This window comes from Triticum aestivum, chromosome 2D (genome assembly GCF_018294505.1).
Source record: "Triticum aestivum cultivar Chinese Spring chromosome 2D, IWGSC CS RefSeq v2.1, whole genome shotgun sequence".
Classification (NCBI taxonomy): domain Eukaryota; kingdom Viridiplantae; phylum Streptophyta; class Magnoliopsida; order Poales; family Poaceae; genus Triticum; species Triticum aestivum.
Window position 1 is genome coordinate 27,243,622 of NC_057799.1, and position 143,864 is coordinate 27,387,485.

The window sequence follows — 143,864 nt, forward strand, 5'->3', positions numbered from 1 at the left end:
TATATTTATTATATATTAAATATTGGTCCAAAAAATTTGAAAGTTTGTATGAGGCTCTGGACTAGTTCCCTAAGTCCAAATATTGAATTTCAGAAGTTTATAAAGTGATTTGGTAGTTAAACCAAATCAAACAAACAGAACAAAATGGAAAACAAAAACAGAAAGGGAAGAACAGAGAGAGAGAGAGAGTTTACCTGGCAGCCCACTTACCCGGCCCAACTCCTCTAGCCGGCCCAGCCTACCTGGCTCTGCCAGTCGTCCTCTACCTCGTGCCAGAGGGCACGAGGGCGTGTGGCCGCCGCCCACGCGTACGCACCGCGCCACCTCCTGCTTGCCGCTTCGCTCTGGCCCTCTCTGGACGTCGACACGTAGCCCCCTGGTCCTCTCCCTCGCTCCCCTCGTCCTTCCCCTCCTCTGGATCCCTCTCTCTCTCTCACCACCGAGCGGGGCTCATCGCCACCGACGCCGTTCACCGTAGCCACCGCCTCCTCCTGAACCTCTCTCCGCGCCCAGAAGCTCCGCCACTTCGTCCTCGACCCCCTCGCTGAGCCACGCAACGCCGGACGCCCTGAAGCCTCGCCAACACCGTCGTTCCCCTCGTCGGTCGCCGCGGATCCTCGCCGTTGATTCAGGAGCTACAGGACCTCCCCGAGCACTCTGAGCTTCTCTACAAGTCCTCCGTGAGCCCCTCTTTCCCCTACCCTAACCTCGTTGCTTCGCTCGACCTCTAGCTAGCGCTGCCGCCATGGCCGAGCTCCGCCGCCGCCTGCCTTGTCATGCGCCACCATTGCAGCCCGCGCCCGTCGTTGGAGAGCATGGCAACGAGCTCGTCGTGCCTCCAGGAGGCCGGCTATCCCTTTTGCTAGCTCGCCCGTGCCCCGTAGCACCGCTGCCCGCTTGCGCCCGAACTCCGGCCGCCGCCCAAGTGGTCGCCGCCGTCGACCCCGGCCTCCCTGCGCCTAGCTGCATGCACCCCTGGATGCGGGCGAGCGAGGGCTTCCTCATGGTGCCCTGCTACCTCTTGAGCACTGCGTTGGTTTTCCCTAGAAAAGGAAAGGGTGATGCAGCAAAGTGGCGTAAGTATTTCCCTCAGTTTTTGAAAACCAAGGTATCAATCCAGTAGGAGGCTACACACGAGTCCCTCGCACCTACACAAACGAATAAATCCTCGCAACCAACATGATAAGGGGTTGTCAATCCCTACACGGTCACTTACGAGAGTGAGATCTGATAGATATGATAAGATAATATTTTTGGTATTTTTGTGATAAAGATGCAAAGTAAAGAAAGTAAAATAAAAACGGCGCTAGAAATAGCTAAGTGTTGGAAGATTAATATGATGGAAAATAGACCCGGGGGCCATAGGTTTCACTAGTGGCTTCTCTCGAGAGCATAAGTATTTACGGTGGGTGAACAAATTACTGTTGAGCAATTGACAGAATTGAGCATAGTTATGAGAATATCTAGGCATGATCATGTATATAGGCATGACGTCCGAAACAAGTAGACCGACTCCTGCCTGCATCTACTACTATTACTCCACACATCGACCGCTATCCAGCATGCGTCTAGAGTATTAAGTTCATAAGAACAGAGTAACGCTTTAAGCAAGATGACATGATGTAGAGGGATAAACTCATGCAATATGATATAAACCCCATCTTGTTATCCTCGATGGCAACAATACATTACGTGCCTTGCTGCCCCCACTGTCACTGGAAAAGGACACCGCAAGATTGAACCCAAAGCTAAGCACTTCTCCCATTGCAAGAAAGATCAATCTAGTAGGCCAACCCAAACTGATAATTCGAAGAGACTTGCAAAGATAACCAATCATACATAAAAGAATTCAGAAGATTCAAATATTGTTCATAGATAAGCTTGATCATAAACCCACAATTCATCGGTCTCCACAAACACATCACAAAAGAAGATTACATCGAATAGATCTCCACAAGAGAGGGGGAGAACATTGTATTGAGATCGAAAAAGAGAGAAGAAGCCATCTAGCTAATAACTATGGACCCGAAGGTCTGAGGTAAACTACTCACACTTCATCGGAGAGCCTATGGTGTTGATGTAGAAGCCCTCCGTCATCGATGCCCCCTCCGGCGGAGCTCCGAAACAGGCCCCAAGATGGGATCTCACGAATACAGAAGGTTGCGGCGGTGAAATTAGGTTTTTAGCTGCGTATCTGATCGTTTGGGGGTACGTAGCTATATATAGGAGGAAGGAGTACGTCGGTGGAGCAACGTGGGGCCCACGAGGGTGGAGGGCGCGCCCAGGGGGTAGGAGCGCCCCCTACCTCGTGGCTTCCTGGTAGCTTTCTTGACGTAGGGTCCAAGTCATCTGGATCATGTTTGTTCCGAAAATCACGTTTCCGAAGGTTTCATTCCGTTTGGACGCCGTTTGATATCCTGCGAAACTCTGAAATAGGCAAAAACAGCAATTCTGGGCTGGGCCTCCGGTTAATAGGTTAGTCCCAAAAATAATATAAAAGTGCATAATAAAGCCCAATAATGTCCAAAACAGAAGATAATATAGCATGGAGCAATCAAAAATTATAGATACGTTGGAGACGTATCAAGCATCCCCAAGCTTAATTCCTGCTCGTCCTCGAGTAGGTAAATGATAAAAACAGAATTTTTGATGTGGAATGCTACTTGGCATAATTTCAATGTAATTTTTATTAATTGTGGTATGAATATTCAGATCCGAAAGATTCAAGATAAAAGTTCAATATTGACATAAAAATAATAATACTTCAAGCATACTAACTAAGCAATTATGTCCGCAGCATCGCCGGAGTGCGCGTCCATGACCCTGTGCGGGCCGATCAAGAAGCACATCATCGAGCACTTCCACCACAAGAAGCCCGTGCCGCCTAAGCCGGAGCTCAAGCCCCAGCCCCACCCGGACTACGGCCCCGTGCCCAAGCCGGAGCCGAAGCCGCAGCCCCACCCGGACTACCACCCCCCTCCCACGCCCACCTACGGCGGCGGTGGCGGCGGCGGTGGATACCACAGGCACCACTGAGTCAGGTCTACCCCCGTCCTGCCCAGCGATGAAATCTCATCATCAGCGGGTTGGTGATCAGTGAGTGGTCGACGGTGCTAATTATGATTGGTTTGCATGCGTGAGTATCGTTAGGTCTTCTGCCATTCCCGCGAAGCCCCGTTTATTATCTGCACTGCAGAGTTGGGAGTTCAGAATAACAGATGTGCGTGTGTGTGTCGCTGTGTCAGGCAAGTGTGAGGGTGTGTTGGCGTGTTGCTTTATCAAGATTTTGTAATTTCAGTGTGTGTTTTGTATAAGAAGTTATTATGAATCAAGTAATTTAAACAAGTCGATTTGTCAACCGAACAACTGCAGCTGTTCGAGACGATTGGCATGATAAGGATAGTGTGATTTTACTTCAACTCAATTTTCAGATCCGTGAACTGAAACTGAAGTGAAATTCAGGCGTGTGCAATGCATTCATACTGCTGGTCATAGTTTTTTCTCTTACGATGAACAAGTCGATTTATGAACATTTTTCCTAGATAAGTGAGGCTTTTAAAAAATGTTCATCATGTGTTCAAAACAATGATAACCGTAAATTTAAAGCAAAATTGTTCGCCGTGTATCTTAAAAATGTTCATCATGAATTTAAAAGGTTTGCCACTAATTTTAAAAAGTTCATCATGTATTTATATCACTAATTTAGTTATCTAAACGCTCTTATATTAGTTTACAGAGGGAGTATTTAAAAGTTGTCATCACGTAATTAAAAAAAGGTTAATTGTGCATTAATGAAAATTTTCACCATGTTTCAGAAATGTTCATCATGTATTAATAAACTTAACCTTGTATTTTTAAAAGTAAAAAAATGCTCATTGTGTATTTAAAACATATAAAGATATTTTTTTGTAAATGAACTAAAAATATTCATTCTGTATTAAAAAAATATTCACCATGAATTGTTCAAAAAAATCACCTTGTATTATTCAAAAACGCTCAGACACAAAGGACAAATGCTCATACACGGTGTGGGGAAAAGGAGAAAATGCATAGAGTAAAAGAACAACAAAAGAGGAAAAATGGACAATGAAAAAAAAAAGGAAAGAATGAAGAATCCAACTAAGAAAAAAAACAGTTCAGAAGCCAAACACAAAAACCATGCAAAAAGACGCAGCAGGAACCAGCGAACGAAACAACACCCCTAGCTGGCCTGCCCAAGTCACCTTGCTTGTGACTGTCTTCGCATCCATTTGACGTGTGTGCGTATTTGCCGGAGACCTCCTATTCCCTGACCTACGCGGGGAAAAGTGAGGAAACATGCACCTAAACCTGTGGGTAGCCCGACCCGAGCCTGGCCCGAAAAATCCAGGCCACGCTGGGGCCTTGTTTTGCAGCCCAATGTACATTTCGCCTAGGCTCGGGCTTTTGTAACAATACTGAGAAATAGTATTTGGTCGGGCTTTCAATATTCAGGTCGGGCTTACAACTAACAACATTGATAAACACCATTCGAGCTAGACTTTCGGGCTTCGGGCCTATATTTGGCTGAGGCTCGAGCTTGAGAAAGTGTGTACTTTCGGGATTTGGACCAGCTGGGGCTTGAAGTTTGGGTTTCTGGCTTTTTGAAGCCCAGCCCGCCATATAATCAGGTTTAAGTGCACCCCCGCCCCCCACGCGTGCTTTTGGCCGGCCCATATGCGGGGTGAGCCGGGCTTATTATTATTATTTTTGCTTTTGTACTTTCGTTCTTTCTCAATTGCAAGAAATGTTCATAAAATAAGCATATGTTTGCACATTTCTCAAAGTGCTTCAAATTTTCAAAATATTATATGATTTAAATTCTTCATAAATTGAAAATTTTCTTGAATTTCAGAAAATGTTCATGAATTGTAAAATTGTTCCCCTAGTTCACAAATTATTCATGTATTTGAAAGTCCATGGATTCGAAAATTGCTCGCGAATTTGAGAATGGAATAATAGAGTGAGTATAGCAATTGATATCTATAGATACTTTGCGAGGTTTATATCATTAAATTTAGAAATGATGTCATTATCACGACATGTATTGGATGTCCTTTTTTCACTAGTTAATATCCATAAAATATCATGTTAGATGACCGATTTTTCATAATATAACATTTATTGTGAATCAAAAACCAGAAAGCAAGAATCCTGCAAAGAAAATGTAACACATAATCCTAGAGAGCGCCTTACACATCTCATTTCTAAGTGTGTTTACTTATAATTTGGTAAACATAAGTCCAAGCAAATCAAAGAAAATCAAAGTACAGAGAATACCTACATACCATGGCCCATTGACCGGTCCACACAATTGACTGCTTTAATGTGACCCATCAAAGACACTCAGAGCTTCAAAGGTGAACTGTTCTTTGATCCAGGCTTTGGTTGGCACCGTAAAGAATGCAAAATAACAGCTCAAATATTTGTATCAGCAAAAGATCAAACAACTGAAATAAGAAGCACAGAGCACATGAGCAAGGAACATAAATGTTGTTAATAAAACAAGAAAAAAACTAAGATACACTTGTGTCACTCGCAACTCACTAACTCATCACAAATTCTTCATACGAGCAAAATAACACTACTAGGGACAAAGCAGGGCTTCGATTTTCTTGCACAACAGCTAACAGTTAGAGTTTTTAATTCATGTTTACCCAATAATTCTCCACAATTCCTCACATAGTTTCTAGTTCAACCATTACTGGTATGTAAATAGACAAGATTAGATCGATACTAAAATTTGCATTACGCTATCGACGAATGACGGCTCAATTTTATCTCCACATAGATGACACAAGAATCTCATTTGAGCAGTTGGTCACAATGCATACTAGCATACTAATGTTTCCAATCGAACCGCAGCCAGAAACTTAGAACGACTTATCCAACTTCTACCACCAAATCAAATTCATAATATGATGTTGCCTCCACGTTCCACGATCCCGGTAGGTACATCCATGCACTTTCCACATGCGAGATGCGATGAAGATGTGAGATGTGGCCAAAGATTTGGGATGTTGTAAACATATCTACGAGATATTTTTTTCTCTATGTATACCTAATAGTTTACTAGAAGCCGCTATCAGGATATTTCTGACTTTAAAAGACACACACACACAGAGAGAGAGAGATATACGTATATACTATGGTCATGTGAGTGTCACAAATTAATCCATGAAACATGCAATTTTATGTAGTCTATTTTCTTATGGTTAGAGGGGTTAAGTTTAAGTATTATTTTATGGTGCAATCTATTGAATAGAAAGAAACTAATCAAATTTAGCGTAGGGCGTGCATATATTTTAATGACACACATTACAACCTAGCAGAAAATAATATTATTTATATTGAGCATAATTATCGTAAGTAAATATAAAAAAGAAGTAACCGCTCGCAGTTAATAGTGAGTTTTAAACATGTATAAAAGTTTAATATAAATATTCAATTTAATTAGACTCGATTTCTTGTCACCGCCCTAGATTCATGTTTGTAATTAGTGGCATTGCATCCATGCATCATGTCTAATTTTATCAGAAATTTGAATTGAGGGAATTTTCAAAACCTCAGAAACATTTTAGAAATTATCAACACTAAAATCTTCTCAAATAAGTCCAAGAAAATGTTCCTGTTATTTTATGAAAATATTGGAAAGAGGTAAAATTAAAACCAGTGTTTTTGGATTGTCAGAAATATTTATTTTGGGAATTTGAGTTAATCTAATAATTATTTGCATTAGACTTATATTTATTATATATTAAATATTGGTCCAAAAAATTTGAAAGTTTGTATGAGGCTCTGGACTAGTTCCCTAAGTCCACATATTGAATTTCAGAAGTTTATAAAGTGATTTGGTAGTTAAACCAAATCAAACAAACAGAACAAAATGGAAAACAAAAACAGAAAGGGAAGAACAGAGAGAGAGAGAGAGAGTTTACCTGGCAGCCCACTTACCCGGCCCAACTCCTCTAGCCGGCCCAGCCTACCTGGCTCTGCCAGTCGTCCTCTACCTCGTGCCAGAGGGCACGAGGGCGTGTGGCCGCCGCCCACGCGTACGCACCGCGCCACCTCCTGCTTGCCGCTTCGCTCTGGCCCTCTCTGGACGTCGACACGTAGCCCCCTGGTCCTCTCCCTCGCTCCCCTCGTCCTTCCCCTCCTCTGGATCCCTCTCTCTCTCTCACCACCGAGCGGGGCTCATCGCCACCGACGCCGTTCACCGTAGCCACCGCCTCCTCCTGAACCTCTCTCCGCGCCCAGAAGCTCCGCCACTTCGTCCTCGACCCCCTCGCTGAGCCACGCAACGCCGGACGCCCTGAAGCCTCGCCAACACCGTCGTTCCCCTCGTCGGTCACCGCGGATCCTCGCCGTTGATTCAGGAGCTACAGGACCTCCCCGAGCACTCTGAGCTTCTCTACAAGTCCTCCGTGAGCCCCTCTTTCCCCTACCCTAACCTCGTTGCTTCGCTCGACCTCTAGCTAGCGCTGCCGCCATGGCCGAGCTCCGCCGCCGCCTGCCTTGTCATGCGCCACCATTGCAGCCCGCGCCCGTCGTTGGAGAGCATGGCAACGAGCTCGTCGTGCCTCCAGGAGGCCGGCTATCCCTTTTGCTAGCTCGCCCGTGCCCCGTAGCACCGCTGCCCGCTTGCGCCCGAACTCCGGCCGCCGCCCAAGTGGTCGCCGCCGTCGACCCCGGCCTCCCTGCGCCTAGCTGCATGCACCCCTGGATGCGGGCGAGCGAGGGCTTCCTCATGGTGCCCTGCTACCTCTTGAGCACTGCGTTGGTTTTCCCTAGAAAAGGAAAGGGTGATGCAGCAAAGTGGCGTAAGTATTTCCCTCAGTTTTTGAAAACCAAGGTATCAATCCAGTAGGAGGCTACACACGAGTCCCTCGCACCTACACAAACGAATAAATCCTCGCAACCAACATGATAAGGGGTTGTCAATCCCTACACGGTCACTTACGAGAGTGAGATCTGATAGATATGATAAGATAATATTTTTGGTATTTTTGTGATAAAGATGCAAAGTAAAGAAAGTAAAATAAAAACGGCGCTAGAAATAGCTAAGTGTTGGAAGATTAATATGATGGAAAATAGACCCGGGGGCCATAGGTTTCACTAGTGGCTTCTCTCGAGAGCATAAGTATTTACGGTGGGTGAACAAATTACTGTTGAGCAATTGACAGAATTGAGCATAGTTGTGAGAATATCTAGGCATGATCATGTATATAGGCATGACGTCCGAAACAAGTAGACCGACTCCTGCCTGCATCTACTACTATTACTCCACACATCGACCGCTATCCAGCATGCGTCTAGAGTATTAAGTTCATAAGAACAGAGTAACGCTTTAAGCAAGATGACATGATGTAGAGGGATAAACTCATGCAATATGATATAAACCCCATCTTGTTATCCTCGATGGCAACAATACATTACGTGCCTTGCTGCCCCCACTGTCACTGGAAAAGGACACCGCAAGATTGAACCCAAAGCTAAGCACTTCTCCCATTGCAAGAAAGATCAATCTAGTAGGCCAACCCAAACTGATAATTCGAAGAGACTTGCAAAGATAACCAATCATACATAAAAGAATTCAGAAGATTCAAATATTGTTCATAGATAAGCTTGATCATAAACCCACAATTCATCGGTCTCCACAAACACATCACAAAAGAAGATTACATCGAATAGATCTCCACAAGAGAGGGGGAGAACATTGTATTGAGATCGAAAAAGAGAGAAGAAGCCATCTAGCTAATAACTATGGACCCGAAGGTCTGAGGTAAACTACTCACACTTCATCGGAGAGCCTATGGTGTTGATGTAGAAGCCCTCCGTCATCGATGCCCCCTCCGGCGGAGCTCCGAAACAGGCCCCAAGATGGGATCTCACGAATACAGAAGGTTGCGGCGGTGAAATTAGGTTTTTAGCTGCGTATCTGATCGTTTGGGGGTACGTAGCTATATATAGGAGGAAGGAGTACGTCGGTGGAGCAACGTGGGGCCCACGAGGGTGGAGGGCGCGCCCAGGGGGTAGGAGCGCCCCCTACCTCGTGGCTTCCTGGTAGCTTTCTTGACGTAGGGTCCAAGTCATCTGGATCATGTTTGTTCCGAAAATCACGTTTCCGAAGGTTTCATTCCGTTTGGACGCCGTTTGATATCCTGCGAAACTCTGAAATAGGCAAAAACAGCAATTCTGGGCTGGGCCTCCGGTTAATAGGTTAGTCCCAAAAATAATATAAAAGTGCATAATAAAGCCCAATAATGTCCAAAACAGAAGATAATATAGCATGGAGCAATCAAAAATTATAGATACGTTGGAGACGTATCAAGCATCCCCAAGCTTAATTCCTGCTCGTCCTCGAGTAGGTAAATGATAAAAACAGAATTTTTGATGTGGAATGCTACTTGGCATAATTTCAATGTAATTTTTATTAATTGTGGTATGAATATTCAGATCCGAAAGATTCAAGATAAAAGTTCAATATTGACATAAAAATAATAATACTTCAAGCATACTAACTAAGCAATTATGTCCGCAGCATCGCCGGAGTGCGCGTCCATGACCCTGTGCGGGCCGATCAAGAAGCACATCATTGAGCACTTCCACCACAAGAAGCCCGTGCCGCCTAAGCCGGAGCTCAAGCCCCAGCCCCACCCGGACTACGGGCCCGTGCCCAAGCCGGAGCCGAAGCCGCAGCCCCACCCGGACTACCACCCCCCTCCCACGCCCACCTACGGCGGCGGTGGCGGCGGCGGTGGATACCACAGGCACCACTGAGTCAGGTCTACCCCCGTCCTGCCCAGCGATGAAATCTCATCATCAGCGGGTTGGTGATCAGTGAGTGGTCGACGGTGCTAATTATGATTGGTTTGCATGCGTGAGTATCGTTAGGTCTTCTGCCATTCCCGCGAAGCCCCGTTTATTATCTGCACTGTAGAGTTGGGAGTTCAGAATAACAGATGTGCGTGTGTGTGTCGCTGTGTCAGGCAAGTGTGAGGGTGTGTTGGCGTGTTGCTTTATCAAGATTTTGTAATTTCAGTGTGTGTTTTGTATAAGAAGTTATTATGAATCAAGTAATTTAAACAAGTCGATTTGTCAACCGAACAACTGCAGCTGTTCGAGACGATTGGCATGATAAGGATAGTGTGATTTTACTTCAACTCAATTTTCAGATCCGTGAACTGAAACTGAAGTGAAATTCAGGCGTGTGCAATGCATTCATACTGCTGGTCATAGTTTTTTCTCTTACGATGAACAAGTCGATTTATGAACATTTTTCCTAGATAAGTGAGGCTTTTAAAAAATGTTCATCATGTGTTCAAAACAATGATAACCGTAAATTTAAAGCAAAATTGTTCGCCGTGTATCTTAAAAATGTTCATCATGAATTTAAAAGGTTTGCCACTAATTTTAAAAAGTTCATCATGTATTTATATCACTAATTTAGTTATCTAAACGCTCTTATATTAGTTTACAGAGGGAGTATTTAAAAGTTGTCATCACGTAATTAAAAAAAGGTTAATTGTGCATTAATGAAAATTTTCACCATGTTTCAGAAATGTTCATCACGTATTAAACTTAACCATGTATTTTTAAAAGTAAAAAATGCTCATTGTGTATTTAAAACATATAAAGATATTTTTTTGTAAATGAACTAAAAATATTCACCATGAATTGTTCAAAAAATTCACCTTGTATTATTCAAAAACGCTCAGACACAAAGGACAAATGTTCATACACGGTGTGGGGAAAAGGAGAAAATGCATAGAGTAAAAGAACAACAAAACAGGAAAAATGGACAATGAAAAAAAAAGGAAAGAATGAAGAATCCAACTAAGAAAAAAAACAGTTCAGAAGCCAAACACAAAAACCACGCAAAAAGACGCAGCAGGAACCAGCGAACGAAACAACACCCCTAGCTGGCCTGCCCAAGTCACCTTGCTTGTGACTGTCTTCGCATCCATTTGACGTGTGTGCGTATTTGCCGGAGACCTCCTATTCCCTGACCTACGCGGGGAAAAGTGAGGAAACATGCACCTAAACCTGTGGGTAGCCCGACCCGAGCCTGGCCCGAAAAATCCAGGCCACGCTGGTGCCTTGTTTTGCAGCCCAATGTACATTTCGCCTAGGCTCGGGCTTTTGTAACAATACTGAGAAATAGTATTTGGTTGGGCTTTCAATATTCAGGTCGGGCTTACAACTAACAACATTGATAAACACCATTCGAGCTAGACTTTCGGGCTTGGGGCCTATATTTGGCTGAGGCTCGAGCTTGAGAAAGTGTGTACTTTCGGGATTTGGACCAGCTGGGGCTTGAAGTTTGGGTTTCTGGCTTTTTGAAGCCCAGCCCGCCATATAATCAGGTTTAAGTGCACCCCCGCCCCCCATGCGTGCTTTTGGCCGGCCCATATGCGGGGTGAGCCGGGCTTATTATTATTATTTTTGCTTTTGTACTTTCATTCTTTCTCAATTGCAAGAAATGTTCATAAAATAATCATATGTTTGCACATTTCTCAAAGTGCTTCAAATTTTCAAAATATTATATGATTTAAATTCTTCATAAATTGAAAATTTTCTTGAATTTCAGAAAATGTTCATGAATAGTAAAATTGTTCCCCTAGTTCACAAATTATTCATGTATTTGAAAGTCCATGGATTCGAAAATTGCTCGCGAATTTGAGAATGGAATAATAGAGTGAGTATAGCAATTGATATCTATAGATACTTTGCGAGGTTTATATCATTAAATTTAGAAATGATGTCATTATCACGACATGTATTGGATGTCCTTTTTTCACTAGTTAATATCCATAAAATATCATGTTAGATGACCGATTTTTCATAATATAACATTTATTGTGAATCAAAAACCAGAAAGCAAGAATCCTGCAAAGAAAATGTAACACATAATCCTAGAGAGCGCCTTACACATCTCATTTCTAAGTGTGTTTACTTATAATTTGGTAAACATAAGTCCAAGCAAATCAAAGAAAATCAAAGTACAGAGAATACCTACATACCATGGCCCATTGACCGGTCCACACAATTGACTGCTTTAATGTGACCCATCAAAGACACTCAGAGCTTCAAAGGTGAACTGTTCTTTGATCCAGGCTTTGGTTGGCACCGTAAAGAATGCAAAATAACAGCTCAAATATTTGTATCAGCAAAAGATCAAACAACTGAAATAAGAAGCACAGAGCACATGAGCAAGGAACATAAATGTTGTTAATAAAACAAGAAAAAAACTAAGATACGCTTGTGTCACTCGCAACTCACTAACTCATCACAAATTCTTCATACGAGCAAAATAACACTACTAGGGACAAAGCAGGGCTTCGATTTTCTTGCACAACAGCTAACAGTTAGAGCTTTTAATTCATGTTTACCCAATAATTCTCCACAATTCCTCACATAGTTTCTAGTTCAACCATTACTGGTATGTAAATAGACAAGATTAGATCGATACTAAAATTTGCATTACGCTATCGACGAATGACGGCTCAATTTTATCTCCACATAGATGACACAAGAATCTCATTTGAGCAGTTGGTCACAATGCATACTAGCATACTAATGTTTCCAATCGAACCGCAGCCAGAAACTTAGAACGACTTATCCAACTTCTACCACCAAATCAAATTCATATTATGATGTTGCCTCCACGTTCCACGATCCCGGTAGGTACATCCATGCACTTTCCACATGCGAGATGCGATGAAGATGTGAGATGTGGCCAAAGATTTGGGATGTTGTAAACATATGTACGAGATATTTTTTTTCTCTATGTATACCTAATAGTTTACTAGAAGCCGCTATCAGGATATTTCTGACTTTTAAAGACACACACACACAGAGAGATATACGTATATACTATGGTCATGTGAGTGTCACAAATTAATCCATGAAACATGCAATTTTATGTAGTCTATTTTCTTATGGTTAGAGGGGTTAAGTTTAAGTATTATTTTATGGTGCAATCTATTGAATAGAAAGAAACTAATCAAATTTAGCGTAGGGCGTGCACATATTTTAATGACACACATTACAACCTAGCAGAAAATACTATTATTTATATTGAGCATAATTATCGTAAGTAAATATAAAAAAGAAGTAACCGCTTGCAGTTAATAGTGAGTTTTAAACATGTATAAAAGTTTAATATAAATATTCAATTTAATTAGACTCGATTTCTTGTCACCGCCCTAGATTCATGTTTGTAATTAGTGGCATTGCATCCATGCATCATGTCTAATTTTATCAGAAATTTGAATTGAGGGAATTTTCAAAACCTCAGAAACATTTTAGAAATTATCAACACTAAAATCTTCTCAAATAAGTCCAAGAAAATGTTCCTGTTATTTTATGAAAATATTGGAAAGAGGTAAAATTAAAACCAGTATTTTTGGATTGTCAGAAATATTTATTTTGGGAATTTGAGTTAATCTAATAATTATTTGCATTAGACTTATATTTATTATATATTAAATATTGGTCCAAAAAATTTGAAAGTTTGTATGTGGCTCTGGACTAGTTCCCTAAGTCCACATATTGAATTTCAGAAGTTTATAAAGTGATTTGGTAGTTAAACCAAATCAAACAAACAGAACAAAATGGAAAACAAAAACAGAAAGGGAAGAACAGAGAGAGAGAGAGAGAGTTTACCTGGCAGCCCACTTACCCGGCCCAACTCCTCTAGCCGGCCCAGCCTACCTGGCTCTGCCAGTCGTCCTCTACCTCGTGCCAGAGGGCACGAGGGCGTGTGGCCGCCGCCCACGCGTACGCACCGCGCCACCTCTTGCTTGCCGCTTCGCTCTGGCCCTCTCCGGACGTCGACACGTAGCCCCCTGGTCCTCTCCCTCGCTTCCCTCGTCCTTCCCCACCTCTGGATCCCTCTCTCTCTCTCACCACCGAGCGGGGCTCGTCGCCACCGACGCCGTTCACCGTAGCCACCGTCTCCTCCTGAACCTCTCTCCGCGCCCAGAAGCTCCGCCACTTCGTCCTCGACCCCCTCGCTGAGCCACGCAACGCCGGACGCCCTGAAGCCTCGCCAACACCGTCGTTCCCCTCGTCGGTCGCCGCGGATCCTCGCCGTTGATTCAGGAGCTACAGGACCTCCCCGAGCACTCTGAGCTTCTCTACAAGTCCTCCGTGAGCCCCTCTTTCCCCTACCCTAACCTCGTTGCTTCGCTCGACCTCTAGCTAGCGCTGCCGCCATGGCCGAGCTCCGCCGCCGCCTGCCTTGTCATGCGCCACCATTGCAGCCCGCGCCCGTCGTTGGAGAGCATGGCAACGAGCTCGTCGTGCCTCCAGGAGGCCGGCTATCCCTTTTGCTAGCTCGCCCGTGCCCCGTAGCACCGCTGCCCGCTTGCGCCCGAACTCCGGCCGCCGCCCAAGTGGTCACCGCCGTCGACCCCGGCCTCCTGCGCCCAGCTGCATGCACCCCCTGGATGCGGGCGAGCGAGGGCTTCCTCATGGTGCCCTGCTACCTCTTGAGCACTGCGTTGGTTTTCCCTAGAAGAGGAAAGGGTGATGCAGCAAAGTGGCGTAAGTATTTCCCTCAGTTTTTGAGAACCAAGGTATCAATCCAATAGGAGGCTACACACGAGTCCCTCGCACCTACACAAACGAATAAATCCTCGCAACCAACATGATAAGGGGTTGTCAATCCCTACACGGTCACTTACGAGAGTGAGATCTGATAGATATGATAAGATAATATTTTTGGTATTTTTGTGATAAAGATGCAAAGTAAAGAAAGTAAAATAAAAACGGCGCTAGAAATAGCTAAGTGTTGGAAGATTAATATGATGGAAAATAGACCCGGGGGCCATAGGTTTCACTAGTGGCTTCTCTCGAGAGCATAAGTATTTACGGTGGGTGAACAAATTACTGTTGAGCAATTGACAGAATTGAGCATAGTTATGAGAATATCTAGGCATGATCATGTATATAGGCATGACGTCCGAAACAAGTAGACCGACTCCTGCCTGCATCTACTACTATTACTCCACACATCGACCGCTATCCAGCATGCGTCTAGAGTATTAAGTTCATAAGAACAGAGTAACGCTTTAAGCAAGATGACATGATGTAGAGGGATAAACTCATGCAATATGATATAAACCCCATCTTGTTATCCTCGATGGCAACAATACATTACGTGCCTTGCTGCCCCCACTGTCACTGGAAAAGGACACCGCAAGATTGAACCCAAAGCTAAGCACTTCTCCCATTGCAAGAAAGATCAATCTAGTAGGCCAACCCAAACTGATAATTCGAAGAGACATGCAAAGATAACCAATCATACATAAAAGAATTCAGAAGATTCAAATATTGTTCATAGATAAGCTTGATCATAAACCCACAATTCATCGGTCTCCACAAACACATCACAAAAGAAGATTACATCGAATAGATCTCCACAAGAGAGGGGGAGAACATTGTATTGAGATCGAAAAAGAGAGAAGAAGCCATCTAGCTAATAACTATGGACCCGAAGGTCTGAGGTAAACTACTCACACTTCATCGGAGAGCCTATGGTGTTGATGTAGAAGCCCTCCGTGATCGATGCCCCCTCCGGCGGAGCTCCGAAACAGGCCCCAAGATGGGATCTCACGAATACAGAAGGTTGCGGCGGTGAAATTAGGTTTTTAGCTACGTATCTGATCGTTTGGGGGTACGTAGCTATATATAGGAGGAAGGAGTACGTCGGTGGAGCAACGTGGGGCCCACGAGGGTGGAGGGCGCGCCCAGGGGGTAGGAGCGCCCCCTACCTCGTGGCTTCCTGGTAGCTTTCTTGACGTAGGGTCCAAGTCATCTGGATCATGTTTGTTCCGAAAATCATGTTTCCGAAGGTTCATTCCGTTTGGACGCCGTTTGATATCCTGCGAAACTCTGAAATAGGCAAAAAACAGCAATTCTGGGCTGGGCCTCCGGTTAATAGGTTAGTCCCAAAAAATAATATAAAAGTGCATAATAAAGCCCAATAATGTCCAAAACAGAAGATAATATAGCATGGAGCAATCAAAAATTATAGATACGTTGGAGACGTATCAAGCATCCCCAAGCTTAATTCCTGCTCGTCCTCGAGTAGGTAAATGATAAAAACAGAATTTTTGATGTGGAATGCTACTTGGCATAATTTCAGTGTAATTTTTATTAATTGTGGTATGAATATTTAGATCCGAAAGATTCAAGATAAAAGTTCAATATTGACATAAAAATAATAATACTTCAAGCATACTAACTAAGCAATTATGTCCGCAGCATCGCCGGAGTGCGCGTCCATGACCCTGTGCGGGCCGATCAAGAAGCACATCATTGAGCACTTCCACCACAAGAAGCCCGTGCCGCCTAAGCCGGAGCTCAAGCCCCAGCCCCACCCGGACTACGGCCCCGTGCCCAAGCCGGAGCCGAAGCCGCAGCCCCACCCAGACTACCACCCCGTCCCTCCCACGCCCACCTACGGTAGCGGTGGCGGCGGTGGTGGATACCACGGGCACCACTGAGTCAGTTCTACCCCCGTCCTGCCCAGCGATGAAATCTCATCATCAGCGGGTTGGTGATCAGTGAGTGGTGGACGGTGCTAATTATGATTGGTTTGCATGCGTGGGTATCGTTAGGTCTTCTGCCATTCCCGCGAAGCCCCGTTTATTATCTGCACTGCAGAGTTGGGAGTTCAGAATAACAGATGTGCGTGTGTGTGTCGCTGTGTCAGGCGAGTGTGAGGGTGTGTTGGTGTGTTGCTTTATCAAGATTTTGTAATTTCAGTGTGTGTTTTGTATAAGAAGTTATTATGAATCAAGTAATTTAACCAAGTCGATTTGTCAGCCGAACAACTGCAGCTGTTCGAGACGATTGGCATGATAAAGATAGTGTGATTTTACTTCAACTCAATTTTCAGATCCGTGAACTGAAACTGAAGTGAAATGCAGGCGTGTGCAATGCATTCATACTGCTGGTCATAGTTTTTTCTCTTAGGATGAACAAGTCGATTTATGAACATTTTTTCTAGATAAGTGAGGCTTTTAAAAAATGTTCATCATGTGTTCAAAACAATGATAACCGTAAATTTAAAGCAAAATTGTTCGCCGTGTATCTTAAAAATGTTCATCATGAATTTAAAAGGTTTGCCACTAATTTTAAAAAGTTCATCATGTATTTATATCACTAATTTAGTTATCTAAACGCTCTTATATTAGTTTACAGAGGGAGTATTTAAAAGTTGTCATCACATAATGAAAAAAAGGTTAATTGTGCATTAATGAAAATTTTCACCATGTTTCAGAAATGTTCATCATGTATTAATAAACTTAACCATGTATTTTTAAAAGTAAAAAAATGCTCATTGTGTATTTAAAACATATAAAGATATTTTTTGTAAATGAACTAAAAATATTCATTCTGTAATAAAAAAGTGTTCACCATGAATTGTTCAAAAAAATCACCTTGTATTATTCAAAAACGCTCAGACACAAAGGACAAATGTTCATACACGGTGTGGGGAAAAGGAGAAAATGCATAGAGTAAAAGAACAACAAAAGAGGAAAAATGGACAATGAAAACAAAAAGGGAAAGAATGAAGAATCCAGCTAAGAAAAAAACAGTTCAGAAGCCAAACACAAAAACCACGCAAAAAGACGCAGCAGGAACCCGGGAACGAAACAACACCCCTAGCTGGCCTGCCCAAGTCACCTTGCTTGTGACTGTCTTCGCATCCATTTGACGTGTGTGCGTATTTGCCGGAGACCTCCTATTCCCTGACCTACGCGGGGAAAAGTGAGGAAACATGCACCTAAACCTGTGGGTAGCCCGACCCGAGCCTGGCCCGAAAAATCCAGGCCGCGCTCGGGCCTTGTTTTGCAGCCCAATGTACATTTCGCCTAGGCTCGGGCTTTCGTAACAATACTGAGAAATAGTATTTGGTTGGGCTTTCAATATTCAGGTCGGGCTTACAACTAACAACATTGATAAACACCATTCGAGCTAGACTTTAGGGCTTCGGGCCTATATTTGGCTGAGGCTCGAGCTTGAGAAAGTGTGTACTTTCGGGATTTGGACCAGCTGGGACTTGAAGTTTGGGTTTCTGGCTTTTTGAAGCCCAGCACGCCATATAATCAGGTTTAAGTACACCCCCGCCCCCCACGCGTGCTTTTGGCCAGCCCATATGTGGGGTGAGCCGGGCTTATTATTATTTTTTTTGCTTTTGTACTTTCGTTCTTTCTCAATTGCAAGAAATGTTCATAAAATAATCAAATGTTTGCGCATTTCTCAAAGTGCTTCAAATTTTCAAAATATTATATGATTTAAATTCTTCATAAATTGAAAATTTTCTTGAATTTCAGAAAATGTTCATGAATTGTAAAATTGTTCCCCTAGTTCACACATTATTCATGTATTTGAAAGTCCATGGATTCGAAAATTGCTCGCGAATTTGAGACATCGTGCGTGATTTTTATATATGATCACGAATCGGATAAAACATTCGCAGATCTGTTAGAATCTTTCCAGCTTTGTTCTCGTGTATAGTGAACATTATTAGACTTTTTCCTAGTGAGAGAAGAGAATGGAATCATAGAGTGAGCATAGCAATTGATATCTATAGATACTTTGCGAGCTTATATCATTAAATTTAGAAATGATGTCATTATCACGACATATATTGGATGTCCTTTTTTCACTAGTTAATATCCATACTCATATCATGTTAGATGACCGATTTTTCATAATATAACATTTATTGTGAATCAAAAACCAGAAAGCAAGAATCCTGCAAAGAAAATGTAACACATAATCCTAGAGAGCGCCTTACACATCTCATTTCTAAGTGTGTTTACTTATAATTTGGTAAACATAAGTCCAAGCAAAAAAAAAGCAAATCAAAGTACAGAGAATACCTACATACCATGGCCCGTTGACCAGTCCACACAATTGACTGCTTTAATGTGACCCATCAAAGACACTGAGAGCTTCAAAGGTGAACTGTTGTTTGATCCAGCCTTTGGTTGGCACCGTAAAGAATGCAAAATAACAGCTCAAATATTTGTATCAGCAAAAGATCAAACAACTGCAATAAGAAGCACGGAGCACATGGGCAAGGAACATAAATGTTGTTAATAAAACAAGAAAAAAACTAAGATACACTTGTGTCACTCGCAACTCACTAACTCATCACAAATTCTTCATACGAGGAAAATAACACTACTAGGGACAAAGCAGGGCTTCGATTTTCTTGTACAACAGCTAATAGTTAGAGCTTTTAATTCATGTTTACCAAATAATTCTCTACAATTCCTCACATAGTTTCAAGTTCAACCATTACTGGTATGTAAATAGACAAGATTAGATCGATACTAAAATTTGCATTACGCTATCGACGAATGACGGCTCAAATTTATCTCCACATAGATGACACAAGAATATCACTTGAGCAGTTGGTCACAATGCATACTAGCATACTAATGTTTCCAATCGAACCGCAGCCAGAAACTTAGAACGACTTATCCAACTTCTACCACCAAATCAAATTCATAATATGATGTTGCCTCCAGGTTCCACGATCCCGGTAGGTACATCCATGCACTTTCCACATGCGAAATACGATGAAGATGTGAGATGTGGCCAAAGATTTGGGATGTTGTAAACATATCTACGAGATATTTTTTTCCCTATGTATACCTAATAGTTTACTAGAAGCCGCTATCAGGATATTTCTGACTTTTAAAGACACACACACACAGAGAGAGATATACGTATATACTATGGTCATGTGAGTGTCACAAATTAATCCATGAAACATGCAATTTTATGTATTCTATTTTCTTATGGTTAGAGGGGTTAAGTTTAAGTATTATTTTATGGTGCAATCTATTGAATAGAAAGAAACTAATCGAATTTAGCGTACGGCGTGCACATATTTTAATGACACACATTACAACTAGCAGAAAATACTATTATTTATATTGAGCATAATTATCGTAAGTAAATATAAAAAAGAAGTAACCGCTCGCAGTTAATAGTGAGTTTTAAACATGTATAAAAGTTTAATATAAATATTTAATTTAATTAGACTCGATTTCTTGCCACAGCCCTAGATTCATGTTTGTAATTAGTGGCATTGCATCCATGCATCATGTCTAATTTTATCTGAAATTTGAATTGAGAGAATTTTCAAAACCTCAGAAACATTTTAAAATTATCAACACTAAAATCTTCTCAAATAAGTCCAAGAAAATGTTCCTGTTATTTTATGAAAATATTGGCAAGAGGTAAAATTAAAACCAGTATTTTTGGAATGTCAGAAATATTTATTTTGGGAATTTGAGTTAATCTAATAATTATTTGCATTAGACTTATATTTATTATATATTAAATATTGGTCCAAAAATTTTGAAAGTTTGTATGTGGCTCTGGACTAGTTCCCTAAGTCCACATATTGAATTTCAGAGGTTTATAAAGTGATTTGGTAGTTAAACCAAATCAAACAAACAGAACAAAATAGAAAACAAAAACAGAAAGGGAAGAACAGAGAGAAAGAGAGAGTTTACCTGGCAGCCCACTTACCCGGCCCAACTCCTCTAGCCGGCCCAGCCTACCTGGCTCTGCCAGTCGTGCTCTACCTCGTGCCAGAGGGCATGAGGGCGTGTGGCCGCCGCCCGCGCGTACGCGCCGCGCCACCTCCTGCTTGCCGCTTCGCTCTGGTCCTCTCTGGACGTCGACAGGTAGCCCCCTGGTCCTCTCCCTCGCTTCCCTCGTCCTTCCCCTCCCCTGGATCCCTCTCTCTCTCTCACCACCGAGCGGGGCTCGTCGTCACCGACGCCGTTCACCGTAGCCACCGCCTCCTCCTGAACCTCTCTCCGCGCCCAGAAGCTCCGCCACTTCGTCCTCGACCCCCTCGCTGAGCCACGCAACGTCGGACGCCCTGAAGCCTCGCCAACACCGCTGTTCCCCTCGTCGGTCGCCACGGATCCTCGCCGTTGATTCAGGAGCTACAGGACCTCCCCGAGCACTCTGAGCTTCTCTACGAGTCCTCCGTGAGCCCCTCTTTCCCCTACCCTAACCTCGTTCCTTCGCTCGACCTCTAGCTAGCGCTGCCGCCATGGCCGAGCTCCGCCGCCGCCTGCCTTGTCATGCGCCACCATTGCAGCCCACGCCCGTCGTTGGAGAGCACGGCAACGAGCTCGTCGTGCCTCCAGGAGGCCGGCTATCCCTTTTGCTAGCTCGCTCGTGCCCCGTAGCACCGCTGCCCGCTTACGCCCGAACTCCGGCCGCCACCCAAGTGGTCGCCGTCGTCGACCCCGGCCTCCCTGCGCCCGGCTGCGTGCACCCCTGGATGCGGGCGAGCGAGGGCTTCCTCGTGGTGCCCTGCTACCTCTTGAGCACTGCGTTGGTTTTCCCTTAAAGAGGAAAGGGTGATGCAGCAAAGTAGCGTAAGTATTTCCCTCAGTTTTTGACAACCAAGGTATCAATCCAGTAGGAGGCTACACACGAGTCCCTCGCACCTACACAAATGAATAAATCCTCGCAACCAACATGATAAGGGGTTGTCAATCCCTACACCGTCACTTACGAGAGTGAGATCTGATAGATATGATAAGATAATATTTTTGGTATTTTTGTGATAAAGATGCAAAGTAAAGAAAGTAAAATAAAAACGGAGCTAGAAATAGCTAAGTGTTGGAAGATTAATATGATGGAAAATAGACCCGGGGGCCATAGGTTTCACTAGTGGCTTCTCTCGAGAGCATAAGTATTTACGGTGGGTGAACAAATTACTGTTGAGCAATTAACAAAATTGAGCATAGTTATGAGAATATCTACGCATGATCATGTATATAGACATCACGTCCGAAACAAGTAGAACGACTCCTGCCTGCATCTACTACTATTACTCCACACATCGACGGCTATCCAGCATGCATCTAGAGTATTAAGTTCATAAGAACAGAGTAACGCTTTAAGCAAGATGACATGATGTAGAGGGATAAACTCATGCAATATGATATAAACCCCATCTTGTTATCCTCGATGGCAACAATACAATACGTGCCTTGCTGCCCCTACTGTCACTGGGAAAGGACACCGCAAGATTGAACCCAAAGCTAAGCACTTCTCCCATTGCAAGAAAGATCAATCTAGTAGGCCAACCCAAACTGATAATTCGAAGAGACTTGCAAAGATAACCAATCATACATAAAAGAATTCAGAAGATTCAAATATTGTTCATAGATAAACTTGATCATAAACCCACAATTCATCGGTCTCAACAAACACACCGCAAAAGAAGATTACAACGAAAAGATCTCCACAAGAGAGGGGGAGAACATTGTATTGAGATTCAAAAAGAGAGAAGAAGCCATCTAGCTAATAACTATGGACCCGAAGGTCTGAGGTAAACTACCCACACTTCATCGGAGAGGCTGTGGAGTTGATGTAGAAGCCCTCCATGATAGATGCCCCCTCCAGTGGAGCTCCGGAACAGGCCCCAAGATGGGATCTCACGGATACAGAAGGTTGCGGCGGTGGAATTAGGTTTTTAGCTGCGTATCTGATCGTTTGGGGGTACGTAGGTATATATAGGAGGAAGGAGTACGTCGGTGGAGCAACGTGGGGCCCATGAGGGTGGAGGGCGTGCCCAGGGGGTAGGCGCGCCCCCTACCTCGTGGCTTCCTGGTAGCTTTCTTGACGTAGGGTCCAAGTCATCTGGATCATGCTCGTTCCGAAAATCACGTTCCCGAAGGTTTCATTCCGTTTGGAATCCGTTTGATATCCTGCGAAACTCTGAAATAGGCAAAAAAACAGCAATTCTGGGCTGGGCCTCCGGTTAATAGGTTAGTCCCAAAAAATAATATAAAAGTGCATAATAAAGCCCAATAATGTCCAAAACAGAAGATAATATAGCATGGAGCAATCAAAAATTATAGATACGTTGGAGACGTATCAAGCATCCCCAAGCTTAATTCCTGCTCGTCCTCGAGTAGGTAAATGATAAAAACAGAACTTTTGATGTGGAATGCTACTTGGCATAATTTCAATGTAATTCTTATTAATTGTGGTATGAATATTCAGATCCGAAAGATTCAAGATAAAAGTTCAATATTGACATAAAATAATAATACTTCAAGCATACTAACTAAGCAAATATGTCCTCTCAAAATAACATGGCCAAAGAAAGTTCATCCCTACAAAATCATATAGTTTAGTCATGCTCCATTTTCGTCACACAGGAATGCTCTCATCATGCACAACCCCGATGACAAGACAAGCAATTGTTTCATACTTTAGTAATCTCAAACTTTTTCAACCTTCACGCAATACATGAGCGTGAACCATGGATATAGCACTATGGGTGGAATAGAATATAATGATGGGGGTTATGTGGAGAAGACAAAAAGGAGAAAGTCTCACATCAATGAGGCTAATCAATGAGCTATGGAGATGCCCATCGATTGATGTTAATGCAAGGAGTAGGGATTGCCATGCAACGGATGCACTAGAGCTATAAATATATGAAAGCTCAACAAAAGAAACTAAGTGGGTGTGCATCCAACTTGCTTGCTCACGAAGACCTAGGGCACTTGAGGAGGCCCATTGTTGGAATATACAAGCCAAGTTCTATAATGAAAAATTCCCACTAGTATATGAAAGTGACAAAACAAGAGACTCTCTATCATGAAGATTATGGTGCTACTTTGAAACACAAGTGTGGTAAAAGGATAGTAACATTGTCCCTTCTCTCTTTTTCTCTCATTTTTTTGGGCCTTCTCTTTTTTTATGGCCTTTCTCTCTCGTTTTTTTATTCGTCACTTGGGACAATGCTCTAGAAAATTATGATCATCACACTTCTATTTATTTACAACTCAATGATTACAACTCGATACTAGAACAAAGTATGACTCTATATGAATGCCACCGGCGGTGTACCGGGATATGCAATGAACCAAGAGTGACATGTATGAAAGAATTATGAACAGTGGCTTTGCCACAAATACTATGTCAACTACATGATCATGCAAAGCAATATGACAATGATGACCGTGTCATGATAAACGGAACGGTGGAAAGTTGCATGGCAATATATCTCGGAATGGCTATGGAAATGCCATAATAGGTAGGTATGGTGGTTGTTTTGAGGAAGATATAAGGAGTTTTATGTGTGAAAGAGCGTATCATATCACGGGGTTTGGATGCACCGGCGAAGTTTGCACCAACTCTCAATGTGAGAAAGGGCAATGCACGGTACCGAAGAGGCTAGCAATGATGGAAAGGTGAGAGTGCGTATAATCCATGGACTCAACATTAGTCATAAAGAACTCACATACTTATTGCAAAAATCTACAAGTCATCAAAAACCAAGCACTACGCGATGCTCCTATGGGGATAGATTGGTAGGAAAAGACCATCGCTCGTCCCCGACCGCCACTCAGAAGGAGGACAATCAAAGAACACCTCATGTTTCAAATTTGTTACATAACGTTTACCATACGTGCATGCTACGGGACTTGCAAACTTCAACACAAGTATTTCTCAAATTCACAACTACTCAACTAGCACAACTTTAATATCACTACCTCCATATCTCAAAACAATCATCAAGCATCAAACTTATCTTAGTATTCAAAACACTCATAAGAAAGTTTTTACTATTCTTGAATACCTAGCATATTAGGATTATTTAAGCAAATTACCATGCTATTTGAGATTCTCAAAATAATCTAAGTGAAGCATGAGAGAATAATAGTTTCTATAAAACAAATCCACCACCGTGCTCTAAAAGATATAAGTGAAGTACTAGAGCAAAAACTATATAACTCAAAAGATATAAGTGAAGCATATAGAGTATTCTAATAATTTCTGAATCATGTGTGTCTCTCTCAAAATTTGTGTACAGCAAAGATGATTGTGGTAAACTAAAAAGCAAAGACTCAAATCATACAAGACGCTCCAAGCAAAACACATATCATGTGGTGAATAAAAATATAGCTCCAAGTAAAGTTACCGATGGAAGTAGACGAAAGAGGGGATGCCTTCCGGCGCATCCCCAAGCTTTGGCTTTTAGGTGTCCTTAGATTATCTTGGGGGTGCCATGGGCATCCCCAAGCTTAGGCTCTTGCCACTCCTTGTTCCATACTCCATCAAATCTTTCACCCAAAACTTCAAAACTTCACAACACAAAACTCAGCAGAAAATCTCGTGAGCTCCGTTAGCGAAAGAAAACAGAAGACCACTTCAAGGTAATGTAATGAACTCATTCTTTATTTATATTGGTGTTAAACCTACTGTATTCCTACTTCTCTATGTTTTTTAAACTACTAGCTGACCAGTTGCGCCAAATGGCGCAAAGACCCGTTTAAAACCACGTTCGTGTTGAAAATATTTGCATTTTTTCAATAACCATATATTTGAGTACATTTGGTAAGAACTTATACCCCTTATATATAAAGGAAATTCAATGCAAATATTTTCTTAAGGTAATAATGCCACAAATTAGATCATCGGTAGCTAGGATCAGACACTTCTGCAGTTGGCATTAACAGATCAACAGGGTAGGCATTTGCACGAGACGAACGATCTCTTCTTGTTAACAACGAAACAAATATCAATTTCAGCCACGGACAATAATCATACTGCTACCTCTGTTTCAGAAGTTAACCTTTGTATCTATGACCATGTCTCTAGGAAAAACATGAACTCGGAACTGAAATAATACCGTGCTATTGGGGCACCACGCATGGGCAATATGCTTCCAAGTCACTGGATAGAAAAACACCAAGATGTAAAATTGCACAAACAAAAATGCATATGAGGAGCAGAAGTGGCAGAGCAAGGGATTGCAGAGCTCATGTGGGGGAGGTCTAACCAAAAGGGAAGAGGAACCGGCGGCCCTAGCTAATTGACACATTGGTTCTAATAAGCCATTTACCAAAACTTGAATAATCAAATGAAACTTACACGATTTCTTGGGACTACACAACTGCGAATGCAAATGAACATCTCGCCTAGTTAATACAATAACAGTATCAAGCACCAGATGGCATATTAGACCTAGGAATTTATCGTATCCATCAACTAATTATCAATTAACATGATCCCAGTAAAGTAGTGCAAGGAGTGGCAGGCTCAGAATAATTGGATAAAGGCATGCTATTTCCTCTACCAAATAAAATGATGTGCGAGAATTCATAATTAAGACACAAATTTTCGTAAGCTGAAAGAATGAACGTCATTAAATTATGTTCAGGAGTAAAGACATATATAAACTGAGCTGATCTGCAGGCCCTATAAGAACTGATGGAACGGATACAAGAACAGTGTAGAAAAAAACGAGCTGGGGGAGAAACAATATTTGTCTTTCAATGTCTCTTGCAGCACATATTTGAAAGATCTAGATGGTCTAGCCAATACATGTGCTTACATCTCATTTTCTTACAGCATAACACAAGTAGTGAGATGTGCAACAATGCAAACTTAAAAAAAATACAGAGGTCAGCCATGCTTGCTGTAAAAAAATACAAAGATATTTCTATTTCCTACATGACACCTATGAATGGTGAAAATCAATAAGGAGAATGGTCGAAGGTCAAACAAAAATAAGATATAGAGGCCATGCATGATGTAACAGATAATACTAATAGCCAAGTGAGTGATATATATAGATGAAATCAACATCGAGGGAAAACAAAGCAGTGAACCATTAATTTTGATGTTGTACAAAAATCCTAATAAAGTACTCCTTCCGTCCCACTGTATAATACATTTTTACGGAGACATGCCTGAAATTTGACATCTGAAGATATGAGCAGACAATAGCAAACACAATACTCCTGGTATTTGACTTGAATTGTTCATTTGTAATTATTTTGGTGACATCTAAATATATTTTCTCTTATCATATAATTGAGTATACCAATGAGAGACTGAAGAGGAGTCATGGCGTTGTGATAGATGAAATGCTTGGAATTCAACAGGGCGAAGGACGACTTCAGTGTGAGCCTAGAGATATGTAGATACTAAATAGTTTTCAAGTCACTTACTCCAAATCCATGCACAGACTTGCCACTCAGTCCAGATTACTAAATAGTTTTACTCTTTGGGATAATCTAAAAAGCTTCTTTCTATGACTCTTCAAAATTAACTAAATTCATGAGAACTTGTGAAGCAGGTGAAAGCCTGTAAATTGATCTCAACTACAATTATCACAGAATCCTAATTTCTTCTTGAAAGTTTCTAGTAACAGTTGGCTCTAGGAACTTCTCCTTAAGTCATTATAGCCCGACGAAAAAACAAATCACATGTGGAAATTGGATATGATGAAATTTATGTGCAGTCAAATGGGCACCAAATTAGACATGCTGCAACCACATGTGTAAATTAGTAACCAATAATGAGCCTACTAAGCTTTATTAAGTACTGCAACCAAACCATAATTTGAACACCAAAATCTGAATGTAAACAACATGTAGATATGCCATGTGCTAAAGATTTGATGCCGAAAATACCTGGGAAGTAGAGAATCAATAAGAGATGTGGATGGATGTATTTATTCTTTGGTATTATTAAAAAACTTTTATATAAGCACAATGACTTCCACCATAGGTTTAACAGGGACAGTCAAGTGTTGTGAGTTCTTATCATAGAGAATAATACAAAATGGTAACAGTGTGAGATGAAAAAAGAATATTTGGATCATATAGCTTACTAAAGCATTAATAAAAGTTTATTATGTACAATACACAATTGTAATGGTGTGAGAGAGAAAATGTATTTTACTGAAAGTACCAGACTTTGTTTCTTCTATAATTTTTTGATTAGGTGTCTCAACTAATCATGGGAAAAATAGTTTCCAACAGAGAACTACCTCTGTTTATTCGAATACACACACTGGAAACCCGAAGATTTTAAATATTGGTATCACAACCATATTACAGTTTGGTAACTTCTTGAAAGATTCTGCATAACATTAGTGTCTTGTATGTTCCTCTTTTACCAGCTTATCCATCTTGGCATCCATCTACATTTCCCGAATAATATATGGGACGACTTTCTCTGTTGCAACATATTCAGTTTTTCTTCCCGAGCAATAAAAACTGCCTCCATTCCTGATTCCCCTTCTATTATGTTTAGCTATCATCATGTGCTCCCTCATGCCACTACTTATCCAACATTACTTTCACCCAAGCATGGATTTTTCAACAACACTTTCAATCCGACATCTTTTTAGGGCACTCTTGTATACTGCCTTAATTCATTATGTATAACTGTAAAAACATGTTGTGAAAGAATCACTATTTTATATTTATGTTTTTGTTATTCCTTTCACCCATGTTAAGTAAGGATTTGAATCTAAGTGCGACATGTAGTGAATTAGCAGTGTACTTTGATACACAAACTGATTGGATGTATGATAAAAATATCACCTGTGATTGTAGTGCAGTACCACAACCGATATAATTTGCCACATGACAGGATAATAAGTAGAACTGATGGTATGTTCTTCAGGTAATCTGTCAGTTATCAAAAACTCAGTACAAAATAAAAACTTACAAAAAATTGGGAATACTTTCCGTTAGCAGCACCTCTTCCCTGAAGGTGCCAATAGCTACAAAAAACATCAAAAGTACTGTTAAATTGTTTGGTAGTTCTGGAATGGAAGAGATTTGTGCTGCCAATTCCAGCAGCTGCAGAGTACAATCTTGCATATAAGGGCAGGGAGAGGTAGCAGGAGCAGAGGGAAACAAGGTCTGTAAGAAGCGAACTAATGGAAGACCAAATGGGCTCAAACTGCTTGCTGGACTTAGCAGGAAAAACATGTGTCAAGAGCGGGGAGGGGGGAGGAGGAGGTAGAGGCAAACCCTTAATGACCTCGAGCTGCTGCTGCTCCTCTTCCTATGTGCAGCCCTCATCTCCAAAGCCGTCGGCGCCATGGGAGGGCTCCTCCGCCTAGCGCCGCGTGCGGGCCCGCCTGTGCGTCGGGGAATCATCGGATCCGCCCGGATCCAGGCGCAACGAAGGTCACCGGAGGAGCGGCGAGGCGAGCTCGGGACGGGCCTCCATGGCGGCCTCCTGCAGCGGGGTTCGTCTGCAGGGGAGAGAGATGGGTGTCCACGACGGCCACCGCCGCCGTTGCCTCCCTTTGCCCTCGAGCGGAGCGCCGCCACCTGCGCGCACCGGCCAGCCCGCACCTGATCCAGAGGGGAGGTGAGTGCGTGGTGGAGCAGTAGAGGGTGGGTGGTGGCGGCTAGGGTTGAGAGGGAGGAGACGGGAGAGAGAGAGAGGAGAGGGGAGGAGGCGATGGCGGAGGCGAGAGGAGGGGAGATGGGGCGCTCGAGACATATCTCTCTCCGCGACCCTGTTCATGGCGAATAAAAGGAGACGTGGCTGGTGCCGCTAGTTGGGCGCACTAGCTCATCTTTTATATGTTCAATTTTACTAGCCATAGATTCATCAAAATAGGCAAACAACACACGAAAAACAGAATCTGTCAAAAACAGAACAGTCTTTAGTAATCTGTAACTAACACAAACTTCTAGAACTCCTAACAGTGCCAAAATAGGACGACTTAGACAATTTGTTTATTGATCAGCAGCAATTGGAATCAATATTTTATCACGTTCTGGTCATTTTTAAAAATTATTTTCGTGAACAGAAAGTTTCTGGAATTTTCTGGAAGATCAAATAACTATCATCCAAGAAGATCCTATAGGTTTAACTTGGCACAAACACTAATTAAAACATAGAAACACATCTAACCAGAGGCTAGAACAAATATTTATTCCTAAACAGAAGCAAAAAGTAAAAAACTAAAAAGAAAATTGGGTTGCCTCCCAACAAGCGCTATCGTTTAACGCCCCTACCTAGGCATAAAAGCAAGGATAGATCTAGGTATTGCCATCTTTGGCAGGCAATCCATAAGTGGCTCTCATGATAGATTCATATGGTAATTTTATCTTCTTTCTAGGGAAGTGTTCCATGCCTTTCTTTAATGGAAATTGGAATCTAATATTCCCTTCCTTCATATCAATAATTGCACCAATCGTTCTAAGGAAAGGTCTACCAAGAATAATTGGACATGAAGGATTGCAATCTATATCAAGAACAGTAATTTCTACGGGCACACAGTTTCTATTTGCAACAATAAGAACATCATTAATTCTTCCCATAGGTTTCTTAATAGTGGAATCCGCCAGGTGCAAGTTTAAAGAGCAATCATCAAAATCACGGAAACCTAGCAAATCACACAAAGTTTTTGGAATCGTGGAAACACTAGCACCCAAATCACACAAAGCATATCATTCATGATCTTTAATTTTAATTTTAATATTAGGTTCCCAGTCATCATAGAATTTTCTAGGAATAGAAACTTCCAACTCAAGTTTTTCTTCATAAGATTGCATCAAAGCATCAACTATATGTTTGGTAAAGGCTTTATTTTAACTATAAGCATGAGGAGAATTTAGCACGGATTGCAACAAGGAAATACAATCTATCAAAGAGCAATTACCATAATTAAATTCCTAGAAATCCAAAATAGTGGGTTCATTAATATCTATTGTTTTGATCTCTTCAATCCCACTTTTATCAATTTGAGCATCAAGATCTAAAAACTCCGAATTTCTGGAACGCCTTCTAGGTAAAGGTGGATCATATTCAGTGCCATCATTATCAAGATTCATATTGCAAAACAAAGATTTAATAGGGGACACATCAATAACCTTTAGATCTTCATCTTTATTTTCATAGAAACTAGAAGAACACGCTTTCATAAAGCAATCTTTCTTAGCACGCATCCTAGCGGTTCTTTCTTTGCACTCATCAATGGAAATTCTCATGGCTTTGAGAGACTCATTGATATCATGCTTAGGAGGAATAGATCTAAGTTTTAAAGAATCAACATCAAGAGAAATTCTATCAACGTTCCTAGCCAATTCATCAACTTTAAGCAATTTGTCTTCAAGCAAAGCATTGAAATTCTTTTGCGAATTCATAAATTCCTTAACACTAGCCTCAAATTCAGAGGGCATCTTATTAAAATTTCCATAGGAATTGTTGCAGTAATTACCATAATTCTTAGAGGAATTACTAGGATAAGGCCTAGGATTAAAGTTTCCCCTATACGCGTTGTTACCAAAATTATTCCTACCAACAAAATTTACATCCAAAGATTCATTATTATTCTCAATCAAAGTAGACAAAGGAATATCATTAGGATCAGAAGAAACACTCTTAGTAGCAAATAATTTCATAAGTTCATCCATCTTTCCACTCAAAACATTAATTTCTTTTATCGCATGCACTTTTTTATTAGTAGATCTTTCAGTGTGCCATTGAGAATAATTAACCATAATATTATCTAGGAGTTTAGTAGCTTCTCCTAAAGTGATTTCCATAAAAGTGCCTCCCGCGGCCGAATCTAAAAGATTTCTAGAAGCAAAATTCAATCCGGCATAAAATTTTTGTATAATCATCCACAAATTCAAACCATGCGTGGGGCAATTACGTATCATTAATTTCATCCTCTCCCAAGCTTGTGCAACATGTTCATGATCGAGTTGCTTAAAATTCATAATATCGTTTCTAAGAGAGATAATCTTAGCGGGAGGAAAATACTTAGAGATAAAAGCATCTTTGCACTTATTCCATATTTTTAGGCAAAGACGAAAACCAAGCTTTAGCACGATCTCTAAGCGAAAACGGAAATAGCTTCAATTTAACAATATCATTGTCAACATCTTTCTTCTTTTGCATATCACACAAATCAACGAAGCTATTTAGATGAGTAGCGGCATCTTCACTAGGAAGGTCGGCGAATTGATCTTTCATGACAAGATTCAACAAAGCAGCATTGATTTCACAAGATTCAGTATCGGTAAGAGGAGCAATCAGAGTGCTAAGGAAATCATTATTGTTGGTATTGGTAAAGTCACACAATTTGGTATTATCTTGAGCCATCGTGACAAACAAGCAACCCAACACACGAGCAAACAAAAAGCAAGCAAAAAAGAGGCGAACGAAAAAGAGAGGGTGAATAAAACGGCAAGGGTGAAGTGGGGGAGAGGAAAACGAGAGGCAAATGGCAAATAATGTAATGCGGGAGATAACGGTTTGTGATGGGTCCTTGGTATGTTGACTTTTGCGTAGACCTCCCCGGCAACGGCGCCAGAAATCCTTCTTGCTACCTCTTGAGCACTGCGTTGGTTTTCCCTTGAAGAGGAAAGGGTGATGCAGCAAAGTAGCCTAAGTACAGTTTTTGAGAACCAAGGTATCAATCCAGTAGGAGGCTACACACGAGTCCCTCACACCTACACAAACGAATAAATCCTCGCAACCAACGCGATAAGGGGTTGTCAATCCCTACACGGTCACTTACGAGAGTGAGATCTGATAGATATGATAAGATAATATTTTTGGTATTTTTGTGATAAAGATGCAAAGTAAAGAAAGTAAAATAAAAACGGCGCTAGAAATAGCTAAGTGTTGGAAGATTAATATGATGGAAAATAGACCCGGGGGCCATAGGTTTCACTAGTGGCTTCTCTCGAGAGCATAAGTATTTACGGTGGGTGAACAAATTACTGTTGAGCAATTGACAGAATTGAGCATAGTTATGAGAATATCTAGGCATGATCATGTATATAGGCATCACGTCCGAAACAAGTAGACCAGCTCCTGCCTGCATCTACTACTATTACTCCACACATCGACCTCTATCCAGCATGCATCTAGAGTATTAAGTTCATAAGAACAGAGTAACGCTTTAAGCAAGATGACATGATGTAGAGGGATAAACTCATGCAATATGATATAAACCCCATATTGTTATCGTCGATGGCAACAATACAATACGTGCCTTGCTGCCCCTACTGTCACTAGGAAAGGACACCGCAAGACTGAACCCAAAGCTAAGCACTTCTCCCATTGCAAGAAAGATCAATCTAGTAGGGCAAACCAAACTGATAATTCGAAGAGACTTGCAAAGATAACCAATCATACATAAAAGAATTCAGAAGATTCAAATATTGTTCATAGATAAACTTGATCATAAACCCACAATTCATCGATCTCAACAAACACACCGCAAAAGAAGATTACATCGAATAGATCTCCACAAGAGAGGGGGAGAACATTGTATTGAGATCCAAAAAGAGAGAAGAAGCCATCTAGCTAATAACTATGGACCCGAAGGTCTGACGTAAACTACTCACACTTCATCGGAGAGGCTATGGTGTTCATGTAGAAGCCCTCCGTGATCGATGCCCCCTCCGGCGGAGCTCCGGAACAGGCCCCAAGATGGGATCTCACGGGTACAGAAGGTTGCAGCGGTGGAATTAGGTTTTTAGCTGCGTATCTGATCGTTTGGCGGTACGTAGGTATATATAGGAGGAAGGAGTACGCCGGTGGAGCAACGTGGGGCCCACGAGGGTGGAGGGCGCGCCCAGGGGGTAGGCGCACCCCCTACCTCGTGGCTTCCTGGTAGCTTTCTTGATGTAGGGTCCAAGTCCTCTGGATCATGTTCGTTCCGAAAATCATGTTCCCGAAGGTTTCATTCCGTTTGGACTCCGTTTGATATTCTTTTTCTGCGAAACTCTGAAATAGGCAAAAAAACAGCAATTCTGGGTTGGGCCTCCGGTTAATAGGTTAGTCCCAAAAATAATATAAAAGTGCATAATAAAGCCCAATAATGTCCAAAACAGAAGATAATATAGCATGGCGCAATCAAAAATTATAGATACGTTGGAGACGTATCAAGCATCCCCAAGCTTAATTCCTGCTCGTCCTCGAGTAGGTAAATGATAAAAACAGAATTTTTGATGTGGAATGCTACTTGGCATAATTTCAATGTAATTCTTCTTCATTGTGGTATGAATATTCAGATCCGAAAGATTCAAGATAAAAGTTCAATATTGACATAAAATAGTAATACTTCAAGCATACTAACTAAGCAATTATGTCCTCTCAAAATAACATGGCCAAAGAAAGTTCATCCCTACAAAATCATATAGTTTAGTCATGCCCCATTTTCGTCACACAAGAATGCTCTCATCATGCACAACCCCGATGACAAGCCAAGCAATTGTTTCATACTTTAGTAATCTCAAACTTTTTCAACCTTCACGCAATACATGAGCGTGAGCCATGGATATAGGACTATGGGTGGAATAGAATATAATGATGGGGGTTAGGTGGAGAAGACAAAAAAGGAGAAAGTCTCACGTCAGCGAGGCTAATCAATGAGCTATGGAGATGCCCATCGATTGATGTTAATGCAAGGAGTAGGGATTGCCATGCAACGGATGCACTAGAGCTATAAATATATGAAAGCTCAACAAAAGAAACTAAGTGGGTGTGCATCCAACTTGCTTGCTCACGAAGACGTAGGGCACTTGAGGAGGCCCATTGTTGGAATATACAAGCCAAGTTCTATAATGAAAAATTCCCACTAGTATATGAAAGTGACAAAACAAGAGACTCTCTATCATGAAGATTATGGTGCTACTTTGAAACACAAGTGTGGTAAAAGGATAGCAACATTGTCCCTTCTCTCTTTTTCTCTCATTTTTTTGGACCTTCTCTTTTTTTATGGCCTTTCTTTCTCGTTTTTTTTATTCCTCACTTGGGACAATTCTCTAGAAAATTATGAGCATCACACTTCTATTTATTTACAACTCAATGATTACAACTCGATACTAGAACAAAGTATGACTCTATATGAATGCCTCCGGCGGTGTACCGGGATATGCAATGAACCAAGAGTGACATGTATGAAAGAATTATGAACAGTGGCTTTGCCACAAATACTATGTCAACTACATGATCATGCAAAGCAATATGACAATGATGAACGTGTCATGATAAACAGAACGGTGGAAAGTTGCATGGCAATATATCTCGGAATGGCTATGGAAATGCCATAATAGGTAGGTATGGTGGCTGTTTTGAGGAAGATATAAGGAGGTTTATGTGTGAAAGAGTGTATCATATCACGGGGTTTGGATGCACCGGCGAAGTTTGCACCAACTCTCAATGTGAGAAAGGGCAATGCATGGTACCGAAGAGGCTAGCAATGATGGAAAGGTGAGAGTGCGTATAATCCATGGACTCAACATTAGTCATAAAGAACTCACATACTTATTGCAAAAATCTACAAGTCATCAAAAACCAAGCACTACGCGCATGCTCCTAGGGGGATAGATTGGTAGGAAAAGACCATCGCTCGTCCCCGACCGCCACTCATAAGGAGGACAATCAAAGAACACCTCATGTTTCAAATTTGTTACATAACGTTTACCATACGTGCATGCTACGGGACTTGCAAACTTCAGCACAAGTATTTCTCAAATTCACAACTACTCAACTAGCACAACTTTAATATCACTACCTCCATGTCTGAAAAAAAGCATCAAACTTCTCTTAGTATTCAAAACACTCATAAGAAAGTTTTTACTATTCTTAAATACCTAGCATATTAGGATTATTTAAGCAAATTACCATGCTATTTGAGACTCTCAAAATAATCTAAGTGGAGCATGAGAGAATAATAGTTTCTATAAAACAAATCCACCACCGTGCTCTAAAAGATATAAGTGAAGTACTAGAGCAAAAACAATATAACTCAAAAGATATAACTGAAGCATATAGAGTATTGTAATAATTTCCGAATCATGTGTGTCTCTCTCAAAAGTTGTGTACAGCAAAGATGATTGTGGTAAACTAAAAAGCAAAGACTCAAATCATACAAGACGCTCCAAGCAAAACACATATCATGTGGTGAATAAAAATATAGCTCCAAGTAAAGTTACCGATGGAAGTAGACGAAAGTGGGGATGCCTTCCGGGGCATCCCCAAGCTTTGGCTTTTAGGTGTCCTTAGATTATCTTGGGGGTGCCATGGGCATCCCCAAGCTTAGGCTCTTGCCACTCCTTGTTCCATAATCCATCAAATCTTTCACCCAAAACTTGAAAACTTCACAACACAAAACTCAGCAGAAAATCTCGTGAGCTCCGTTAGCGAAAGAAAACAAAAGACCACTTCAAGGTACTGTAATGAACTCATTCTTTATTTATATTGGTGTTAAACATACTGTATTCCAACTTCTCTACGGTTTATAAACTATTTTACTAGCCATAGATTCATCAAAATAGGCAAACAACACACGAAAAACAGAATCTGTCAAAAACAGAACAGTCTGTAGTAATCTGTAAGTAACGCAAACTTCTGGAACTCCAAAAAATCAGCTAAAATAGGACGTCCTAAAAACTTTGTTTATTGATCAGTAGCAATTGGAATCAATATTTTATCACGTTCTGGTGATTTTTAACAATTATTTTTGTGAACAGAAAGTTTCTGGAATTTTCTGCAAGATCAAATAACTATCATCCAAGAAGATCCTATAGGTTTAACTTGGCACAAACACTAATTAAAACATAAAAACACAACTAACCACAGGCTCGAACAAATATTTATTCCTAAACAGAAGCAAAAAGCAAAAAACTAAAAATAAAATTGGGTTGCCTCCCAACAAGCGCTATCGTTTAACGCCCCTAGCTAGGCATAAAAGCAAGGATAGATCTAGGTATTGCCATCTTTGGTAGGAAATCCATAAGTGGCTCTCATGATAGATTCATATGGTAATTTTATTTTCTTTCTAGGGAAGTGTTCCATGCCTTTCTTTAATGGAAATTGGAAACTAATATCCCCTTCCTTCATATCAATAATTGCACCAATCGTTATAAGGAAAGGTCTACCAAGAATAATAGGACATGAAGGATTGCAATCTATATCAAGAACAATAAAATCTACAGGCACATAGTTACTATTTGCAGCAATAAGAACATCATTAATTCTTCCCATAGGTTTCTTAATAGTGGAATCCGCAAGGTGCAAGTTTAAAGAGCAATCATCAAAATCACGGAAACCTAGCAAATCACACAAAGTTTTTGGAATCGTGAAAACACTAGCACCGAAATCACACAAAGCATAGCATTCATGATCTTTAATTTTAATTTTAATAGTAGGTTCCCACTCATCATAGAGTTTTCTAGGAATAGAAACTTCCAACTCAAGTTTTTCTTCATAAGATTGCATCAAAGCATCAACAATATATATGTTTGGTAAAGGCTTTATTTTGACTATAAGCATGAGTAGAATTTAGCACGGATTGCAACAAGGAAATACAATCTATCAAAGAGCAATTACCATAATTAAATTCCTAGAAATCCAAAATAGTGGGTTCATTAATATCTATTGTTTTGATCTCTTCAATCCCACTTTTATCAATTTGAGCATCAAGATCTAAAAACTCCGAATTTCTGGAACGCCTTCTAGGTAAAGGTGGATCATATTCAGTGCCATCATTATCAAGATTCATATTGCAAAACAAAGATTTAATAGGGGACACATCAATAACCTTTAGATCTTCATCTTTATTTTCATAGAAACTAGAAGAACACGCTTTCATAAAGCAATCTTTCTTAGCACGCATCCTAGCGGTTCTTTCTTTGCACTCATCAATGGAAATTCTCATGGCTTTGAGAGACTCATTGATATCATGCTTAGGAGGAATAGATCTAAGTTTTAAAGAATCAACATCAAGAGAAATTCTATCAACGTTCCTAGCCAATTCATCAACTTTAAGCAATTTCTCTTCAAGGAAAGCATTGAAATTCTTTTGCGAATTCATATATTCCTTAACACTAGTCTCAAATTCAGTGGGCATCTTATTAAAATTTCCATAAGAATTGTTGTAGGAATTACCATAATTATTAGAGGAATTACTAGGATAAGGCCTAGGATTAAAGTTTCCTCTATACGCGTTGTTACCAAAATTATTCCTACCAACAAAATTTACATCCAAAGATTCATTATTATTCTCAATCAAAGTAGACAAAGGCATATCATTAGGATCAGAAGAAACACTCTTAGTAGCAAATAATTTCATAAGTTCATCCATCTTTCCACTCAAAACATTAATTTCTTTTATCGCATGCACTTTTTTATTAGTAGATCTTTCAGTGTGCCATTGAGAATAATTAACCATAATATTATCTAGGAGTTTAGTAGCTTCTCCTAAAGTGATTTCCATAAAAGTGCCTCCCGCGGCCGAATCTAAAAAATTTCTAGAAGCAAAATTCAATCCGGCATAAAAAATTTGTATAATCATCCACAAATTCAAACCATTTGTGGGGCAATTACGTATGATTAATTTCATCCTCTCCCATGCTTGTGCAACATGTTCACGATCGAGTTGCTTAAAATTCATAATATTGTTTCTAAGAGAGATAATCTTAGCGGGAGGAAAATACTTAGAGATAAAAGCATCTTTGCACTTATTCCAAGAATCAATACTATTTTTAGGCAAAGACGAAAACCAAGCTTTAGCACGATCTCTAAGCGAAAAAGGAAATAGCTTCAATTTAACAATATCATTGTCAACATCTTTCTTCTTTTGCATATCACACAAATCAACGAAGCTATTTAGATGAGTAGCGGCATCTTCACTAGGAAGGCCGGCGAATTGATCTTTCATGACAAGATTCCAACAACACCCACACACTTGTCTGACACACTGACCCTCATAATAGTTATTCTGAACTCATTCTGCAAATACTGGAAAACGGGGTAGGGAATAATAAAAGGCCAAACCAACTGTGCATGCTGCGATCATAAATAGCAACGTCACTCAAAGCACGAAACCATGGGGACTTCAGTGCTGGGCGGGTGGGTGGTAGACTGGATCACTGGAGTCAGTGGTGTCCGTGGTATCCACCGCCACCGCCGCCGCCGTAGGTGGGCATGGGAGGGACGGGGTGGTAGTCTGGGTGGGGCTGCGGCTTCGGCTCCGGCTTGGGCACGGGGTGGTATTCCGGGTGAGGCTGGGGCTTGGGCTCCGGTTTCGGTGGCACCGGCTTCTTGTGGTGGAAGTGCTCGATGATGTGCTTCTTGATCGGCCCGCACAGGGTCATGGACGCACACTCGGGCGACGCCACGGATGGCGTGGCGGTGTTGGCGCCGGCGATGACACCGAAGGTGGTGCCCTCGGACACCGGCACGATCTTGGATGGCTCCTGGCCGGGGCACGACGCGTTGGATGCGGCGCTGTGGAGCTGAGCCACGCAGTCGGCGCCATGGAGGTCAGAAGCGAGGGGCACGCTGAAGGCGCCGGTGCCGTCGAGGGAACCCACCGCCTTGCTCTCGTACTCGCCGTCGACGTTCTTGCACTTGATCGCCACCTGTAGACCTGAGGTACGTTGACAGGATGACAACCATGATCAGATCTCCATCTATATAGGTGTGTGCATTGACATATATAGTACGATTGAGGTGCATATCTTACCCTTGAAGGCTTCCTCGGCCTTCATGTTCTTCCTGGTGCAGTCGGCGCACTTGGCCAGGCCGATGACCACCGACGTCGCCTCCGCGTTGGCGATGGCAATCACGAGCAGGACGGCGAGGACGAGCGCTCTCGGAGCTGCCATGCCTGAACCTCTACCACTTGTTTGCTTGTGTGAAGTGGCTGGTCGATGAATGGATGGATGGAACAGGCGACGCATGGCTTATATAGGCCTCGGCATTGATCGATCCAGCTCGGTGGATGATCTGGCTGCATGTTCGCCGGGTGGCCGGCGAAGTGATGCGTGACAACGAGAGACCGGCTAACTCGCCGAAATCTCAGATGGCGAGTTTAATACCGCGCCCGCTGCATGATCGGATCGGTCGGTGCGTGTGCCTCCACGTCGCGCGCGGTTGGTGATCGACTTGGTTTGGTGGAGTACGTAGGTAGGCACCGGCCGCGTCTCTCAATCGACATGCACATGCATTTGCGTGCGTGCATGCATGCAACGCAAGTACTAGTAGACTAGTAGTACCCGGCCTGTTTGCTGGTGCTAAGCTGGTGTTGGATCGACATCAGAATTGCTGTAAAGTGTATGTCCATTTTGGGGAGTAGGGAGCTTGCGGTACAGTACCAATGAGCAGTGCTTTGTTGTTCACAAATACTAGAATGTTGTAAAAAAAATGAGCAGTTTCCAGTTATGTTTAATCCACGAAAAAACATATAGAAGATGATCAACGTATAGTTGACATGATATTCGAACAAGAGAAGTTGGTAAACAGAACAGACATGCTATTCGACGGGTATGGTAAACATGGCATGCTAGATCGAAGGCTAGTAGTAGGTATTGGAAACTTGGTAGGAAAAAAATCAGTCTACGGATCAAGTTCACATGATCACTATGAAGACTGTGCATACAAGGCTAGATTTGATCTTACCAACAACAAGTTGCATCGGAAAAAGAGTTGGTGAAGATCGCATTCTTGAAGTCCCATGAACATATCCTTCGAAGAACCGACATACGACGGCCCCTCTATGGATTGCACACGTAGTATGAACCCATCCAATTTGAGGATGCATGTAGCCAAGTGCTAATTTCAAAACGGAGTATAAAACCATCCACGTGTTCATGGTTTGAGAGTTCCGCGTCTACCTGCTACTCGTTCTACGCTATAATATCTTGTGGCGGGAAATTTATTTTCATCTTTTTGTTCCTCTTTTTGGCAAGCTAGTGAAGCCAAAAATACCCTAACATGTTAGGATTTGACAACCTACACTTAACCATCAAAACTAGTGGTGCGGAAGACCCTATAGTCATTCAAAAGTAACAAGTACACTAGCACTCAACCTAATGCATATCTCTAATAGAAATATTGAACGTTGTAATATCATCATTCATCATTAAGACACGCTAATCATAGGATAGATAATTTCTCCCATGCTCATGGGGAGCTTTTTTGCAATTTACGTATTATGCAAAATTGAAAACGAACTAACTCAATTTTGAGGAAATAAACATACGAAAACAGTAAAGATGCAAGGGCTTATGAATCTCCCCAAGCTTAAGCACTAAACTGGCAGGATCTAATAATCCCTCTCAGTCGATGGTACCACGGGGTTTCTTCTCAGTTGTAGTGGAAGGGTTGTGTGCAAGGGCCTGATGGAGCAACTCATTAGTCTTCTCTAGGTCAGCAATATGATGTTGGTTCATGTGCACAATTTCAGCTAGGTTGGCAATGAGCATGAGCCGGGCGTTGAGATTGGACTTAGTGTCCTCATCAATCTTTTTCTCCAACTGCCTGAGAAGTTCATGCAAAAGATCACAGTGGATGGGTGACCCATTAGCATGTACCTCAAGTCAGCAAGTGTGCTCATGGATGTTGATAGGATGCAGCTTCGGTGCATAATTGGGGTTGATGAGGTACTTCTTCTCCCATGCCCCAGGCAGCTTGCCAGATATGTGAGCCCCAATATTGATCCTCTTGCTGGTGGTGTGGTGTGACAAAGTTAATTGATAGTCACCCTCCAACGATCTATGGATGGTATGGCCATCCACGACGGCTGGGGTACCCTAATTTGTAGTGCAGGATTACTGGAGCTAATATGTTTAAGAGATTCAACTTGATCATTGCCTCCTTGGGGACTTCTTCTTCGGATGAGCTATCTCCACCTTGATATCACATTTCCAGTCATGCTTGAGACCTCGTCCCAACGCATCAGGAGAAGCGTCTTCCAGCTCGAAATCCTCCTCGTGGAAGGGGCATAATACATGTGGCGGGCTTCCGCCGGCTGCAAAGGTGATACTCCTCCTATGAGGTCGTCTAGCACTCGTCCCATGAGAGTGTCATGGCCTAAGAGATGCTTGCCTTTACTTAAAACTTAATATGCAACTGGAATAGATTCATTTGTCAATGGAAAAAGGAGAGGCCTCCCCAAAGGTATATAAAGCCGTAAAACCATCGAATATTCATGACATTAGGTTTTGGAAAAAGATTAGGAAATAACCAAAGATTTTCGGGAAAGAATAAGATATTTCCGCGGGATCATGAGTGAATAAGTGACGTATGTTGCCCTTCGGGCAATCGCCGCTCTGTCCCACCCAGTACAAGGCACCGTACTACTTTGCCACCAATCAATATGATCAACCCGGCATGCAGTGATCATCGCAGCACTCCATTGCATCCTTCGTCTCCGGCCACCCTCCACTGTACAACATCGACCTCAACAACAATTATGTGTTTACCGAGTCGCCGACACTCGTTCGGTTGCGGCTTCCGTCCAAGGAGCCCATTTCCGGTGGTGCCCAATCATTGTTTGGCGGAATGCCTCCCCAAGCTCGATGGCGGCGATCGGGCGACGAGGCAATGATGAATATGATCCATAATTGTGATGGCCATGAAGACGTACAAGTCTATGACGACTACTCACCGCATCCAGAGAAAGAGACGTTGACGGACACTCAGTAGTCGCCAGTCCTCGATGCGGACGGAAATAAAAAGAGGGATTTGGCGTACTCAAACAAGGAGGATAAATTATTGTGTTTGACGTGGTTAGGCACAAGCGTTGAACCATTTCAAGGTATGGAGAAAAAGGGCTCGACCCTTTGGCAAAGTGTGCACGATTGGTTTCATGAGAAAAAGCACTATGAGCCCTACAACAAGGAAGTCGCTAAGCCAACGATGGTACATCATTCAAGAAGCCATCAACAAGTATCATGGTGTGTATGCACAAATAGAAAACTAGTGACTAAGTGGCGCGTCACTTCTCAGAGCTCATATTTTTTTCTTCGTGATGCTCTATGTGTTAGTCATTTGATTGATTTTCTCTATGTTGCAACTTGTTGATCATGCCATTGTATTGCTTTGCTAGCCCAGCCGGGTAGCCACATTGTACCACAAGACCGAGGGCAAGCTATTCATGAAGATGCATTGTTGGTATAAGTTGAATGCGCAAAGCAAGTGGAGCAATTTGGAGGAGGCCGGGCTTGCACTAGCCACCCATGTGGCTAGGTCAAGGGGGAGGAAATGGGGGGACGAGAAAGGAAGCAAGAAGGGGTGGCGGCCAAGACGATAGAGAAATTTGAGGACATCATGGTGAAGAAAGAAGAGGGATGTGCCAAGCACAATGAGATCAAGGAGGAAACAGTTCATGGAAATCCAAAAGAAGAAGATTGAGCATAAGGATATGAAGCTTGCGATCAAGCAAGTGTGTGAGGAGCAAAAGATCTTATATATACGTGAAGGCTGATGACTTGGATCACGACGTGGCCAAGTTTGTTCACGACTTGCATGATAGCATGTACAAACACTTTGTGTAAAAGGAGGCATTTGGTATGGTGAGCCGGTTCATTTGCTTTTGGGGTCGATATATAAAACTCATTGAGTATCGGGTGATTTTGCTATTGGTTGCATTTGTTTGCAACTATTTAAATGTACAATCGAATTGTTATTGATCTAGAAAATTTGACAAAGAGAGAAGGGCGGACAAGTACTTAGGACCAAATTTGAAGGACACAATTGCATGACACATCCGCTCGGCGGACAGGGAGTGTACTTGATTGATCATGATATACTGATATAGGAACTTCTCATTACAAAAATTCACACCGATATTACAAACCTTGTAAAAAAAAACTGACCCATTACCCGTACATTTGCCTGACACACATACTTATCCCTCACAACTGTTATTCTGAATGATAGAAGATCAAGCTAACCCGTGACATAAATAGCAACGTCGCTCACTCACTGACAGCAACAAGCCATGAAATTTCACTGCTAGGCCGGACGGTGGCAGATCGGAGTCAGTGGTGTCCATGGTATCCACCGCCGCCGCTGCCGCCGCCGTAGGTGGGCGTGGGAGGGACGGGGTGGTAGTCCGGGTGGGGCTGCGGCTTGGGCTCGGGCTTGGGCACGGGGCCGTAGTCCGGGTGGGGCTGGGGCTTGGGCTCCGGCTTGGGCGGCACGGGCTTCTTGTGATGGAAGTGCTCGATGATGTGCTTCTTGATCGGCCCGCACAGGGTCGCCGACGCACACTCTGGCGATGCCAGCACGTTCGTCTTGGCGCCGGCAACGACCCCGAAGGTGGTGCCCTCAGACACCGGCACGATCTTTGATGGCTCCTGGCCGGAGCACGGTGCGTTGGAGGCGGCGCTGTGGAGCTGCGCGACGCAGTCGGCGCTGTGGAGGTCGGCGGCCACGGGCACGCTGAAAGCGCCGGTGCCGTCAAGGGTACCTACTGCCTTGCTCTCGTACTCGCCGTTGACGTTCTTGCACTTGATCGCCACCTGAAGACCTGAGGTACGTTCATGGCAGAACAACAGTGAGCAGAGCAACATCATGCATTTACGAAGTGGAGTATTCTATCTAATCTAGCTAGCTAGAGCTTAATTAGTAGCTTACCCTTAAAGGCTTCCTCTGCCTTGATGTTCTTCCTGGTGCAGTCGGCGCACTTGGCCAGGCCGACGACGATGGACGCCGCCTCGGCGTTGGCGATGGCGATCACCAGCAGGAAGCCGAGGACGAGTGCTCTTGGAGCTGCCATGCCTGAACCTCTGAGTCGCAGCCTGTGTGAAGTGGCTGATGGATGAATGGATGGAACAGGCGACGCATGGCTTATATAGGCCTCCACATTGATCGGCACAGCTCGGCCGATGATCTGGCTGCATGCTCGAAGCTCGAGGGGTGGGCGGCGAAGTGATGCGTGACAACGAGAGGCCGGCTAACTCACCGAAATTCTAGATGGCGAGTTAATATATACGGCGCCCGCTGCATGATCGGATCGGTCGGTGCGTGTGCCTCCACGTCGCTGTTGGTGATCGACTTGGTTTGGTGGTGGAGTACGTAGGTAGGCACCGGCCGGCGGCGCGTGCATGCATGCTACTAGTAGTAGTAGTGCCAGTGCCGCGTTTGCTGGTGGTAAGCTGGTGTTGGATCGACATCAGAATTGCTGTAAAGTGACACCTCCATTTTGGGGAGTAGTGAGCTTGCGGTACAGTACCAGTGAGCAGTGTTTTGTTTCTCACAAATAGAATGCTGTAAAAATATGAGCAGTTTCCAGTTATGTTTAATCCAAGAAAAAGCAGCTAGAATAGTGGACATGATATTCGAACAAGAGAAGTTGGTAAACAGAATTCAATTCGCAAAAAAAAATAGGTATAGTAAGAGCATCTTCAACAGCTGCGCAACGCGCGGCGCGCAAAAAAACGTTTACAGCGCCGTTTACGCGAGTTTTTGCGCGCCGCGGAGCGCTGGCTCCAGCGGCCGCTGCAAAATAGAGCGCGTGTGAGCCGCTCCAGCAGACGCGCTATATTTGTTCTCTTTTCTACCACAACTCGATACACATATAGGCATAGATAGAAACAATAGATAAAATAAAAACGATAGATAGATAAAAACGATAGATAGATAGTACATAGATAGATTAAACAATAGATAAAAAACGATACATAGATAGTGCGTAGATAGTTCATAGCCTCCTCCTACGATAGATAAAAAAACTACTCGTCGTCCTCATCCTTTGACTCGGACTCCGCCTCAGTGATGTCCTCCTCCGACGTCACAATGAAGGCGTCAAGGTACTGCTCGTCTTCAGAGTCCCAGGACGACGCTGCTCCTAGCTCGATGTTGAACCCAGCAGCCGCCTTCCACGTATGCCGGTCCTCGCGATAGGCGGCTCCTTCCGCCCTCCTTTGCACGAAGAACTACTGCTCGTTGATGACGTCCTGCGGGAAGCATTGGCGCCACAGCGCCATGGTTTCCTCGTCCATCTCGGCGAGGCTGAGACGACGCTAGCTCCCGCCTCCGGTTCTCGCGACGATCCTCGTCGGTGAGAAGACGCGGGGGAGGCGCCAGCTCCTGCGCCATCTCCCGTGTTGGCACCTCCGGGAAGTTCATGTCCCTACGGGACAGCCGGAGGCACCACGCCGCCGTGTCATACGCGCGGGCAGTCTCGTGGGTGGTCTCAAAGGTGCGAGGCCGAGGCGCAAGTCGCCGGACCGAATCTCGGCGGAGAAGGCGCCAGACGGGCACGCGCGGACGCCGCGGTAGCCCGAAACTCCCCGGCGGCGCGGCGGCATGGTGGCGCGGTGGTGGCGCGTTGGCGGCGAAGCGAGAAAGCGGCAGAGGGAGCGATGAGAGAGCGACAGAGGGCGTGTGGCGAGGTGGAGAGCGATGGGAGGGCGCGTGGCGGGCGCTGCATTTTATAGGCGCGCCCGGCCGCTTTTTCCCACGCGCATGAGTTTTCCGCCTCCGCTGGAGCGTGCGAAACCGTCCCGCGCGCGCTAAAATCGCATTTTACCGCGTGCGCGCGTTTTTTGCAGCCACTGTTGGAGATGCTCTAAACATTATGCTATGTCAGATTGAAGACTAGTAGCAAGGAACCAGAAGTGATTGTTAATGGAAGGGGAAAATAACGTATGATGTGGCAGATGAAGTGTTCGCAGTCGCCGCACCGTTGGAGGTTGACATGGCGTGGAGGGAGGGGGAGTGGTCGTCGGAGTAGTCATCGTTGAGGAAGTCGGTGTATGCCGCAATGTCGGAGGAGATGCTAGCAGTCGCGTGAGAGCTCTCCCCAAAAATCCCAATGTCCTTTCTCTCAAAATGATCACAATAGACGGGGTTCCGGAGGCATGATGTCCCACATCAGGGTGCATGATGGAAAGTGGATTGGGAAAGATGTAGGCGGCGCAAAGCAGTGGAACTGAAGGATGGTCTCATGTACATCTCTCCATAGCCCCGTCTATGGACAGGGGAGCAACCTCTAATAGACTCAGGCAACCGAAACCGGTCCACTATAGAGGAGTGGAAGAGGAAGAGTCTACAAATGTTCCATTTCATCTTTTTCTAATAAAAAAAAAGGTTTTGACTCCTGTCATGCACGGAAAAAAAGAGTGACACACACGTGACATAGGTCATAGTCCAGCTCGTTCACAAAACACGCGTCATGCCAGGTGATGTTATGCAAGTGCATAGAGTTTAGATGTGCCTGTTTTTCAAGTAGAGTATCGATCCCACGAAAGCTAGGGAAATGCATGGTTTTTTTTCCTTATAGAGGTTTACCGTAATGTGCTTGCATGTTATTTTAGGTCCTAAGAAAAAGCGGTGAGAAGGGTTAAATATTGCAAGTGTGTGAAAACGAGAATTAAAGTCCGCAAGAATAATGGCTAAGAGTAAAAGAGTAATGAAAATGATGGAAAATGCAACAGATCTTCATGGAGTCTGGACTCACCACTAGTAGTATTTATTATACTTAATTGTTTAGAAACACAACCTTTGGTTCAAATGTGATCTCTGTTATATATGTATTGTGCACGAAATGACAATAAACAGATATGTGCATACTGCGTCAGTTATGTATCACGCACGCCACCACCGTCCCTCCAATACATATCCATGGAGTTCGATGGTGATTAAGGGGTCTCTCCGGGGACGCGGCATAAAACACATGAATCTCTTACCAATGATTCGGTAAGGATTAGAGGTAGCTTATGTCACCGTGTATCTCTAACCCATAGCCCACATCACAAAGATAATAATATCTGTCAAGTCTCGATGGGCTAAATATTGCGCAGTCGATGTTCGCACAATATCACGAAGAACATTAACACATGCATATAACAAAGATTGTATATTTTATCGACATTAGGCTCATATATATACTAGAATCCCCCATATCCGCAATAACTCAATAACTAGTGAATTACTCATACATATAGGCACAAGACATCGCCAAGGTGTTCATGGCAATGAAAGATGAATTATTAGTTAGCCACCGTATAACACTAGGATTTGATATTACAGCGAGCTGAATGATGGATTCAATGTCGAGTATGTGGATGATGATGCTGCTGATGATGATTGATGCCGTGGCCTCGGTGGTCGAAGCTTCGGCGAGGTGGTGCCCTTGTGTTCATTCCCACTTCAGATCCCTTCCGGAGACGAGGTTTCCTGCTTCTGTCTCGTGGTCTGTGGTATCTCCGTTGGTCACATCTGTGATCTAGTTGCACGGGGTGGAAGTTCTCCATCAAGTACCCATCGTAAAGTGTAGAAAATTTTGTGATTATAATGAAAAATGCTAAGCAAAATGCGACATAAAATTCACTCATCAACATCCCCAAGCTTAGACTTTTTCTCATCCCTGAGCAAAATTGCGGCTCGGAGAATAGGATCATCACACTCATGAAGCCCGAGTTGTCATAATCAAATGAGGGCATTGCAGCGAAGCGGTACTCGTAAAAGATACCGAACCATCATGAGTATTAGCATACTTCTAATGAAAAAAATGGCTAGAGAGGCTCCCATGCCTTTACTGATTGAGTGCTTAGCGAAAGAAAAACAACCTAATAGAATAAGATATTCAAGCCTGATCGAACGGAAGATGAGGGGCTCTCAACTTTTTTAGAACCCCGCATAGCCTTTTAGGATTTAATATGTAAACAAATCTCTTTTCATTTTCTCGTGTAATATTAAGCAAGCTTAATTTCCCATGAAACAACGTTTAGCTCATATATTTATGAGTATCGCGTCATGAAAGCTAAGCATGCTCAAGGTTTACGAGAGAAAACGAAAGCGATCTACCCAAGTGCTAATTTCAAAACGGAGTATGAAACCATCCATGTTTCATGGTTTGAGAGTTCCACCTCTACTTTTTACTCATTCTATGCTAAAACAATTTGGCAAAAATAATAATTTTCACCCTTTTGTTTCTCTTTTTGAAAAGCTAGTGAAACCAAAAATACTCTAACATAACAACCTACACTTAACAATCAAAATAGTGGTGCAGATGACCCTATAGTCATTCAAAAGTAACAAGTACACTAGAACTCAACCTAACTCGTATCTCTAATAAACATACTGAATGTTGTAATATCACCATTTGTCATTAAGACACGCTCATCATAGGATAGGTAATTCCTCCCCTGCTCGTGGGGAGCTTTTTTGGAACTTATTATGCAAAACTTAAAATAAACTAACTCAATTTTGAGGAAAGTAAACATACAAAAACAGTAAATATGCAATGGCTTATGAATCTCCCCAAGCTGAAAAACTAAGACAGTGGGATGTGTTGTGGTGGATGTGTTGTGGGAAAGGGCCTGATGGAGCAACTCATTAGTCTTCTCCAGGTCGGCATTGTGATGTGGTTTCATGCGCACAGTTTACTCTAGGTTGGCGATGAGTGTGACACGGGCTTTGAGAGTGGACTTAGTGTCCTCGACAAACTTTTTCTCCAACTGCCTGAGACGTTAAGGAAAAAGATCATGGTGGATGTGTGACTCATTAGCATGTACCTCAAGTCAAAGAATGTGCTCATCAATGTTGATAGGATGCGGCTTCGGTGCATAATTGGGGTTAACGACGTACTTCTTCTCCCATGCCCTAGGCAGCTTGACAGATATGTGAGCCCCAATATTGATCTTTTTTCTGGTAGGTGTGACCAATTTTACTCATAGGTACCCTCCAACGGTCTATGGATGGTGTGGCCATTCACGACGGTCGGGGTACCCTCATTTGCAGGTGCAGGATTGTTGGAGCTAATATGTTTAAGAGATTCAACTTGCTCCTTACCAATGATTAGCTCATGTGGCTCATGTTGCTCCATCTCTACCTCATCAGGGACTCTTTCTTAATATGAGCTACCTCCACCTTGATCCCACACTCGCCGGTCATATTCGAGTCGTCATCCCAACGCATCAGGAGAAGTGTTTTCTAGCTCGAAATCCTCCTCGTGGAAGGGGCTTGATACGTGTGGCTAGCTTCCATCGGCAGCAAGGTGATCATCTCCTCCTGTGAGGTCGTCTGGCATTCGTCCCATGAGCATGGCATGGCCTAAGAGATACTTGTCTTTGCTTACAAACTTAATATGCAACTGGAATAGATTGGTTTGTCAATGGGCAAAGGAGAGGCCTCCACAAAGGTATATAAAGAGGTAAAACCATCAGATATTCACGAGATTAGGTCTTGGAAGAATATTAGGAAATAAACCAAATATTTTCAGGAAAGAATCAGGAATTTCCGCGGGATCAAAAGTGAAGACGTGGCATGGTAAAGTTGTTGCGCGCATACCAGCAGACCACCGTGCATGTGCCCTTCGGGCAATCACCGCCCTGGCCCACCCAGTACAAGGCACCGTAGTACTTCGCCGCCAATTAGTACGGTCATCCCGGCACTCAGCAATCACCACAACACTTCCCTGCATCCTTCACCTCCGGCCACCCTCCACCATACACTGTCGACCTCAGCAGCTACTACGTGTTCACCGAGTCACCAACACTCATTCGGTCCCGTCTTCCTCCCAAGGAGCCCTTTTCTGCCAGTGCCCTGTCATTATTTGACGAAATGCCTCGCCCAAGCTCGATGGCGGCGGTCGGGCGACGAGGTGATGATGGACATGATCCGTAATGGTGCGGACACGAAGACATACAAGTCTATGACGACTACTGACCACACATCCGGAGCAAGAGATGTCGACGGACACCCAGTAGTCGTTGGTGTCTGATTCGGACACAAAGAAAAAGAGGGGTTTGGCATACTCGAACAAGGAGGATGAATTACTATGATTGGCGTGGTTAGGCGCAAGTGTTGAACCGTTTCAAAGCATGGAGCAAAAGGCTCGGTGCTTTGGCAAAGTGTGCATGATTGGTTTCATGACAAAAAGCACTATGAGCCCTACAACAAGGAAATGATACAGAATCGCAATCCGGAGTCACTAAACCTTCAATGGTACGCCATTCAAGAGGCCATCAACATGTATTGTGGTGCGTATGAACAAATGGAAAACTGTGATCAAGAGGCGCGTCACTCCTTGAGCTCGTAAGTTTTGCTTATTGATGCTTTATGTGTTGGTCATTTGATTGAATGTTCTCTATGTTGCAACTTGTTGATCATGTCATTGTATTGCTTTGCTAGCCCGGACGCGTGGCCATGTTGTTCCAGAAGACCGAGGGCAAGCCATTCACAATGATGCATTGTTGGTACAACTTGAATGCGCAAAGCAAGTGGAGCAGCATTACCAATTCTGTCAAGACCACAATGCCAAAGTAAGTGATGAAGATGGTGATCCAAGCGGTGCAGTTGGAGGAGGACTTGCACCGGCCACCCGTGTGGCCAGGTCGAAGGGAAGGAAATGGGAAAATGAGAAGGAGAGTGAGAAGGGATAGCGGCCAAGATGACAGAGAAGTTTGAGGATATCATGGCGAAGAAAGAGGAGACATGTGCCAAGCGCCATGAGATCAAGGAGGAAATTGTTCATGGAAATCCAAAAGAAGAAGACTGAGCTTAATGATAGGAAGCTTGCAATCAAGCAAGCGTGCGAGGAGCAAAAGATCTTGCACGTGGAGCCCCGTGACTTGGAACCCGAAGCAGCCAAGTTTGTTCTTGACTTGCGTGATAGCATGTACGCACGCTTTGCACAAAAGGAGGCGGGGGGAGAGGCCGAAACTTGAAGCCGGTTCATTTGCTTTTGGGTTCGATAGATGTATAAAACTTATTGAATGTCCGGTGATTTTGCTATTGGTTGCATTTGTTTGCCACTATTTAAATTTGTTATTGATCTTGAAATTTTGACAAAGAGAAAAGGTCGGACAAGTGCTTGGGAGCAAATTTGAAGGACACAATTGGATGACGTCCATCCGGCCGGATGTCCGCAGACATTTGGTGGCATCTGTTTGGTGATCGCTGTTGGAGATATCATAAGTCAGGCATATGTGGAAAATGAGTGCGCTTGGTTGATTCAGATATAGGAACTTCTCATTACAAAAAATCACATCGGTATTACAAACACCCGTACATTTACCTGACACGCATACTTATCCCTCACAACTGTTATTCTGAATGATAGAAGACCAAGCTAACCCGTGCACATATATAAATAGCAGCGTCACTTCATTGCTGTGCCGGATGGTGGTAGATCGGAGTCACTAGTGGTGTCCGTGGTATCCACCGCCGCCGCCGCCGTAGGTGGGCGTGGGAGGGACGGGGTGGTAGTCCGGATGGGGCTGCGGCTTGGGCTCCGGCTTGGGCACGGGGTGATAGTCAGGGTGGGGCTGGGGCTTGGGCTCCGGCTTGGGCGGCACGGGCTGCTTGTGGTGGAAATGCTCGATGATGTGCTTCTTGATCGGCCCGCACAAGGTCATGGACGCGCACTCCGGCGACGCTGCAGACGGCGTGGCAATGCTGTCGCCGGCGACGACGCCGAAGGTGGTGCCCTCAGAAACAGGCACGATCTTGGATGGCTCCTGGCCGGGGCACGGCGCGTTGGAGGCGGCGCTGTGGAGCTGAGCGACGCAGTCGGCGCCGTGGAGGTCGGCGGCCAGGGGAACGCTGAAGGCACCGGTGCCGTCGAGGGCACCCACGGCCTTGCTCTCGTAGTCGCCGTGGACGTTCTTGCACTTGATCGCCACCTGGAGACCTGAGGTGCGTTCATGGCAGCAGGAAAACCATGAGCTGATCTCCATCTATAGGTGCGTGGCTGTGTGCATTGACATATATGGTACGAATTGAGCTGCATATAGCTAGCGCTTACCCTTGAAGGCCTCCTCGGCCTTGAGGTTCTTCCTGGTGCAGTCGGCGCACTTGGCCAGGCCGACGACGACGGACGCCGCCTCGGCGTTGGCGACGGCGAGCGCCAGCAGGACGGCGAGGACGAGCGCTCTCGGAGCTGCCATGCCTGAACCTCTACCACTTGCTTGCTTGTGTACGCTGATGGATGGATGAATGGATGTAACAGGCGACGCATGGCTTATATAGGCCTCCGCATCAATCGATCCAGCTCGGCGATGATCTGGCTGCATGCAAGCTCGCAGCGGGTGGTGGCCGGCGAAGTGATGCGCGACAACGAGAGGCCGGCTAACTCGCCGAAATTTCAGATGGCGAAGTTAATACGGTGATGGACTTTGTAGGTACCACACACAGACGCAGGCACCGTGTCTCGCGGCATGCACGTGCGCGCGTACATCGATCCATGCATGCAGCGTGAGTTAGAAGTAGTAGTATCCTATTGGTGCTCTGTGGTACATCTGGTGTTGGATCGGCATCAGAATGGCTGTAAAGTGCATGTCTTTGTTGTTCATAAGTGGAAGGACGGTACTCCAAATGGACTGCTGTTGGATTGATCCACCGATCCACGGTTTCTTCTCGACCCACACAAGCATATACCACATGCGTGCGCATTCACGCAACGTCTACTGTAAGCTAACCAGAGCTTCCGTAGAGCTTCGATGTCCGATGAAATCACCACATATATCTTGGTATCTACATGAACATCACCGGAAAAATCACTCGCAAAAACAGAACATCACCGGGAAAAAAAACGGAATAGTAAAAACGCACGCATGTTGTCATGTCTGAGATCATCTCCCATGAGTTTGGGTACAACACCAACGGTTGATTCTTCCGTAAACCTAAATTTGGATTCGGGCTTTGTGCAAACCTGTCTCCTCTAAATCCCCCCCCCCCCCCCCCCCCCCCAAAAAAATAGCTATTTCCACATGTCGAAAATTTTATCAAGTGCGTGAGTATTGGGTTTAGGTGTGGATAGATCTCAGTTGACTGAGATTTAACCCATAACATGTAAGAAAGAAAAAGAAATAACTGAAAAAAAAATTGCATGGATCTCAATGTAAGATGTCACGAGTATAGCATCGACTGCAACATAACCAAATCTTAGTCAGACTGAGATTTAACAAGACTGATTGGGCTTAGTACACCCACCTTACTAAAATGTGAATGTCCTCTCAAATATTGAGCCTAATTTTGGCTACAAATTTTACTAGTAACAAATTGCGACTTAAAAACCATAAAAATATAGCATCAGAAAAAAAATTCAAAACAACTTCAATCGTTTACTTTTCCGCCATATAACTCATATTTTGTGACTAATTGTGATGAATATTAGGCTCAAATCCAGAAGGGCCTCACATTTTAGCAATGAGGGAGTACCGTATATACTGATTGTTACTTTACATGCAGACCACTCAATGTAATACTCCCTATGTTTTTATTTACTCTGCATATTAGATTTGACTGAAGTCAAACTTTATAAAGTTTGACCAGGTTTATAGAAAACAATATAAACATTTATCATAACAAATTCATATGATGTGAAAGTACATTCAATACTGAATATAATGGTATTGATTTGTTATTGTATATGTTAATATTTTTGTCTATAAACGTTGTCAAAGTTTACAAACCTTGACTTTGACCAAAGCTAATACTCGGGGTAAATAAATGTAGAGAAGGAAAAGAATCCACTACTTAACCTCCTGAACTATAACTATAGTATAGTGGTCCCCTTAATCTACACAGGGGTTAGGGATGATGCGGGATTGTACGGCAGTAAAGCCATCTGAACTGCACTGGATATGGGAAATCAGATCGACCCCAGGCCTGGATGTTTCTCACTGGAGGAACGTTTGGGACCAAATCTCGCTTGATCTCATAGGTCCATACTCACGTGGAATTAAAAGCTAGCTGTATGTGTCTGTAGTGTAGATGTGTAGGTCTTGGCTATCAAGACATACAGCTCAGCCCAGTTCACCTCCTCCTTATCTCTTCCACACGGCAAGATCTATCAAGATCTGCAGCCATCAAGGCCTCATACATCCACATTGCTGTATGTGCCAGTGGGTATGTACGGCTATCAAGCTCTACCTCAGCTCCCCTCCTCCTGTCTTTCACACGGATAAGAATGTCAAATGGATCTACCCTTTTCAACGCTCCCGCTTTAATGAGCCAATGCAGTTCTGCAGAAGAGGAAAAAAAAACATGTCCATGATTCGAACCTATTAGATTCATGAAGTGCCTTCAGCAGGTTTGGATTCGCCGCGGTCGACAATCCGACTCTTCATGAGTGAAAACATTCTCCTCAGAGCACAGTTAGCATACAGGTAAGGATGGAAAAGTAATAACAGTGCTGTAGCCTTTGGGCAACTCTGAAGTAATAACAGTGCTGTAGCCTTTAGGCAACTCTTTTTCTGCTCCCTTTTCTTTTTCATTTTATTTAGGATAGTCTACAGATCTGTAACTATTCTGAACTTTACTTCTCTACATTAATGAAAACAGCTCAAAGCTGCTTTTCCGTCAAAAAAAAACCATCAAACTGAACTTTGACTAACACACACTGTTACTACAATGGGATTGACTAACACACACTGTCACCACAACGGGACTGTTTACAACTAACAAGGCAATGCATTGAATAGACACTGCATTAAACAGTAAGTACCTAAGGGGCTTCCTCTGCGTAGTTAGCATCGGAGCAGGAGAGCCAACTAATGTGGCAGGAAGCTCAAGCAGCTATTTTCTCAAAACAAAAATCAGACTTGTAATATCTAAAAATGGAGATGTACGCAACATGGAAATTAAAGAGAACGTTTATAATATAAGATGGTAAAAAAAAAGGAGCTAGCCAGAAAAGATTTAAATATAACGTTATGTATAAGAACTGTTGTAGGATACCGTTCTCCTATGGAAAGCAGACATACGACATAACAGAGCAAAAACAAATGCAGGCAAGACAATATCTTTAGGTTGCCACTGTCTTTTTATTTTTCTCTCCAGGCATGCTTCTGTTTGTCGAACCTAAAGCAGGACCACACTGTCTTTAGGTTCTCCTTAGCATGCAGTAGTTAACTTTTGAAAGCAAATGTTCTGCTTGGACACACCCAGAACCAAAAGTTCAAAGTGAATTTCAAATTCAGTATAAATCAGGCAGATATTCCAAATAAAAGGTCCTTACCAAAATTTCCAGGAACCATCAGTACATTGCCCAGTAAAATAACTCCATGTCCATTTTGAATAGTATATTCAAATCTGTCAGACAACTCATAAGCACACCAGTAAGTGATAATGTTTTTCATCTCTTGAAAACTATAAGTATGGTTAACTGAATGTAATGATCCGATCTTAATAATTTCACATAATTCATTTAACAAAGATAACTAAAGCATACAAGTCTAGAACTAGAACAAGACTTTTATATTTAAGTAAAATCAAAACGTAAAAAGAGAGGCTTCAACAGAGAAAAAGAAAGTGTTCTGTTTTCAAGAAAAAAGAACGCACGGGCTCAAGTAACAGTAGTCAATACCATCCATTGGCAAAAAAATAATATGAACATCATAAAGAAGTAAATGGCATTCATATAAGAAAAGGACCCCAAGCTCTTCCTCAGCTTTACACTTACAAGCTGTCCACTGTTGTTTCTGTTTGTCCCAGATTACTCCCAGGGATATGCTCCAGAGATAATATTTGACCTGAAACAGTTAAATCTTTCTGATTTGACTTCACTTGAAGAGATCCCATATCATGAACTCCATTAGGTACTGTTAGAAGAGCTGAAAAGGAAACAGTGTGATTATTTAAAGTAACCTCAGCAGGTTTTTGAAGTGAACTATGCAAATAAGAGTCCAGTCGATTTGCACGTGGAAGAAAAACAGTTGAATTGGGAACCATGCACCCTGTCGGCTTAAAAACATCATATGCGGCATGCTACTCAGCAACAGTTGTACTTTCTAGATAGTTCCCCAGAAGTCCCCATTCAACCAGTTCTGCATGGCGATTTGTGCACACTTTGGAAATATGGCTAGTTTCTTCATCGGGCAAAGTAAAAGCCCCTGTAGAATTTCTTTCAGCAGACTGGGATCTGAAAGAAGTTGCCTGACATCACTGGGCACACCTCCTGCTTGAGCGTCAGTGGAAACTGTATTTTTTGTTTAAAACTGCACGGACTTCTTTGCCAAATGTTCTGGAAGGACAAGGACGCACACCACCAGGAAAAACGAACAATGGTACTGTATTTCTTTTATTTTTATGTCGGACACCTGAATTTCCATTGATACAACTTCTAAATTCATCCACAATTACTCTGATGTCAAGAAGCTCAGCTTCTTCAGCATGGGTGATTCCAGTTCTCCAAAACCCCATAAAGTAAAAACAATGGAATGGCCTTGAGTAGTCTAAGAAATCACTAGGATTAGGGCGTACAAGAACCTTGTCACATGAAGATTGCTCCAACTGAATCAACAAGAAAAACATAGCACATCTATTAAACACATCTGTCAGTCACCTTTAAGATTTTCGTTTGTCTTCAGAGATGAACTTTCCTCAGTCAGTAAAAATGTCCGGCGGTTGATCCACATCACCCATTCGGACGCGAGGAGTTCCCAAATATGCTTCATCCTGCTGCATTCCAGAGCCAGGTGAGACACAGTTTCATGGTTACTGAAGCCAAAAGGGGTAGATGAATTTTCAGACTCAAGTATCTTAATATAATTAGAGTCAACTATCATAAATATTAGTAATATTCACCATATGTAAGACAATATACATTGGGGTAGTTGTCTCCAAAAATTAACCAACTCCTAGAAGAGCGTGCTAAGAGCAAATACATTAGGAGTGACCATACATATAGGATGAGGATCTTTCAAAAGAAAAAGATGCGCATGGGCATTTTTTCCAGAAAAATATGGGCCACGCCCCCCATTCCATTGCATCAACAAAGGTCACAAGGTTTATAGTGCCCGGAGAACACAGAAGTCGCGCAAACCCAGGTCACATTCCAGTATAACGCGATAAGCTAAGAACAGCAACATACCAACAGGCTACGGATGATACATCAGACCGTGGACCAGTTGGTGCACGTTCTGATCTGCCTCATGTCGGTCCTCATCAAACAGAGTCCTGAGGAGCTCGATCATATCTATTCAACCTGCCGCTATGTTCAAACGCTTGCATCTAATAGTAATATTTAGGGACACGTAACCTTATAGATGGAGTGTGGAACGGGGCAAGAGAAACAATTGTGACCAGCATGCATGCATGAGTGCGGTTAACCAAGCTGACTCGCTGTTGGAGCAAACTGGACCTCGCGCCTTTCCACCGCGGCAGCTCAAGCGATTAAAATTTAGCCTACAAATCTGTGCTTAGAATAAGAACCTTCTGTTCCAACACCCACTAGCAGAGCCACTCACGCTAGTTTATAAAGAAGTGCAAAAAAAACTACACTGGTAAGGCCATCACTATCTCTGGGTAATCAATCAGCCCGTAGAACTCTCGCGCGTGCACGCACACATCGACGCTTATCCTAATAGAATACATATTGCATGTTAATGGCCCAAAGCCTAGAGTCCTAGACTAGTCAGGAAAACTGCATAGAAACTCAGGAAAACTGCATAAAAACTCAAGTGAAACAGAGAATTTAGTTTCAGATATAAAAAGAATACAAATATTCATCGACAAGCCAAAGGTGCTCAAGAAGGGTTGCATAGTTTCGATTACTGGCGTATATTGGAGTACAATGTATTTATTTATTTTGTTATCTGGGGAGACTAATAATGAAACAAAGAAAAAAAAATCAAAACTAAATCTAGAAGGCAGGTGTTGTACGGTTTAAGAACGTTTTGACTGCCATACATGAATATTCTAAGTGTGAACTGAAAGTGACTGGCATCCCTTCATGCTACTCAGCTTGTCTTTGTTGAGATACTAATCCAGCATTAAATTAATAGTGACAGCTGCCTAGAAGTGACTGGTATCCCTTGTCAGCGTTAAACTAATCATGGTAGCTTTCAAGCAGAGAATGAACTAAAACGAATTATTAAAGGAAGAACAAAATCCTTCAGTTCAGACCTGTAGCCTGTGGGCCTCATCCAGTCGCTCAAGCCTCATACATACATGTATAAATACACATTGTGTGTACGTAGTAGATCGCATCGCAGTATCTGTAGTGCACATCTCCCGACGATTGTCTTCACCTCAGCAGCTTCATCCCAAGAAGCCATTCACTAGCATATTGCACAAAGGACAGCTAGCCTTTGCAACTTTGTGCAAATTGAAGAACTCGTACCTTTGTCAGAGATATGGAGAGCAGAAATGATGTCAAATCAGATGAGATCCTCATGCCTGGGTTCCGGTTCCATCCTACCGATGAAGAGCTGGTTAGTTTCTACCTCAAGAAGAAGATCCAGCAGAAGCCCATCTCTATTGAGCTCATCAGGCAGCTGGACATCTACAAGTTTGATCCATGGGACCTCCCAAGTAATTAAGCTTGCATCTACATCTCCTTGTTTATACTACATCTTTTTTATTTCTCATGAATAGCTAGATTGGGATTCAATTCGCTACTTTGGGGTTTTCAAAGCTTTGTGTCGAGGCTGATTCAACACAAGTTGGTTTCATTGATCTTTAGTTAAGTAGGAAAACAAGGGTATTCTTCTGCTCATCCGTCTAGTGGAGTTTCAGTTGAAAGAAATCAGCAGTAGTATTAATCATCTTCGCATGGCAAGCTAATCTAGAATAGATGGGTTCCTCATCTTACTGCAAAGTCTAACAACTTGACTGTTCCTTCTCAACAACAGAGCTTGCGAGCACTGGCGGTGAGACGGAGTCGTACTTCTACTGCCCAAGGGACCGCAAATATCGCAACAGTGCGAGGCCAAACCGGGTCACAGCTGCTGGGTTCTGGAAAGCCACGGGAACAGATAGGCCGATTTACTCCTCCGAGGGCACCAGGTGCGTAGGCCTGAAGAAGTCCCTTGTCTTCTACAAAGGCAGAGCAGCAAGAGGGATCAAAACCGATTGGATGATGCACGAGTTCAGGCTCCCTTCGCTCGCCGATACGTCACTTCCCAAGAGTAGGCCGATCGACAAGAACATCCCGCTCAACGTACGCATTTCAATTCATATTAGTATATATAGTTGCAGATCTAAATTCCAACGTCATGTCAAATTCTGAAAGGCCACCTTTTCTATTGCCGAAAACAGGACTCTTGGACCATATGTAGGATCTTCAAGAAGACAAGTTCGATGGCGGCACAACGGGCGCTATCTCACACTTGGGGGGCTCCATTGCCTGGGGAAACTGAGCAAGATCTCTTCTCCGCCCTGCAACCGGTGCAAGCTTTACATTTTGCTTCAGAGAGCTCCTCCAGCTCATTGCAAGTTGCTGCTGCGCTACCATCATATCAGTTCAACGGCAAATATGGCTTTCAGGGACAGCACCAGCAGTTTCAGAAACCCAGCAACACACAGGAGAATGGCTCTTCATGCAAGGTCATAAGCTTCAACTGTGGTCCATCCCTACAAGTCCTGAAAGGCCCCATCATCTTGCCATTCCAAACACAGCCGCCATCACAGAGGCCCATGTTGCACACTTCGCCACCGATCTTCTTTGACGCGCAGTTTGGGCAGCCTGAACAGATCACCGGAGTTGTTGTGACTGGCTCTTCTGAAGATGTGAATGCCGACATGAGCTGCAGGGAACAAGAGTCATCCACAACAAAGCATGATGATACTTTCAGCATGAAGAATGAGTTGGAGGCTCCAGGGAGACTCAACTTCCCATTCGATTTAGGAGCAGACTCTTCAGATGACTGGGAGTGCAACATACCTTGGGAGTCCTTTCTTAGCCCAACAGCCCCTGATGAGATCATACAGTACTAGATACCTAGGTTGCCCTGCACAGAGTCACCTTCATATTTTAGCATTTCTGTTAGCAAAGGCGCCAGCTGTTATTTGTTCAGTTTTGGGTTAGATGTATTGTATATAGTAAGCTATACGCTTGTTAACAGCAGAGCTAACATGGAGAAGGATGTATATATATACATACATTGGACATATTGTGTATACGAAATACAGTACGTTTTAAGCAGAGTGTCGTTGTGATGCTCTACTTTGAGTGGAGAGTAATTAACATATGTACCAGTCACACATACTTGCAAAGTTGCAATGGATTGACAAACCCTCAAACTTGCAAGATACTGAAAAGATGGGAAATGTATCACCAAATGGTTCCTTCTGATAATAAAGTACGCAACGGTCTTTCATTTTCTAACATGTCTAAAGTTCAAAGGAAATACTGATTTCGCTCCACATGGCTTCGGTAGATGACGATGAATCATTCATGGAGATCTTCGAAGGCTCTAGGAAACATAGACATCATTGACAGGAATTAAAAGATAAGTTAATTCAACAAAAGAGGTGCCTTTGAAAATGAATCCGCATGGCTTTGCTTTGCCTTGAATATCATAAAAAGCATATTTTACCACCTGCATTAATATTCTTTTTAGGATTCAGGTTGGCACTATGGAGCTACCAACAACTGTGCACCTAGTTTAATTTCAAGCTTGTGGAAGCAAACATCCGTACATACTTTGAAGAAACAAAAGAAGACAAAATTGGCGACAAATGGTTAGCAAAAAGAACATGATGCAGTCATAACATGAAACCATGTACTAAGCTGCGAGCCACTGGAACTTAACTTCTTGGATATCTAAAGGCGGAGATGATACTCGGCAACAGCACAGTAGTGATGTGCACTCATCGTAAGTTGACCTCTCAAATTCCAAGAATTCATCAACAGAGTAGGACCATACAGCTGTGATTCTTCTTGTCATTACAGTCAATTCGCAAGAACTTATATCTGCAGCAGCGAAAAATGCTTTAGTAATAATGCTTCAAGGGCTGTACTTGTTTAACATTTCACTGAGGAAGTTACAAAACACACAAATGAAGGGTGAGAAATTTTTCGAAGATACTGTACATGACCTGAACAAGCATTTAGTGCAAAGGCTGTAGTTTAAATTGAGAAGATATCTGGGGATGGTGATAAGAAAGTTAATTCTAGATCAAGACTCTAAACATGCACTTGGTGAATGTTGGTTGCACATAGCACTTGCACTTACACATGTTTATTACAACCATAGCAAATAAAAAGCTGAAGTGGATTTGCAGAACACAGTGCACCGCAAATCCACAATCATCCTGGCAACAGGCATCCGACAGAAGAAGCAGGAGCAGCAAAGATAAGCTGTCTTACAAGTTACAAGGCAACAACGGCGGAGCTATGTCTATAGCTGAGGGGGCTATGCCCCCAACCCAACAGAAATTCATGAAGGATTTTTTTTTTGGAGGGGCATAATTAGAACAAAGTATTCTCATTACCCCTACAAACATGTATACTTTCTTTTTGGCCCCCCCGACAATGCAGTCAAGCTCCGCCAGTGCAAGGCAAACATCAAATACTGGATACAGTTAACAGCGCGTAATGAGTACTTGAGTAGTTGTACAAGTGCTGAGATATGTATGACTAGTCAACTCATGAACAAATATTATTAAATAGTATGATGACTGTACGGGCTTGAATGTGTGCATATTTTGCACTAGTACATTCAAGCAGCACTGCAGCAGAGCTGGACATGAGCCACTGCTACATCAATCATCAGTTCGTCACCAGCATGTGCGCGGTTAACCAAGCTGATGTACTCACTGTTGAAGCAAAGCTAGACCGTGCGCCTTTCCACCATGGCAACTCAAGCGATTAAAATTTAGCCTACAAAACTGTGCTTAGAATAAGGACCTTCTGTTCCGACACTCACTAGCAGTCACACACGTCAGATTATACAAAAGTGCAAAAGATCACACTGGTAACGGCATCACTAAAAAAATGTAAAAAAGGAAATTACACTGGCAAGGCCATCACTATCTCTGCGTAATCAACCCGTACGCCTCACTCTCTAACACGCACGGCGCACACACATTGAAGCTTATCCTAATCAAATACAGATTACATATGAATGCTCCCAAAGCCTAGATCAGTCAAGTAAAATCACATAAAGTCCCGTGAAACAGAGAAATTTGGTTTCAGATATTAAATAAATGAATATAAATATTCATTGACGTTTTTTTAAGCCAAAGGTGCTCCAGAAGAATTTCATAGTTCTGGTTACTGAGCATACTGGGGTACTATCAAATACTGGATACCAAAAAAAAAGATCAAGATCAAATCTAGAAGGCAAGTGTTGTACAGTTTAAGAACGTTTTGACTGCCATACATGAATATTCTAAGTGTGAACTGAAAGTGACTTGCATCCCTTCATGCTACTCAGCTTGTCTTTCTTGAGATACTAATCCAGCATTAAATTAATCGTGACGGCTGCCTGGATGTGACTGGCATCCCTTGATGCTACTCAGCTTATTAAACTAATTGAAAGTGTAATCGATCCTACACTTATCATGGCAGCTTTCAAAGAGAGAAGGAACTAAAATGAATTATTCAAGGAAGACCAAAATCCTTCGGACCTGTGGCCTACTGGCCTGTGGACCTCATCCAGCCGCTCCAGGTAGCGCAAGCCTCTTATATAAATACACGTGGTCTGTACGTAGTAGACTGCATCCCAACATCTGTACTGCACATCTCTTGGTGACTGTCTTCACCTTAGCAGCTTCATCCCAGGAAACCATTCACTAGCCCACTGCACAAGCAGTACAACAAGGCCAGTTGCACAAGTACTCATACTTTTGTGAGAGATATGGAGTGCAGAGATGATGTCAAATCAGAAGAGATCCTCATGCCTGGGTTCCGGTTCCACCCTACCGATGAAGAGCTGGTTAGTTTCTACCTCAAGAAGAAGATCCAGCAGAAGCCCATCTCCATTGAACTCATCAGGCAGCTGGACATCTACAAGTTTGATCCATGGGACCTCCCAAGTAAGCAAGTTGCCTTTGTATCTTCCAAGGAGAGGTTAGGAATTAGGATGCCGATTCAACACAAGTTGGTTTCATTGATCTTTAGTCAAGTAGGAAAACCAGGACATTCTTCTGCTCATCCGTCTAGTGGAGTTTCAGTTGAAAGAAATCATCAGTAGTATTAATCATCTTCGCATGGCAAGATAATCTATAGATGGGTTACTCACCTTACTGCAAAGTCTAACAACTTGACTGTTCCTTCTCAACGACAGAGCTTGCGAACACCGGCGGTGAGACAGAGTGGTACTTCTACTGCCCAAGGGACCGCAAATATCGAAACAGCGCGAGGCCAAACCGAGTTACAGCAGCTGGGTTCTGGAAGGCCACTGGAACAGATAGGCCAATTTACTCCTCCAAGGGCACCAGGTGTGTAGGCCTGAAGAAGTCACTTGTATTCTACAAAGGCAGAGCAGCAAGAGGAATCAAAACCGACTGGATGATGCATGAGTTCAGGCTTCCTTCGCTTGCCGATCCATCACTTCCCAAGAGACCAATCGACAAGACCATCCCACTCAACGTACGCATTTCAATTCATATCCTGTAGTTACAGAGCTGAATTCCAATGTTATGTGGATTTCTGAAGGCCACTTTTTCTGTTGCCAAAAACAGGACTCTTGGACCATATGTAGGATCTTCAAGAAGACCAGCTCGATGGCGGTGCAACAGGCGCTGACTCACACTTGGGAGCCTCCATTGCCTGGGGCAACTAAGCAAGATCTCTTCTCCGCCATGCAAGCTTCTCATTTTGCTTCAGAGAGCTCCTCCAACTCATTGCAAGTTGCAGCTGCGGCACCATCAAGTCAGTTCGACAGCAAATATGGCTTCCAAGGACAGCAGCAGTTTCAGAAACCCAACAACACACAGGAGGGTGGCTCTTCATGCAAGGTCATAAGCTTCAACTGCAGTCCATCTCCACAAATCCTGAAAGGCCCCATCATCTTGCCATTCCAAACACAGCCGCCATCACAGAAGCCCATGCTGCACACTGCGCCACCATTCTTCTTCGGGGCGCAGTTTGGGCAGCCTGAGCAGATCACTGGTTTTGTGACTGGTTCTTCTGAAGATGTAAATGCCGAAATGAGCTGCAGGGACCAAGAGTCATCCACAATGAAGCATGGTGATACTTCCCACATGAAGAATGAGTGGGAGGCTCCGAGGAGACTCAACTTCCCATTCGATTTAGGAGCAGACTCTTCAGATGACTGGGAGTGCAACATACCTTGGGAATCCTTTCTTAGCCCAACAGTCCCTGCTGAGATAACACAGTATTAGATACTTAGCTTGCCCTACACAGAGTCACCTTCATATGTTAGCATTTCTGTTAGCGAAGGCACCAGCTACTGTTTGTACAGTTTTGGGTTAGATGTATCATATATATACTAGTAAGCTATAGCATTGTTAACAGCAGAGCTAATAGAGAGAAGGATATGGATATATACATGCATTTGGCGTAGTGTGTGTACATTTTAAGCTGAGTGCTGTTAGTATGCTCTACTTTGAGTGGAGAGTAATGAACATATGTACAAGTCACAAGCTTGCAATGGATTGCCAAACCCTAAAACGTGCAAGATGCTGAAAAGATGGGAAATGTATCACCAAATGGCTCTTTCTGATAATAAAGTAGGAAATGGTGTTTCATTTTCTAACATGTCTAAAGTTTGAAGGAAATACTGATTTTGCTCCCCATGCCTTGGGTAGATAACGATGAATCACTCATCGAGATCTTCCAAGGCTGTAGGAAAGAATAGACATCATACACAGGAATAAAAAGGAAGGTTAGTTCAACAAAAGAAGCCTTTGAAAATGAATCCTCATGGCTTTGCTTTGCCTTGACTATTATAAAAAGCATATTTATCACCTGCATCAATATTCTTTTTAGGATTCAGTTTGGCACTATGAGGCTACCAATGACTGTGCACCTAGTTTAAAAACAATAAAGAATTTCAAGCTTGTGATGCAGTCATAACGTGAAACCATGGACTAAGCCTGTGAGCCACTAACATAACTTCTTGGATATCTAAAAGCAGAGATGACACTGGGCAACGTTGAAGTAGTGATATGCACTCATCGTAAACTGACCTCTATAAATCCCAAGTATTCATCAACAAAGTAGGACCATACAGCTGTGAATCTTCCTGTCATTACAGTCAATCTGCAGAGAACTTATATCTGCAGCAGCAAACAATGCTTAGGTAATAGTACTTCAAAGACGGTACTTGCTTAACAATTTCACTGAGAAAGTTACAAAATACTCCCTCCGTTCCTAAATAAGTCTTTTTAGAGGTTTCAAATGGACTACAACATACGGATGTATATGGACATATTTTAGAGTAGATTCACTCATTTTGCTCTGCATGTAGTCACTTGTTGAAGACTCTAAAAAGACTTAAATTTTGGAACGGAGGGAGTACAAATGAAGGGTGAGAGAATTCGGAAAGATATTGTACATGACCTGAACAAGCATTTAGGGTAAGGCTGCAGTTTAAATTGAAAAGATATTTGGGGATGATGGTAAGAAAAATAATTCTAAGATCAAGACTCTAAACATGCACTTGGTGAATGTTGGTAGCACATCTACAGTACAGTAGCAGGAGCTGCAGCAACAAAAAATAAACAAGCTGTCTTACAAAGCAAACATCAAATACTGGATATATTTAACAGCGGGTAATGAATACTTGAGTAGTTGTACAAGTGCTGACATATGCAAGGATGACTAATCAACTCATGAACAAATATTATTAAATAGTATGATGAGTTGATGACTGCACGGGCTTGAATGTGTGTAAATATTTTGTACATTCGAATAGCAGAGCTGGACATGAGCCACTATAAATCATGACCAGCCTGTGCACGATTGACCAAACTGATGTACTCGCTGTTGGAGCAAAGCTGGACTGCACGCCTTTCCACCGTGGCAACTCAAGCGATTAAAATTTAGCCTACAAACTGTGCTTGGAATAAGGACCTTCTGTTCCAACACTCGCTAGCAGAGTCATTCACGCTAGTTTATACAGAAGTGCAAAAGGATCACACTGGTAAGGCCATCACTACTAAAAAAATGCAAACAAAGAAAGTACACTGGTAAGGCCATCACTATCCCTGGGTAATCAGTCTGTACGTCTCTCTCACACACGCACGCGCACACATATTGAAGCTCATCCTAATCAAATGCAAATTACATACAAATGCACCTAAAGCCTAGACTAGTCAGGAAAACTGCATAAAAAACACATGAAATGGAGAATTTTGGTTTCAGACATCAAAATCAGAAGAGTATAAATATTCATTGACGTTTCATGAAGCCTCAAGAAGAGTTGCAGAGTTTCAGTTACTGACGTAATTGGGGTACTCCTACTATGTATTATTATGTTTTTTTTATCTGAGGAGGCCAAAGATGAAACACAAAAAATCAAAACTAAATCTAGAAGGCAAGTGTTGTACATTTTAAGAATGTTTTGACTGCCGCACGTGAATATTCTAAGTGTGAACTGAAAATGATTGGCATCCCTTCATGCTACTCAGCTTGTCTTTGTTGAGATACTAATCCAGTATTAAACTAATCGTGACGGCTGCCTCAAAAGGGACGGGCACCCCTTCATGCTACTCAGCTTGTCTTCGTTGAGATACTAATCCAGCATTAAAATTAATCATGGCAGCTTTCAAACAGAGAAGGAACTAAAGCGAATTATTAAAGGTGGACCAAAATCCTTCGGACCTCATCCAGCCGCTCCAAATAGCTCAAGCCTTGTATATAAATACACACAGTGTGTGCGTAGTAGACTGCATCACAACATCTGTAGTGCACATCTCTCAGCGATTGTCTTCACCTTAGCAGATTCATCCCAAGAAGCCATTCACTAGCTCACTGCACAAGCAGTACAACAAGGACAAGTAGCCTTTGCAAGTTTGTCGCCAGTTGCAGAAGTACTCAGACCTTTGTGAGAGATATGGAGGGCAGAGATGATGTCAAATCAGATGAGATCCTCCTGCCTGGGTTCCGGTTCCATCCTACCGACGAAGAGCTGGTTAGTTTCTACCTCAAGAAGAAGATCCAGCAGAAGCCCATCTCCATTGAGCTCATCATGCAGCAGGACATCTACAAGTTTGATCCATGGGACCTCCCAAGTAAGCAAGCTTGCATCTACATCTCCTTGTTTATACTACATCTTATTTTCCTCATGAATAGAATGGGATGGAATTAATTGGCTTTTGAGTTTTCAAAACTTGTATCTTCCAAGGAGAGGTTAGGCATTAGGATGCTGATTCGACACAAGTTGTTTCATTGATCTTTAGTTAAGTAGGAACAAGGACAATCTCGTGCTCATCCATCTAGCTAGTAGAGATTCAGTTGAAAGAAATCAGCAGTAGTATTGATTATCTTTGCATGGCAAGCTAACCTAGAATAGATGGGTTACTCACCTTACTGCAAAGTCTAACTTGAATGTGTTCCTTGTCAACGACAGAGCTTGCGAGCACCAGCAGTGAGACAGAGTGGTACTTCTACTGCCCAAGGGACCGGAAATATCGCAACAGCGCGAGGCCAAACCGGGTCACAGCAGCTGGTTTCTGGAAAGCCACAGGAACAGATAGGCCGATTTACTCCTCCGAGGGCACCAGGTGCGTAGGCCTGAAGAAGTCCCTTGTCTTCTACAAAGGCAGAGCGGCAAGAGGGATCAAAACCGACTGGATGATGCATGAGTTCAGGCTTCCTTCGCTCACCGATCCATCACTTCCCAAGAGACCGATCGACAAGAACATCCCGCTTAATGTACGCATTTCAATTCATATTATGTAGTTGCAGAGCTAAATTCCAATGTTATGTGGAATTCTTAAGGAACTTTTTCTGTTGCCGAAAACAGGACTCTTGGACCATATGCAGAATTTTCAAGAAGACCGGTTCGATGGCTGCGCAACGTGCGCTGTCTCATGCTTGGGGGGCTCCATTGCCTGGGGCAACTGAGCAACAACATCTCCTCTCCGCCATGCAAACGGGGCAAGCTTCACATTTTGCTTCGGAGAGCTCCACTCGCTCATTGCAAGTTGCAGCAGTGGCACCATCAAATCAGTTCATAAGTTTCAACTGTGGTCCATCTCCGCAAGTCTTCAAAGGTCCCACCATCTTGCCATTCCAAACACAGGCGCCATCACACAAGCCCGTGCTGCGCACTGCGCCACCATCGCTCTTCTTCGATGCGCACTTTGGGCAGCCTGAGCAGATCGCTGGATTTGTGACTGGTTCTTCTGCGGATGTAAATGCCAGCATGAGCTGCAGGGACCAAGAGTCATCCACAACGAAGCATGGCGGTAATTTCAGGAGCATGAACAATGAGTGGGAAGCTCCGGGGAGACTCGACTTCCCATTCGGTTTAGTAGAAGACTCTTCAGATGACTGGGAGTGCAACATACCTTGGGAATCCTTTCTTAGCCCAACAGTCCCTGCTGAGATCCCACAGCACTAGATGCCTAGCCTGCCCTACAAGGAGTGGAAGGTGTGCGCCACCTTCATCTGTCAGCATTTCTGTTAGCAAAGGCACCAGCTATTGTTTGTTTAGTTTTGGATCAGATGTACTGTATATACTAGTAAGCTATACCCTTGTTAACAGCAGTGCTAACAGAGAGAAGGATATATACATACATACATTGGGCGTATCGTGTATACATTTTATTTCAAGGTGGGTGATGGTGTACATGGAGTGAAGAGTACTGAACATATGATAAATCAATGGATTAAATACCCTGATAATAGAAAGGTACAACTTTTGGAACGCTCTAAACTCAAAAGGTCTGTCTCTCACCTGCTAAACATTTAACTCGAGGCAACTAAACCTTTCATCACCACCATCAGGAGTACTTTTCAATTTTTCATTGTGTACAAAACAGCAGCGCAACGTCAATTTCAGAGGAGCTCTACTTTGCGGCTATCTTGTCTTTGGTTTTCTGAATTTTCAGGACCTTTTTGGTAATCTTCTGCTCTTTGACTGAGAAAGCACGAATAATCCTGCACAGCCATAGTTGCAACTTATGAGTACAAGATGACAGATTATTGAACTTCACAAATCAGCATATATCTAGCTTTTATTTGCTCACCTCTCTCTAAAAGCAGCTCCAGAAAGCCCTCCACCATAAGCACTCCTGCGGTTCCTAAAAACCTGGACCTTTTGTACTCAGTACACCTGAGGTGAGGAATCTGAAAATGAGAACTTGCAGTATGAACCTCAAGTGGAACTATTAACATTACAATCAGAGAAATGAGTGGTATCAGTAACATGACAAACCAGCAATTACAATGCCACAGATCGTACCAATTGCTTTCAACGACCAAATTATCTCATTCATCTTGCAGTACAATTTCCTCCTAATGCAACCAAATGAAGTGTATGTGCACACGGGTGATAGATGAAAGCATATTTTACTACATGTATCAAGCTTCTTTTTAGGATTCAGGTAACTTCAGAGTTCATGATTTGGAGTGAAGCAATGGCAGTATGGGGCTACCAACGACTGTGTGCCTAGTTCAAACAGACAATAAGGAATTTCAAGCTTGTGGAAGCAAAGATGCATGCACACTACGGAGAAACAAAAGAAGATAAAATTGGCGACAAATGGCTAGCAAAAACAACATGATGCAGTAATAACGTGAAACTGTGAACTAAGCTTGTGAGACACCAGAAAGTAACTTCTTGGATATCTAAAAGCGGGGATGATACTGGGCAACAAGTGAAGTAATGATCTGCACTCATCATAAGCTGGCCTCTTAAATTTCAAGCATTAATCTACAGAGGACCATACAGCATGTGAACCTTCTTGTCATGACAGTCAATTAGCAAGAAATTATATCTCAAGCAGCAAATAATCTTTGGCAATAATATTTCAAGGGCTGTAATTGCTTAAGAATTTAACTGAGGAAGTTACAGGACGCGCAAATGAAGAGTGAAATCACACAAAAATTTCAAATATACTGTACATGACTGGAACAAGCATTTAAAGTAATGATGCAGATTAAATTGAGAAGATGTTTGCAGATGGTGGTAAGAGCCAATGAAGGGAAAACTAATTCTAGTCAAGACTCTAAAGATGCACTTGGTGAATGTTGGTTGCACATCTGCACTTGCACTTGTTTATTACAAACCATAGCCAATAAAAAGCTAGTATATCACAAAGTAGACCTGTCAATTACCAAGTTCCATGAGCTATTCTTGACTCAACAACACTTGCAGAACACTGCACACCACTCTCATCCTGGCATCGGGCATCCAACATAAGTAGCAGGAGCAGCACCACCAGAAATCAACAAACTGTCTTATATAGCAAACATCAAACACAGGATATAATTAACAGTGGGTAATGAGTAGTTGTAGAAGTGCTGAAATATGCAAGGAACATGACTAGTATTTCTTAATTAAGCTACATTAGCCATTAAATAAAAGGCTGTTCCTCGGAAAAGTTGAACCTTGTGCAGAGTGCAGACTTACCCTTATAGTAAGATCATCAGCCATGTATCCAATAGACAGCATTCAAAAGTAAGATTGTAGTGGCGTCGACCATCATCTGTTTCAGACAGAAGATTTGGCAACGGCATACCATTGTCAATGGTGAACATGCAGTGCCAATAACAGATATGTGGGCTTAAATTCTAGTTCTGGCGTCATTTTAAACATAAAACCAAAAACATGTTATGGAACCAAAACTGAAAGAAACACCAGTCTATGCAGTGGACATCTCTGTGATAAAACAATATCATATCAAGTTCATACTACGTACAAGGTACTCCAAATAAAATTGCTCATACTGCTAAAACCCTCACTAACTGTTCAGGTGGATACGATGATCCAACTCATTGTGAATGTGAATTCTCAAGCCCAATTATTACAATCCTATTATTGACCAATGATGGTCAAATGTGCAAATGATGACAGCCAACAAGTCTGAAAGTTACTAGAACCCGACCCATTTTAATCACCCGCTTCCAGCAGTTTTCAATCCACTAACAGACCATTCCATCCGTGCAGCAGCTTGTTAACAAAGATAAGAATTGTTTTTGGCACTTTCCTGCAAGTAGCAGAACATAAACATCAGTGGGGTCTACAAATAAGATCAAACAGTTGCACACATGGAATAAAATGTGAAATCAAATGGAATGAACACTGTTTAATTAGGGACACATGCAGTACCAGCTCATTAACTTGGGGTATATTTGGTTTGGAGCCCAAGCAAAAAAAAAACTAGTAATGCTGACTGTATTTGACCGCCATGTCGTCTGGGGCCTCAGCAGTCTGTGGTGCCTGAGTGCTAAATGTTGGTCCACCTTGACGAGAAGATCCAAGCTGATCATGCTCATTTCCTATGCGGCCATAGTGTGGGAGACTCTGAGCAGAGCCCAAACTAGACCGTTGTGCTTCAGGGGCACCAAATGATGGCCGTGATGCCTGAGGAGCACCATACCCAGGCTGCTGCACTTGATGAGTACCATACCCAGGCTGCTGCGCTTGATGAACCCCATACCCAGGCTGCTGCGCTTGATGAGCCCCATACCTGGGCTGTTGCGCTTGATGAGCCCCATACCCAGGCTGTTGTGCTTGATGAGCCCCATACCCAGGCTGTTGCGCTTGATTGGCGCCATATCTGGGCTGTTGCGCCTGTTGGGCGCCATATCCGGGCTGTTGCGCCTGATGGGCGCCATATCCGGCCTGCTGCGCCTGATGGGCGCCATATCCAGGCTGCTGCGCTTGATGAGCACCATATCCAGGCTGCTGCGCTTGATGAGCACCATACCCAGGCTGTTGCGCTTGATGAGCACCATACCCAGGCTGTTGTGCTTGCTGAGCACCATGGCCTGGCTGTTGTGCTTGGTGAGCGCCATACCCTGTCTGCCATGGACGAGATGTGCCAAACCCAGGATGTTGAGTCTCATGAGCAACATGTGTTGGTTGCTGCGGTCGACTACCAAACCCAGGCTGCACCGGTGTAGCTGAGCCAAAATTAGGTTGCTGCACTTGAGGAGCACCAACTGTTTGCTGCCAAGGGCGAGAGGTACCAAACTCTGGCTGTTGTCCATCTTGAGGCAGGGCAATCCCAGGTTGTTTTTCTTGAGGAGAAGAAATACCATGCTGCCATTTATTAGAAGCACCAACATCTGTTTTTTCAACTTGTTGGTTTCCAGACACAGGCTGCTGAAGTTTAGGAGACATCCACTCGGGTTGCCGCACTTGAGATGCACCATTGCCAGGCTGAAACGGTTGTGGAGAACCATAACCTGGTTGGCCTTGGTTAGGTGTGTAGCTGCCCCGTGTCTGATTAGATGCAAATCCTGGCAGCCCTTGAGGTGAAGTGCGAGGGCGAACCTCTGGTCTTGGCTGAGGAGGCAGTGGCACTGGTTTTTCTTCAAAAGCTTTCTCGATCTCTTCATGCCGATCGGCATTCTTGAAAATCTCACTGACAGACTCCCGGAACTCAGGAGTTGCAACAACACCACCCCTTGCCATGTCCCTCACCAGGTCCAGTGCTCTATCCAATTCCCCTTCCTTGCACAGTGCATTGACCAGGATTTCAAATGTGGTTGTGTTCGGCTTGATCTCCTTGTCAGCCATCCTTCCGTACACCTTCAAGGCATCATCAACCCGGCCAGCTTGGGAAAGTCCTTCAAACATTCTATTGAAAAAGCCAATGTTGAACTTTGGGCCGTGCTCCCTCCCATCTGCCATTTTGTAGAAGTACTGAATCGTGTCATCCACACGACCTTCCTTGAAGCACAAGTCGACCAGGAAAGTGTAGGTGTACACATCAGGAAGCACCGACTTGCTCTCCATCTCCTCAAAGAGCTTCTCTGCCTCTGCAAGCATCCCCTGCTCACAGAGCTTCCCAATGATGTTGTTGAAGCAGCCGACGTCCATCTGGACGTTCCTCCTCGGCTGGCGGTGGAACACCTCAATGGCATCCTGGAACCTGCCCTCCTTGAAGCACTGGTTGACCATGACATTGTAGGACTCGCTGTTCATGCCGATGAAGCTTGGCGGGCTGTGGTTGTCAATCATGGTCTCCCACAGGTCATTGGCCTCCTTGTGCTTGTCATGCTTGAAGAGTGTCTCGAGCAGAACGTTGCAGGTGGCGGGCGTCATCTTGAATTTCCTGTCCAGCAGAGACTTGTAATTCTCCATGGCCTCCTTGTCCATGCCTTTCTTCCAGTAGCCCTCCATGAAGCTGGTGTGCACGACGCCGTCGTACACGGTGGCCTTCTCGGTGAGCTCGGCAAAGAGCTCGAAGGCCTTGTCCCAGTCGTCGAGGCCGATGTAGCCGTCGATGAGGTTCTTGTAGACGATGGAGTCGGCGCCCTGGCCGCGGTGGTACATGCTGTGGTGGAGCTCGAGGGCCTCCTGGATGCGGCCGGCCGCGACGAGGCCCTTGGTGAGGTGGCGGTAGCTGACGGCGGAGGGGGAGAAGGAGGTGGCGCCGTCGAGCATCTCCTGGTAGGCCAGGAGCGCCTCGTCGACACGGCCGGCCTCGCAGTGGGCGAGGATGAGGGTGTTGTAGGAGACGACGTTGGGGACGATGCCGGAGCGGCGGAAGAAGAAGTCGAAGAGGGCCACGGCGTCGTCGTGGCGGCCCGCGCGGCCCATGGAGGCGGCCACGGCGTTGCAGGTGAAGACGGTGGGGCGGACGCGGGAGCTGACGGCGGCGCGGGCGGCCGCCGAGGCCCCGTCGAGGTCGCCCGAGCGGATCAGGGACTGCACGCGGTTGTGGAGGCTGAGGCGCGGGCCCACGAGGGAGGAGGTGGTGTCGGGGAGGCGGGGCGCGTTGGGGTCCCGCGGCGGGGGCGGGGCGGACGGGTCCCGCCGGAGCGCGTGGAGCGGCGGCTCGATGCGGAGGCGGCGCTTGCGGCGGCGCCGCTCCGCCGCGGCCTCCTCCGCGGAGGAGAAGGAGAAGCCGCGGGCGGGGGCGAGCAGCGCGGGGGAGAGGGCCGGGTGGGGGGTTGGGGTGGTGGTGGGTGGGAGGAGGCGAGGCTGGGGGTGGGGGACGGGGAGGCGGCGGAGGAGGAGGAGACGGCGGAGGAGGAGGAGACGGCGGAGGAGCGCCGCCATGGTCTTCCGCCGACGAGGAGCAGGGCAGGGCAGGGGAGGGAAGGGTTCTGGTGGAGCGGCGGCCACGGGGGAAGCAGAGCAACCCAAAACCCTTCACCCCCTTTCCTTTCCTTTCCTTCCCCCGATGGTTCTCTGTGGGCTTGGGCCATTTCTCCAGGCCATTTCGCTTTCATTTCGCGCTGAAAGGCCTTCGCTTCCTTCCAACCCAATTCTGGCCACTTATTCTCTAACCTCTTTCTTTCTCATTCAAAAAAAGTTACAGAAAAACGAATCCTTCTGTTTTCACATGAGTAACAAAAGTGATGAAAGGAAAACCATTCCTCGCTGCTACGGAATGACAGAATGATATAAAAGAACTCAACTAATGAGAGCCTAACTTTTTCTTAGACAATTGTGTGCATAACTTCTCCACTATGACTAGACTCCGCAATCTCATGAGTAATGGGGGAGCTACCCTTAGGCCAGGGTGGGTTGGCCTTCTCCCCCTTTCAAACAAAGTTCTTGTCGAAAACGATGATTCTATATGGCTGGGCTCATTTCGCTGGCTTGCCAGTGGTTTTCCCATTCTTATTTGTGTTTCTTCTTGTTTTTGATTATTTCCTGGTTTCTGCCTTTTTAGTTTTTTTTTTCATTTTTCTGGTCAGATTTATTTTGTCTATTCTTTTGGTTGTATGGTTTCTTTTCAATTTCAACACTTCCCTTTTTTTCTTTTCTTTGTTTTTCGTGTTTCCATCTTTTATTTCTTTTCATAAATACATGAACATTTTTTAATGCATAGATTTTTCTATTGAATTACTTGAATCAGATCGATCGATCTGCCCATACGCAACATATGTGTGCCTTAGTTTGTTTGAGTGGGAAATCACCTCGGTACGTATACGATTTCATTATATTCCCTCGGATCCATAATACTTGTCGTTCAAATGGATGTGTATAGACATATTTCAATGCTAGATACATCCGTTGGAGCGACAAGTAATATGGATCGGAGGGAGTATATCAATTAGACCTGATACATACTCCAAAATTTTGAAGAATAGAAATAATGTGGGCTGGTTTCCTATATTTCTTCAATTTTGTTGGGGCGGATGGCGATTTTCTGTGGAGTCGTCACGTATTTAGTTTAGCATGATCTCTTCCCTGTGAATCCCATGTGTCTGTTTCAACATTGTCGAGCAGCATTTGGCAGTTTGATTTGCTTTTCTCTTTGTTATGCGGAGTTTCAAAAATATATGGTTGCTCCAAAGCCAAGCTTATACGGGGCATTTTCTTTGATATGAATTCAACTTCTAAAAATAATTTTAGTCCCTAAAATGCCAAATTCATCCTACATTGATGCCCACTGGTGAAAGAACTCATTGGCGAGAGAGAAAACCTTGCTCAAAAATGTTTTGTTGATGTTATTGCATGCAAAATCAACTTGAGGGCTATTAGCACAAAACCATAGTTTTTTTAATTATCAACATATTCGCCACCATTAAGAATATTTAACAACTATGTTGCTTCCTCTCTGCAGGAGATTAAGAAAAATTAGTTGCTATAACTGCTACCTTCTTTCCTATCTAAACGCCCGGACGTATCATTCGATCGGCAATTTAACCAACATAAAATATCTATTGGCAATCTAGAGATACGTGTGATATAAAACATAAAAACATAAAAAATCTATTTTTAATGTTCATGTATTTAAAAAGGTAGGAAAAGATACACCAATAGAAACTTGAAATGTTTTATATTAAAAATAATCACTTTTATGATATAAAAAATGTATTACATTGATCCAATTGGCGATCTAGAGATACGTGTGGGGCCTTTTAAACTAGAAGAAAAGGGAGTACTCCCTCCAAGACCCGGCCGACCAGCCTAGCTTAGAGTACTTTTTTTTTTCTCTTTGAGGGAGCCTAGTTTAGAGTTAGGTTCAACATATATGCCCAAAGCCCAATTGCCACGAGTTATTGTAGTATGTAACAACGGGAATGCCAAAGCTCGCCTCCATATAGGTCGAGCTCATTTTGCTGGCTTGTCAATGGGTACTTCAGGTTTTCTATGCTTTTAAATGTTTACATAATTTTCCTTTTTAATATTTTCTTCTCGGATTACTTTTTTCTTTACTGGGATTTTGGCTTGTTTTTTAATTCTCCTTTTTCTGTTCCTTTTGTTTATTGTTTTTCCGTTTTAATAGATATATGTACATTTTTCAAATACTTTATTTTTCTCATTACCTAAAAAAATTATATTTGCATGCAGATTTAAGTTGTGCGAAAAAAATTAAAAATGTGAACACTTTTATAATTGTTTGATTATTTCCATAACCTGCATGGACACTTTATAAATTACATAATATTTCCAAACATACGTGAACACTCTGCATTTACATAAAAAATTAAGCAGGTTAATTTTTTAATTACAGCAAGAGTTTTTCATGTGTGAACATTTTTTGAAAAATGTGTGATCTGATGATTGTTTATTTTTAAAACATTTTACTAACTAAATGAATATTTTTTAGCGCCAATTTAAGAAAAAAATATGAACTTTAATTAATATGCGTGAAAATTGAAGATACATGAACATTTCTTTTAAAAAATTGAACATTTGTAAATTACATGAACATTTCAATAAAATGTGTGAACAATTTTTGAATAAATGTGAACATTCTTCATATCACACTATTATTTTTACTGGTTTATTTTTAAATTATATATAAAAATTAATAAGGCAACAATCTTGAAATAAGATTAAAAAATTATTAGAAATACATGAACACTTTTGGCTTCACACACAACTAGTGAAGTAAATAAATTTTCAAAATGTAGTAGTTCAATGGAAAAAGGGGGTTTTAACCAGGGGAAAATATAAAAATGGTGGACATCATATGGGTGGAGGCGAGGCGGGCAACCAACACGGTTAGTGGGCCATGTCCTGCTTATCACACGCTATTAGAGGCACATAGGAGCCCCACATATGTGTGTGTGTGTGTGTGTGTGTGAGCTCGTATATACGCCCGAAGCGGATGGTAAGGAGGCTTCACAAGATGGAAGAGTAATGTGCTAGCACTCAAGGGGCCCGTTAATACATGTTGTTTTATTTATTACAGAAATATTCAACCTTCTCTTTAGTGAATTTAAAAGAATAGTAAAAATACAACTGAAATACTAAAGAGATTTTATGAAAAGTTAATATAATCTTCATATATAGCAAAATAACATTCATCTCATATTGAAGAATTGCACGAAAAAAGATTATGTTAGTGTGTGTGGGTGGGGGAGGGGGGTCTTAAAAATTCCATGCATTTGGGAAAAAAATCATGTGCCTGAAATAGTTCTTTATGCATGTAAAAATGTAAATTTATAAGAAGGTTCGTTACATTTGAGGTAAGTTGTTCATTTGTATCAGAATAAATGGTCATGTCATCTTAAAAGGGTTCAATATTTCTCTCCAATAAAAAGATACATCAAAAAGAAAAGGAGTGAAAGCCCCCAAAGAAACAAAAACATAAAAGAAAATGGGAAGAAGAAAAGAGGAAAACGGAGACAAGACAGAATATGAATCAAAATATATTGACTTTTTTAACACACGTTTTTGTTTTCAAAATTTTGTGAACATAATAATATCAGTCGATGAACATTACTTTAAATTTTAGGAACATTACTTTCTTAATATTAGCATTTTCGTAAATATGAGCATTTGTAGGCATACAAACTTTTTCAAAAAAAGTTCATGAATATGTTTTAAGCAATAGAATTTTTTACAAATACGTATGGATGAATTTTTTTTCACGAATACTTGTATTTTCAGAATGAACTTTAATAATAAAAATAAGTAAAATAAATTGGAACTAAAAATTACAAACCTTTATTGGGCTGGCCGAGGTAGCAACCCTGTGCGTTTTTGGGGTCTAGGACCACCCTGTGCGTATAGAGAGGATCAGGGCTCCCCTCAAATAAAAAAAATAAAAAATCCGGGGTCCGGCCAACTGGTACGGTACCCGTGGCGATCCGGCCGGCCGATCGTAACAAACATTTCCGAGACCTACCTACGGTTAGCTACACCGATGGATCTTCTAATTACTTTTACCAAACCCTAGCCAAAGTAGTCAGCAGGAGCATCTCCAGCCGCGCCCCTAACAGGCCTTCTTCAGACGTTTTTGCCGCGCCGGCGCCGAAAAAACGGCCCAGTTGCGCCTCCAGAAACCCGTTTTTCGCCGGTTCGGGTCGAAACTGATGCCGGCGGACCCAGGCCGAACCCGACGCCCTGGGGGCGCCTGGGGCGCCCGCACAAGCGAAAATGGCGCGTGGGTCCGCCCTGTCGGCGAGTCGAGCGCCTCTTCCCGCCTTTCTTCCCGCATTTCCCCCACTTCCCTCCCATTCTCTCCCTTCCTCCCGCCAATCTCCCTCCCGCTCGCCTCACAGCCGGCCGCCATGCCATCGAAGAAGTACGTCGTCCCCCGCGCCGCGGCAACCGCGACCGCCTCCGTCGCCCAGCCGAAGCAGAGGAAGCCGAGGGCGCCGCCGTTCAAGCCACCGGGCATGTCAAACGTCGACTGGAGGGTGGAAGTTCAGCGACGGGAGGCTGTCACCGCAACCGGCGGAACAGGGCGATCGCCGAGAAGGCCCGTGACAACGCGGCGCGTGCGGCTGCGGCTTCGGCGGAGCAAGCCGAGGCCGAGGCGGCTCGCGCGGGGATGATGAATCCACCCGGCAGCCACGCCCAGTACGCGCCCTGGGGCCAGCAAGGCGTCGGCTCTCCGTCGCCGCAGCCATGGGGATCGCCCTCGCCGGGCTACGCCGACGGGGACGCGCACGGTGGGTTCAACCCCAACGTCACCTTCCTCCATGGACACCCGGCCCAGCGCACGCCCTCGCCTGCCTTCGCCGGTGTGCAGTACCCTCCATACAACTACTCGCCGCCCGCCTACGCGTCCTCCCCGACGCCACCTTTCCGCCGTGGCGCGCTTCCCTTCTCGCACCTCGGCGACGCCGACGAGACCGAGGCCGACATGGAGAACATCATCGCGACCGGCTCGACCGCGGCCGCCGCGTCTCCCGGGTTCGTCACCCCGGACGACACGGTGGATCTCAGCGGCGGCATGAACGGCGAGCTCGGCTACGTCTACGGCGAGGAGGAGCAGGAAGAGCAGGAGGAGGAGGACGAAGGGGCCAAGAATGGGAAACACGCCGACGCGGCTACCGCGCGAGTGCAGGAGTCCATCGAGCATTGCCTCGCCGACGCACAGGCCCGGGCCGTCCTGCGTGAAGAGAAAACCGCGGCGCGGTGGTCGTCGTTGATGACGAACAGCGCCATCAAGCTTGACCTGCTCCGGACCAACGTCGCCGCGAAGAAGAGGAACACCGACCTGGCTTTTCTGATGGGCGGGGCGGACATGCTCCAGAGCACCGACGAGAAGCTCAAGGCGTGGTACATGGCGGAGCGCGGCCTCATCCTGAACCAGCTGCCGACGACGGCGACTCCAACTCCCGCGCCCATGCCCACGCCCACGCCCACGCCAAGCCCGAGTGATGACGCCTCCACGACGCCCAGCAGCACCGAAGCCGCGCCGACACCGTCCAGCACCGAAGCGGCTCCGACACCGCCGAGCCCACGCACGCCGACTCCACCTACGCCTGAGGCCGACCCCGCCGAGTGATGCGTTGCGCATGCTAACTTGTGGCGCTCTATTTTTTGTACGCCAGACTACATCCGATCGCCGAACTGTGAATTGTGATCGCCGGACTTGTGGCGTCTTTTGTGAGCGGGAACGACCAAGTTCGAATTTTCCACATCCTGGGGACGGCGCCTGGGGGCGTGACTGGGAGCTAGGTCGCCCCAGGGGCCGAGCTAGCGCCGGTTCACCCCCAGGCCGCTCTTTTTAGGCGCCCCAGGGGCCGAACGGCTGGAGATGTTCTAAACCAGGAAAGTGGAGATGGCCGGCGACGAGCTTGTGGCGATGGCGGCGGAGGCCGCGGAGTGTAGCAGGTGGGTACTGATGTGTCTACTGGCCGTCATCGGTTCGACTCTTTTCGTCGTCGGCGCCGGGATGTTTGCCTACGTCGAGCATGTTGAGCAGCTTCCCGACCTCAGCTGGTTGCCGTCGCCTGACTTCGCCTTCTTCCTCTCCATTTTGGTCGCCGCCCTAGGAGGAGTCATTTGTTTTCATTGTTCTTTTTCAAGAGTGGCAACGCGGCAATCCAGAAGGTGATAGGATCGTAGATTCACTGTTGCTCTTCTAGTCAATCTATGTTTATCTGTAATTTTACCTGCATCTGCATGCATGCATGGTTACATGAACCAGATCCATCGTTTTGTCCATGTAGACAGCTTATGCACGTCTTAGTTTGTTTGACCGAGAAATCACCATGCATATAGTCTGCAATACGGACAGAAAGTAATAATAAAGAATCAAAAGACCCGTGCGTTTCTACTTTCTCGGATTTTTTAGCCTTTCAACTGAGCGGCAGACCCGACGACTGACGGATAAGCCAACGTTAATAGCTGGTCTAATTCCGCGATAAAAGAGCTCTGTTTCCAAACAGATTTGTCCCGCTACTGACACTTGAAAAAGCTGCTTTCAAGGTCTCGTCGCTTCGGTGAATCACTTGAGCCCTGAGACATTTTCGGTGCCATGGAGCTAGACCAGTGAGCTATTACGCTTTCTTCAAAGGATGGCTGCTTGTGTGGGCGATTTCTGTAGAGTTTAGGGTTTAGTTTAGCTTCTTTTTAAGGGAATGCCGTCATGGCACTTTATTGAAATTCAAATAAAGATTAGAGCAACTCAAACGCGCTGACACAAAAGGACGCGCCTTTGGTCCACTTTTTGTCTGTTTAGGACGGCTGTAGGCTCATTATTTGTCTGCGACCGTTCAGTGCGTCCAACTGGCCGACGCATTTTTCCTCTGCATCCAAAGCAAATTTACCTTAAAAAGGGCCAACGGCCAGAGTTCATGTCATCGAAATCAATAATTAAGGAGTACTCGTTGCAAAGAACACTCCACTTTCCCACATCGCGACAAGTGGCGCACATGCAGCGCGCCTTTTGTCGCAACCTGGGAGTTTTCCCTTTTTTCGTAAATCCGTTTATTCAAAATGTTTTATCTCTTAAACCGTGCGTCCAAATCTCGAACCGTTTTCACCATTGGATTCCTCGCGTCGAGATCTTCAATACTAGATCCCATGTCGATAGGTTTTGACGAACTTTTTTTTCACGAAAAAACCGGACGAAAAAAACCGGGTAAAAAACCGAACCGGGAGCACGGTTTTTTCCCTTTCCGAAAGAGGCACGGTCATGACTCTCGCAAAAGCACAACCGTGCCTCTCGTGGAAGCAAAACCGTGACTCTCGTGGAAGAAAAAAAACAGAAAACGCGTTTTTTTGTTTCCGAAAGGCACGGCCGTGACTCGCGAAAAGCACAACCATGCCTCTCGCGAAAGCAAAACCGTGACTCTCCCAAAAGAAAAGAAACAGAAAACGCGTATTTTTTTTCCCTTTCCGAGAGGCACGGCCGTGACTCTCGCGAAAGCACAACCGTGCCTCTCGCGGAAGCAAAATCGCGACTCTCGCGAAAGAAAAAAAAATAGAAAACGCGTTTTTTTCCCTTTCCGAGAGGCACAGCCGTGACTCTCGCGAAAGCACAATCGTGCCTCTCGCGGAAGCAAAACTGTGACTCTCGCGAAAGAAAAAAACACAGAAAACACGTTTTTTTCCGTTTCCGAAAGGCACGACCGTGACTCTAGCTAAAGCACAACCGTGCCTCTCGCGGAAAAAAGACCGTGACTTTCGCGAAAGAAAAAAAAACGCGTTTTTTCTACGCAAAATTTTTTTTTCAAATTTTTTTGATCGAAAAGCTAAGGAAGACCGGGCGAAAACCAAAACGTCGAAAAAAAACCCGTTTAAAAAGCCAAAACGCGTGCGGAAAAATAAAAAAACAAAATTCGGAGGGAGCGCCCAGAGTGCGACACGTGGCGAATGGCTGAGAGCATGCCAAGTGACACTGATCGTTGCGAGGCTCCCGAAGGAGCGCTCGTTAACTAGTTGCTCCCTCATGTCATCAGCCATGATATAGCTGGCCAAATGGGCCCTTTTTTTCAGGCCGGCCCGTGAGCACGCCGGAACGGCCCGCCTTGGGCCAGGCACGACACGGGCTAAAACGGGCCAGGCCCGGCACGCGGCACACCCTGGGTCGTGCCTGGGCCTGGAGGCGGGGCACGCGGGCCGGCACGGCACGACCCGATTACGTTTTATTTTTATTTTTTATACATCTATATATGGCCCAACATGTAAAAATAGGCTAAAAACGCTCGGTGCGTCAAATAACAGGCTGAAAATATGCGGCCCACCGTGCTAAATGGGCCAACGTGCCCGCCCGTTTACTAACTGGGCCGGGCCCGGCACGCGGCACACCCTGGGCCGTGCCTGGGCACGCGGGCCGGCACGACACGACCCAATTACATTTTTATTTTTATTTTTTTATACATCTATATATGTCCCAATATGTAAAAATAGGCTAAAAACGCTTAGTGCGTGAAATAACAGGCTGAAAATATGCGGCCCACCGTGCTAAACGGGCCAACGTGCCGGCCGGTTTACTAACTGGGCCGTGCCTGGACCTGGCGGCGCAGCACACGGGCCGGCACGGCACGACCCGTATAGTAATCGTGCCCTGGCGGGCCGTGCCGGGCCAGGCACGATTACGATGGGCCGGGCCATGCCGGGTCGAGCCGGCCCGTTTGGCCAGGTATGGGCCATGACAGGGACCACACTTCATGCCGGCGGCCATGCCACCGACTGGCATACATGCCAGCCTGCAAAAAGAATACCATAGTTCATGCCGGCGCACATGCCAGCGCTCGTCACAGTTGCCAACACAAAAAAAGATGTAAATTTATAGTTTTGAAAAATGTGTGATCAGATGATTGTTTTATTTTTTAAACATTCTTCTAATTAAATGAATATTTGTGAGCGCCAATTTAGTAAGTATGAACTTTAATTAATATATGTGAACATTTTAAGACACCTGAACATTTCTTTTGAAATTTTGAAGATTTGTAAATTACATGAGCATTTTAATAAAATGTGTGAACATTTTCTGAATAAATTTTAATATTCTTCATATCGCACTAGTATTTTTACCTGTTTAATTTTAAATCACGTATATAAATTAATAGGGCAAATATTCTGAAATAAGATAAAAAATTCTTAGAAATACATGAATACCTTTTTTTTTGCTTCACACACAACTGGTGAACTAAATACATTTTTAAAAGTTAGTAGTTCAATGGAAAAGGGTGTTTTAACAAGGGAAAAAATGGTGGACATAATACGGGTGGAGACAAGGCAAGCAACCAACAGGGTTAGTGGGCCACATCCTGCTCATAAGACGCTGTTAGCGCCACATAGCAGCCCGACATATGTGTGTGTGAGCTCGTATATACGCCCGAAGCGGCTGGTGAGGAGGCTTCACTAGATGGGAAGAGTAATGTGCTAGCACTCAAGGGTCAATTAATACATATTGTTTTTATTTATAATAGAAATATTCAACCATGTATTTCGTGAATTTAAAAGTATAGTAAAAATACCGCTTAAATACTAACGAGATTACTAAAAAAATCATTCTTCATGCACGGAAAAACATGTGTTTGTGTGTGTGTGGGGGGGGGGGGGGGGGGGGGGTGTATTTAAAAATTCCATGCATTTGGGGAAAAAACATGTGCCTGAAATAGTTCTCTATGCATGTAAAAAATGTAAATTTATAAGAAAGTTCATTACATTTGAGGAAAGTTGTTCATTTGTATTAGGATAACTGGTCATGCCATCTTAAAAGGGTTCAATATTTCTCTCCCAAAAAAGAACAAATAAAAAATAAAAAAGATACATAAAAAAGAATACTGAAAAATTACAAGAAAAGAAAAGGAATGAAACCCCCAAAGAAACAAAAACATAAAAGAAAAATGGGAAGAACAAAAGGTAATTTTCTAGCAGCCCAATGCAAATACATTTGCAGATGCGCTTGATGTGGTTACTTAGGCAGCTATGACAATGAGGGGCGGTCTGATCTTTGCAAATTCAGTTGGCTTCAACCGAAGTTGAATCAGATTATTCAATTGTGACCGATTACTGTTCGGGATAGACAATATGGTGGGATACTGCAGCAGCCGTATTCGCAGAATGCGTGGACGTGTCTTCATTAATTGGGAAGGCTATCTTTAAACATTGTGTCCTTTTTTTCAAATCAAGCAGCGCATGTGCTAGATAGTTATATTTTTTGTAATAAAATTTGTATCACTTGGACCGATGAGCCTCCGGCCTGTCTGGTTTCCAAGCTTTTGGACGTTGTAATTCCTGTTTGAGATAAATAAAGCTAGCCATGATGGCCTTCCCTCAAAAAAAGAGGAAAATGGAGACATGACAGAATATGAAGCAGAATATATTGACTTTTTAACACATGTTTTTTGTCTTCAAAATTTTGTGAACATAATAATATCAGTCGATGAACATTACTTTAAATTTTAAGAACATTACTTTGTTAATATTAGCATTTTCGTAAATATGAACATTTGTAAACATACAAAGTTTTCAAAAAAATTCATGAATATGTATTAAGCAATAGACTTTTTTTTAAAAAAATACACATGGATGAACATTTTTTTCACCAATACTTTTATTTTCAGAATAGGCTTTAATAAATAAAAATAAGTAAAATAGATTGGAATTAGAAAATTACAAACCTTTATTGGGCTGGCCCAGGTAGCAACCCTGCGTGTTTTGGCAAAAGAAAAAGGGATATAGAGGATCGGGGCGTCTGGCCATCTGGTACGGTACCTGTGGCGATCCGGCCGGTCAATCCTAACAAACATCCGAGACCTACCTACGGTTAGCTACACCGACGGATCTTTTAATTGCTTTTACCAAATCCTAGCCAAAATAGCCAGTAAACCAGGGAAGTGGAGATGGCCGGCGACGAGCTTGTGGCGGCGGAGCCCGCGGAGTGTAGCAGGTGGGTGCTGATGTGTCTACTGGCCGTCGTCGGTTCGACTCTTTTCGTCGTCGGCACCGGCATGTTTGCCTACGTCGAGCATGTTGAGCAGCTTCCCGACCTCAGCTGGTTTCCGTCGCCTCACGTCGCGTTCTTCATCTCCGGTTTGTTCACCGTCCTAGGAGGAGTCATTTTTTCCGTTTTCGTTGTTCTTTTTCAAGAGTGGCAACGCGGCAATCCAGAAGGAGATAGGCTCGTAGATTCACTGTTGCTCTTCTAGTCAATCTATCTACTGTATTTATCTGTAATTTTACCTGCATCTGCATGCATGCATGGTTACATGAACCAGATCCATCGATCTGTCCATATAGACAGCTTATGCACGTCTAGTTTGTTTGACCGAGAAATCACCATGCATATAGTCTGCAATACGGACAGAAAGTAATAATAAATAATCAAAAGCCCCGTGCGTTTCTACTTTCTTGGATTTTTTAGCCGAGTGGGCGATTTCTGTGGAGTCCGCACGTATTTAGTTTAGGGGACTACTACGCAGCGGCCGGTGAATAATTTAAAAAGATCCGCCGCCTCAGAGTAGCAGCTGGATGAAGTGCCGAGTAGCCGTTGATAACTTGATATCTTCAACAAGCTTGACATTGCGCTCATCTCTCTGTAACGACGGTCTTGTTGCAATCTTCCCCTAGCCATTTTTTCCTTTTAATTTCTGAAACAGGAGCCTTGTAGTGCTCGTGCTTCTGCAACAAAGACCTTGTTGCAAAAAATTGACTATTTTTCTCGCGATATTAGCAACACGAGCCTTGTTGCGCTCATGCTTCTGCAACAAAGACCTTGTTGCAAAACTTTTCTGGGCCATTTTTCTCTCCGATATATGCAACATGAGCCTTGTTGTGCTCAGCCTTATGCAACAACAACCTTGTTGCGGAACTTTTTTGGACCATTATTCTCCGTTCGATCTATGTAACATGAGCTCTGTTGCGGAGAGATTTCTGCAACAAGAGTTTTGCTACAAAAAATCTTTCCCTGCAGCGGGAAGAAGAACACGACCATGGATGGGGAAGCGAGTGAAGCCATGGATGATAGAGGCGAGCGTGGTTGCGGGCCATTGTTGAGCACCACTGTCGCGGCATAGCTGGGCGCCGGCGGCCGGAGCGGAGCTCGAGCGTGCGCGCTCGAGCGGCCATGGCCACTGGACGTGAACGGGCACATGGAGACGGAGATAGGTGACCTCGTCGGCGTGCTTGTCGGCGGCCTCGTTTGCGTGCTGCATGTGGAGGCAGTCGGAGCAGCGCATGTAGGCATCGGCTTGATGGGGAGCTCGGGAGAGCACGGGAGGATTCAGATTTAGATCCCGCAACACATCACTTGTTGCGACAGCGGCTCGGTTGCGAAAACTAGTCTAGGTAATATGTTGCTCCCGAAGCCATCATTAAAATCTGATCCGACGGCTACGGAGCCAGCAGACGCAGTTGTTGTTAACGGCCGGGTGATTAGAATCGTTTCCTTTTAGTTTAGCACTTTTCTTTATGGGAAACGATTACTATCAGCCGGCCGATTCAGCGTAGGGCGTCCGTCGCCACTAGCGCGTGACGCATGTCCCCGTGCACCGCATTACGTCTTTCTCCTTTATCTCACCTGAGTTGCTCGTTCCTTGTCCTAACCAGATCCTGTTTCTCTCTCTCATCTCTTTGTCATCTCTCGTGCCTGTTCATGGGTGGCCAGGAACTCACGCGTATAAAGCGGTCGCCTGCACCACACGAGGCGCCGCAGCTCGCCGGGCCGTCGACCGCCTCCACTATGACCGTCGGCCGCTGCAGGGACATTGGCTGCAGCGGAGCGCTCGAGCTTCGCACAACCCCGGCCTCCTCCATGCAGTTCCCAATCATCACTGACGCCTCCAGTTGCAATTGTGATGACGATGAATGACAGGGATGTTGCTGCGACATGCGTTGGCAACGGCGGGCGGCGTTTCCGCATCATCATCACCATTGCAATTTTTACGCAACATCACCTGTGTTGCAAAAGTTTGTTCCACAACATCATCTATGTTGTAAAAAGATGAAGATAAAAAATTCCGCAACATGACCTATGTTGCAAAAGTTTTCTGCAACATGACTTTTGTTGCAAAGATTACTGCAACACAACCTCTGATGCAAAGGTTTTCGCAACATTACCTCTGTTGCAAAATTGAAGAACGCCGCTCGACCGCCTGATGGCATCGATCTAACGGCTCGCGGTCCGGCCGATCTTTTAAAAAGATCAGCCGGCGGACGCGTAGCACCCCCTTTCTTTATGGCACTTTATTGAAACTCAAATAAGTTAAGAGCAACCCAATGCGTCACGCCAACGGACGCAATTTTTATCCGCCTTTTATCTATTTGGGTCGACTGCAGGCTTGTTGTCCGCCTGTGTCCGGCCGGTGCGTCCAACCGGCCGAGGCATTTTTCATTCGCATCCAAAGCAAATTTACCATTAGAAAGGCCAGCGGCCAGAGTTCATGCCATCGGCCATGTCAGCGTCCACAGTTCATGCCGGTGGTCGACATGCATGCCAGCCTGCAAAAAACACCATAGTTCATGCATGTGCACATGCCATCGCCCGACACAGTTGCCAGCACACAAAAAGGGTCGTAGTTCAACCACGATACACATCTCGGCCGTAGTCATGCCGGCTTACAAAAAAGATGGTGCTGCCAGGCATATATCAACCATCTAGCTCGAGCATCTCCTTTTGCATCTTCTCCAAATAAGGCCTCCTTCTCGGGAACTTCTTGCATTGGAGTTAAATATGCTTGCTCTCAAATTTTCTATCAAACTTGTAGGGTGGGAACTTCTCGCGTTCATGGAATTGGGCATGAACTCTCAACCAAAAGGTTGAACCTTTTTGCTCGGCGACGCTCTTGGGATCTTGCCCAATATCTCTCCAACATTCGCAAATGAGCTTGTCCTCATCCTTTGTGTATGTCTTCGTCTGAATCCTTTGCCGTCCTTTGTTTGCACATTGGTTTGGTGGGTGAGCTCGTCGGCAAACAAAGGCTCCCCTCGATGTCCAGTTCCTCTTCTTCATCTTGGTCGTGGTCGTCCGGGACTTCTTGGCCTGGCATGAAGGTGTCGGCCATGCCCTATTGGACTTGTGTAAAGGTGTCGGCCATGCCATCTTGGCCTGGCGTGAAGGTGTCGGCCATGCCCGCCTTGCCTGGCGTGAAGATGCCGGACATGCCCTCTTGGTGTTACGTGTCGTCTTGCCTTTAGGTATCATCGGGATCAAAGCCCGCGCCACCCACGCCGCCCTCAAAAATGTTGTTTTCCATGATGAAAACATGGGTCGGGTCATCATCCTTCAATCTCGGCATTGTGTCGAACAGTTGGCTGGCGTCGGGACGGTTGCCGGTGTCGTGGGAATAATCCTGACAGTAAGTGCTAGGGTGTGAACAAAGGGAAGAGCCTAGGTACGACGAGGTGTGACACAAGGGTTTTACCAGTGCAGGCCCCTCACGGTGGAGGTAAAGACCCTACGTCTCGAGCTCTGGAGTTGTTTGTTTCCTTGCGTATGGATGATTACAGAGATTGTGAACCCCCGTCCAAATGTTATGGGAAGGCTTATATAGAGTGCGCCGCCCCTTTGTCTTGCTATGTTACAGAGGGTTTGATGAGTGAAGTTTAATACAAACGTTACTACTGCTAACTGAAGCATTGATGGCTAGTAACGCCCGTGGCGTGCGCCCGTGGATGCTTTAGATTCCATGTTGGTTTTTCGTCTCCCTTGTCTGAGTGTTGATGGGTTAGCCGAGTGGATGGAACGGTGGCCGAATGAACCGTTAGCATCCAAGTGGATGATTGTCATCCGAGCGAAATTAATGCTGATGGTTATTGATGTCTACTACGCAACCTTCTTTTTGTAGACTTGTGTTGGGCCTCCAAGCGCAGAGTTTTGTAGGACAGTAGCAAATTTCCCTCAAGTGGATGACCTAAGGTTTATCAATCCGTGGGAGGCGTAGGATGAAGATGGTCTCTCTCAAACAACCCTGCAACCAAATAATAAAGAGTCTCTTGTGTCCCCAACACACTCAATACAATGGTATATTGTACAGGTGCACTAGTTAGGCGAAAAGATGGTGATACAAGTGTAATATGGATGGTAAATATAGAATTTTGTAATGTAAAAATATAAAAACAGCAAGGTAGCAAGTGGTAAAAGTGAGCGAAAACGGTATTGCAATGCTTGAAAACAAGGCCTAGGGTTCATACTTTCACTAGTGCAAGTTCTCTCAACAATGATAACATAATTAAATCATATGGCAATCCCTCAACGTGCGACAAAAGTCACTCCAAAGTTCCTTCGCGGAGAACATAAGATGAAATTGCTTGTAGGGTACGAAACCACCTCAAAGTTATTCTTTCTGATCAATCCATTGAGCTATTCCTATAAGTGTCACAAACAGTCCTAGAGTTCGTAGTAAAATAACACCATATGACACACATCAATCAACCCTAATGTCACCTATATACTCCAATGTCACCACAAGTATCCTTGGGTCAATTATACGATATGCATCAAACAACTTCAGATTCATAATATTCAATCCAACATAAAGAACCTTAAAGAGTGCCCCAAGATTCCTACCGGAGAAACAAGGACGAAAACTGAAGGAAATATGCCCTAGAGGCAATAATAAAGTTGTTATTTTATATTTCCTTATTCATGATAAAGGTTTATTATTCATGCTAGAATTGTATTGATCGGAAACCTTGATACATGTGTGAATACATAAACAAACATTGTGTCCCTAGTAAGCCTCTACTAGACTAGCTCGTTGATCAAAGATGGTTAAGGTTTCCTAACCATTGACATGAGTTGTCATTTGATAACGGGATCACATCATTAGGAGAATGATGTGATGGACAAGACCCATCCGTTAGCTTAGCATAATGATCGTTCAGTTTTGTTGCTATTGCTTTCTTCATGTCAAATACATATTCCTTCGACTATGAGATTATGCAACTCCCGGATATCGGAGGAATGCCTTGTGCGCTATCAAACGTCACAACGTAACTGGGTGATTATAAAGATGCTCTACAGGTATCTCTGAAAGGTGTTTGTTTAGTTGGCATAGGTTGAGATCAGGATTTGTCACTCCAAGTATCGGAGAGGTATATCTGGGCCCTCTCGGTAATACACATCACAAGCTTGCAAGCAAACGACCAAGGAGTTAGTCACGAAGTGATGTATTACGGAACGAGTAAAGAGACTTACCGGTAACGAGATTGAACTAGGTATGAAGATACCGACGATCGAATCTCGGGCAAGTAACATACCGATGGACAAAGGGAATTACGTATGTTGTCATAACCGATAAAGATCTTCGTAGAATATGTAGGAGCCAATATGGGCATCCAAGTTCCGCTATTGGTTATTGACCGGAGAGGTGTCTTGGTCATGTCTACATAGTTCTCGAACCCGTAGGGTCAGCACGCTTAACATTCGTTGACGATAATAGTATTATATGAGTTATGTATGTTGGTGACCGAATGTTCTTCGGAGTCCCGGATGCGATCACAGACATGATGAGGAGCTCCAGAATGGTCCGGAGGTAAATATTGATCTATAGGATGATATGGTTAGGCCAAGGGGTTAAGCCTACGGGGCTTTAGGTCGGTGCAAAAGGAGTTTTGCGGAGGCCAGGGGGCCAAACGCCGGAGACCCTAGCGTCTGGCCCTGGACGAGACACCGAGGCCCATGGCATTTGGGCCAGACGCCAAGGACTGTGGCGTCTGGTCCTGGAAGTTCGAGAAGGACCCTTCCTTGCGGGCAAAACCGACTTTGAGGAGGCTCTTTCTCCAAGTTGTGACCCGAGGGCTCAACATATAAATAGAGGGGCAGGGCTAGCACCCGAAACACATCAAGAATCACCAAGCCGTGTGCCGGCAACCCCGCCCCCTCTAGTTTATCCTCTGTCATAGTTTCCTTTGTGCTTGGCGGAAGCCCTGCGGAGATTGTTCTTCACCAACCGTCACCACACCGCCATGCTGCCGGAACTCATCTACTACTTCGCCCCTCTTGCTGGATCAAGAAGGCAAGGACGTCATCAAGCTAAACGTGTGCTGAACACGGAGGTGCCGTACGTTCGGTACTTGATCAGGACGGATTGTGAAGGACCTCGGTGAAGCTGCTTACATATTGGGCATCAAGATCTATAGAGATAGATCAAGACACTTGATAAGATTTTCAATGGGTACATACCTTGACAAGATTTTAAAGTAGTTCAAAATGGATAAGTCAAAGGAGGAGTTCTTGCCTGTATTGTAAGGTGTGAAGTTGAGTAAGACTCAAAGCCCGACCACAGCAGAAGATTACGAGAAGAATGAAGGTCATTCCCTATGCCTCAGCCATAGGTTCTATAAAGTATGTCGTGCTGTGTACAAGACATGTTGTGTGCCTTGCCATGGGTTTGGCAAGGGGGTACAATAGTGATCCAGGAGTAGATCACTGGACAGTGGTCAAAATTATCCTTAGATGCCTTAAAGAGGACTAAGGAAATGTTTCTCGGTTATGGAGGTGATAAAAAGTTCGTCGTAAAGAGTTACATTGATCCAAGCTTTGACACTAATCTAGATGACTCCAAGTCTCAATCTGGATAAATATTGAAAGTGGGAGCAATTAGCTAGAGTAACTCAATGTGAAGTATTGTAGACATAGAAATTTGCAAAATACATACGGATCTGAATGTGACAGACCCGTTGACTAAACTTCCCTCACAAGCAAAACATGATCACTCCTTAATACTCTTTGGGTGTTAATCACATGGCGATGTGAACTAGATTATTGACTCTAGTAAACTCTTTGGGTGTTGGTCACATAGCGATGTGAACTATGGGTGCTAATCACATGACGATGTCACTAGTACAGCGAGGTGCTATACAAATGGTTTTTAACCCCTTTCCGTGACGGCATTTGGAACCGTCGCCTAGTGAGTGACTGCGATAGGGGGTCCTTCCCACACGACCCAGAAACCGTCGGGGATATGTCCTCCTGGCACACACGCTCGGCAAAATGAGGTCGTGTGCGACCGGCGAGCGATCAAATACGGTTATATGTACAGTAGTGCTAAAAAAATTCAATTATACAGGCGAAATCGTTTTCGGTCGTAAGTTCATCCCACAGAGTCAGTCCCCGCTAAACGTTTTCGTTCGTATATACATCTCACACAGTCGCTCCAAGGAAAACGTTTCTGTTCGCAGGTACATCACACACAATTTTCCCCGTTAAATCGTTTGTGATAACGTTTCCATTGCAAACGGTATTAACAATTTTATCGTTTGCGTTACTGAATGCATCACACACGGTGCATAGAAGAAATTGTGTGGCAAATGCTGTCCATCACATACAGTTTTTATGTGGTAAACGTTTGCGTCAGGTGGCCTAACGCAAACAGTTTTCAAGAGGATGCCGTGTGTGATGTTCATCAATCCAACACGGTTTATTCCTAAAAACTATGTGCATTGCGTGAGGTCATCGCCAACGGTGTTTTCTCAATAATCGTTTGCAATAGAAAAAACCCAATTAGCAGGCTAATTATCCTATTATTAATAATCCATTTATTAACCTAATTGACATTTTATATTAAGCACATAATATATTTCATTTTCATAATTGAAATACATCAGAGTACAACATCATATAGCTTCAGCACTCAGCTACCCCATTACACAACTGCACCAGCACCAAGTTTCACATGCAACATCTATGACCTTTCAAAATTAGCATCATAGATGGTACATAGACAGATGTATCTCATCTGGAAAACTGTTGAAGCAGAAGGCGAATATTGAGCCTTCATTGATGTTGAAGGTCTTTGCAACTTTAGGCTAGTGCCTGTGGATGATTGACCGTCCATCCTTCGTCCTCTTCAGGAACACTTCAATATTGAACCGTGGGTGTTGTATGAATACTTTCCTCGCCTCCTGACCATACAGGTGGTTTGGGAGGTAATCATCAGTGAACTGCTTTGAAAAGGCCTGAAAACAAGGATGTGCATAAATATCTTCTCTATATTGGAGATAGGGCAAAGGAATAAAAAAGGCAATGCATAATAGTTAGTACCATCCTGTAGTGAACTGATGTCTTCTTCATTGTGCAGACAAAGATTTTGTTGTTTTTTATCGCTAATTTCTTTATCCTAACAATCTTTCTGAGTTTCTTGACTTGACTGATATTCATGGACAACTCATTTCCCCATATGCAAAAAGGGTCGAACAGTGGGTCAAAACCTCTGACAGCAAGACCTACATGTGCAAGACGAAATTGTCAACACCTAAATATTAGGATGTTTCCTGCAATTGCACAATAATGTGCTATTAGAAAAAGGACCATGCATGTGCAACCTCGATTGTAAATCTGAGTGCTTCCCATTGTTTTCCTGCAACACATATAAGGTAGTTAGTGATCAGGTTAAGTGAGGGTTCGCATGCTATTAGTAAAATATGTTGATGAAAAATAAGCACATTGCAGATTCATCAGATTAATTCAAGCCACATGGAAAACCCATTTATCCAAACCAAGCATGATTAAGAACAAGGAAATATAGCAATTGTATATGTTTCTCATGTATTAAGTGCCACCAAATTCGATTATTCCGCACATGCACAACAATACAAAATTCTACCCACGACAATTGGACATCGCATTGCAGAATTGAACCAAGCAGTTAACTAAAGACCACAACAAATGAACCAAACATTAACTGAGCACCACATTGCACAATATAACATGCTCCTAATAGAAGATCAGACAGTTAACCAAACCAAGCATGCTTAACAACTTGGAAATATAGCAATTGTATTTGTTTCTCATGTATTTAGTATAGCCAAATTCGATTTATTTCTCACATGGTATACAATAACAGAATGCACCCACGACAATTGAGCATCGCATTGCAGAATTGAACCAAACAGTTAACTAAACACCACAACAAATGAACCAAACGTTAACTGAGCACCACATTGCACAATGTATAACATACTAGAAGATCAGACAGTTAACCAAACCAAGCATGCCCGACAACTTGGAAATATAGCAATTGTATTTGTTTCTCATGTATTTTGTAAAGAAAAATTTGATTTATTTCTCACATGGAGGATAATACAAAATTGCACCCTGAAGAATTGAACATCTCATTTGTAGAATTGAACCAAACAGTTAACTGAACACGACAACTAATTAACCAAACAGTTAATAAGTGAGCACCACATTGCATGACATATAGAACATATACACTAGAGCAACAGATTGCATGGTAAAAGTAGATAGCACAATTCACTAGAATTTGTTAAGGAAAGGCAGTAGCTAGCAAACTGAACATGGTCCTTATAGTGAGCTAATAAAACAAGCTACTCCTCATTGTCAGAGATATCGATGACGATTGGCTCCTTGGACATGGAAGAGGGCGAGGCCTCCGCATCGTGGGTGCCCTCATCGTAGTGGTGAGTTTCCTGAGCCGCTCCGGGCACCAACCTGCTGGCTCTCAAGTTGAGGTAAGCACGTGCACGCTGAGAAAACACCTCGTAGTCTTCGTCGAAGGCACCGAGGGTGTGGCCTCGAGAAAATGCCACGAACTGTCGTTTAAAGCAGCCCACCACGTCACGGTGTTGGCGCACGAGGCGTTGACGGTGGCCTCGACGGCGAGGTGCTCCTCCAAGATCTGGGGGTCGACACGAATGACAGCCATCGCGACCTCATCCGCGCGTGCGGCCGCGATTTGCTTCTCCACTGCCAAATGCTCCTTGAGCTCCTGGCTATACTGCGTGCACCATCGCTTAGGGCGGTCGGGGCATGTGGGATGTGGAAGGAGGAGGAGGATGGGGGTCGAGTGTGGATTACCTGCCTGGATAGACGAGGCCGAGCAGCGTGAAGGAGGGTCGCCGGCGAGGAGGCGGCGCTGCAAGCAAGGAGTGAAGGTTTCAAATTGGAAAGGAAGACGGAAACAGGGGAAATATGGCTTTTGGTAAGGGGAGGGGCGGGGAGGTAGATATTTCTGCGGAAGTCGAAAATTTTGAATCGGTTCAGCGAAAAAACTGGCGCGCAAAGTGTCATCAAACACGGTCCCTTATTCAGAACTGTGTACGATATGTGAACATCACAAACGATTCAGATAGCTTAACCCGTGTGTGATGAGTTTGAACGTCAAAAAATTTGGTTCGAATTTACCTGGTTACAGTGGTCATCCACGTCATTGCATAATTTGCGTACACAAAGGAGACTACATCACACCCACACTTCTTAATCGAGCACTTTCACCAATTAAATAGAGCTAGCCGACCTAAACATTACTCTAACAAATTAAAGACCGGCGCTCTTAATTAAACAAAACAAAGAGTACTACTACGGCTGGTGCTCGTCGATCCCCGCCGCCTCCTCCATGTCCAGCTCGCGCCCGACGATCTCCTGAGGAAGGGGGTCCATGGCATCCCGCGACCTTGGCTTGGGCGGGCTCCGTCGTGGCAAGGTATGCCGCGCAGGAACGGACGGCTGCTCGAACGCTCTTGGCGATTGCCAAGTCTTCAGCCGTGGGTTGCCGACCGTTGTCGGAGAAGCTTCGTTCGATTTGTGTGGTGACCTCTATGAGCTGGGTGTGGGTGGCCTCGACATGGTCATGGGCGGCCTCCAACAGGGCTAAGGCCGCCACTGCGGAACGGACAGCTGTTGTGCCGCTCTCGCCAGTTGCTATCCCTGAGGCAGATGTTGCTGCCGCCACCTGAGAAGCAACAATGGCCGTTTGGGCTGCCTTGGCCGCCCGGTCGCAGACTGCGGCCGCGCTCACGAAGCTTGTTAGCATGCACCTGGCGGCTGTGGTCGCGCTCTCGCTGGAGTGGGCCGCCGAAGTTGCCCTCACGAAGCGGGTCCACGTCCCCATCTTTCACCAGTGACGATTGAACAGTGAAATGATATTTGGGGAGCGAGCTAGTGTGCTTGACACGCCGGATGTGGACAGTAGCCGACACACCTTCTCGCGTAAACCGTATGTGTACTATACACCGACGGTGCTCCAGGATATTTTGTACCGCATCTCACACGGTTGGTGATAATAAACTGTGTGCGATCTACTTGATTTTTTGTCTTTATTTGAATTGCATAATGGGGTCACATCTGCAAAGGATGGCGTTTGAATTGCTAGAACTTTTATCAGCTGTGAACATGCAACTATAGGTGTGTTGTCAAAAAATTGGAATTACTTAGGGTTCGTTTGGACGTATTTATACATTAACTTGGTTTTCTAGGCATTTCAGGTGCACAATTCAAAATTAAACTACATGCACATGCTTCGGTGCACCAAAATGGGTTGTAAAATGATATATGTGTCCATGGGTTGTTGCTTATGTCCCATTTGGGGCAGGTTGGGGTATAAGTTTCTCACAAACCAGATCTTCTCGCAACAAGCCTCATGGTTACGGTAGGGAACGTTTCACCTTTCTGGACGAAACGATATCCATGCCTCTTCTTGATTTTAATTTTTTCTCTAGTTTCAACATAGAACAACAGAAGTGTTGTGTTAAATTTTGGGATTTTTCGGGGTTCGTTTGGACATTTTTATACATTAATTGAGTTTTCAATGCATTTATGTGCATAATTCAAATTTGAACTACAGGCACATGCTCTAATGCATATAAATTGATTGAAAATTCAAATTTGTGTCCTTGGTTGCATGCTTAGGTCCCATGCAAGAAATGAGAATAAATGTTAAACACCCTACCACCGTCACTCGGCCGCAAACGTTGAGATACATGGTTTTTAAATTTTAGTAAATCCAAAACTCGTCTGAAATTCATGAAACTTGGCATGCTATCATGGAGCGGCATCAACATTGCGTGGTAAAATTTTTGTCCCAATTGGGGCAGGTTTGGGTATAAGCTTCTCACAACAAGCCTGATGGTTTCGGTAGGGACGTTTCACCTTTCTGGACAAAACGATATCCGTTGCCTCTTCTTGATTTCAATTTTTTCTCTAGTGTCAACATAGAACAACAGGAGTGTTGTGTTAAATTTTGGGATTTTTCGGGGTTCGTTTGGACATTTTTATACATTAATTGAGTTTTCAATGCATTTATGTGCATAATTCAAATTTGAACTACAGGCACATGCTCTAATGCATATAAATTGGTTGAAAATTCAAATCTGTGTCCTTGGTTGCATGCTTAGGTCCCATGCAAGAAATGGGAATGAATGTCAAACACCCTGCCACCGTCACTCAGCCGCAAACATTGAGATACCTGGTTTTTAAATTCTAGTAAATCCAAAACTCGTCTAAAATTCATGAAACTTGGCATGCTATCATGAAGCGGCATCAACATGTCGTGGTAAATTTTTTGTCCCATTTGGGGCAGGTTTGGGTATAAGCTTCTCACAACAAGCCTGATGGTTTCGGTAGGGAACGTTTCACCTTTCTGGACGAAACGATATCGGTTGTCTCTTCTTGATTTCAATTTTTTTCTCTAGTGTCAACATAGAACAACATGAGTGTTGTGTTAAATTTTGGGATTTTTCGGGGGTCGTTTGGACATTTTAATACATTAATTGAGTTTTCAATGCATTTATGTGCATAATTCAAATTTGAACTATAAGCACATGCTCTAATGCATATAAATTGGTTGAAAATTCAAATTTGTGTCCTTGGTTGCATGCTTAGGTCCCATGCAAGAAATGGGAATAAATGTCCAACACCCTGCCACCGTCACTCGGCCGAAAACATTGAGATATATGGTTTTTAAATTCTAGTAAATCCAAAACTCGTCTGAAATTTATGAAACTTGGCATGCTATCATGGGACGACATCAACATGCAGGAGTAAATTTTATGTCCCATTTGGGCCAGGTTTGGATATAAGCCTCTCACAAACCAGAGCTTCTCACAACAAGCCTGATGGTTTCGGTAGGGAATGTTTCACCTTTCTGGACGAAACGATATATGTTGCCTCTTATTGCTTTCAAAATATTTCTAGTGTCAAAATAGAACAACATGAGTGTTGTGTTAAATTTTGGAATTTTTTGGGGCTCGTTTGGACTTTTTATACATTAACTGGCTTTTTAGGCATTTTATGTGCATAATTCAAATTTGAACTACATGCACATGCTCTAGTGCATATAAATTGGTTGAAAAATCAAATCTGAGTCCTTGGGTGCATGCTTAGGTCACATGCAAGAAATGTGAATGAATTTCAAACACTAGGGCACTGTTGATTGCCGGCAAAACGTTGAGATACTTTGTTTTTAAATTCGAGTAAATCCAAAACTTGTCTGAAATTCATGAAACTTGGCATGCTATCATGGAATGGCACCCGACATGCTGTGGTATTTTTCGTATCCATTTTGAGAGACGGCGCACTCGAATAACAGCTAACAAAGGCATTTTGAAACAAATAGCTTCCACTCTAACATCGTAAACGTTTTACATAGAACACCCGTATGTAAATCGACAGCTTCCCTAGTAAGCCAAGGGAAAATGTGCCGAGCAACATTTGTGCAGCTCTTCATCGCAAACGTTTTAGATAGAACACCTGTATGCAAAGTGAGAGCTATGGTAAGCCAAGGGAAAATTCACCGCGCAGGATTTGTGCATCTCTTCAACGCAAACGGTTCAAATTGAATAAGGTATGCAAAGCGAGACTTCGGCGCTAAGCCAAGAGAAAATTTGGCAAGCAGGATTTGTACCTCCCTTCAACTCAAACGGTTTTTTCGGATGACCCGTGTGCAACCACTTACAGACAATTTGATAAGATTTGCATGTGTCATATTGGGTATATTACCATTTGTCAAACTGGAAAGATTGACATTTGTTGATCTAGTAACATTGCCATTTGTTAATCCTTGTAACGCTGCGATTTATCAAAATATGCACCTAAAAATCACTAGCACTATCTAATTTTTGCAACTAAAATTCAGTCGTTCTTAAGCAGTCGTTCTTAATTTATACAAACAGTTCAACTCGACAACTGAACCGACCAATTTTTTTTCCAATTGTTGCCAACCACGTACTGAAATAGCTAGTTCAACTATCTTATATCTTATATATTTACTAATTGGAGACACTATTTATGATCTCTCATTAATCCACATCATTAAATTTAATTAAACCGTTAGATTGTAAAATTGACGTTCAAGATAGAAAGAAAACTTAACGTAACGTAGATGGTCGAGTCCTATAGAAAACGCATGTGACACGTCCAATGTTAGTCAACCAAAAGAAGGAAAGGCTCACGTCAAAAAAAAAAGAAGGAAATGCTTACGTGAAAAGAAAACAAGAAAGCCTCCACGTATTGCCCCAAAATTAGGAAGGGGATTCCTCAAAAAAAAAAAAAAATAGGAAAGGGAAATCCTCAGGTGAAAAGAAAAGAAGGAAAGCCTCCACCCATTGCCACAAAATTAGGTAGGAAAGCCTCCGCCTCCACTTTCAAAAAAAAAAAAAAACGGAAGTCTCCTATCCCAGCGTATTCAAGTCCTGCCTCAATCGGTCTCTCTGTGTTGCCCTCAGGAAAAACATACTAGCGTAGTTTCCTCCAAAATTTGACGTACAGGGTTCTTCTTGGTCAATTTCCTCCAGTTCAATCAGCCATTGCATGGTGCAGAAGCAGCATGTGCCTATAGCATCTCTGGCGCACCATATAGGTATGCGATTTCGTGGCTCCATAGGACGAAGCAACAATGGCAGATTTGGGCGGCCATCCTTCATGGTGTTTGGCTGAAAATCTCCGCTCAGCATCAAAACAAGTTTCACTGATTTGATCTAAGGTAAGAAACGTGATATTTTCTTTCCGGTCGGATCCATCTGCAGATTCAATCTCGAAAACTTCAGATCACAAACTCAATTAGGGACGACCACGGAATTGAACTACAGGGGTGTTGGTCGTCCAAGACTGATCCGATTCAGATTGTCGGTTTGATGCAATAATCAAAATTATTTATATAGGTGTCATTCTTCCACACAAGGCTGGGGTGAATATATTCTGCAGCTATGTACAACCGTCCTCCACTGTCTTGGTAGCAGATGTAAAGTCTAGATAATTGTCCTCCACGTTGGGCAGCAACATATTAGGAGGCCATCACGTCCTAAAGTCTTTGTGTGGTCTGACTAGATCATAGTTGTCGTCTCTGGCTATGGCCAATGTGGCAGAAACAAGCCAAGCTAATCTGCATACTCTGTGTGTTAAGCTCAAGTATAGTTGTCTCTTACAAATATACATTGTTAATCTTCCTTTTCCCCTGTCTGAAATCAAGGAAAATGTTCTTACGGGGAATAGTAGATTCCAATATGAGATATCTTTTTAGTCCGTGTTTATCTTCGGCTGGCCGGCAAGCCGCTTGCTCACAACAGTCGAATACCAGACCCGCGTACTGTCTACTCCATAGCATCTTCAACCCTGTGTGTCGCCTCTCATCAATTGACTCAACATGCTCAAGAATCCATTTTTAGATCTCCTAGAATAATTTTAGAAGTTTATGTTTCCGATTTATATTTTCCACTCTTGCAAGGATCGAATCAAGATACAAATAGTTCGCTTAGTTACTTATGTATGCAGTATGCCTCGGTAGTAAATAAAAATCCTAAATTTCTGTACACGTATTATTTTCACAGTAGTAGGCACGTCAGTATTTATTAAATTGAGGCATTATCTTCTTTTATCTGATGCACATTAGTTATTTTGATGAGAAGATGATGCAAAAATCGATGGTGAACCATCTGCAGACCCTCTAAAGCTGCAGTACTGTTTTCTAGAGTTTGTGATAAGTTACTTCTATATGAATTGAGAAAGAAAGAGAGGAGAATTTACTATATATAGTAGAATATTTGTTCTTTTATTAGGGAAAAGCAAGCTTGAGAAGTGAGCTGCCTAACTTCCTATCTATTAGATTGGATGGCAAAATTGCAACATGGGACACTCAGCCATGCAGCGATTAATAGTTTTCTTTGGGATTACCCTTTCCTGTAGGCTTTTGATTTGAGGTTAAAAAAAGTCGCACTGCTTCTATTGTTTAATCCATCAGGCACTTCCATGGATTAATATATCAGGCGTGTATGCAAAGTACATCTATGGAATATGATCTTTCCATAAATCATTGGTTTACCACTTATGAGTTCAGTTGGTTTGATCTCATCAGGAGTATTACTTCCCAGCAACTCTTTGTGTAGTACTCCTAGACATTGGCCTCCATGATTTAAGTATATTATTTAATGTAATAAAATTCTTCTCACAATATGAAAAATTGATATCCCTTAAAATCTACGTGTCTTTTGTAGCACATACGGCGGGCAATCGGCTTCTGTCACGGCATACTGCTCGAGCTTGCAAGAGGGAGTGGAGCAGCAAGACGAGGATGATGCAGGATGTATTCACACTTCCATGCGGTCAGGCCATGGACATTCATGCTGAAGTCCTGTTTTAAATATAACATATGTTTTCTGTACTATGTCTATGTTAATATCATTTACACTCCAGGTAAAAACAAGATCTTATATGCACAACTATTATATTAATAATAATAGGCCAGTATAAGGATAAAAAGTATCCTTCTGTTTCAAAGAAAGTGAATGTTTACTTGATATATTAATTTTCCGCGATGCACTAGTAGAAAACAGGGCTTTGGTTCGGGCCTGGCCCGCCCATTAGTCCCGGTTCAGTCACGAACCGGGACCCATGGGTGAATTCGTCCCGGTTCGTGAGCCCAGGGGGCCGGCCGGGGCCTCGTGGGCGTTGGTCCCGGTTCGTATGGACCCATTTGTCCCGGTTCTAGGCACGAACCGGGACCAATGGTCCTCGCTCCTGGCCCACAGCCATTGGTCCCGGTTCGTGGCTCGAACCGGGACAGAAGGGGGAGCTTTAGTCCCGGCTCTAGCCACGAACCGGGACAAATGAGTTGCCTATATATACACCATCGCCGCAGCAGAGCACTCCACAGTGGTCTGTTTTTTCTGGCCGACGAGGGGAGGGCATTTGGGTGCTCTAGCTCACCTCCTATGCACATGAGGTGTTCGATGAAATGTCTGAGCCACACTAGTTAATCTTTCTCCTCTCAAAACTCGACCTCCGAGCTCCATTTTCCCCGAGATTTGTCTAGGTTTAGCGGTCCGTCACGTCACGTCCCCGTCTTCACCGCCGTCGATCGCCCGCGCCGATCTCGTCGCTGGCACCACCGTGGTGAGCCTCTTGTTCTTATCATCTTTCTGAAAGATTTTTTTTACTTCAGATAGATACTTGTCTAATTTTATTACTTTTATTATTCCTTGTTATTATATAGTGCGATGTGTAGGAGATATGCCCTAGAGGCAATAATAAATGTTATTGATTATCTCCCTGTTCATAATTATGTTTATGTTCCATGCTATAACTGCTGTGGTTCCCGAGCCCGTATATCCATAAAGGCTCTGGGGAGAACCCATATGCACGTGTGGAATAATAAACGATAAAATGTATTCCTAGTCATGCCTCTAAGACTAGCTCAAGTGTTGCATGATGATTATGTTTTCCCAATCATGGGCATGTCTATGCCAAGCAACTTTGAGGGCACAATGTCAGGAAGGACATTTGTGTTGAATCGACCCGAATTGATGTTATGCTATGAGATACATTCGTCACAAGTTTATTGGTACATAACACAGAGATGGTTAACGTTTGCATGATTCCTTAGACCATGAGAGTATCGAGTTTCTTCATGCTTGCTTCATGAACTTTGGGGTTTGTTAAACGTCATCCGTAAATGGGTGGCTATTACGGCGGCTTACGGGTTCATGGAAAAGTGTGTCAAGTAACTTGATAGCTCAAGATTGGGATTTGCTCCTCCAACGATGGAGAGATATCTCTGGGCCCTCTCGGTGTTACGGTATCCATCATCGTCTGGCCAGACACTTTGTGATTTGATCACGGGGATGCCGGAACACGATAACGAGAAAAGAGAACAATACCGGTAACGAGGTAACTAGCATAGTGGACAAGTTGTTGATCCACGGGAATGCCAACATGTCTCACCTCGGGTATTTGTAACATATCGCGAAGCAACAGGAATAGCACACGGCAACTGGAGGTTCACTCGAATATTTATTCGTGTGGGTATAGGGGTCAATATGGGTGTCCACGGCTCCGATGTTGATCATTGATCGGAAGGGGTTCCGGGTCATGTCTATACTTCACCGAACCTATAGGGTCACACGCTTAAGGGTCATCTATCTGCTGAATACTAGACAGGGAGTCTGAGAGAAAATCACCGAAAAAGTTTCGGACACCGAAAAGTTTCGGACAGCGGAATCGTACCGCAGAGAGAGGTCATCGGATAAGTTTCGATGATACCGAAAAGTTGTTTCGGGATACACCATTAAGTCAAATTGGTTTCGGCACATGCCTGATAATTCTTGGAGGATGCCAGAATCATTCTGGAAGCTTTTTGGAATTTTCTGAGATAAAAACCGGAAATGTTCCGGAGCTGCCGGAGCCACTTCAGATGCGTTTCGCAGATGAAAATCACTAAAACCGGAATTGTTTCGGAACGCGTTGAAAATCATTTTAGTGGGTACTGGAAATGTTCTTAGCCCACATAAATATTTTCAGTTCGATCAGACGCTGAAAAATGTCGTCGTGAATAGTGAAAATCAGCTTTATGGTTACTTTATGGAAAGCCACATTTTGGGGCTTTGCTCCAAAAGATCTTGGGGATGACATGGATGGATAGGAGCCATTTTTTGGGCCCCTCATGGGGGTGTGGCCGGCCACATGGGGTATCCCCCCTTGGGGACCCTCTTGTTCCTTGGTTTCACTCCTAGGTCCTTGTGGAAGGACTTCATTCATGTGCATTTTGGGTTTTTTGTGAAACTACCCTACCCCCTTGGGATTTCCTATAAATAGAGGTGGAGGGGCAGCCCTCCACACTCATCCCTTGCTCTCATACACATGCCATGCATTATCTGGCTTCTTCTCTCCCTCCCACGAAAAGAGTTTCGTAGAGCCGTAAGGCTGTCTGGGTTCCGGCAGGAACTAGTTCTGGACGGCGAAGCCCTGCCGGATAGATGACACCGTATGTGTGCAACTCTGTAGAGAGATCGTAGTTTCGGTCTTAGTTCGTGAGTGCCTCCCGAAGGGCTGTCCGTGTGACCGTCCGAGTTTCGAAGGTCCTCCCGAAGGGCTGTCCGAGTGACCGTTCGAGTTTCGAAGGTCCTCCCGAAGGGCTGTCCGCGACACCGTCCGGGGGACTGTTCGACCGCCTCCCGGAGGGCTGTCTGAGGAGCAGATGAGGATATACATCCTCGCGGTTGGGAGGTTGTAAATCCTAGCTGCGGGGATCTGCACCGCCGATCATCATCGACTCTACTTCCCGCTGTGCTACGAGTCGGTAACGAAAAAGATCAAACCATGTATGCAGTCTCCATAGTGGTCCTGGGCTGGTGCGTAGGTCGGAAAATTTTTGTTTTCTGCTGCGTTCCCCTACAGTGGCATCAAGAGCCGTGCTATGCGTAGATGCATGTTTCGATCTAGAATACATGGAGATGTATGGGTATTGCATAATATAATTAGGTAGTAGATGAGATCTATTGCTGAAAATTATTTATGCGGGTGACAGATGAAATCTGTTACCCGACGTTCTTGTTGCTTCCCTAGAATTTGCGTTTGCTCAATCTCGAGACAGCATGGTGGAATTTGACAAAGTTCTGGCAATCCGTGATCCTGATTGATCATGGAAGTGCTATCAGTTCTTTGGGTTCTGCCGTAGTCAAAAGAAAGATGAAATTCGCAGATGAAAGGGCATTGCAGATATTATCTGCACGGGGGTCATGCGTATGACGAAGTTTAGTATGGGGCTCGAGATTTAATTATCTCGTGTTTCATACACCCCGAGATGTTAATCTAGCAACTTGAATAATCATACTTGATGATAAAACGTTGGTAGCTGCGGTTTAAGTCAAAACCTTAGAAGCCACGTAAAATAAATTTTTGCATAAACCGATTAGAGGTGTCTAACTTGGTTTTGCAGGATGTGCATGTGATGTGGTATAGCAGTGCTCATACTAATTCGATTATGTATGAGATGACTATATGATGTAATTTGATTAACATGACCTGCGTGTCATGGTTCGGCATGATGGCTGGAGCCATATGATTGCACTTTAATGACCTGCGTGTCAACCTTAAGTAATGCATTAATTTTATACGCTATGGAGATAGCAATATTATCTGGTGCATCGACAAGGTGGTGGCAATCTTCGCGAAGGTGAACACCAACACGAATGCCGAAGACGAAGAAATGAAATACTTCTCCGTCAGAAAGGGCTATACCATATCATGCTATTATGAATTGCCTGAGATGTTTATCCCTTATGTTGCACCCTTCTTGATTGCGCGGTAGTCGCTTTTTATTAGGGTGATCTCTCACAAAAATACCAAGTAGTTAGTGTTCTCCCAAGTGTAGCACCGTCACGGCACCTATCTTTTCGGGGTGCGCCGTGTCACACGGGTACGAACGATTAGAGAAGTGTGAGGCGGGTGAGTTGAGACCTCGCAGCAAGATCACTTGGTTGTCTTGACGTTCAGGCATGACCGTCATGAGCTCGGAACACACGCATCGAAAGATGAACAAGAGTCACATAGAGATGTGATTGGCAAGTTGGCCTACCGGTTGAGATTTTTCATCATCAGTGGTGTTACACCAATGGCGAACAATTGAAATGTGGGTCTTGTATCACTCACAATCAATTTTGAGAGATATTGATTTGAGTGGGAGCGCACTGTTGAATTAACATGTTTAATTCTCAGTGCAATTAATTATGAACACTGTCTAAGTGTTTCTTGCAAGATAGTTGTAGAATAATGGCTCAGTTTCCACCTTCCCTATTAAAATTGAATAGCTGTTAAATATCTGGTTAAAACTTTACGATTGGTAACGTAATATGAGGATTGTCCTCAAAAGTGCCGAGAAGGACTTTGTCCTATCGCATGCTTTCCGTATCCTCCCGCTAATGCTATGGATCATGTGACTCTCGTCCTTCGATCCAAAAGCTATAATTCCGTTTCAGTCAAGTGCAATATGTTTGCTTCCATGAAACCCAAACTTCAAAGTTGGGATAGTTATATGATATTCATGGAACTGGAAATTATTTTCAGATACAAACAAAGCAATGTTTGTTTGCAAGTATTAGTAAAAGTGTTTACTATGCATTTGACTGTTGGGAAAGGGATCCAGAAGAACGCCTGTCATATAATGAAAGGTGAATAAAACAACAACTTAAAGAGAAAGGAAGTGTCCAAAGGGTGTTAGTATGACTTACACGCCTAGGAAGTCTGGGGCTAACGCCACTCTTAAGTTGGGTGCTTCTTTTGCGAGTAGGAGAAATACTAAAAGTTAAACTGTTAGAAGTATAAAGGCAGAAAGAAAGATGACTGGAATATCCAGCTCATGTATGAATGTCATACAAGTTTTTGATGTATAGTAGGCTGGTCAAAGATATAGTTCTTGGGAATTATGGTTAAACATGATCACTAATTCTTGGGTATTGTGAGTTAATCACAAAGATACCCGCTCGATTGCATTCAATTGCGAATCACTGTAAGAGCTACTATGGCCTAAAAAGACTAGCCAGAAATGAGGTTAAGGTATACACAGGGAACATAGTAAATGTTACTATACCTTCCATCGGTGTATTGCCGTCTGTATTTATTTTCATAATTCATTTAGAGTTTTACAAACTCTCGCCCATTGCATAAGGTATCTTGCAAGAAGGTTGTTCATAAGAGAACCTTTTATGTTCGATGTTATGAATAACACAAGGGCCATACTTTCATTATGAATGAGATGTATGTTATGAATATTGATAATAATACAATACCTCTGGGTTTACTTTCATAATTCATTTTAGAGTTTCATACACTCTAGCCCATTGCACAATGTTTGTTGCAAAAGAGTTGTTCATAAAAACAACAATTGTTGTTAAGTATTATGAATAACATGAAGGGCCATGCTTCCATCCAAGATGGGACGTATGTTATGAATATTGAGGGTAATATGATACATCCATAACACTGACGCTAAATGTCGCAAGACTAAAAGAATACCACACAAGTGTGGCACTACATTTGGTCACATTGGAGAAACCCGCATGGAAAATTCCATTATGATGGATTTTGAAGTCTTTTTGATTTTGAATCATCTGACACTTGCAACTTTCCTCCGAAAAGTGAAGTGACTAAAATACCGTTCACAGGCCATAAGGAACGAACAACAAACTTATTAGTGATCATACATTTGATGTGTGTAGTCCGATAAGTGTTGTTAGTGGTGGATTTATTTATCTTCAGAAATGACTCAAGTAGATATATGGATATTTACTTGATGAGACGTAAGTCTGGATCTTTTGAAATCATTCGAAAGGTTTTCAAAAATGAAGTAGAAGTTATTGTAACAAGAAAATTATCTTTCTGCAATTTGATTGCACAAAGGAATATTTGAGTTACATGTTTAGCGAATGTCTGATGAGTTGTGAAAGGGGTTTCATAACTTGCACCTCCCGGAACACCACTGCAAGTGAAAAGTCCGTGGAGATGTAATCTAACCATTTATGACATGGTAAGGTCAAAGATGACATAAATAAATTTGCCATTATCCTTTTTAAAGTGATGCTTTAGAGACTGCGGCTTTTACACTGAAAAGAGCTACATCGGGTCTGTTGAAATGAAGCCATGGTATGGTACGCCCAACCATGTTGTATCTTTTCTTAACATTTGGAATATGGGGCTTGTGTAAAAGGTTACAAACCTATTCCAAATCAGACAAGTGCTACTTTGTAGGTTATCCCAAGTCATTGGGTATTCCTCCCTCACTATACCGAGGCAAATAGGTTTGCCACAAAGAACGGTATGCTTTTAAAGAGAATGGTTCTTTCTAAAAGGTGAGTGGGAGAATAGTGCAACTCGACGAGATAAACAGTATCTTCATCAGATCAAAGGAAAGAGACCTTGGAAGTAATTCCAGAGTTTCCTACTGCGACTGATATGGAAGTCTCTACAATAAAATGTATGAACTTCGGTCGAACTTGCATCTGAACCACGTAGGCAAGGCTCGTGCAAACCTCTCAGGTGCGCAAACGAGATATTGTTGTTAGACAACATTATACCTACGATACACAAGGAAGCGTTGATGGGCCCTGACTCCAGAATTGGCTAAATGCCAATACAACCCGAGTTAGTTTCCATATAAGTGATTCAAGATTAAAACCTTGATACACCTTTCGGAAGACTTAGAGTCTAATGAATATTTATGGAACTTAAAACTGATACGGATAAAAATGTTTTATCCATAAAGCTCGACTTGTTGAAATAACAAGTTCAAGAGTTGACTACGATGAGGTTGTTTTCATCGTAGCGATGCTTAAAGTCGGTTCGGGTTGAACTAGCAATTAATACATATTTCAATCATGAGATATGAAACATGGATGATAAAAGGATTTCCATCTGATGGAAATGAAAGCTAGGACTTGTATATGATACAGTCCAAAGTAATTTGTCGATCCAGAGGATGCTAGTAGGTATGCAAACTTCAGAGTTCCAGCAATGGACAGAAGAGAGCAAAATGGAGTTGGAATCTTCGTGTTTTGATGAAATGGTCAAAGGGGTTTTGACTTCATCAATGGGTAACGAAGATGCTTGTAATTCAAGAAAGTAAGTGGGAGCGTAATAATATTTCTAAAAACCTTATGTGCTTGGCACATTGGTAATTGGAAATAAATTTCTTGACACAAATTAGGACTTCATTTGAAAATAGTTTTTCGATGAAGTGCTTAGGCTAAATAGCCTCAATATTAGGCATGATGATCTATGGAGATAGATTTACCTAATGGGGCTAAGCAATGAATACATATTGACAAGATGCTAAAACCTTTTAGCATTTAAAACGCCAAGGAGTGATTCTTGCCAAAGTCACATGGAAAGAGTTTTTGCAAGACTCGGTGTCCCAAAACACTGATGAGTAAAATACATGATGCAGATTCCACACACTTTTGTGTTTGGATTAATCATGTATTCCATGGTATGTAAAACAACCAGATATGTCCGATACTCCCAAGGTGTTGCGAGTATGGATACCAAAGTGATCAAATTACTGATCATGGGACAACAGTGAAAGATGTCACACAGTACTAGAGTAAGTACTGATGACATGGTTTTCTCGCAAGCAGAGATCATGAAGAGTTCGTTGTAAAATGTTACATCGATACAGTCTTCATCTTTTCTCCATGCGATTTTCGATTTAAATTAAGGGTTTTGTGTAACACACAATGTGGTGGCTCAGTTAGTTGGAATTTGTTCAAACTAGTTACTGTGGCGAATTCTATAACAAGGGCTAAGTATGTTGACGCTTTAGAAGCGACAAAGAAGATGTTGAATCATATAGTTCATTCATGAACTTAGTATAGTTCCAAGATGGCTTTTGACAATGGGACACTACTGCAGGTAGTTGCCCCATAACTCAGTCTGAGGAATCCAGGTTCGACCTGTGATTCACATACATACAAAGCCAAGTCCACACAAAATATGAATTTTGTGAAAACGCGAGGACATGCAAAGATACACACGAAACTGAAGTCGTCAGATCCATTGGACATCAGGCTATACCACAAGCGAAGCATATTTTTTTTACACCGGTGTGCCACAGGTGTGAAGTGCATTAGCATAAGCTAGATTATTGTCTCTAGTGCAAGTGGGAGTCTGTAGGAGATATGCCCTAGAGGCAATAATAAATGTTATTGATTATCTCCCTGTTCATAATTATGTTTATGTTCCATGCTATAACTGCTGTGGTTCCCGAGCCCGTATATCCATAAAGGCTCTGGGGAGAACCCATATGCACGTGTGGAATAATAAACGATAAAATGTATTCCTAGTCATGCCTCTAAGACTAGCTCAAGTGTTGCATGATGATTATGTTTTCCCAATCATGGGCATGTCTATGCCAAGCAACTTTGAGGGCACAATGTCAGGAAGGACATTTGTGTTGAATCGACCCGAATTGATGTTATGCTATGAGATACATTCGTCACAAGTTTATTGGTACATAACACAGAGATGGTTAACGTTTGCATGATTCCTTAGACCATGAGAGTATCGAGTTTCTTCATGCTTGCTTCATGAACTTTGGGGTTTGTTAAACGTCATCCGTAAATGGGTGGCTATTACGGCGGCTTACGGGTTCATGGAAAAGTGTGTCAAGTAACTTGATAGCTCAAGATTGGGATTTGCTCCTCCAACGATGGAGAGATATCTCTGGGCCCTCTCGGTGTTACGGTATCCATCATCGTCTGGCCAGACACTTTGTGATTTGATCACGGGGATGCCGGAACACGATAACGAGAAAAGAGAACAATACCGGTAACGAGGTAACTAGCATAGTGGACAAGTTGTTGATCCACGGGAATGCCAACATGTCTCACCTCGGGTATTTGTAACATATCGCGAAGCAACAGGAATAGCACACGGCAACTGGAGGTTCACTCGAATATTTATTCGTGTGGGTATAGGGGTCAATATGGGTGTCCACGGCTCCGATGTTGATCATTGATCGGAAGGGGTTCCGGGTCATGTCTATACTTCACCGAACCTATAGGGTCACACGCTTAAGGGTCATCTATCTGCTGAATACTAGACAGGGAGTCTGAGAGAAAATCACCGAAAAAGTTTCGGACACCGAAAAGTTTCGGACAGCGGAATCGTACCGCAGAGAGAGGTCATCGGATAAGTTTCGATGATACCGAAAAGTTGTTTCGGGATACACCATTAAGTCAAATTGGTTTCGGCACATGCCTGATAATTCTTGGAGGATGCCAGAATCATTCTGGAAGCTTTTTGGAATTTTCTGAGATAAAAACCGGAAATGTTCCGGAGCTGCCGGAGCCACTTCAGATGCGTTTCGCAGATGAAAATCACTAAAACCGGAATTGTTTCGGAACGCGTTGAAAATCATTTTAGTGGGTACTGGAAATGTTCTTAGCCCACATAAATATTTTCAGTTCGATCAGACGCTGAAAAATGTCGTCGTGAATAGTGAAAATCAGCTTTATGGTTACTTTATGGAAAGCCACCTTTTGGGGCTTTGCTCCAAAAGATCTTGGGGATGACATGGATGGATAGGAGCCATTTTTTGGGCCCCTCATGGGGGTGTGGCCGGCCACATGGGGTATCCCCCCTTGGGGACCCTCTTGTTCCTTGGTTTCACTCCTAGGTCCTTGTGGAAGGACTTCATTCATGTGCATTTTGGGTTTTTTGTGAAACTACCCTACCCCCTTGGGATTTCCTATAAATAGAGGTGGAGGGGCAGCCCTCCACACTCATCCCTTGCTCTCATACACATGCCATGCATTATCTGGCTTCTTCTCTCCCTCCCACGAAAAGAGTTTCGTAGAGCCGTAAGGCTGTCTGGGTTCCGGCAGGAACTAGTTCTGGACGGCGAAGCCCTGCCGGATAGATGACACCGTATGTGTGCAACTCTGTAGAGAGATCGTAGTTTCGGTCTTAGTTCGTGAGTGCCTCCCGAAGGGCTGTCCGTGTGACCGTCCGAGTTTCGAAGGTCCTCCCGAAGGGCTGTCCGAGTGACCGTTCGAGTTTCGAAGGTCCTCCCGAAGGGCTGTCCGCGACACCGTCCGGGGGACTGTTCGACCGCCTCCCGGAGGGCTGTCTGAGGAGCAGATGAGGATATACATCCTCGCGGTTGGGAGGTTGTAAATCCTAGCTGCGGGGATCTGCACCGCCGATCATCATCGACTCTACTTCCCGCTGCGCTACGAGTCGGTAACGAAAAAGATCAAACCATGTATGCAGTCTCCATAGTGGTCCTGGGCTGGTGCGTAGGTCGGAAAATTTTTGTTTTCTGCTGCGTTCCCCTACACGATTGTTTTGGTATCCGCCCCCGTCGGCCCTCGTCCTGTCTATGATTCGGATGTGATATATATTATCTTTTTATAACTATTTGGTTCATTTATTGTTTATGACAATTATGCCGACCAACGTGACATAGATTTTATTTATCTAGGAGGTGGTTGAACCGGAAATTCCAACCGACCCTATTGTCAAGAGGTTAAATTTAGTTGAAGAAGAAAACAATTACTTGAAGGAAAAATAAAAAAAATGAGGAGGAGAAGATGATATTGGAGTTGCATGTTGCGGATGTCGTCGATGATCACAAGATCAAGATGGATGCAATGCGGTTGAAGATTAGAAAGATTAGAAAATATGCCATTCATACCGAGGCTTGGTATCATTATGCCGTTGGATCAATTGTTACCTTGGTTGCGATTATGATCACATTTGTTGTGGCATTGAAATGTTTTACATAATTTCAATGTATGGTTTATTAGATGCTCTGGAGAGCTGTATGTTGTTCAATGAGAACTATGTATGTACTTTGGTTTTAATGTGATGATGAACTTCTATTAATTTGGTCACTTATTTATTCATGAGAGCTATATGTTGCCTTCAATTTCAGGGTCTTATAGCTCAAAATAATCAGTAAATGCATGAAAAATAACAAATGAAGTCAGAAAGGGTTGAAAATTGATGATGTGGCTTTGAATGGTGCATTTTGAACACAGAAAAAGTCTGGAGTTCAAATAAATTAAAAAAGTGAAATCCCTTTATAACAGACGAGTTTCCGTATGAAACCCTGATACTTCGAAAGAGATTGTCTGTTATGTACACGAAGTGCATCCAGTTTTTGCCGTAACCCTCTCTACTTTCTTGCACATGCTATGTGGATGAAATGATGATACCATGCCAACTTTCAACCTTTTCAGAGTTCATTTGAAATGCTTTTCAATTTCAGGGTCATTTAGCTCACAAAAATCAGTAAATGCATGAAAAATGACAAATGAAGTCAGAAAGGGTTGAAAATTGATGATGTGGCTTTGAATGGTGCATTTTGAACACAGAAAAAGTCTGGAGTTCAAATAAGTTAAAAAAATGAAATCGCTTTGTAACAGACGAGTTTCCGTATGAAACCCTGATACTTCGAAAGAGATTGTCCGTTTTGTACACGAAGTGCATCCAGTTTTTGCCGTAACCCTCTCTACTTTCTTGCATATGCTATGTGGATGAAATGATGATACCATGCCAACTTTCAACCTTTTCAGAGTTCATTTGAAATGCTTTTCAATTTCAGGGTTATTTAGCTCACAAAAATCAGTAAATGCATGAAAAATAACAAATGAAGTCAGAAAGGGTTGAAAATTGATGATGTGGCTTTGAATGGTGCATTTTGAACACAGAAAAAGTCTGGAGTTCAAATAAGTAAAAAAAAGAAATCGCTTTGTAACAGACGAGTTTCCGTATGAAACCCTGAAAATTCGAAAGAGATTGTCCGTTTTGTACACGAAGTGCATCCAGTTTTGCCGTAACCCTCTCTACTTTCTTGCACATGCTATGTGGATGAAATGATGATACCATGCCAACTTTCAACCTTTTCAGAGTTCATTTGAAATGCTTTTCAATTTCAGGGTTTTATAGCTCAAAATAATCAACAAAAGGAATGAACTAAAAAGCTTTTATAAACCTCTAGTATTTTTTAAACTAAAATTATATAAAATTCATGCCACTGAAATTATCTAAGTATTTTCTAATCAAAACATGAAAAGCAGAAAGAAACAAAATAAACTTTAATAAATAAGTAGAAACAAAATAAAATAAATTAAAATTTAATAAAATAAATAAGTAGAAAAAAATAAAATAAAATAAACTTTAATAAAATAAATAGGTAGAAACAAAATAAAATAAATTAAAATTTAATACAATAAACAAAATAAAATAAAATAAACTTTAATAAAATAAAGAAGTAGAAACAAAATAAACTTTATAAAAGTAAAATAAATAAACTTTAATAAAATAAATAAAAATAGGAACAATAATTTTTTTGTTGTAAGTAGAAACAAAATAAAATAAATAAAGCAACAAAAAAATGAAAAAAGTGCCACCTACTGGGCCACCACGGCCTGAATACGACTAGAAACCCAACCATGGGCCAGGATTCAGTCCCGCAGGAGGCCCAGTAGGCCCACAAGCACTTCGTGACAATTTAGGCCCGAAAGCCTGCAGTTGAGAGGAGCTCGAGAGGGTTGGCGCAGCAGCGCTTATAAACCACTCTCGAGCTCTCTCAACTAGCGAGGTGGGACTAAAGTTTTGGCCGCGACGCGGGCAGCACATGGCCTCTGGTCCCGGTTGGTGCCACCACCCGTGACTAAAGGGGTGCATTGGTACCGGTTCGTGGCACCAACTGGGACCAATGCCCCCCCTTTAGTCCCGGTTGGTGCCACCAACCGGGACCACAGGCCGCCGCTTCCCGCCCTTTGGGCTGCTGAAAACTGACCTTTGGTCACGGTTGGTGGCACCAACTGGGACTAAAGGGTGCATTGAACCCGGTTGGTGCTATGAACCAGAACCAATGCTCTGGGTATATAAGCAGGACTTGTGAAAATTTTCACTTCTCATCTAGCAGTTGCTGCCCCGACGACGCCGACGACATCGACGCCGCCAGGCTGCCGCCCTCGTCCGCCGTCTCCATCGCCCCTGCCCCGGCCTCGCCGCACCCTGCCCCAACCTCGACGCGCCCTTCCCCGACCTCGCCGTCGCCGAGCCTTGCCCCGTCCTCACCGCGCGCTGCCCCGACCTCGCCGTCGCGCACGCCGAGCGCCCTGCCCTGACCTCACCGCCGCTCGTCTGCACTATGAGCCTCACCGCGCCGTTCCCCCTCCTCTCCCCTTCCCCCCGCGCCCCAACGCCGCCGCGCGCCCGCCCCAACGCCACCGCCCGCCCCGACGCCGACGACGAAGCAGGCCCCCTGTTCACATATATATTTATTTATTTGTTCATATTGTAGTAGTACGTAGTAGATGATGATGATGATGATGTATGTATGTTCATATGCATAAGTTAGGATTTTTTCCTGTTCATAGATTTTTTTGGTGATATTATTGTAGAATTGCAAATGTTTGTATGTTCATATGCAAAGAATATGTCATTTTTTATAGAATTTTTATGATTTTTTTCTGTTGTAATTTTGTTCATAGAATTTTTATTGTTTTTTTCTGTTGTAATTTTGTTCATAAAGTTTAAGGATGAAAAAAAAGAAGAAGAAGAAATAAAAAGGGAGGAGGAGAAGTTTCGTTTAGTTTTAGGCTTATTTTAGTTTATGTTTAGTTTAGGAAGAAGAAAAAGAAAAAGGAGAAGAAGAGGAGAAATAAATAAGAAGTGGAAAAAAGGGAAAAAAAAAGAGGAGAAGAAGAAAGGAATAGAGGAGAAGAAGAAAAAAATAGAAAATAGAAAGGAATAGAGGAGAAGAAGAAAAAATAAAAATAGAAAATATTCTATTTTTTCTTCTTCTCCTCTTTTTTTCTTCTTTTTTTTTCTTCTTCTTCCTTTTCTTATTTTTATCGGGTATGTCGTTATCGATATACCCCCTCCTCGATAACTTCGACATGGGGGGGGGGAGGGGTCGCCGAGGGTTCGAGGGGCGAGGGTCGGGAACTAGCTAGGGTAGAGGGTCGAGGGTCACCGAAGGCGAGGGTGTTGGAAATATGCCCTAGAGGCAATAATAAATGGTTATTATTATATTTCTTTGTTCATGGTAATTGTCTATTGTTCATGCTATAATTGTGTTATCCGGAAATCGTAATACATGTGTGAATACATAGATCACAACGTGTCCCTAGTAAGCCTCTAGTTGACTAGCTCGTTGATCAATAGATAGTCATGGTTTCCTGACTATGGACATTGGATGTCGTTGATAACGGGATCACATCATTAGGTGAATGATGTGATGGACAAGACCCAATCCTAAGCATAGCATAAAGATCGTGTAGTTTCGTTTGCTAGAGCTTTTCCAATGTCAAGTATTTTTTTCCTTAGACCATGAGATCGTGCAACTCCCGGATACCGTAGGAGTGCTTTGGGTGTGCCAAACGTCACAACGTAACTGGGTGACTATAAAGGTGCACTACGGGTATCTCCGAAAGTGTCTGTTGGGTTGGCACGGATCGAGACTGGGATTTGTCACTCCGTGTGATGGAGAGGTATCTCTGGGCCCACTCGGTAATGCATCATCATAATGAGCTCAATGTGACTAAGGCGTTAGTCATGGGATCATGCATTGCAGTACGAGTAAAGAGACTTGCCGGTAACGAGATTGAACAAGGTATTGGGATACCGACGATCGAATCTCGGGCAAGTAACTTACCGATTGACAAAGGGAATTGCATACGGGATTGATTGAATCCTCGACATCGTGGTTCATCCGATGAGATCATCGTGGAACATGTGGGAGCCAACATGGGTATCCAGATCCCACTGTTGGTTATTGACCGGAGAGGCGTCTCGGTCATGTCTGCATGTCTCCCGAACCCGTAGGGTCTACACACTTAAGGTTCGGTGACGCTAGGTTTGTAGAGATATGTGTATGCGGAAACCCGAAAGTCGTTCGGAGTCCCGGATGAGATCCCGGACGTCACGAGGAGTTCCGGAATGGTCCGGAGGTGGAGAATTATATATAGGAAGTCAAGTTTCGGCCACCGGGAAAGTTTCGGGGGTTACCGGTATTGTACCGGGACCACCGGAGGGGTCCCGGGGGTCCATCGGGTGGGGCCACCTATCCCGGAGGGCCCCGTGGGCTGAAGTGGGAAGGGAACCAGCCCCTAGTGGGCTGGGCGCACCCCCATGGGCCTCCCCCCATGCGCCTAGGGTTGGGAACCCTAGGGTGGGGGGGGGGGCTTCCCACTTGCCTTGGGGGGCAAGGCACCCCCTGGCCGCCGCCCCCCACCCTAGATGGGTTTGGCCGGCGCCCCCCTCCCAAGGGGGCCTATATAAAGGGGGGAGGGAGGGAAGCAAGAACACAGCCTTGGGCGCCTCCCTCCTCCCCTGCAACACCTCTCTCTCTCGTATAAGCTCGGCGAAGCCTTGCCGGCATCCCGCTACATCCACCACCACGCCGTCGTGCTGCTGGATCTCCATCAACCTCTCCTTCCCTTTGCTGGATCAAGAAGGAGGAGACGTCGCTGCACCGTACGTGTGTTGAACGCGGAGGTGCCGTCCGTTCGGCACTCGGTCATCGGTGATTTGAATCACGACGAGTACGACTCCGTCATCCACGTTCATTGGAACGCTTCCGCTCGCGATCTACAAGGGTATGTAGATGCACTCCTTTCCCCTAGTTGCAAGTATACTCCATAGATGCATCTTGGTGAGCGTAGGAAAATTTTAAAATTATGCTATGATTCCCAACAGTGGCATCATGAGCCAGGCCTATGCGTAGTTACTATGCACGAGTAGAACACAAAGTAGTTGTGGGCGTTGATGTTGCCAATTCTTCTTGCCTCTACTAGTCCTATCTTGTTTCGGCGGTATTGTAGGATGAAGCGGCCCGGACCGACCTTACACGTACGCTTACGTGAGACTGGTTCCACCGACTGACATGCACTAGTTGCATAAGGTGGCTAGCGGGTGTCTGTCTCTCCTACTTTAGTCGGAACGGATTCGATGAAAAGGGTCCTTATGAAGGGTAAATAGAAATTGGCAAATCACGTTGTGGTCATACGTAGGTAAGAAACGTTCTTGCTAGAAACCTACAAACCACGTAAAAACTTGCAACAACAATTAGAGGACGTCTAACTTGTTTTTGCAGCATGTGTTATGTGATGTGATATGGCCAGAAGATGTGATGAATGATATATGTGATGTATGAGATTGATCATATTCTTGTAATAGGAATCACGACTTGCATGTCGATGAGTATGACAACCGGCAGGAGCCATAGGAGTTGTCTTTATTATTTTGTATGACCTGTGTGTCATTGAATAACGCCATGTAAATTACTTTACTTTGTTGCTAAACGCGTTAGCCATAGAAGTAGAAGTAATCGTTGGCGTGACGACTTCATGAAGACACAATGATGGAGATCATGATGATGGAGATCATGGTGTCATGCCGGTGACGAAGATGATCATGGTGCCCCGAAGATGGAGATCAAAGGAGCAAAATGATATTGGCCATATCATGTCACTATTTGATTGCATGTGATGTTTATCATGTTTTTGCATCTTATTTGCTTAGAACGACGGTAGTAAGTAAGATGATCCCTTATAATAATTTCAAGAAAGTGTTCACCCTAACTGTGCACCGTTGCGAAGGTTCGTTGTTTCGAAGCACCACGTGATGATCGGGTGTGATAGATTCTAACGTTCGCATACAACGGGTGTTGACGAGCCTAGCATGTACAAACATGGCCTCAGAACACACGCAATACACTTAGGTTGACTTGACGAGCCTAGCATGTACAGACATGGCCTCGGAACACGGAGGACCGAAAGGTCGAGCATGAGTCGTATAGAAGATACGATCAACATGGAGATGTTCACCGATCTTGACTAGTCCGTCTCACGTGATGATCGGACATGGCCTAGTTAACTCGGATCATGTTTCACTTAGACGACTGGAGGGATATCTATCTGAGTGGGAGTTCATTGAGTAATTTGATTAAATGAACTTAATTATCATGAACTTAGTCTAAAATCTTTACACTATGTCTTGTAGATCAAATGGCCAACGTTGTCCTCAATTTCAACGCGTTCCTAGAGAAAACCAAGCTGAAAGATGATGGCAGCAACTATACGGACTGGGTCCGGAACCTGAGGCTCATCCTCATAGTAGCCAAGAAAGATTATGTCTTAGAAGCACCGCTAGGTGAAGCACCAATCCCGGAGAACCAAGACGTTATGAACGCTTGGCAAACACGTGCTGATGATTACTCCCTCGTTCAGTGCGGCATGCTTTACAACTTAGAACCGGGTCTCCAAAAGCGTTTTGAGAAACATGGAGCATATGAGATGTTCGAGGAGCTGAAAATGGTTTTCCAAGCTCATGCCCGGGTCGAGAGATATGATGTCTCCGACAAGTTCTTCAGCTGTAAAATGGAGGAGAACAATTCTGTTAGTGAGCACATACTCAGAATGTCTGGGTTGCACAACCGCTTGACTCAGCTGGGAGTTAATCTCCCGGATGACGCGGTCATTGACAGAATCCTCCAGTCGCTTCCACCAAGCTACAAGAGCTTTGTGATGAACTTCAATATGCAGGGGATGGAAAAGACCATTCCTGAGGTATATTCAATGCTGAAATCAGCGGAGGTGGAGATCAGAAAAGAACATCAAGTGTTGATGGTGAATAAAACCACTAAGTTCAAGAAGGGCAAGGGTAAGAAGAACTTCAAGAAGGACGGCAAGGGAGTTGCCGCGCCCGATAAGCCAGTTACTGGGAAGAAGTCAAAGAATGGACCCAAGCCTGAAACTGAGTGCTTTTATTGCAAGGGAAGTGGTCACTGGAAGCGGAACTGCCCCAAATACTTAGCGGACAAGAAGGCCGGCAACACCAAAGGTATATGTGATATACATGTAATTGATGTGTACCTTACCAGTACTCGTAGTAGCTCCTGGGTATTTGATACCGGTGCGGTTGCTCATATTTGTAACTCAAAACAGGAACTACGGAATAAACGGAGACTGGCGAAGGACGAGGTGACGATGCGCGTCGGGAATGGTTCCAAGGTCGATGTGATCGCCGTCGGCACGCTACCTCTGCATCTACCTACGGGATTAGTTTTAAACCTCAATAATTGTTATTTAGTGCCAGCTTTGAGCATGAACATTGTATCTGGATCTCGTTTAATTCGAGATGGCTACTCATTTAAATCCGAGAATAATGGTTGTTCTATTTATATGAGAGATATGTTTTATGGTCATGCCCCGCTGGTTAATGGTTTATTCTTGATGAATCTCGAACGTGATGTTACACATATTCATAGTGTGAATACCAAAAGATGTAAAGTTGATAACGATAGTCCCACATACTTGTGGCACTGCCGCCTTGGTCACATTGGTGTCAAGCGCATGAAGAAGCTCCATGCAGATGGACTTTTGGAGTCTCTTGATTACGAATCATTTGACACGTGCGAACCATGCCTCATGGGTAAGATGACCAAGACTCCGTTCTCCGGAACAATGGAGCGAGCAACCAACTTATTGGAAATCATACATACCGATGTGTGCAGTCCAATGAGTGTTGAGGCTCGCGGAGGATATCGTTATGCTCTCACTCTCACTGATGACTTAAGTAGATATGGGTATGTCTACCTAATGAAACACAAGTCTTTTGAGAAATTCAAGGAATTTCAGAGTGAAGTTGAGAATCAACGTGACAGAAAAATAAAATTCTTACGATCAGATCGTGGTGGAGAATATTTAAGTCATGAATTTGGCACACACTTAAGGAAATGTGGAATAGTTTCACAACTCACGCCGCCTGGAACACCTCAGCGAAACGGTGTGTCCGAACGTCGTAATCGCACTCTATTGGATATGGTGCGATCTATGATGTCTCTTACCGATCTACCGCTCTCATTTTGGGGCTATGCTTTAGAGACTGCCGCATTCACTTTAAATAGGGCTCCGTCGAAATCCGTTGAGACGACACCGTATGAATTATGGTTTGGGAAGAAACCTAAGCTGTCGTTTCTAAAAGTTTGGGGATGCGATGCTTATGTCAAGAAACTTCAACCTGAAAAGCTCGAACCCAAGTCGGAGAAATGCGTCTTCATAGGATACCCTAAGGAAACTATTGGGTATACCTTCTACCTCAGATCTGAATGCAAGATATTCGTTGCCAAGAACGGGTCCTTTCTAGAGAAGGAGTTTCTCTCGAAAGAATTAAGTGGGAGGAAAGTGGAACTTGATGAGGTGATAGTCACCCCTTCCGAACCGGAAAGTAGCGCAGCACGGGAAGATGTTCCTGTGGTGCCTACACCGACTGGGGAGGAAGTTAATGATGATGATCATGAAGCTTCGGATCAAGTTACTGATGAACTTCGTAGGTCCACAAGGACACGTTCCGCACCAGAGTGGTACGGCAACCCTGTCCTGGAAATCATGTTGTTAGACAACGGTGAACCTTCGAACTATGAAGAAGCGATGGCGGGCCCGGATTCCGACAAATGGCTAGAAGCCATGAAATCCGAGATAGGATCCATGTATGAAAACGAAGTATGGACTTTGACTGACTTGCCCGATGATCGGCGAGCCATAGAAAATAAATGGATCTTTAAGAAGAAGACAGACGCGGATGGTAATGTGACCATCTACAAAGCTCGACTTGTTGCTAAGGGTTATCGACAAGTTCAAGGGGTTGACTACGATGAGACTTTCTCACCCGTAGCGAAGCTGAAGTCCGTCCGAATCATGTTAGCAATTGCCGCATACTATGATTATGAGATATGGCAGATGGACGTCAAAACGGCATTCCTTAACGGCTTCCTTAATGAAGAGTTGTATATGATGCAGCCGGAAGGTTTTGTCGATCCTAAGAATGCTAACAAAGTATGCAAGCTCCAGCGCTCAATCTATGGGCTGGTGCAAGCATCTCGGAGTTGGAACATTCGCTTTGATGAGATGATCAAAGCGTTTGGGTTTACACAGACTTATGGAGAAGCCTGTGTTTACAAGAAAGTGAGTGGGAGCTCTGTAGCATTTCTCTTATTATATGTGGATGACATATTGTTGATGGGAAATGATATAGAATTCTTGGAAAGTATAAAGGCCTATTTGAATAAGTGTTTTTCAATGAAGGACCTTGGAGAAGCTGCTTATATATTAGGCATCAAGATCTATAGAGATAGATCAAGACGCCTCATTGGTCTTTCACAGAGTACATACCTTGACAAGATATTGAAGAAGTTCAATATGGATCAGTCCAAGAAGGGGTTCTTGCCTGTATTGCAAGGTGTGCAATTGAGCACGGCTCAATGCCCGACCACGGCAGAAGATAGAGAAAAGATGAGTGTCATCCCCTATGCCTCGGCCATAGGGTCTATTATGTATGCCATGCTGTGTACCAGACCTGATGTAAACCTTGCCGTAAGTTTGGTAGGAAGGTACCAAAGTAATCCCGGCATGGAACACTGGACAGCGGTCAAGAATATCCTAAAGTACCTGAAAAGGACTAAGGATATGTTTCTCGTTTATGGAGGTGACGAAGAGCTCGTCGTAAAGGGTTATGTCGACGCTAGCTTCGACACAGATCTGGATGACTCGAAGTCACAAACCGGATGCGTGTATATTTTGAATGGAGGAGCAGTAAGCTGGTGCAGTTGCAAGTAGAGCGTCGTGGCGGGATCTACATGTGAAGCGGAGTACATGGCAGCCTCGGAGGCATCATAGGAAGCAGTCTGGATGAAGGAGTTCATTACCGACCTAGGGGTGATTCCCAACGTGTCGGGCCCAATGACTCTCTTCTGTGACAATACTGGAGCTATTGCCCTTGCGAAGGAGCCCAGATTTCACAGGAAGACCAGGCATATCAAGCGTCGCTTCAACTCCATTCGTGAAAGTGTTCAAAATGGAGACATAGATATTTGTAAAGTACATACGGACCTGAATGTAGCAGATCCGTTGACTAAACCTCTCCCTAGAGCAAAACATGATCAACACCAGGACGCAATGGGTGTTCGATTCATCACAATGTAACTAGATTATTGACTCTAGTGCAAGTGGGAGACTGTTGGAAATATGCCCTAGAGGCAATAATAAATGGTCATTATTATATTTCTTTGTTCATGGTAATTGTCTATTGTTCATGCTATAATTGTGTTATCCGGAAATCGTAATACATGTGTGAATACATAGATCACAACGTGTCCCTAGTAAGCCTCTAGTTGACTAGCTCGTTGATCAATAGATAGTCATGGTTTCCTGACTATGGACATTGGATGTCGTTGATAACGGGATCACATCATTAGGTGAATGATGTGATGGACAAGACCCAATCCCAAGCATAGCATAAAGATCGTGTAGTTTCGTTTGCTAGAGCTTTTCCAATGTCAAGTACTTTTTCCTTAGACCATGAGATCGTGCAACTCCCGGATACCGTAGGAGTGCTTTGGGTGTGCCAAACATCACAACGTAACTGGGTGACTATAAAGGTGCACTACGGGTATCTCCGAAAGTGTCTGTTGGGTTGGCACGGATCGAGACTGGGATTTGTCTCTCCGTGTGACGGAGAGGTATCTCTGGGCCCACTCGGTAATGCATCATCATAATGAGCTCAATGTGACTAAGGCGTTAGTCATGGGATCATGCATTGCAGTACGAGTAAAGAGACTTGCCGGTAACGAGATTGAACAAGGTATTGGGATACCGACGATCGAATCTCGGGCAAGTAACTTACCGATTGACAAAGGGAATTGCATACGGGATTGATTGAATCCTCGACATCGTGGTTCATCCGATGAGATCATCGTGGAACATGTGGGAGCCAACATGGGTATCCAGATCCCGCTGTTGGTTATTGACCGGAGAGGCGTCTCGGTCATGTCTGCATGTCTCCCGAACCCGTAGGGTCTACACACTTAAGGTTCGGTGACGCTAGGGTTGTAGAGATATGTGTATGCGGAAACCCGAAAGTTGTTCGGAGTCCCGGATGAGATCCCGGACGTCACGAGGAGTTCCGGATTGGTCCAGAGGTGAAGAATTATATATAGGAAGTCAAGTTTCGGCCACCGGGAAAGTTTTGGGGGTTATCGGTATTGTATCGGGACCACCGGCGGGGTCCCGGGGGTCCACCGGGTGGGTCCACCTATCCCGGAGGGCCCCGTGGGCTGAAGTGGGAAGGGAACCAGCCCCTAGTGGGCTGGGCGCCCCCCCATGCGCCTAGGGTTGGGAACCCTAGGGTGGGGGGGCTTCTCACTTGCCTTGGGGGGCAAGGCACCCCCCTGGCCGCCGCCCCCCACCCTAGATGGGTTTGGCCGGCGGCCCCCCTCCCAAGGGGGCCTATATAAAGGGGGGGGGGAGGGAGGGCAGCAAGAACACAGCCTTGGGCGCCTCCCTCCTCCCCTGCAACACCTCTCTCTCGTATAAGCTGGGCGAAGCCCTGCCGGCATCCGGCTACATCCACCACCACGCCGTCGTGCTGCTGGATCTCCATCAACCTCTCCTTCCCTTTGCTGGATCAAGAAGGAGGAGATGTCGCTGCACCGTACGTGTGTTGAACGCGGAGGTGCCGTCCGTTCGGCACTCGGTCATCGGTGATTTGAATCACGACGAGTACGACTCCGTCATCCACGTTCATTGGAACGCTTCCGCTCGCGATCTACAAGGGTATGTAGATGCACTCCTTTCCCCTCGTTGCAAGTACACTCCATAGATGCATCTTGGTGAGCGTAGGAAAATTTTAAAATTATGCTACGATTCCCAACAGAGGGTCGCCGAGGGTTCGAGGGTCGAGGGGTCGTCGTATGTCATCGTTGTCGATATATATAACCCCCTCTCGACCATGATAACTTATACCACGGGAGCACCCCCCGGCCCTCTCGCTCGACCAAAACTCTCGAGGACACCCAAACCCTAGAAAAAATGCTGTCGGTCTCCTACCCCCTCCCGCCGCGCCCCTACCCGACAAACTCTCTCGAGGCCACCCAAATTTACCAAGTTAAAAGAGCGTTGTCGTCAAGGCCACCCCAAACCCTTGAAGCATTGTCGAGGCCACCCCAAACCCTTGAAGCATTGCTGAGGCCACTCCAAACCCTAGAGAAGCAGCGTCGAGGCCACTAATATGATTCCTTATTGTGATTAGCTAGCTAGTTCTACGTTTGCCACTAATATATCCATCTGTCATGTTTGAATAATAATTGCCATGTTGTAAATATTTGCAGAAACTATGGAGCACCCCCGAGACGAAGCAACAGAAGCGGTGTTGGGGGACATAATCGCACAAGGAAGTGATGCCGTCTTGTCGTTTCTCAACGACACTGATGGTCTTGAAGGACAGGGTGAAGAAGCAGGCTATGATTATGATGGCTCCGGTGACCCAATGCCGGTGCAAGAAGGAGACCGTGATGACGGCTCCGGTGACCCAATGCCGGTGCAAGAAGGAGACCGTGATGACGGCTCCGGTGACCGAACCGAGTCCGGCCAGGTATATATATTAGTTAAGCCTGTGCTGACTAGCTAATTGATGCATTCATTGTTTTGGTATGTACACATATTAATTAACTCTCATCTTTCTTCTTTTTTCTAGCCCTCCGGATCGAGCACAACTTCGGTCAAGAGACGAGGCCCGAAGAAAAAGTTACACTCGAATGAAAGGTTTGAGATCACAACAATCACGCGCGATGGCATGCCGATTGAACCCATCCGGACAAAGGAAGCATTTGCTGCTCAGTGCGGGGTTCTTGTTAGGGACAAGATCCCGATCAGTATCCACCAATGGTTAAAGCCTAAGAAGGAAGACCCTGAGGTGTCTTATGTCGACGATATGCAGAAAGATGATCTTTGGACCGCGCTGAAGGCAAATTTCACCCTACCGCCAGAGGAGGATCCGGAGAAGCCAGTTAAAGAGCAATTGATCAAGTCTCATGCTCTTAAGAAGATGGCAGAACTATTCAGGAGGTGGAAGAATGAGCTGAAAACATGGTTTGTCGACAAACAAAAGACACTAGAATTCACCGGCCGGTATGAGAAGATGAGAGATCACTGGCCCGCATTTGTGGCCCACAAGACATCGGACAAGAGTAAGAAGATGTCAGCGACAAACAAGAAAAATGCTGCAAAGAAGAAGCATCACCATCGCATGGGGTCAGGTGGCTACCTCAAATCCCGGCCGTTGTGGGCCAAGGCTGAGAATGACCTGGTTGATAAAGGGGCCGAACCAGAGACATTGAACTGGCCAGACCGTTGCCGGACTTGGTTCTTCGGGGTTGGCGGAACCTTGGACCCTGTATCTGGGAAGTGCGTTTGGACAAACGAGCAACTGCGAATACCCGTCATGAGGCTTCATGAGTATATCGAGGGAGCGCAGCAAGGGACGTTCGTTCCAGACAGAGAGAACGACGAGCTCACAATGTCCCTCGGGAATCCTGAGCACCCTGGACGGACACGAGGCACGCCAGGCTCCGTTTCGTGGAAGGCTGGGTTTCCGGACGCAGGCGGTTACAAATGCCAGGAGAGGAGGAAGAAAGTGGAGCATACCCAACTGCAGGCGCTGCACGCAAGGGTACAAGCAATAGAGGAACGAGAAGCAAATCGCAGCAAACGACCTGCCAAAGCTTCCCCCGAAGCTACCCCGCCATCTCAGCGGAGAAGCAGCGTGGCTTCCACCAAGCTGCTTCAGCAGGAGCCTGTCTTCACTGCTCCTGCTAGCTACCCTGTGGATGCTATCACGGAGTCTCAACATTGCCACCTTATGATGCAATGGATGAAATTGAAAGTCAAGGCGGCTGTTGGCTCTGTTGCACCTCCTGAACCTGGCGCAACCTATCACTGCCGGCCGATTCCAGAAGGATATGCTAGGGTGATGGTGGATGAAATAACGGACGGATTTGAGCACCTCGAGCTTGACCACCCTACGGGTGAAGGGGAGACTCGGCTGGGTTCTTCTCTGAAGACTCCATGCCTATGGAGGAAGGAGCTCATCAACCTTCCGAACTGGACGCCTTCGCCTCCTCCTCCTCCGGCGAGTCAGGGCACTCCGCCTCCTCCTCCGGCGAGTGATCAGGGCACTCAGCCTCCTTCTCCGGCGCGTGGCGGCACTCCGCCTCCTTCTCCGCCTGCGCCAGCGCGCCCGAGCAGCCAGCCTCCTCCTTCTCCGCCTCATCAGCAAGGGCGGAAGAGACCCGCCGCCGCTCCGGCTGCTCCCGCGCGTTGTAGTCCTTCTCCTCCGCCTCGTAAGAAAGGAAAGAAGACAGCCGCAGCCGCTCCGTCTGCTCTGGCGTCTAGCAGTACAGCCAGAGGCGGGAGGCAATACAGATTCGGTCCTTCTCTGAAGACTCCAGAGAAGTTACCATACGAGAGGTCCCTGGAGGAAAACACGAAGATCGTGCGAGCCGAAGTGACGAACTTCTTTGAAGGGGTGAAAGCAAAGAAACATCCACCTCCGGAGGAGAAGTGTAACACCCTGAGAATCATGCTACAGTCACCCCCTGTGATTAAGCTAATCATGTTGCTAAACAGGGCTTGATCACATTTGAACCACACCCTTGTCAAACTCCTAGTTCAAACTTCAATTAAATTTAAAAGTGGAAAATAAAAGTTTTCAAAAATTCAAACAAAAATGTTCAGTGGGTGCTAAATAATACACTGGTAATTATGGTGGAGGAAACACATTTTTATAAAATGTCTAAATACTTTTAAATGAAATAAAACAGAAAAGGAAATAAACAAATAAAAAGAAAACAGAAAACAGAACACAGAAAGAAAAAAAGAAGAAGAGGAAAAGCCCTTTCCCCCCCACTGGACCCGTGGCCCGTCTGGACCAAACCCGGCCCAAACTGGGCCGCCACCCGCGCCCCGACCCCGGCCCAGCCCACCTCTCCTCCCTCGCCCCTTCCCTGTTCCCCCGACCGGGTCGGAACAGGGGCGCGCTGCCGCCCGACCACCTCGCCGGCACCGACGCCGGAGAGGATAAGGGCGCCAGCCCCCGCGCCTCCTCGGGTCTCTCTCCCACTCACCCCCGCTCTCTCTCTCGGCCCCCGCGCCTCCCTCTTCCCTCCCCCGGATCCGCGCCGCTCTCCTCATCCCCACGCCCGACGCGCACGCCGCCGTTCCCGTCGTTCACGCGGCCACCGTGCCCCAATCGCCACCTCGCCGTGTCGTACGACGTCGCCGCCCTCGACTACACCCCCTCCGCCTCTCCGTCGAAGCTCGGAGCCACTACAACGACCTCCCCGAGCTCGCCTTCATCTTCGGACGCCGATGGCCCCCTTCTTCCCCGGCGACGACCTGCTGCTACTAAGCACCCACGGGCCTTTCTTGCGCCACGCGGTGAGCTCCTCTACCTCCTCCCCCTCTCCGCTAGCTCGCCCGCGCTCCGTAGCTGCTCCCCCACGTGCGCCCGAACGCCGCGCCGCGAAGCTCGCCGCCGGCGGGTCTCCGGTGACCAAATGGTCACGGGGTCAAGCCCGTTGCACTCCCCGCCGTATGTAGATGCCCCCCAGCCCCTCCGTTTTCTCGATAGCTCGCCGTAGCTGTGCCTCCGTCGGGCACCCGTAGCACCTCGCCGCCGGCGAGCTCGTAGCGGTCGTCCCCGGCCGTTCCAGCCCCTCCGACCACCGCCGTTGGACGCGCGACGCCGAGCCGCGTCGAGCGCGCCCAGCCACGCCCCCGGAGACCCCCTGTACGCGAAACCCGTAACCTTCCCGAGTCGCGCCGCCATGCGTTTGGCCGCCGGCGTTACTCCGGCGCCGGCCGCCGACGTGGCTGGCCTGGGGCCACCCCCAGTGCCCCTGCCAGTGGCCCCCACGGGCCCCAGTTGACTGGGTTGACCCAGTCAACTGCTGACTGGGCAGGACCAGTCACTGACATGCGGGCCCCGCCGCAAAAATTAAAAAAGAAAAGAAAAAGAAAATGTTTTATAAATAAAAATAATTAGTTTAAATAATCTCTCACTGACAGGTGGGCCCAGTAGTTAATTAGCTAAAAAACTAATTAGTTAATCCTCTGTTAACCCACTGTCTATGACAGGTGGGTCCCCCGTGTCAGTTTGACCAGTCAACCCGGACTGTTGACCGCTGACGTCACTCATACGTCATGCTGACGTCATATCCCTTTTTCTGTTAATTAAATAATTCCATAAATTCAAATAAACTTTGAAAATTCATATCTTTTAAACCGTAACTCGGATGAAAATGTTTTCTATATGAAAGTTGCTCAGAACGACGAGACGAATCCGAATACGCAGTCCGTTCATCCACCACACCTCCCTAACCTATCGAACTAGCAACTTTCCCCCTCCGGTCCGTCTGTCCGAAAACGCGAGACATCGGGGATACCTCCCGGATGTCCCCCCCCCTTCACCGGTACCACCTACTGTCGCGTTAGGACACACCTAGCACCGCTCATTGTCATGTCACGCATCGTCATGCTTATGTTTGCATTGTATTTACTGTTTCTTCCCCCTCTTCTCTCCGGTAGACTACGAGACCGACACTGCTGCTGCCCAGTTCGACTACGGAGTCGACGACCCCTCCTACTTGCCAGAGCAACCAGGCAAGCCCCCCCCTTGATCACCAGATATCGCCTATTCTTCTCTATACTGCTTGCATTAGAGTAGTGTAGCATGTTACTACTTTTCGATATCCTATCCTGATGCATAGCCTATCCTTGCTACTACTGTTGTTACCTTTACCTGCAATCCTACATGCTTAGTCTAGGATGCTAGATTTCCATCAGTGGCCCTACATTCTTGTCCGTCTGCTGTGCTATTCTATCGGGCCGTGATCACCTGGGCGGTGATCACGGGTATATACTTATATACTATATACATGACACATGTGATGACTAAAGTCGGGTCGGCTCGTAGGAGTACCCGCAAGTGGATCTTTGTGGCGGAGCGACAGGGCAGGTTGAGACCGCCTAGGTGAGAGGTGGGCCTGGCCCTGGTCGGCGTTCGCGGTTACTTAACACGTTTAACGAGATCTTGGTATTTGATCTGAGTCTGGCCATTTGGTCTATACGCACTAGCCATCTACGCGGGAGTAGTTATGGGTATCCCGGCGTCGTGGTATCAGCCGAAGCCTTCTTGACGTCAGCGACTGAGTGGCGCGCGCCGGATTGGACTGGAACGCCACTAGGCTAGGTCTGCTTCCGGCCGCGTACGCAACGTGCAGGTGTGCATAGGGCGATGGGCCCAGACCTCTGCGCGCATAGGGTTAGACCGGCGTGCTGACCTCTCTGTTGTGCTTAGGTGGGGCTGCGACGTGTTGATCTTACGAGGCCGGGCATGACCCAGGAAAGTGTGTCCGGCCAAATGGGATCGAGCGTGTTGGGTTATGTGGTGCACCCCTGCAGGGAAGTTTATCTATTCGAATAGCCGTGTCCCTCGGTAAAAGGACGAACCGGAGTTGTACCTTGAGCTTATGACAACTAGAACTGGATACTGAATAAAATACACCCTTCCAAGTGCCAGATACAACCCGGTGATCGCTCTCTAACAGGGCGACGAGGAGGGGATTGCCGGGTAGGATTATGCTATGCGATGCTACTTGGAGGACTTCAATCTACTCTCTTCTACATGCTGCAAGATGGAGATGTCCAGAAGTGTAGTCTTCGACAGGACTAGCTATCCCCCTCTTATTCTGGCATTCTGCAGTTCAGTCCACTGATATGCCCCTTAACACATATACCCATGCATATGTAGTGTAGCTCCTTGCTTGCGAGTACTTTGGATGAGTACTCACGGTTGCTTTTCTCCCTCTTTTCCCCTTTCTATACCGGATTGTCGCAACCAGATGTTGGAGTCCAGGAGCCAGACGCCACCGTCGACGACGACACCTACGACACTGGAGGTGCCTACTACTACGTGCAGGCCGCTGACGACGACCAGGAGTAGTTGGAGGTCCCAGGCAGGAGGCCTTGCCTTTTCGATCGTTGCTATTTTGTGCTAGCCTTCTTAAGGCAAACTTGTTTAACTTATGTCTGTACTCAGATATTGTTGCTTCCGCTGACTCGTCTATGATCGAGCACTTGTATTCGAGCCCTCGAGGCCCCTGGCTTGTATTATGATGCTTGTATGACTTATTTATGTTGTAGAGTTGTGTTGTGATATCTTCCCGTGAGTCCCTGATCGTGATCGTACACATTTGCGTGCATGATTAGTGTACGGTCAAATCGGGGGCGTCACAAGTTGGTATCAGAGCCGACTGCCTGTAGGAACCCCCCTTCCACACTCCTTGGCCGAAGTCGAGTCTAGACATTGCAAAACTTTTACTAACATGGCTGTGCGGCTTACGGGCCCACGTCGCCATTGGGTGGTACTAGGATCTTTTACTCCTCGACCTTTACTCTGGGACTCTGAACTCTCTTCTACTCGGGTTAAACGAATTTACTAACTCTAACACTAGGATCCCGTGACCGCGTTCACCCCAAAGATGGATAAACCATAGATGTTTCTCAGAATAGTATTTTGAACAATTCACACACTGTCATTTGACTCCTTTGAAACGTCTTTGCTTTCAGATGGAACCCACGAGGCAGGTTGTTCGCCACACGATGGCCATTGGTGCCTCGGGATCACCTGCGGTGCTAGCTGAGATGATGACCTATCTGGGTTATCGCTGGCACCCTGAGTACACCGTCTACGAGGAGTACCAGGACTTTAACCAGGAGCAGTACCGTGCCATCGTCCACCTCTACTCTCGGGAGTACGACTCCACTACTGTGCTGCACACGGCACATGGTGTTGGTGTGACCATCGAAATGGCTGTCCACGATGCTGCCTATGCTGCTCTGACATGTCTTCGTGGAGAGTATCGGGAGTTGGACACCTCCCCTTTCAGGCACATTGCTATCGCCTCTGATGTTGGTGCGGAGGGATACTATACTGCTGCCTACTCCACTGTCACCCGAGAGCCCTTCTACCATCAGCACCTGGTTCTGCATGCTGATGGGCTGGATCGAGCTAACCGAGCTCTTCGCCACGAGATGTACACCACCCGTCAGCACCTTTACCGTGCTCTGACGCTGCTGCACCCCTTTGTCCGATCTGGACAGGTACCGCGTTCTGCGATCTACCCAGCCAGGACCGTGATGCCCAACGGTGTTGGTTGGCCAGAGGTGGGAGGCTACTCTCCCGCACTTGGCCCTCTTCTGCCACCTGAGCGTCGGGCTCTACACCTGAGTATCCGCGGGCCCCAGTCTGCTGACGTGGAGGGCTATCCGTTGCCTCACTACCAGCTGTCGGGCTACGATTACCTCCACAGTACCTCTTGGGACTGATGTAGACTTGATTGTAGTATTAGTTGCAGTCGCCGCGAGCCTGTGTGCCGCCTATGATGTTTTAGTCCTTGTACTGAACTCTATGTACTGAACTCTATGCATGACCCCTTTTGTAAGTTATGCCGACTACTATGTAGTAGCTATCGTGCTCCTTTCATTATGCATGTTTCATCATGAATGATTCTTGTCATTGCAAATTTCTCAATGCTGAACTACCCCTGTTATATATTAGCAGGATGGTTAGACCAGGTGGTCGTGGTCGTGGTGGCGATGCCCCACCACCACCTGAGTACATGGACTGGTATGATCCAACAGCTTGAACTGAACCGCCAGTTCATGGAAAATATGATGGCTCAGTTTCCTCGCCCCAATATGAACCAGCAGCCAGCCCAAGTGACTCTTCAAGATTTCATACGCCTCAACCCAACCATCTACCGCAGCTCAACTCAGCCTCTGGATGCTGATGACTGGCTCCGTGACATCACCTATGAGTTGGAGTCTGCTGATGTAGCCCCTGCCAGCTATGTCAACTTTGCTTCCTTCTTTCTGAAGGGACCCGCAGCTCAATGGTGGGACAGCCACAGGCGTACTCTGCCAGCTGGAACAATCATCACCTGGCCAGACTTCCAAGCAGCTTTCCGTGCCCGCTTCATTCCTCAGGGAGTCATGGACCGGAAGAAGCGTGAGTTCCGCAACCTCACCCAAGGCAACAAATCTGTCGAAGCTTATCAGCGGGAGTTTCTGGACTTGTCCCGCTATGCTGAAGAAGACATTGCAACTGATGCACGCAGACAGGAGAAGTTCCGTGATGGCCTTCAAGCTGACATCAAGCTCGCACTTCTAGTGCATGACTTTGCTGATTTCGCCACCTTGGTGAACAAGGCCATCAATGTCGAAACTGGTCTGCAGGAATACCAGAGCTCTCACAGGCGCAACCGTGACACGGGCTCATCTTCGGGCCCGCCCTCACAGAAGCGTAAGATATGGATCCCGAACAGCATGTACCGTCCAAATGCATCTGCCCCAAGGCAGACCTATGCTGCCCCTCGTCTGCCTACACCACCGTCCAGGCAGTCAAGACTTCCAGCTCCACCATCCCAAGCTCCTGTTCCCACTCCGAATAATGGCTTGTGCTTCAGGTGTGGTCAACCAGGACACCGTGCTAAAGAATGCAACCAGAACCAGAATCAACTGGCCCTTCCAGCAACTGGCCGTGGTAACAATCAGCCCCGCAACAACAATGCTAAGTCTTATGGTCGTGCTCATGCCAACCACGTTGATCTCAACGAAGCTCAAGACCAGCCTGCTACTGTGATGGGTACACTCCTCGTAAATTCAGTACCAGCATCCGTTTTATTTGATACAGGTGCATCGCATTCATTCATGTCAGAAGATTTTGCATACAAGCACGACGTTAAATGTGAGGAGATGAACACCTCTGTATTGGTCAAAACCCCCGTGGGACAGTGTCAAACCTCCTTGGTTGGCATCGATGTCCCCGTGGAAATCGAAGGGCTGGAATTCTATGCCTCTCCCATTATCCTGAAGACGTCTAACATCGACCTCATTTTGGGTATGGATTGGTTGAAAGCGCATACTGCTTCTATAGTTTGCGCCACTAAAACCGTCCATCTGCTACACCCTTCAGATGAAATAGTTGCTTACCAAGCTAATCTGGTGCAAAATGCCGAGGCAAGGCTCTATGCATTGAATGCATTGAACGCTGCACCACTCGAGGGCATTGAAAACATTCCCGTCGTGCGTGAATTCCTCGACGTCTTCCCTGAAGAACTTCCAGGGATTCCCCCTGCTAGAGCTGTCGAATTCATCATCGACTTGAAACCAGGCACCACTCCTATAGCCAAGCGACCCTACAAAATGCCGCCGCATGAACTCCTTGAGCTTAAGGAGGAAATCGACAAATCTCTTCGCAAAGGATTCATTCGCCCAAGTTGCTCTCCTTGGGGAGCACCTTCTCTCTTTGTCAAGAAGAAGGATGGGACAAACCGGTTAGTTCAAGACTACCGTCCTATAAACCAAGCTACCATTCAGAATAAATACCCTCTTCCTCGGATCAATGATCTGTATGATCAACTGGCGGGTTCGTCAGTGTTCTCTAAGCTCGACTTGAGGTTGGGCTACCACCAGATCCGTGTTCGCGAAGAGGATATCCCAAAGACCGCCTTCGTGACTCGCTATGGTTCATACGAGTACACCGTCATGTCTTTCGGTTTAACCAATGCTCCAGCCACCTTCTCTCGTCTGATGAACTACATATTCATGGATTACCTCGACAAGTTCGTCGTGGTTTATCTGGATGATATCCTGATATTTTCCAAGAACGAAGAAGAACATGCTGAACATCTTCGACTTGTGCTGGAAAAGCTACGAGAACATCAACTATATGCCAAGTTCTCTAAATGTGAATTCTGGCTACCCGAAGTAACCTATCTGGGGCATGTCATCTCTAAGGATGGTATTGCCGTCAACCCCGAGCGAGTTCAGGCTATTCTTGATTGGACTCCTCCCAAGAACGTTAAGCAAGTCAGAAGTTTTCTCGGTCTCGCCAGCTATTGCCGTCGATTTGTCGAGAACTTCTCCAAGATCGCCAGGCCTCTGACTAACCTGTTGCATAAGGGCGTCAAGTTCCAATGGACAGACAAATGTCAGGAAAGTTTCCAGGCACTCAAAGACAAGTTGACTTCTGCCCCAGTTCTAGCTCCACCTGATACTAAGAAGGACTTCGTCATTTACTGCGACGCTTCCCGTCAAGGATTAGGCTGTGTCCTAATGCAAGACCGCAAAGTGATTGCTTATGCCTCTCGACAATTGCGCCCTCACGAAGAGAACTACCCAGTTCACGACCTCGAACTTGCTGCTGTCATTCATGCGCTGAAGCAGTGGCGACATTACCTTCTCGGTAATCGTTGCGAGATCTTCACTGACCACCAAAGTCTGAAGTATCTGTTTACTCAGCCAGATCTGAACCTCCGTCAGCAGAGATGGATGGAGCTCGTTGCAGACTTTGACTTGGGTATTTCCTATACTCCAGGCAAGGCTAATGTAATGGCTGATGCCTTGAGCCGCAAGTCTTACTGCAACCACCTCCAGGTTCATAAAGTTCAGCCCTCGCTTGTTGAAGAATTCAGGAAGCTGAACCTCCATATTGTTCCTCCGGGTGCACTCGCTCCCCCTCCTAAAGAATTTGGCAAGGTGAACCTCCACGTTGTTACCCAGGGTTCCCTCAATACCCTAGTTGCTAAACCAGATCTCGAGGACAGCATCAAAAGGCTACAGAGGTATGACTCTGAAGCCCACAAGATTAAGCGCTACCTCGCAGAAGGAAAGCCCTCATTCTTCACCATTTCTGAAGATGGCACCCTATACTTCAAGGGCCGCCTAGTGGTGCCATGTGCAGAGAAAAACCTGGATATGACACAGGAAGTTATGAAAGAAGCTCATGATACGCCTCTAAGTATCCATCCTGGTAGTACAAAGATGTACCAAGATATCCGTCAGAGATTCTGGTGGACTAATATGAAGCAAGACATTGCTCGTTATGTTGCTGAGTGTGACGTTTGCCGTCGTATCAAAGCAGAACATCAAAGGCCTGCTGGAACTCTGCAACCTATCTCTATTCCTGAATGGAAATGGGACCATGTTGAGATGGACTTCGTCACTGGATTTCCCAAATCGCAGAAAGGTAATGATGCTATTCTTGTCATCATTGACCGGCTTTCCAAAGTTGCACATTTCCTGGCAGTCAAAGAAACGATCACTGCTAGCCAGTTGGCAACGCTCTATATGTCCAGGATTGTTTCACTCCACGGTATTCCATTGGTTATCAGTTCAGACCGTGGTAGCTTATTCACTTCAAGATTCTGGGCAAGTTTCCAAGAAGCAATGGGAACTCATCTGTCATTCAGTACTGCGTTTCATCCTCAATCGCAAGGACAAGTTGAACGCGTCAATCAAGTTCTCGAAGACATGCTTCGAGCTTGCGTTATTTCCTTCGGCAAGAAATGGGAGGAATCTCTCCCGTATGCTGAGTTCTCCTATAATAATAGCTATCAAGCTAGTCTGAAGATGGCCCCCTTCGAAGTGTTATATGGACGAAAGTGCCGAACCCCTCTGAACTGGTCAGAAACTGGGGAACGTCCACTCTTCGGTCCGGATATTATCCAAGATGCCGAAGAACAAGTCCGCATTATTCGCGAGAATCTCAAGACTGCTCAGTCACGTCAGAAGAGTCAGTATGACCGTCATCATAAAGACATGGTCTATCAACCTGGCGAAAAGGCTTATCTTCGAGTCACACCTATGAAGGGTGCTCACCGCTTCGGGATCAAGGGCAAACTAGCTCCTCGCTATATTGGCCCATTCACTATTCTCGAAAGGCGTGGAAAAGTGGCATACCAACTGGAACTACCGCCGAACCTTTCTCAGGTTCACGATGTGTTCCATGTGTCACAGCTCCGCCGTTGCTTCAAGGATCCAATCCGAGCTGTGGATCATGAAGTGCTCGAATTGCAGCAAGACCTCTCCTATAAGGAGCATCCGGTCCGCATTCTCGACCAAGCTGAACGCCGCACACGTCAGAAGGCGATCAAGTTTCTCAAAGTCCAGTGGTCGCACCATTCTGAAGATGAGGCCACTTGGGAACGAGAGGATCGTCTGCGCGAAGAATACCCCGCACTGTTTCCTTCTACCTCCTAAATCTCGGGACGAGATTTCTTGTAGTGGAGGAGATTTGTAACACCCTGAGAATCATGCTACAGTAACCCCCTGTGATTAAGCTAATCATGTTGCTAAACAGGGCTTGATCACATTTGAACCACACCCTTGTCAAACTCCTAGTTCAAACTTCAATTAAATTAAAGTGGAAAATAAAAGTTTTCAAAAATTCAAACAAAAATGTTCAGTGGGTGCTAAATATTACACTGGTAATTATGGTGGAGGAAACACATTTTTATAAAATGTCTAAATACTTTTAAATGAAATAAAACAGAAAAGGAAATAACCAAATAAAAAGAAAACAGAAAACAGAACACAGAAAGAAAAAAAAAGAGGAAAAGCCCTTCCCCCCCACTGGACCCGTGGCCCGTCTGGACCGAACCCCGCCCAAACTGGGCCGCCACCCGCGCCCCGACCCCGGCCCAGCCCACCTCTCCTCCCTCGCCCCTTTCCTGTTCCCCCGACCGGGTCGGAACAGGGGCGCGCTGCCGCCCGACCACCTCGCCGGCACCGACGCCGGAGAGGATAAGGGCGCCAGCCCCCGCTCCTCCTCGGGCCTCTCTCCCACTCACCCCTGCTCTCTCTCTCGGCCCCCGCGCCTCCCTCTTCCCTCCCCCGGATCCGCGCCGCTCTCCTCTTCCCCACGCCCGACGCGCTCGCCGCCGTTCCCGTCGTTCACGCGGCCACCGTGCCCCAATCGCCACCTCGCCGTGTCGTACGACGTCGCCGCCCTCGACTACACCCCCTCCGCCTCTCCGTCGAAGCTCGGAGCCACTACAACGACCTCCCCGAGCTCGCCTTCATCTTCGGACGCCGACGGCCCCCTTCTTCCCCGGCGACGACCTGCTGCTACTAAGCACCCACGGGCCTTTCTTGCGCCACGCGGTGAGCTCCTCTACCTCCTCCCCCTCTCCGCTAGCTCGCCCGCGCTCCGTAGCTGCTCCCCCACGCGCGCCCGAACGCCGCGCCGCGGAGCTCGCCGCCGGCGGGTCTCCGGTGACCAAATGGTCACGGGGTCAAGCCCGTTGCACTCCCCGCCGTTTGTAGATGCCCCCCAGCCCCTCCGCTTTCTCGATAGCTCGCCGTAGCTGTGTTCCGTCGGGCACCCGTAGCACCTCGCCGCCGGCGAGCTCGTAGCGGTCGTCCCCGGCCGTTCCAGCCCCTCCGACCACCGCCGTTGGACGCGCGACGTCGAGCCGCGTCGAACGCGCCCAGCCACGCCTCCGGAGACCCCCTGTACGCGAAACCCGTACCCCTCCCGAGCCGCGCCGCCGTGCGTCTGGTCGCCGGCGTTGCTCCGGCGCCGGCCGCCGACGTGGCACACCTGGGGCCACCCCCTGGGTCACTGCCAGTGGCCCCCACGGGCCCCAGTTGACTGGGTTGACCCAGTCAACTGCTGACTGGGCAGGCCCAGTCACTGACATGCGGGCCCCGCCGCAAAAATTAAAAAAAGAAAAGAAAAAGAAAATGTTTTATAAATAAAAATAATTAGTTTAATTAATCTCTCACTGACAGGTGGGCCCAGTAGTTAATTAACTAAAAAACTAATTAGTTTAATCCTCTGTTAACCCACTGTCTATGACAGGTGGGTCCCCCGTGTCAGTTTGACCAGTCAACCCGGACTGTTGACCGCTGACGTCACTCATACGTCATGCTGACGTCATATCCCTTTTTTTGTTAATTAAATAATTCCAGAAATTCAAATAAACTTTGAAAATTCATATCTTTTAAACCGTAACTCGGATGAAAATGTTTTCTATATGAAAGTTGCTCAGAACGACGAGACGAATCCGAATACGCAGTCCGTTCGTCCACCACACCTCCCTAACCTATCGAACTAGCAACTTTCCCCCTCCGGTCCGTCTGTCCGAAAACGCGAAACATCGGGAATACCTCCCGGATGTTCCCCCCCTTCACCGTTACCACCTACTGTCGCGTTAGGACACCCCTAGCACCGCTCATTGTCATGTCACGCATCGTCATGCTTATGTTTGCATTGTATTTACTGTTTCTTCCCCCTCTTCTCTCCGGTAGACTACGAGACCGACACTGCTGCTGCCCAGTTCGACTACGGAGTCGACGACCCCTCCTACTTGCCAGAGCAACCAGGCAAGCCCCCCCCTTGATCACCAGATATCGCCTACTCTACTCTCTACTACTTGCATTAGAGTAGTGTAGCATGTTACTACTTTCGATATCCTATTCTGATGCATAGCCTATCCTTGCTACTACTGTTGATACCTTTACCTGCAATCCTACATGCTTAGTCTAGGATGCTAGATTTCCATCAGTGGCCCTACATTCTTGTCCGTCTGCTGTGCTATACTATCGGGCCGTGATCACCTGGGCGGTGATCACGGGCATATACTTATATACTATATACATGACACATGTGATGACTAAAGTCGGGTCGGCTCGTAGGAGTACCCGCAAGTGGATCTTTGTGGCGGAGCGACAGGGCAGGTTGAGACCGCCTAGGTGAGAGGTGGGCCTGGCCCTGGTCGGCGTTCGCGGATACTTAACACGCTTAACGAGATCTTGGTATTTGATCTGAGTCTGGCCATTTGGTCTATACGCACTAACCATCTACGTGGGAGTAGTTATGGGTATCCCGGCGTCGTGGTATCAGCCGAAGCCTTCTTGACGTCAGCGACTGAGTGGCGCGCGCCGGATTGGACTGGAACGCCACTAGGCTAGGTCTGCTTCCGGCCGCGTACGCAACGTGCAGGTGTGCATAGGGCGATGGGCCCAGACCCCTGCGCGCATAGGGTTAGACCGGCGTGCTGACCTCTCTGTTGAGCCTAGGTGGGGCTGCGACGTGTTGATCTTACGAGGCCGGGCATGACCCAGGAAAGTGTGTCCGGCCAATTGGGATCGAGCGTGTTGGGTTATGTGGTGCACCCCTGCAGGGAAGTTTATCTATTCGAATAGCCGTGTCCCTCGGTAAAAGGACGACCCGGAGTTGTACCTTGAGCTTATGACAACTAGAACTGGATACTGAATAAAATACACCCTTCCAAGTGCCAGATACAACCCGGTGATCGCTCTCTAACAGGGCGACGAGGAGGGGATTGCCGGGTAGGATTATGCTATGCGATGCTACTTGGAGGACTTCAATCTACTCTCTTCTACATGCTGCAAGATGGAGATGTCCAGAAGCGTAGTCTTCGACAGGACTAGCTATCCCCCTCTTATTCTGGCATTCTGCAGTTCAGTCCACTGATATGCCCCTTTACACATATACCCATGCATATGTAGTGTAGCTCCTTGCTTGCGAGTACTTTGGATGAGTACTCACGGTTGCTTTTCTCCCTCTTTTCCCCTTTCTATACCGGATTGTCGCAATCAGATGTGGAGTTCAGGAGCCAGACGCCACCGTCGACGACGACACCTACGACACTGGAGGTGCCTACTACTACGTGCAGGCCGTTGACGACGACCAGGAGTAGTTAGGAGGTCCCAGGCAGGAGGCCTTGCCTTTTCCATCGTTGCTACTTTTGTGCTAGCCTTCTTAAGGCAAACTTGATTAACTTATGTCTGTACTCAGATATTGTTGCTTCCGCTGACTCGTCTATGATCGAGCAATTGTATTCGAGCCCTCGAGGCCCCTGGCTTGTATTATGATGCTTGTATGACTTATTTATGTTGTAGAGTTGTGTTGTGATATCTTCCCGTGAGTCCCTGATCGTGATCGTACACATTTGCGTGCATGATTAGTGTACGGTCAAATCGGGGGCGTCACAAGAAGATAGATCCGGTGAAAGCGAAGCGTACTCTGGTTGCCCTGAAGAAACCATCAAAGTCTCCGCTGAAAGGCAACTATGAGCGCATTATTGAAAGGTCATTTATCGAAGCGAAGCGGTCGGAAAGTACTATCAGTGATCAAAGGTTAAAAGAACGACGAGCTGGGAAAAAAATTGCCCAGCTCGGAGAACAAGCAAACCAATCATGCCCCCCGCTCAAGGTGTCTAGCGATATCGTCGCTAATGATCCGAGGATGGTGCCCAGTTGTACCAATCTTGGAGATTACCTGCCCGACGATGTACATTATGATTTCTTGGAGGTGGACGAACACAGATACGAGTACGGGAAGCCTCTCGTCAAAGATGAAAGATCTCTAACAACGATGATGCGAAGATTCCATGATTGGTACATGAAAACCTGCAGAGAGTCTGGGGGGAGGAATATTTTGATGCTGAGAGTTAAAGAGGAGCATGACCTCGTTGGAATTGATCTGTTGAATGTTCCATTTGAGGAGTTCTTCCAGTTTTTCAATCAACATGCCCTCGATAAATTAACGGTCACTTGCTACTGTCTGTAAGTACTACTTCTGTCATTAAGTCTCTATATATAGGTCAGCTCTTTCATTGCATGTATTTATAATTATCCTCACTATATTATGCATATTGAAGATCGCCGAATTGAAGAAAAGACAAAATCGGTGACATTGGGTTCATTAACACAAATCTCATAGATGCATATAAGGTTGAATTTAAGGCCAGAGAGACCGAGGCCAACTTGCTACGATCGTTGGTAATAAATGAAAACAAAGATATAATACTCTTTCCTTACAACTTCAAGTGAGTGTTACTGTCTTGTGCATATTCGGTTTCCCTTATTAGTCCAGGTTATAGCTAGTAATGTAATTGATGAGTTATGCATGCGTGCGCAGCCTCCACTATATTCTCCTAGAGATTAAGCTTGAGAAGGGACTAGTAACCGTCTTAGACTCGAGACGAAAAGATCCCAAGGAGTATGCGGACATGACTGAAATGCTCGAGAAGTAAGTTAAATCGATCATTATCGCACCATATCGGCAACTTTGTTCATTTCCTGATATCAAGTAATTGTTTTCTTTGTCTGGCAGGGTTTGGACAAAATTCACCTCAAAAGCTCCGGGACCGCCGAAGAAGCTGCAATTTAAACACCCGAAAGTAAGTACTACTAGCATGTTCCGCGCATCTCCTAGTGATTCAAGCGCGCTCTAGTTTCATCAATACCATTTAGCATGCTTGCTTATCAGTTTGATTGACCTCTATTTCTTGTAAAGTGGTTGTGGCAGGAAGCCGGGAATAATTATTGTGGATACTATGTTTGCGAGTCCATCCGCCACACGACCTGTGAGCGGGGCTACTCTGACAAACAATATGAAGTGCGTAAATAATAATATTCACAATTATATTTTATTACCATCATTTGTGTTGAGTTTGATTTATTCATATATATGTATTGACCCCCTTCTTCAAATTAGATATTTCGGATGCGGGACGAACTCCTACCACCAGATCGTATGCGAGCAATTCAAGAGGAATTGGTGGCATTTTTTATTGACCACGTGATCGATAAAGACGGAGAATACCATGTGGACCCTGAGTTCATATATAATTAGGAGATTATATTGTAAGAGATCTTATATTGTATATATGTAGCCAGTAGCGTCGGATAGATATACGAAAACTTGTTGTTCGACCAATCTCTCAAAGAAGGAGAGGTCGATATCACTTCTCTCTGTATGCATATGTTCATGACGATCTTCTGTTTCCTTCATTTGCTTACTAGCTAGCGTGTCGAGTCCTCTCTATACGTATAGTACGTAGCGTCGACCAAGCACGGAGATAAGAGAGGACACTTCTCTCTATTAATTAGCTAGCTAACACAATATATGAAACACCTAAATTAACCCCCCAAAACCCCTAAACCACCCCCTTTAAAAAAAAACAAAAACCTCAGCTCCTGCCAGCTGCTGACGCGTGGACGCCTATTGGTCCCGGTTGGTGCCACCAACCAAGACCAAAGGGCCTCCTTCCTGGGCTCGCCGCACCGGCCACGTGGAGGCCCATCTGTCCCGGTTCGTGTAAGAACCAGGACTAAAGGCCTAGGGCTTTAGTAACGACCCTTTAGTCCCGGTTCGACAACCGGGACAAATGGCCCTTACGAACCGGGACAAATGGCCCTTTTTCTACTAGTGATGTGTGATGTAAGGAAGCATGATGAAATCAACATTACAAATATGTATTTTTAAGTTTTGGCTACAAACATGCAAATTTGCATCTCCAAGATGTTGTACTGTTTATATGTTATCACTCATTGAAGATCAAACTCCATGTATGATCAATGAACTTGAAATTTGTACAGCTCCACTTTCGTGTCTACATCTTTTAATAACTATATGTCTTGGTTTGATATTTTATATGGGCTTGGCCTGACAATCTTCGTAAATATGACTCCGTTTACCTTCTATTGGTCTATGGGGAACATCATATGCCTACAGTCATAGAAAGAAACTTCAGGAATATACATGAACACAAATTCTATCTATTGAGGTTAGTTGTGTCATTTGATTACTTTAGTTTTATGGTGAATTATTCGGTGATATTCAAAATTTAACTTTCATGTGAAACTAATCCATCATCCATGGAAAATTGGAGTGTGAAACCACATCAAATAAAAATAATAATTATGGATCATGTTTTGTGTTTACTGTTTCATGATTAAAAATGTAGAGAAATATCTAGCCCGTGCAGGTGCACGGGTTAACGACTAGTATATACTAGCTAATTTTCAGTACGTTGTACAGTTCCACCACATCTATAGTCAGATGAACTGAACGAAATAGCCCCTAAATACCACTACTACTATGGAGGGGCTTTGTACTACTTCCGGCAGCTTCTCCTTTGCCGAGCGCGCTCAGTAAGAGGAAGAGGAGGAGGAGCCTACCGCCGAGCTGGACAACTGCAATACGGTGCATGCCGCTGCTGCAACTTCAGCAACACTCACCTCAAACTCTCTCTGCCGCTCCAGACGACCCCTCCCGAAGTGGCCGGACTGCTCGTAGATCTCCTGATTCCTCGCCTCCGTGTCAGCGTGTGCTGCGGCCACGGCTGCGGTAAGGCTCTTTGCGTGCTC

The 143,864-nt window shown here is 44.7% G+C and overlaps 9 protein-coding genes across 10 annotated transcripts; 4 read left to right on the forward strand and 5 right to left on the reverse strand.

Moving 5' to 3' along the window:
• Nucleotides 1–38,406: 38,406 nt before the first annotated feature.
• LOC123048455 (proline-rich protein 4) lies at nt 38,407–39,559 on the reverse strand. The gene is made up of 2 exons (XM_044471555.1): nt 39,353–39,559; nt 38,407–39,256 (listed from the first exon to the last, which is right to left on the reverse strand). The coding sequence occupies exons 1-2, from the start codon at nt 39,492–39,494 to the stop codon at nt 38,763–38,765; spliced, it is 636 nt and encodes a 211-aa protein (XP_044327490.1). The 5' UTR covers nt 39,495–39,559; the 3' UTR covers nt 38,407–38,762.
• Nucleotides 39,560–43,397: 3,838 nt separating this feature from the next.
• On the reverse strand, nt 43,398–44,478 carry LOC123051232 (proline-rich protein 4). Its single transcript, XM_044474047.1, has 2 exons — nt 44,251–44,478; nt 43,398–44,143 (listed from the first exon to the last, which is right to left on the reverse strand). Exons 1-2 carry the CDS (start codon nt 44,390–44,392, stop codon nt 43,653–43,655), a joined length of 633 nt encoding a protein of 210 aa, XP_044329982.1. The 5' UTR covers nt 44,393–44,478; the 3' UTR covers nt 43,398–43,652.
• LOC123051231 (proline-rich protein 4) lies at nt 43,398–52,626 on the reverse strand. Of its 2 annotated transcripts, XM_044474046.1 has the most exons (3): nt 52,370–52,626; nt 51,746–52,255; nt 43,398–43,636 (listed from the first exon to the last, which is right to left on the reverse strand). In XM_044474046.1, exons 1-2 carry the CDS (start codon nt 52,509–52,511, stop codon nt 51,765–51,767), a joined length of 633 nt encoding a protein of 210 aa, XP_044329981.1. In that variant the 5' UTR covers nt 52,512–52,626; the 3' UTR covers nt 43,398–43,636; nt 51,746–51,764. The 2 variants fall into 2 exon arrangements, with proteins under 2 accessions (XP_044329981.1, XP_044329980.1); XM_044474045.1 differs by lacking the exon at nt 43,398–43,636 and having other exon boundaries at nt 51,551–52,255.
• A 1,429-nt stretch (nt 52,627–54,055) lies between these two features.
• On the reverse strand, nt 54,056–58,630 carry LOC123051235 (uncharacterized). The gene is made up of 4 exons (XM_044474049.1): nt 58,474–58,630; nt 56,912–57,027; nt 56,030–56,180; nt 54,056–55,659 (listed from the first exon to the last, which is right to left on the reverse strand). The coding sequence occupies exons 1-4, from the start codon at nt 58,491–58,493 to the stop codon at nt 55,554–55,556; spliced, it is 393 nt and encodes a 130-aa protein (XP_044329984.1). The 5' UTR covers nt 58,494–58,630; the 3' UTR covers nt 54,056–55,553.
• A 73-nt stretch (nt 58,631–58,703) lies between these two features.
• Nucleotides 58,704–60,485, forward strand: LOC123051236 (putative NAC domain-containing protein 94). Its single transcript, XM_044474050.1, has 3 exons — nt 58,704–58,881; nt 59,202–59,509; nt 59,608–60,485. Exons 1-3 carry the CDS (start codon nt 58,704–58,706, stop codon nt 60,283–60,285), a joined length of 1,164 nt encoding a protein of 387 aa, XP_044329985.1. The 3' UTR covers nt 60,286–60,485.
• Nucleotides 60,486–63,058: 2,573 nt separating this feature from the next.
• Nucleotides 63,059–64,649, forward strand: LOC123051237 (protein FEZ-like). The gene is made up of 3 exons (XM_044474052.1): nt 63,059–63,330; nt 63,582–63,886; nt 63,979–64,649. The coding sequence occupies exons 1-3, from the start codon at nt 63,153–63,155 to the stop codon at nt 64,639–64,641; spliced, it is 1,146 nt and encodes a 381-aa protein (XP_044329987.1). The 5' UTR covers nt 63,059–63,152; the 3' UTR covers nt 64,642–64,649.
• Nucleotides 64,650–67,304: 2,655 nt separating this feature from the next.
• LOC123051238 (protein FEZ-like) lies at nt 67,305–69,010 on the forward strand. Its single transcript, XM_044474053.1, has 3 exons — nt 67,305–67,494; nt 67,833–68,137; nt 68,229–69,010. The coding sequence occupies exons 1-3, from the start codon at nt 67,317–67,319 to the stop codon at nt 68,826–68,828; spliced, it is 1,083 nt and encodes a 360-aa protein (XP_044329988.1). The 5' UTR covers nt 67,305–67,316; the 3' UTR covers nt 68,829–69,010.
• Nucleotides 69,011–71,057: 2,047 nt separating this feature from the next.
• LOC123051234 (pentatricopeptide repeat-containing protein At1g10270) lies at nt 71,058–74,505 on the reverse strand. The gene is made up of 2 exons (XM_044474048.1): nt 71,541–74,505; nt 71,058–71,418 (listed from the first exon to the last, which is right to left on the reverse strand). Exon 1 carries the CDS (start codon nt 74,442–74,444, stop codon nt 71,592–71,594), a length of 2,853 nt encoding a protein of 950 aa, XP_044329983.1. The 5' UTR covers nt 74,445–74,505; the 3' UTR covers nt 71,058–71,418; nt 71,541–71,591.
• Nucleotides 74,506–85,272: 10,767 nt separating this feature from the next.
• Nucleotides 85,273–87,484, forward strand: LOC123048456 (uncharacterized). Its single transcript, XM_044471557.1, has 2 exons — nt 85,273–85,574; nt 87,148–87,484. The coding sequence occupies exons 1-2, from the start codon at nt 85,385–85,387 to the stop codon at nt 87,315–87,317; spliced, it is 360 nt and encodes a 119-aa protein (XP_044327492.1). The 5' UTR covers nt 85,273–85,384; the 3' UTR covers nt 87,318–87,484.
• Nucleotides 87,485–143,864: the final 56,380 nt, after the last annotated feature.

Bases quoted from the DNA above. Each gene is read 5' to 3' on its own strand.
- LOC123048455 (XM_044471555.1), bottom strand. From the start codon at position 39,494: ATGGCAGCTCCGAGAGCGCTCGTCCTCGCCGTCCTGCTCGTGATTGCC. The intron at 39,257-39,352 runs GTAAGATATGCA...AACGTACCTCAG, and splicing joins GGCCGAGGAAGCCTTCAAGG to GTCTACAGGTGGCGATCAAG.
- LOC123051232 (XM_044474047.1), bottom strand. From the start codon at position 44,392: ATGGCAGCTCCAAGAGCACTCGTCCTCGGCTTCCTGCTGGTGATCGCC. The intron at 44,144-44,250 runs GTAAGCTACTAA...AACGTACCTCAG, and splicing joins GGCAGAGGAAGCCTTTAAGG to GTCTTCAGGTGGCGATCAAG.
- LOC123051231 (XM_044474046.1), bottom strand. From the start codon at position 52,511: ATGGCAGCTCCGAGAGCGCTCGTCCTCGCCGTCCTGCTGGCGCTCGCC. The intron at 52,256-52,369 runs GTAAGCGCTAGC...AACGCACCTCAG, and splicing joins GGCCGAGGAGGCCTTCAAGG to GTCTCCAGGTGGCGATCAAG.
- LOC123051235 (XM_044474049.1), bottom strand. From the start codon at position 58,493: ATGAGGCCCACAGGCTACAG. The intron at 57,028-58,473 runs GTCTGAACTGAA...TCTGGAATGCAG, and splicing joins ATGAGGCCCACAGGCTACAG to CAGGATGAAGCATATTTGGG. The intron at 55,660-56,029 runs GTAAGTGTAAAG...GTTGTCTGACAG, and splicing joins GAAACAACAGTGGACAGCTT to ATTTGAATATACTATTCAAA.
- LOC123051236 (XM_044474050.1), top strand. From the start codon at position 58,704: ATGGAGAGCAGAAATGATGTCAAATCAGATGAGATCCTCATGCCTGGG. The intron at 58,882-59,201 runs GTAATTAAGCTT...TCTCAACAACAG, and splicing joins TGATCCATGGGACCTCCCAA to AGCTTGCGAGCACTGGCGGT. The intron at 59,510-59,607 runs GTACGCATTTCA...TGCCGAAAACAG, and splicing joins ACAAGAACATCCCGCTCAAC to GACTCTTGGACCATATGTAG.
- LOC123051237 (XM_044474052.1), top strand. From the start codon at position 63,153: ATGGAGTGCAGAGATGATGTCAAATCAGAAGAGATCCTCATGCCTGGG. The intron at 63,331-63,581 runs GTAAGCAAGTTG...TCTCAACGACAG, and splicing joins TGATCCATGGGACCTCCCAA to AGCTTGCGAACACCGGCGGT. The intron at 63,887-63,978 runs GTACGCATTTCA...TGCCAAAAACAG, and splicing joins ACAAGACCATCCCACTCAAC to GACTCTTGGACCATATGTAG.
- LOC123051238 (XM_044474053.1), top strand. From the start codon at position 67,317: ATGGAGGGCAGAGATGATGTCAAATCAGATGAGATCCTCCTGCCTGGG. The intron at 67,495-67,832 runs GTAAGCAAGCTT...TGTCAACGACAG, and splicing joins TGATCCATGGGACCTCCCAA to AGCTTGCGAGCACCAGCAGT. The intron at 68,138-68,228 runs GTACGCATTTCA...TGCCGAAAACAG, and splicing joins ACAAGAACATCCCGCTTAAT to GACTCTTGGACCATATGCAG.
- LOC123051234 (XM_044474048.1), bottom strand. From the start codon at position 74,444: ATGGCGGCGCTCCTCCGCCGTCTCCTCCTCCTCCGCCGTCTCCTCCTC.
- LOC123048456 (XM_044471557.1), top strand. From the start codon at position 85,385: ATGGCCGGCGACGAGCTTGTGGCGGCGGAGCCCGCGGAGTGTAGCAGG. The intron at 85,575-87,147 runs GTTTGTTCACCG...ATGGGTGGCCAG, and splicing joins CGTCGCGTTCTTCATCTCCG to GAACTCACGCGTATAAAGCG.